Below are 144,179 nucleotides of genomic sequence, written 5' to 3' on the forward strand. Positions count from 1 at the left end.
TGGCCACTCTGCTTTTGATGCAATCCAGGACATGGTGCATAGAATGAGTTCACAGGGAGACTGTTGACCTGACAGTAGATAGAAAAGAAAAAAAGAAAAAGAAAAAAGTGAGGGGTGACAGAAGGGAAGCAATGTATACATTTAACCCAATTGCTGATCACATAGCTGGAAAACCAAAGAAGGTTCTATGAATCAAAAAAAAAAGTTATTTCAGTTTCTCAGAAAGAATCCCAGTGGTTTTGGTTCCTAAGCTATAACATGCGTCAGTTGTTGGTTTTTAAAATTCGAATAAATTTTTTTAATCATTTTGAGAAAAAAATTTGAAGGCTGATTTCCAAATGTTTTAATTTTTTTTCATTTTTAAAATAAAAAGAACTATAAAGCTGAAAGCACAAGAGAATGAGTGTAACATGTTTCTATTCTATTTCCATATACCAGTCATTTATCACATACAGTTTTAATAAAAGAACAGTTAAGATTATTTTAAATGCTCCTAAACAGGATTAGCACAAAAATTTTGTGTTGGTTTTTTTTTAGCAAAAATAATGAGGAAAGGATTGACTGTCATCTTTTCAAATCATAGATAAAAAGTTTAGGTTTTTTTTGAATTGCTATCTTACAAAGTAGTAACAAAATACAGCAAATACCCCCACCACTCCCCAAGGTTTCTAGTCTGCAAATACTGTGTCTGTAGCTTACATCAAATTCAATGCAGCTGTGCAAACAAACTTGCCTTTTAGTGTTATGTACAATATATCACAGTATAAGACAAAACAAAAAAACCCCACAGTAATAGCATCAAGAAATATTTCACCTAGGCTTATTAACTTCACATTTTTGGTGCATATCTGAAAGTATCCAATGTCTAAAGTGCATATAATATATTTCATTGTGTTTTTTAGTTAGATATCATTTGAACACTTCATTATACACTTATGTCTGACTTTTCTTGATCATGGACTTATTTTGCTCTTTGCTGTCTCTTTGCCTTACAGGTCATGCTTTTAGTATGGGCAGATACTACCTTGTCCAACCTTCTGGGACTCCAGCTTCATAAAAGTTGAAAATGAAGTCCAAAGTGTAGTTGTCAATGCTGTGCAAGAGTTGAGTACTGAAAAAGAGAGAGATGCACATTTTTTTCTTCTATTTTTTGCAGAATAGTATGTAACAAACTATTTGTCTGATTAGGTTTTTTTCCAAGCAGTTAATGATAGAAGTGAATATTTTCAGGTGACTTACCTAGGGATCAAAATTCACAGCCTAGAGAAATGAGCTTCTTGTCTGGTGTAGTTTACCATCACTGTGAATTAAATATAATTTAATTAAAGTTACCAACTCAAAATATGAAATGTGATATATATGGAGAGAGACATGTTATTATTACTCTTCTTATTCCAAGATTTTGGCAGAAATCTCCCAAACATGGACAGCTGTTGAATTTTCTTATGAAGAGCATCAGAGGAAATAAACTCCTTTATTGAAGTCAGATAAACAGCTGCTTGAAACTTTAGATAACAATCAAGTAAGGATTTAATTAATAGCAATACCATTAGTGTATCAATATTACTCACTCCCTTGATCCACTTTTATTTAAAACTTTTTTCCTGAATCATTATTGCGGAGAGTTATATTTTCTTCAGGTGTTAGTAGTGAGAATTTACATGCATGCTACGTAACTGCATGTATTTAAAAAAAATTGCTGTCTCCATGTAGGAATTAAACAAAATCACAGCTTTCTAAGCTTGTATTTTCTTCTATTTTTTTTAATCCTTTAATAATATGCTGTGCATTTTCATTGTTTAAAGATATCTTATGTTGTGATATACAATAACAGTTACCAGAGAATTTGTTAAGCTCTTGCTAGCTCTAGTTCCTCTGTTCGATAAATTATTTTTAGTGCAGTTTTTTCTAGTTTTTTTATTTTTTTAGTTTCAGCTGCAAATAATTCTGAAAAGTAAATATGTGGTATATTTCACTGATCAAATGAAAGGTTGGCAAAATAAACATGGCAGATTCTGTCATTTTCATTTGGATAGAAGTTCAACGCACATGGTCTTTTCTAGAAAGTATTTTCACTGGCTCTGAAAACATCAGAAGCTAGCTGCCTTGAAGATGCAAACAAATTTGATGAGATCAACAGAGACTTCAAAGTTGGTAGAGTTATTAGTTTCTATTAATTTATATCTTGCATTTGAATTCTTTAGAATATTTCCTAAATAATACCATATTGACAGTTAATTTGAGTATTTCTTTCATAGACTTGTTTCTAACCCACTGAATTAACATTATTATGAGAGTCTCAGGCTCACTTGGGAGAATATCAGAAGTAGGTTTTGCATTTTTATTATTAAAATCAAAGTAATTATTTGCCTTATTTTCCTTTTGCGTGGACTGGTAGTTGCTGGTGACATGATTTGAGACAAAGTTCTGGAGGTCATTCCTTCACATGTCTTTAATATCTTCTTTTATTTAGTCATTGTTAGTTTTTTAAACTCTTAGAATCACATAGAGATACGATACTTTTGAGTTGCAGAAATCTCTTCTGCTGAACTCCATGTCATTTAGGACAGTGATGGTTAAAATACAAGTTTATGGTCTGTTATTTAAAGTTGGCAAAGTTAAGTACAGCAATCAACCTTAACATTTGAACTTGACACAAAATTATTGTGCCTTAAGTGTTCATTCTGACCAAAAAAAATCACTGGAGCCTTCAATAGTAAAGATTTTGCATCGTCAATATATCTGTAATTCAATCCACATATGCCAGGGAAAGTTCTCATCATTGGCAATTCTGAAAAGCTAATATATTATAATGTTCTACAGGAAAGTTCTATGCTTGAAATTTTAATTTAATTTTGGCTTTAGGATGATAAAAGGCATGTATGGTTAAAATCTCTGACATATTTTCAGACTTTCTCTTTGTGAAAAAGCTTTGTCTGCCTACGAAGAAACCAAGCACGTCTTTTCCTTGCTTCTATTTTGTTTTTTCAGCAGACTTTCAAAAGGAACACAGCCAAAACAGGTGAGCCTCTGTGTGTATGAATGTACTTCATTTTGTCTACAGAAAGGCAAGTTGTCCAGCTAACTGCATGAGGTGACAGTATCATAGAACTGCACCTTTGTTTCTGAGCATTAATTTACTTTGCAAACAGGAACACTTTGCCTAAGGAAAGCAGTAAACATTTTTTCCCCCAACTAGGACAAGTAGAAGGTATTCAGCAAAGAGAAATGAGAGACGTGCTACAGGTCCTGGGCTGTCTTTGCTGGAGATTTAACCAGTGAAAGTTGCATTTATTTGGATTTTTGGATTGTAGGTTTGCAGGAATTAGAAATGGAAAAGGTCAGTGAGATCATCAAATCTATTCTCCTTCTAGCACAGATTGATCAAATTTCAGGCACACTATGTGTAGTGATGATAAGTAAGACTGAAAGATCTGTGGTATCTATTAGGCTATTGACTATTGTACGAGGGATGTTTTTGTAACCATCCTTCTGTGTTCCTCCCGTGAACAATAATCTGCTAGGTTTTGTGATGCTTTGAGAACAATTTATATAAAAGCACAGGCACTTTGATGTATTTCAGGAGCTTCGTACTATGTTATCTACATGCCAGGTGATACTCCTGGCCTTGGTTACTATTCAGCCACAGCCATCAATTCTCAGTGCTACAGTTTTTAGTGTGCCTCAGGCTAAGCCTTTTTTTGAAGGCTGTGACATATAACAGAAGAACTGATTCTTTCCAAGAGGATGAAGGACTTGTGAGGTTCAAACATGGAGCCTTTTCAAACATGATGGTAGACTCTCATAGATTCTTCATGTAACTAAATCTCAGTGATTTGTTTCATCCACATATAAAAGCAGCCAAACAAACCTTCCGTTCTGGTTGTCAGGCATAGAGTATGCTGGTGTACAGACAGTGATCTTCAAAGTCCACGATATTTGGGGAGATATCTAGTTACACAAGGCATTTTGACCTCAATAGGTAATTTGTGATATAAGCACTAGCCATAATTAATAACAATTTCAAGACTTCTTGGTTTTATATTGAGATATCTTCAGACTCTTCTGACAACTGAAAGTCAGAAGAGTAGTGTGATAAATTCCATTCACTGATTTATCTGTGACCATTTTGCTCCAGCTTTTCCCATAAAAACCTTGTGTGTAGTAATCGCACAACACTCAGATAGTCATCCACTTTAACAGAAGTATGCATTAGTGTGATTGACACAAACCTAAGGTAAATGGCTTCCTTATACATCTGCTGGTTTTGGGTGTGGGTAGCCCATCATCTTACCATACTTTTTGGCAGAGTTGCTGATCATAAATTTCAAGAGAATACAGAGGAATCTATAAATGCTGCCCATGGGCAGAGAAAAGGAGTATATTCTGTTTCATGACAAATGTGGAGCCAATAGTCAGGTATGTTGAATTATGTGAAACCTCCTTCATGGATTTTGCCCTCTTTGGGATGCTACTTTTAAAAATGTAAATTTTGAAAAAATAATGATAAATAAACAAATAATAATAAAACCAGAACACTTTGTAACCCAAAGCTACGTGATTTACTAATAATATAATACATTTTCTATCTTCCTGTTGTACATAAGGTGTTTTTTAAAAGTGTAGAGAGCTTACTGTTTTGATGCAATGAAATAGAAAAAAAAGGTACTAAAAGTCACAGAACTGATCAAGATTATGGTTAAATGTTGCATTTCTCATACTTCCTCTCTTCTGCCCTTTTTATTTCATCTTTTTTTATATAGTTTCAGATCCTCTCCTATCTTATCCTTTAGCACACACCTCTCTAGACCTCCAGTGCTCTTACACGTCCCCTATCATCTGAACAGGGTTTCAGCTGGTTTCAAGCCTTATATTTGCTAATTGGCCAGCCAGTATTTGTGCTAACTGTGTAGTGGTAGGTCAGAGAGAACAGATCAGCAACTTCTGAGACAATAACTTATTGTTCTCAGAACAGTGCTGAATGCATAAGCATTCACATTGCATAAAATCAGTGTTGCTTGTGGTTCTAATGATTGATTGTCTCAGCAGGGAGGCCCCAGACTGAATGGACAAATATATGCAGCTTGCCTCTTAGAGATAGTTTCTCCAAGATACGGCTACATTTGAGTACATAGAGACATAGGAAAGACTGTATTGTCTGGGCTTACTCTGTCTGTGAACACAAAAACTTCAGACTTTCATATTTGGAGGTCTAAGACATTATGTCTGGGTGTTCCAGTCAAGTGGATATGTAAAACAAAGCAATGTCTATCATCTCATCTAAATTCTAATGCAGAGGCAGTAACAGAGAAAATGGAGGGAAAAAGTCCACTTTTGTTAGAAGTTAGTAAAAACTTTTAATGTAAAGAAAATCCTTTGTAAAAATTAATGAGATTAGCTTCCTTTGTTTTTAGTATGAAATGTACCATTTATGTTATGTGCATAAATTTATGCATGCTTGGGTTTTTTGCTTCAAAGGTAGAGTCTTGGTTGCAACACCTTGAGGAAACTGCGAACAAACCGCTAAGTCTCTGCATCACGGAGGCAATACTGGCCTATGAAGAGAAGCCGAGAGAACAGTAAGTTTTTTACTACCCAGCCCAGACAGAACTCACTGCTTCATAAATTTGTTGGGTTTCAGGTGTAGAAGTGGCATTTGGTCGGGTGGACAAGGGCTTGGCATCAGCCCCCAAGGATTGCCACAAGAAGCAGGAATGGATATCTTCTCTTTGTTTAATTCAGAGAAAATAAGTACAGTGCGAAAATGGTCCTGTAAAAAGATATGAGTGGCATATTGGATAATTTTAATACTGTAGTAAATAAGCTGCTGTTAGCACCTACTGGAAAAAGAAACATAGCTTTTGCTTTCATTTTTGCTACCTCACAGTCATTTTTATCACATTTTAATTAATTATCCCACATCTTTTGTGGTATTATTCCAAAATGAGATGAAAGGTAAAAGCAAAGATACTGCCCACCATCAACCATTATACTGTGCTAAGAACAGAGTATGCAGCCAGTATGCATACAAATATTAGTCCCATATATTTGTGTAAAGAAGCCAGAGTTGTTGGGTTTATTTTTGTCAAACCAACCAGTTTACTTCTAAGATTAGTTTTAGTCCCATTTCAGAAGGGTGCCTTCTGCCATTTGATTTTTGCTTTGCCCTTGTTTAACTCCAACTTCTCCAGAATGTTTCTGTCCTACTGTGAGTACACTTTCTCTTTGGAAAAACTTCCAGTAGTTTTGGTTTTGCTTTTCAACCTAGAATATCTGCTGAAGGGAAATGCAAAATAAGAAAGAGACTTTAAAGGGGTGTGGATATCTGACAGAGTTGTCTAAAATTTCCCTGTAATAGCAAAGATACTATATCTTTCTATTGAAGTTAGTTATATTTTCCTCCTTAGAATTACATTCAGTAGCTGTGTATGTTTTTTTTCTCTTATTAATATGAAACCTGAATAATTTCAGTCATTCCTACTATGTAACCCTCTATAGTACTCTATGTCATATTTTGTGATCATCCCCTTATTGCATTGCCTATTTTTAAAATGTAAGTCACTGATCTTTCCTAAAAGCTATTTTTAGTTTGCCAATAAATGTTCTCATGCAATTAGTATAATTTTTGCAGAGTCTGGTGCATACCTCTATGGAGATTATAACCACAGAATTTACAATTCAACTTCATGCACATCATCTTATCCATCCGTTCCTCCTACCCTGCCTAGCTAACCATTTGCAGTATTTGTGCTCACCTAGATTGTCATTGTTTTAGAGGTGGTTCAAATGTCTGTTTTAACCAGGATTTCTTCTGGCGTCTCAGGTTTAATACCAGCAAATTTGTACATACAAGCCAGTTTTTATGGTGATCTAGTTCATGATGTAGGCAGAACTCATTTCTAGTAGCAATAATGGTAGATGTTGCTGAGGTCCATCTGAGGTAGTTATCTAAATCTTTCAGGTCACTTGGAGAAATGGTGTTATTACCATGCTGCTTTGAGAACTTTCCTTGGTTGATCATCAAAAAATCATGGCCATTTGCACTGTAGACATTCATGCCAGAGATGTATTAGCAAGCCTTTGAGCTCAGAAGGTGTGTATTTGAATCATCTATATTTTGCATGCACAGTTTATTCTGCCTTCAGTAATTCACAATGTGTTTTGCTCTCCTTTTAGAGGCACACATGCATCTCTAGAGCAAGTCACTCCTCTCCGATGGTGACTCATATTATAAGTGCATACAGTTGAAACTTTCAATGTTCATTTAAACCAAAGTGCTCACTCTATGTGTAACTTTGTTCAGGTAAACGTAAGGTGGCTGGCATATGCTGTTGGTTTGAATGAACAAAACGTTTCACTGGATGGGAATTAGGAAAGAATTCTCATTTTCCTTCTAACCTCCTGAACTTTAGAAATAAATAGGTTTTCTAAGACAGCATTAAGATAAGAAGAAACAAGACTAGAGGAGTGAAATGAAACTCATTCTGGTCAAAGTAATGTCTGCTACCAGGCAAAGACTGCATTTTTTGTAAGGAGCGGTCTTGGCTTAGTAAGTGACAATGTGTGCTGCTGTAATAGCTCTATTAAAATGATCTCCTATTACACTTGCATCTATATAAAAGCACAAATGCCTTAAGGTGCATCTAATCCTTTATGGTTGGTTGTAGTAGTTATTGGTCCTAAGTGGCTAGGAATGTGTGACAGCATTCTGATGGGTGGCATTTCTTCCATCTGAATAGCTCCTACCTGGCATCATGACTCCACAATGGCTTTTTTAGGTCACCAGTTTCAGAGCTTTTGCTTGGTTGTCATAGCTACACCATAGATGGGATGATGTTCAGAAACACTGTTTTGCCAACATTAGTGATGCTCAGTTTCAGTACATTTATGAGTACTTGGGAAATACCCCTTGGCTAGTTATTACACCTTTGACTGACAGGTAATGACTTCTACTTACAATAGTCTGCCTTACCTGTTTCTGTGAATAAAAAGTTAAATGTTTCTTAGAAGTTCAATGTTCTTTCCTAACTCATATATATATGGTTATTAAGACACAATATCTTTGAGCATGTGTGTGCATGTAGGTGTGCATACTTATGTAATGGTATGATTTAAATGGCCATTACATTTAAAATAACTGAAATATTCTTTGCATATGTATGTATTCAGTGTCTAGTCTGAAGGGGAATATGAGTGGATCTTTACCAAGGTTAATCAGGACTTTTCAGCAATTTTTTTTTTGTTTATGTATTAAAGTCCAAACCAGTTTGTTAGGTTTTTTTTCACACCACACACAATGAATTTATTTTTTTTTTCTGGAAATGTTTCTACTCCAGTATAGAATTTCTTGTTAAAATAAGTGGTCCAAAAAGATGCACCTAGACACCCTGGCTGGCTTAGTGCTTACAACCCTCAGTTGGGGGGGACAATTCTGGGGCTTCAGTCTTTGAAATAGGCAAAGCAGCAACTACAGTCTCCTGTTTCCTGTCCTATGTGACCACTAATAGGATGTTCCTTCTTGCTAAAAAATGCTGATGTGTTTAGTTTTCTAAAATAAACATTTTCCAAGTAGTATCACACTGTGATTTTACATGAACATGGAATAGGTACATTTGTGGCTTAGGAGATTAAATTTTAATGAGAAAGTCTTGGAATAAATCATCCATGAAACATAAGGTTTGAAAAAAAAAACCCACCTCCTGATATTTCAGAAGTTCATTGCAATGCAAGCAGTCACTTTTCTTATGTTAAGGTGTTATATTACTCTAACTCAAGCTCTCAACCTAAAAGTGAGTGTTTCTCCTGAAGAACCAGCTGGCACAGGTTAGACAGAGACCACTGAAGATTTAGGCTGTGCCCTTGGTATGATGGTGTACGTCTTCAGCTGTTCAGAACACAAGGATGACAAGGTGAGATGTTCTGCTAAGCAGTATGGAGATTGGTGTTTAGCTTCTTTTTCATGTGAATTACACTGGAAACTGTTGCTTTTAAGAAAAAGATGTTAAATCTTTCACTTCTGATTTTATTCTATAGAGAATATCTGTAAAGATTTGGTCCAGACAGGAGCTTAGGGGTGCTTTGTTGACTTCAATGGCACCTTGGTAGTTCAGTCAGTGGTGGTAGTACAATTAAAGACTATCCATGATACAATTAGGAACAAGAAAAAGGAATATTTCAGCAGTGCATCTTTATTGTCCTTTGCAGGCTATAAATGCTGAACCCGTAATATCTTTTCCAAAGTTCCTCTGAAACCCTTTGTAAATGAGGAAGTAGATGGAAACACTAAATCACCCGTGTAATATACTACCTTAAAATAACTTTATCTTCAAAATGTAGCAACAAATGTCAGTGAAATCCTGGTTCTGCAGGATTACAATTGAAGCTTTGCTATTGATACTCTGGCCCTTTTCAAGTCCCACCATGTAAGATCATGGCATCATATGGGTGAGAAGTTTGACAGGATTTAACTTGGCAAGAAATCTCAGTGGTTCCAGGATTTTCCAACACTTTTGAGACATGCCTTGAGTTTCTACTGTCTCATGTTCTTCTCCTTCTGCTTTCTTTGCCCGATGCTGTCTCCTGGCCTTTTCAAACCCACTGCATCCCTACTGGTCTCATTTATTCTGCGTGTTTCAAAAGATGATTCTTCCTGTAGGCATGCTTCAGCAATATGCACTCTTTGTGACTCTAGCAGTCTTGTCTTTTCCTTCCAAATTCAGTGCTGGCCAGAGGAGTCACAGATTACCAGGGAAATACCTCTGTTTGATAAGCTCTAGTAAACCGTCCCTTTTTATAAGTATTATCTTTCTTTTAACACTTCTTTCGTGTTACCTTTCGTTTAACAGATTTGTATTTCTTGGTGAAAATATTACATTGAAGTCCACAGTTGGAATATATTACCATGATCCCCAGATGTGCAGGTGAGACAGAACTACCTGAAAACCTCATAGCTCTGTTCAGGCAGGTAGTGCTATTGTGTGATTTTATGGTATAGTAGTATCTCAAGTCCACATTTAGAGTACATATCCCATCTAGTGTTCCTAGCCCTGGTTTGCAGTGAAGTGCAACTTCTTTTTGCTACAGAATTTCTGTTAAAAAAAGATCAGTATTTATGTTGCGCCTGCCTCTACACTATAATGATAAGGGAAATTAAATGTCTACCTTGCTGGTTTGGTTTTGTTTTTTTTTTTTTAAATCTATGTCAAATTTTAAAGGTACCTGTGCACACATAGGAGGTACCTAAACATATGCAAGAATATTCACTGTTTTGTGGTAAATAGGAATCCTCACAGCTCAGTTAACCTAGTAAAATCACCATTTGAAAACTGTCTAGCTATCACATTCTTGGTTGGGTGTAGGCATGAAAGTATTCATAGATGTTTCAAAACTACCAGCTGAAAATAAAACTTCATACCCTCACCTAGGAAGATATTGAGTGTGTGATTGTTGAGAAGCTGTGAAAAGTGCAGTGCACTTCAAAAACAGTCATATGCTTTTAGACACTGTGGGACAGCCCATTATCTTTTTCTTAAAGTCTGTATTTATACTTTCTATCTTACCACTAATATTTCGAGGAAGAAAGTTTTGAATTTAAAAGATCTGAATATATTTTGCATGCTCTGCTCAGTGAGTTTATATCCAAATGATGTTTCTGAGAATGAATTAATTCCACAAACAATTGCTCCAGCCTGATGGGCAGTAAAACAATGCCAGTTTCTTCCAACAAACTTTTTGAGCTGTCCTTTGAACTACATGGTGCAGACCTTGCTAAAAAAGGAGTCGTCCCTCACATGCATGTGCAAAAGTTGTCACCTGACTCTTGCATTGACACTTTCACTGATTTAATCAAGACTTGAGAAAGAAATCATTCTGTGATTTCTTTTCTTAAGATATTGAACTTTGGTGAGGCAAGCAGCGAGGTATTGTCAGGCTGTCTGGGAATGCACAAGTATGCACATGCTATCTGCACAGTAAAGGTCTTGGATTTGTAAAAGATAGATTAGAACCAGGCATCACTGTTGCTTTTGTGAGCAAGTTCAAATACAGGTAGTATTTTCTTCTGTATTAAAAGTACATCCAGATCTTGGTGTGTTTTATTTTTTCTACTTTAACCGTGGAATTCCTGATGCCATAGACCTACATGCTTTCACTGCAGAAAGACACAAAGTCTGCTAAAGTTAGAAAGCTCTTTGCTCAGGCACATCTCATCCTCTTGTCAGCCAAACATCCTTCTTCAGATGGCAGGACTGGGGAGCAGCAGCAGCAATTAGTTTTCATATTCCTTAAGCCCAGATTACACTCATTTGTAACAAGCAGTAAGTAATATCTGCTTACAAGGGGGAATTTAGGATTTGGATTCATATGCCTCTGCAAAGAATGTGTCTAAGTAAGATGCTATAGTTGAGTTTTAGCAAAGGTTGGAGGGAGACCCTGAGATACATTGTGCTTTCTTATAAATGGGGGGAGGAGGGGTGTTAATATTTCACAACTTGACTGTAGCATTACCAAGCCTTCTCATTAATTGCCATCTAGGAACCCCTCAAGGCCAAGCAGAATTGATTTGCACCAAGAGAACAATAATAGACAGCCCCTCAATTCAGACCATTGCACAAAAGGGTACAAGGGGACAGGGACCCCTGTGTCTGTGCCATGTGGCTGCCACCCCTCCTACATTCAGAGTCAGCTGTCTTGGTGACCACATCTTCCACATTAATCTGAGTGTGGTATTGACAAGAAAGCAGGAGGGTTCATTCCCTGTCGCTACCAGGTGTTTCATCTCTCAGTGGACTACCAGAGAATGGAAAATGTGCGTGATTTGTTTTTGTTATCTATTATTTTTGTTGTTCTTTTTTTTTTTTTTGGGGAAGAAAAGGATAAGGGATATGCAATAATATTAATTAACAAGATCTCTGCTGAAAGATAACTCATTGCTTTCTACTATGGTTTTCTTTGGCTTTGGTTGGGGTTTTGGATTTGGGGTTTTATTGTGGTTTTTTTCTTTTTTTTAATTTTCAAAATCTACTTGCTACATAAAGCAGAAGTCTTACATTTGCTTGGTTTTCACAAAAAAAATAAACCAAATAAAAAATCTTTGAAATTATAATATGAACTGGAGCATTTGAGACTCAGGAATTCAGCCCTGTAGTTGATGTCTGTATCAGCTCCTATCTATTGTGCAGTGTACGGGAAAGACAGGAGGTAACTGCTAAAGCATTAGCTCCACATATTTGCCACTTAATAAAATCCCACAAGAGAGAGAAGACATAATAAATTCTACTAGCCTGATATTTCTTGTATAAGCAGTTACTCTATTTGCAAGAAGTGTAATAATTATGGTAGGTAGAAGAGCGAGTAATTTTTTATAATTGACTGCAATGCATATAGCAACCCTTGTTTGGGCTTATGAAGAATTGCCTCTTAGAGCATAGTTTGCTTAAAAATTGTTTAGCAGAGTGGTTCTTACTCTTTTTCTAGACTATGTTATTGATTTCTGTCAGAAATATACTGCTGCCTTAAATTACTGGTATTAAGTTCATCATATTCAAATATGAATAGGGACCAAAAAAATATTTGTTTTGCAGGAGTGAGGAAGCGCTCTGAGGGACAAAGTTGCTGGTTTGTAACTGACCTGAACAAAAAATTCAAGATTTTTTCTTTGCTATTATATAATCTAAGTAGTGATTTTTTAAATGAGGATATTGTTTAGCAATAGCAATATTACTTTGTGATACTTTTAAAATGAGATTTAATGAGATTTTTCTCATTTGTATCATTAATATGTCTGTGATTTTGTTCTAAAAGTTTGAACTGGAGGTTATATTTAAAAAAGAAACAGTGAAACCTCTAAAGGCAACTGAGACTTCACATAAAAGCATTAAAGCCCTCCAAAAAAATCAAAGTGCTTTAAGAAATTATGGCATTTTTAGTAATGGTAGGGTGTTGCACTTCCAGACCCTCTACAGCTGCTGGCTGTGACCTCCAGTTGTCGGTGGGAAATGACACCACTGCAGACTGTGCCTGCTCTAAGTTTCAGCAGTACCTGTCTCTGTGTTTCTCAACTGCCTCCTTTGTGTACAGCAATGTTATTGGATATTAACAATCAACAATGCCTAATTATCTTCTCTTGCTTTGAAGTAAGGTTCTTGTTAGCTTTGACTGACACTCTTAATTGTGGCTCTTTTGAGCTCTGCTTTTAAAAATGTTTGCACACATCAGACATTTGATTTAAATTACTTATTCTCACTATGTTTAAATACTAATCTGTGTATTTGGATTATGGGGTTTGTTTTCTTTCCTAGAACCTGTGGCATGACTGTCCCTGACATTGAACTGATCTCTGAAATTACGTTGGTTGCTGAAGGGTTTATTGATGCATGTCTGTTAGATAGGAAGTTTATCACCTCTCTGTAGGGAGCTGCTCCCTGAACAGGTGAGAGTCTCTGGGCTTCTGGGTTGGATGCATGTCAACACATACTCCATACCAATGCAGGTGGATACTGTATATTAATAGGAGGGATTTATGTATATAGTCTTATCTTTTATTTTGAAGACACTTTGAATCACATGTCCATCCTTAATAAATTGTCAGATATGAATTTGAAAGAAAGTGTCCTTTCCTCTGATCTTGGGATGTTTGTAATGTGTTAATTGTGCATTAAATAATTGTATATTACCACTTCATACCTGGGATGACTGACTACATTGTGCTGCTGTGTAATATCCATATTAGAAAGACAACTTTATCATTTGGAGAAGAGAATAGCAGAGTAGCAATTACTCTGAAAAACAAATAGCATATTCTAGTTGGATAAACACTTCTTTAAACTTTTCCCAGTAGATAGAGTGGAGGACTGTTTGAAAAATGGGGGGGAGGTAGCATTTCTAAATAATTTAATTATTATAATAGAAAGAATTCATATTTAGAAATATTATCTTAAAACCTAAAATCTAGAAATTATATAATTTCTTCCTGCTATGTATGCTGTTTTAGTAATTTTGAACTGTATAATTTTTTCCAAGACACTCTTAATATTCAGTTTTATCAGTGTAATAAGATCCTTAAACATTAAGCTATAAATGCAAATAGCAGCCAAGGCCATGATGAAATCAAAAGCAACTTTATTTCATGCCTGCATAATTTGAAATTATCCCTAAATATCCTGAAGATTTCCTGACACACATTCTTGCCATTTTCTAGAGATAATGAAATTAAGCCATGCATATCTTAAGATAATTAATATTGTTTGCTTCAGTAGAACAAGGATGCCTCAAGTCTAATGATTACTTTGTCTTGGAGGCACTTTCTGAATTGGGAAAAGTAATTTATACCATTCTTTGCCAGTTCAATATTAATCATAGTATTAATAATAGTATTAACATTAATGTTTGAAGCAAAAGCTAAAATGTTCTTGTTTGTTTACTTTTAAATCTTATTTGTTTTACTTTTAATGGAAATGGGAGAAATCAAATCCCTCTGACAAAAATTCTGGGCTGCCAGAAAAAATATACAGCAGTTCAGAGAGTTCTGAGAATATTGGCCCAGTGTGGGGACTTTTAGAACTTCAAATATACCTTTGGGGCACTAAGATCCTAGCCTATGAAAATTGCTGCTGAACAGGGTTATCAGGGCTTTTAGTGCATATGCAGTGAAGGAAGGGACTACTGGTGCTGTCATGCCATGGCAAATAGCCTGGATGTCTTAAGGTCTTTGTACACTGGACAATCCACACACCAGGCTGCTGTTAAGATGCATAGCCTGTACTTCAATAACCCACGAGACAGCAAACCAACAACAACAAAAAAATTACCTTGATCTAACCAAAAGCTTATTAAGCACAGTATAGTCCTAAATTTCCTAGTTTCATTATCAGCTCTATGTATAACTTCTTTGCCTAGGTGTACCATTTCTAAAATGTGGAGACTCATTTTCAATGCAGATAATTGGCATCTTTATTACCTTAGAAAAAAAAAATTCTTACTGATTGTGAACTGTCCTGAATTTGAAAATTACTTTTTATTTTTTATCATTTGTGACATATTTAGTGCATTTGATTCACACTGTCATAGAAGAGGATAGAGACATCTGTCAATTTTAAAATTGGTATATTTTTAAGTTGTGAATTTGTTTCTGGTTTTGGTTTGAGTTTTTGGATTGGTTTGATTTTTTGGTTAATTTTTTCCTTTTTTTTTTTAATTGTGTTTATGTGTGATAATACTAACTAGGCTGTATTTATATTGAATTCCTAGATGTGGTTTGCAGGATATGTTCTCAAACTTTACCCAAGTGGTAGCCAGTTTGGGTGCTGACAGTAGGATGGTTGCAACCCCAGACAGATTTTTCAGATTGAGGGAAGGGTAGTGTGCACACACTAAGGAAACTGTGGACCAACACGAATATTGTGATGTGTGCTGACATAAGGAGATACTAGCCACAGCAGCACAGAGGTCAGAGGAGCTGATTGTCCACATACTTAGCCTGCTGCTCTTATGGTAGCTGGTCCCACCACTGACTATACCAAAATTAGCCATCTGGGATCTCTGCATGAGCTGTAAGAACTCCTTTAGGTGTTGCTGTAGTCTTAAATTTAGAGACCTGTAACTTCATGGTAATCCTTTTCAAAATTGGATATTAGAGTACTCCAGTCAGTCAAAGTGCTGTTCAAATTGTTTCAAATCCTTCTCTTTCTGCTTCTGTGTTACCTTGGAATGAGAGGGAGAGAGATAAGTATTACATAGCCCTGAAAAAATTGAGAAAGAGGGACTGCAATGTATATGTATCATGGAAAAAGTTGTGCCTTCTGCACTGGGTGTCTGCCTTCCCACCGGTAGGGCTTAGAAGAGCATACAGGCTTGTTCTCTGCCCTTCACTTACCAAATGTTTTTACACTTTCTCTCTAGACTGAGTATCTATCTTTTCCTTTAACTTTGGTGGTGGAGCTGGTGCAAATGTGTCCAATTTCACCTTTCAGAAACAAAAAAGCATTGCCAAGATCAGGTCAAATTAGTAGAAATTTGGAAGCCATTTTTTGCTTTCCTTATTTCATCATGAAGGTAAAATTGCAATGAATACAATAATACTTGATGATGCAAATACTGGCATTTAAGAATAAGGAACAAAGTGGTGGAATACTGAAGATTAAATAGATATACATTTCACCCTATTTTTTGTCTTTTTTTGTTTAGTAGAACTCTGACACTGGCCTAAAGCCTACAAGGCTACAAGTGAATAAAAATGTATCATTTTCCTCTGTGTGTAAATCGATTGTTTTCTTCATAAAAACCACTTAGTTTTATTTCCTGTGCTAACATGACTAGTTAAAATATTTTCACAGCACTGTTATGACTGTTGACTTCAGGCTATCAAGTCAGTTTTGGTAATTGCTGGGCCCTTGAAACAAGGAGACAAGAAACAGTCCTGAGGATCAGCTAAAATCTTTACTTAAAATCATCTAAGAGTAGGGGCTATTTCTGATGTTTTGCCTTTGAATAAAAACAGAATCCTAAAAAGAGAATGATTTAATGTTCCTGCGATATGTTATTTACTGTTCTTTTCCAGGTGCTTATGTGAATCTAAAGAGACTTTAATTTCCCTAAAATAGTAACAGATGATATCCCAATTTTCACAGGCCTAATCAGTGACCTGTTTCCAGCTCTGGATGTTCCTAGGAAGAGGAACCTACAGTTTGAACAGATGGGTAAACAATCTACCCTGAAGCTTCATTTGAAGCCTGAAGAGACCTTTATTCTCAAAGTAAAAGAATTCATTGCCTTTAATTACTCCCCTTAAGAGTTTCAATCAAAATAATTGCAAATGGGTTTGCAATTGCAAATGAAGGTTATTTTTGAATATATTACAGTATTGATAAGGTGTCCCTCAATGACTTGGTATTTCAAAGGCATTTTGTCATGGTAGTAATGCTCCTCAGTATGATAAATATACCTGTAAGAAAATATATCCTGTTCGATGAAGCTGTGTATAGTTACAATCTAGAGTGACAAACACGTTTGTTTGTGCTCAGTACCAAGCATTTGTACTTGCTAGAAAATTCATTGTTGGTTAATTATTTATAGTGAGGTAAGAAGAGTGAGGGAGCAAAAAACATATAAATAAGAGGGTGTGGATTTGGAATGTGCATGGCTGCATGTGACTTTTGTGTGCTCAGGTATTTATGTATAATACAATGCACATTGTGCTGCACACATTACTGGACTACTAAGAGCATATATTCCCATCTTTCTTCAAGGAACATCCACATCTACTGTATGTGATAGCACACTATTTACCCTTATTAGGGTATGTTGGAAACAGAAATAACCAGGCTGGTTAAAATGTGGCTGATCTCAGGATTTATAAAGGATTTTATGCTCTTGTCTATCTTTTCCCATTATCCTGACAGAAGGGTGAAAGAAAAAAACCTATGCTTTGGGGTATTGTGAACTATACAGTCAGCCTTCTATAGAGTATTTTGTTTCCCACTAGCTGGGTGAAACAGAAGCTAAGTGCTGAGGAACATGATCTTGTTCCTGTTAGACTTTAGAAAATCAGTGTAAATGTTCTTCTCTAAGGCAGAAATCCACAAGCAGCCAACCTATTTCCATTCTGTGACTCATAGAACTATTTCTTTGGAAGCAATGTATTACTTAAGTAGACTGACCTTGTATTTTGCTGAATTATAGTTGTACAACTGTTCTGAGTGTGGAATTCACTCTGCTAAAATGATGGCAAAATTGTAATATTGTGAATAACTGTTCTGTATCTCTAGGTGGGCACAGTCTTACTGGACTGTGTGGCTGTCTGGCAGAATAGGATTTGTTCTTGTTGTGGTAACTGCTTTCTTTACCTTGCACCAATTCTCTTGCCATTTTCTGGGAGACAGTTTTGCTTGATGCAACATCAGCTCAGCTGAGGCAAATCTGCCAAGATGGTGCAAGTTCATTTTTTCCTATTAAAGGGAATAGGAATGTAGAGGGGGAGATAATTTTTGTGAATAATTGTGTCTCTGTGATAAGAAGTACAACAGGAGAGGAAAGGCACTCACTGTGTGTCCCTTCTGGGTGGTAGGCTGTTCAGCTGGAGGAGCTACTGGCAGTGCATCACTCTGTGTTTGACATTGGAAATGCAGGGACTGGAAAGAGTAAAGTACCTGCCTACCTATGCAGCGTGTTTTCTGTCTCACATTGTAAAGGAATTGCTGTGGTTCTCGCAGAAAACATTATCCATGTTGCCTTTGCCTTAGGCTGCAGTGCAATAACATGCTATTCAGGCCATTCAGTCAGTCACATGATGTGCAATAGAAAGCTCAAATGTTACAAGCAAATTCTACATTTTACATGTTGTTCACATGTCTCAAAGGACAGTTAATCATGGCACAAAGTAATGAGTATTCAATTGGACAGATAGACTAAGTAATACTTTGTTCTGGAAGAAGAAGCAGGATGTTTTAATTAGGTTTCTAGACAGACATCAACGAATTTATTGCCAAAACACTAGACAAACAATTCTAATACATAATGCTTGCCTATTTCTGCTACTAGCTGTTGGCAGCTGCATAGATTTTCTTCTCCATTTAACACTTTCTATTAGAATTGAATGCAGAGTACAGCCATTTCAGAATAGGAATATCCTTTCTTATCCTTAGGCTTGATGGAAATTTGGGACTAAATTAGCACAGAGGCAAGAGTAAATCAAGGTGAATAAATGGCTGATGCAGGGATTTGCAGTCAGGGATCCGGTTCAGGAAAAAGTAAAAAATTCCTATTGTATCAAAATGGTGTTACTAACATGTACTTTGTTCCTCTTCTTCAGGTGCTAAAAGTTCTGCTCCACATGTATGTGAACATGAAAGAAATACCTGTTTGAAATGATCTTAACTCAAAAGTCCTGACAACTGATGAACTGTTTGGCTTTATACATCATGAAACCTGATAAGGGAAAGATGTCAAGTAGCACATGTGTTCTTACTAGGACCTATTCCTGGAGGCATCATTCTCCATCCAAAATGGACAATGCCAGAATTCAGAGAAGGTGTTGGCGAGAGAATTCTTGCATTTTTCTGAGTTTTGATGCAATGAAATGTGGGTGCAGAGCACAGGTGGTTCTGGAAAGACTGGAAGGCAGAGCAGGATGCTAGTAGACAGAAAGGTATTAGCCTGAACAATACTGATTCTGCTGTCTTAAAGAGTGAGTTATTTTCTCCACAGACCCAGGAAACCTCCCATATCTCACCCACCTCATTAAGACTAATGACAGACTCTTCTGGAATTAAGAAATAGGTCATTATTGCATAAAATGCAGTTATTTTGTTATATCAAGTGTTCACTGATTTTTTTTTTGTTTCATTGAATAACCGTCTAATATACAAGCAAAGGAAAAAGCATGGTTTTGACTCTCCAAAAGCTTCATGTTTCAGTGATGCATCAGGTCTTCTGAAGTTTTAATTGCAGTACCATGTTGTTACTTAAGCACTGAAGTGATTAGGTTCTATTGAAATATAATTTGCGGGTCTCCTGTCAGTCCTTCTGAGAGAGTAAGCCAGTATTACCCATGAGGGGCCAAAAAGGTTAGTTTTAAATAGAGATACAGATCCTATGTGGACTGAGTCACTAAACACTGTTATGGATGTTAATAAGGTGAGCAATTGAGAAACAATTACAGTGGCTTCCCCTCTACCTGTTTTCCCATTTTCTTCTTCCTTTATTTTTCTGGAGATAGTAGGCAATTCTTTTCTTTCATTCCTATAATTTCTTTGGTTTTCACTATTGCTAAGTAATGTTTTAACGATAATGTCTTGCCTATTTGGTACAACAAAAAGACTTAAAGTAGCCTATATATACACTTTAAGGGTGATTGTGCCTCCTAGAGTATGAATTGGTGTAATTCAAGATGTCAATCATAAGATTATTGAAACTGGTATTTGGAAAACCTCTCAGTAAAATATATCTAAGATTCCATAACTGAAGTCCTTGCATCACTATACTACAGAAGGCTAGCGTTAGGAAATATAAATAAGTCAGTTTAAGAACAGTAGCATCTAGACTCTTTATTCCCTTCTTATTAATTATACAACTAAACCAGTTTTGTGGGCTGTCTGAAATGCAATGAAATCTGAATCTAAAATCTGACTGTAACCTTAGGAAAGTGATTGGAGTTTTTAGCCCATTCTACTAAGCTTTCCTGTCTTAGGAACTCTAGTGACATGGTTACTCAGTTACTCAGCAAGGTGCCTGTTGGAGTGAGCCACATAATCTAACTTTAGCCAAGGAACAAAGTGTGGCTTTTTCAAGAGAAATTTTGGACCCTAAGTTTAGGGTCCTGCTCTGAACCATTTTCTGATTATTTCCATTGACACTGAGAGAGATTTTGCCTCCTCTGCTTTTAGCTGATTTATACTGAGAAATGTAGAGATAAACAAGGCATTAAAGTGCATGTCCCTTAGTGAGATTTTTTTGTTGTGATGCTACAAAAGTTTGAAGAGGAAAGTTCTAAAACTCTGAAAATTATTTGTCAGTGTTTTGCTTACTTGTTTTCTTGAGAAATATCTAGTCAAACTTGCCTGTTAAAGACTAAAAAAATACAGATGGCTTTACTGCTGTTTAAAGTAGATGAAGCCCATGTGAAGGAACAAATTGGTGTATGCATCACCCATAGGTAAAGGAGCACCTTGCATAAGCTGACGAATCAGAAGCAACATATTCTGGGAGAATGGGAAGATCCTTTTGGTCATATTAATATCTGCTTTCCTACCAGTCTTCAGAGACTTGCTGTTCTGTGGCCATACTCAGGAAGGTCTTGTCTGAAGCAAGTCATCTCTGTGATCTCACATGTGTACATACATGTACATTTAAACTAAATTTAGAAGTTTTAGGAAATAAAATATTTAGGCTGGATGTGTGGAGAGTTAGCCTTTATGAACAGCCAAGCAGCAGCTCAACCACTTGCTCTCTCTCCCTCCTCAGCAGAGTAGGGACGAAATAGGGTGAAAAGGCTTGTGAGTCGAGATGAAGACAGTGAAATTGCTAAGCAGTAGCTTTCATGGGCAAAACAGACTTGATTTGGGGAAAATTAATTTATTTTATTGCCAATTAAAATACATTCAGGTAGTGAGAGGAAAGGCAAACATTAAAACAAAACCTATCCCCCTAGTCTCAGCCTCACTACTTTACTGCTGACTCTTTTACTCCCCCTACTCTAAGCGGCACAGGTGGATGTGGGATTATGGTCTGTGCACTGACTGGGGTTTCTATTTACCACTCCTTACTTCTCACACTTTAATTTGCCCTTGTGCTGGCATGGGCTCTCTGTGGGCTACAGTCCTTCAGGACATACTCACCTGCTGCAGCATGGGGTCCTCAAGGGGCTGCAGTGTGGGTAATCATTCCAGCAGCATGGACCTCCTTCTCCTCTTCCTTCTCCACATCTGACTTTGGTGTTCTGCTGTTTCTCAGTCTTTCTGTCTTCTTGAATATGTTCTCTCTGAGGGAACCAGCAGTGTCCTGCAGGGGTTGTGTTTGAGCTGGGTGGAACTAGCCATGTCCAGCACAGGGATCCATCGTCTACTGACAGAGGCCACACTGCAGCCACCCACCTCCAACACCTTGGCACCTGAACTCAATCCAGGATGTCATCACAAAGTGACCTGTCTTTAGCCCCTTAAAAAACGGAAACACTATGATATTGCTTTGATATTCTTGGTTATATAATCACAGTCTACATGTATATGCATTTACAAATAAGATTTTTTTTGTAAGTCTGTTTTTCATATGTGCTTCACATGAATGACTAGGCATGGAAAATGTAGTGTAACAATAAATGCTTTCAAACCACCAAGCTGAATTTAGCTGCTGGTAGCTTAAGGAGATGAAAACAGTGAAGTTTCTGTCCCAGGGCACGGTGTTTGATTATTACCTTGGTCCAGAGATGAGGAGGTTCCTGCCCTGGGTGCATAATGTCCTGAGTCCCAATGTGTATCCAGATGCACCCCTGCAGGTACCGTGCACACCAGTGACCATACAATGAACATTGCTAGATGCAGAAATGTTTGAGAGTCTTGTCACCATTTCTAACATCAACTTAGATGTCCTGAAAGTAGTGCTCACTAGATGTGTTTGGATAAATCCCTGTTATTTGGACCACATGCCTTTAGATGATTGATGAGAATTAACAATAAAGTGATGCTTTTATTGATTTTTTTTTAAGCACTCCTGAAGACATATCATGTTGAACTTCTTACTGGTTTATACTTTTTTCCCATAGTGAGAAAAATTCAGGCTCCAAGTCCATTTAACCATTGAAAATAATGCCCACAGCAACTATACACCACAAATTGAAGTCTTAAAATTTTTCTATTTTCAGCTTTATGCACAGGTAATTTTTTGCCAGCTAAATTAACTTCGCATTAAAAAGTGTATGAAATCTGGGGCAAGCAAATCACTTTATCACCTTTCCACTATGCTCTTGAACAACTTACGAAGTTGGAATTATATTTGCGGAATACACATTGTAGGAGTTATGATAGTATGAAATATACCTGTCAGTGGAAAAATAGGAAGCATGAGCTATTAGTTGTAATTGCCTCAATTTGAAGGTTTGGTTATTTTTGCTCTTTTCTCAGTGTGTTCTGCGTAGGATACGCAGAAGAAGTGTTCTCTGTTCTGTGTGTTCTCAAGTGTTTCGTGGTGTTTTGATTGCATTAACCTGTAGGTCTTTTTAATGCTTGGATGAGTAGGAATTTTCCTGGCGGGGATTAGAAGTCTATGGACATAGGAACATGGAGCTGATGATCAGAAGACATTATCCATTATCAACTCCTCTGTAACAAGTTCTCTTTGAGGGTTAATATGTGGTAGGAAAATACAGAGCTTGGAAAAGAAAGATTTATCAGCCAATGAAGCTTTTAGGCACTCACAGTAGGTAAAGCTATTTATTGCCAACTATTTGCCCAAACAATTCTATGTATGGTGAAAGCCGGGGCAAACGTTAAATGAAAATAATTGAGAAATTAAACCAAATACTTCTTGTACCAGCCTTTGCTTCTCTACCATTTATAGGGAGACTGGCATTCTGTAAAGGCTACCACCAGATTTCAAAAGCTTCCTACTAGAAGAAATTGAGTAAAAAAATTTAAGTAGAAATACTATGTAAAAGTAATCCAGTAAAACAATTTTTTGTAGTAATTGTGTTTGAGAATTAGAGAATGGTGTATTCTGTTTCATCACGTTTTAGAATTCAGTCCTAGCCAGAGAGAGAGACAGAAATTAGTTTGCTTTTAAAACTAAACTGTGATGTGTAAGTGTTTGATGGGGGTTTTTTCCCTTTTCAATTTCAGGCAATCTTTGTTCACACATCTGAGACTGCACATCTCCAATACTGTATTGATTTACTCATAACAAAAGGCAAACCAGTCTTGCTTGTTACAAGTGCTGGAGAAGGAAAAACAGAGTTTGTAGGCAATAGGCTTGGTGCTCTCTCTGAAGACCAACATTCCTTTCAGCTACCACCACGACATCAGAAGTGCTCCAGAGTAAGTTCCATACAGATGCCATAAACTTATCTTCCCTCAACAACAAAGATAAAAAACATTCCACTGTTATTATAGTCTCATCACAGCTGCTGGCTACTGCTGTTGTCTGGGCGTTGGCAAGTTCGTTGCTTTGAAAACTGGAAAACTTTGAAATATGTGTCAGGCAAGAGGGAAGGAGGAAGATGAAACTGTTTGGAGCAAACTGGAAATGACACTGTGCTCCCACAAGTTGCTCGCTCATTGTGGACCAGAGAAAATTTGGCTTTGCCTAGGTTCACAAGAAACCTTGAGCCAGCTTTGTTTAGCCTGGGTGTCTCTGCATGGTGCCGGTAGATGTACCGAAAAGGTCAGTCGGGAGCTGGGCTTGCTTTTGCTACGCACCATACAACACCGAAGGAGAGTCAGTCCCTGACTGGTGACCTTTGGAGTCTCCATAGGTGAGATGGAAGCAGATCAAAGTAAATGTTAATATAATGCACCAGTGGAGGGGGCTGTATGCTGGTAGATTTTGGAACAAGAGGAGTCAGACAGTCAAAGCAAAATAGGCTTATGAAAGCTCTGTGTCTCTTTTGCTCTTCCTGAACAGAACAATCAAGGGGGAGCCCTGCTGTCAGTGGATATGCACTCTTTACCTTCCTTTTTTTTTTTAACCTTTCCAGTAACTTGAACTGATACAACTATACAGAAAAAATTATGTACTCTCTTCACTGTACAGCTTTTCATAGCATTAAAGGCACTAGAGAAATAAGTTAACACACTGGTTTGTCCTCTCATATGTCTGGAAGAATATTCTGAAAACAATTTTTCACTTTTATAAACTTTCCAAAATTTTAGAAGTCTTCAGATAAAATCTTTAGAAACATTTGTGTTTGCTTGATGTGTAATTTAACTGATTTTTCAATCGTCTAATTTTTAGCCAACCTACATTGCTGCTAATAGATCAAATTTTCACCAGGCTTAAAAAATACGTATAAATCCAAAAATTTTAATTGAATAAGTTTTTACCCTGTTTTTTCTTTCAAGTCTTGTGTTAATTTCTTCTGTATTCAGATCAGATAAACAAAGACCATTTTCAGTCTACCCTGTACCTTAGTTTATTCTTTGAAGTGTTTCCAAATTCACATTAACACAGAAACCTGCATTAATAAAACTTAATCACCCTTTTGCCCCTCAAAATGAAGGAGAGATTAGGAGAAATCTGCTGCGCGTCAGAGTGAGATCATGAGCTGTTGTAAACTGTCATAGTTCTTTTAATGGGGAATCAGCCTTAAAAAGCTTTCAGAAATTCCTCTGATCAGAGAGAGTTTTTTCAGCTAATGATGCCATTTCAGTAGCAACCATGACCATGGCACTAGAGTACAAAAGCATAATTTCCATTGCAAACAGAAGCTGATGAAAGGAGCTGCTGGGCACCAAATGTTGTGTATTCTTCTTGCAGGAACCTTCTTAAATAAACCAAAGATGTGAAGTCAGCATCACAGGGGCTTACTCTGCCAGTATATCACACCCATCAACTGTCTTGTGGCATAAACCAGTTTATGAACCTTTAAGGATTTGCTTTGAAATTTTAGTAGTATTCCTTCATATTTTAAGTCAGTGTTGTAAAACTTCCACTCGCTCCTTCTAAGAAAATTCAAGACATGAACAAAGAAGTGGACTCATCTGGTTGTCTGCAGCTCTCCCTTCTGTCTGCTGCTCTTCAGCCAAGCCCCACTTGTTAAATGCTCTGCTAGCAAATCCCTCCTCTAATCACAGTGGGTGAAGAACTGCATGACAATCCAGAAACAAGTATATTGTGTTCACTTTCCATTGTGTTTGCCACATTTTTTTCTGTGAGCTGTGATGGAACAATTTTGTACTCTTATGTATAGCTCAAAATGATTGCCTGTTATGTTATTTTTGTGTTTGTGTGTACCAGTGCTTCTTCCTGTAAAATGCATTCAAGTGATACACCGAAATGCCTTCATATGTCTTAGGCTATCACTCCAAGCAATTCTTTGGAACAGTCAAATTGTGAATTGGGAATTTTTTTAGTAGAAAGAGTCATTCACAGCAAATTACACAAATGAGCACTTTAAATTAAGTCTCAGTTCATAAATAAGAGATTAAAAGCTTAACTTGAAGTGCAGTTATTCACTACATTGCCATGTTCTTTCCATAGTTTAGAGGTTAAAAGATTTTTCTTGCAGATCATATCACTTTTAATGTGCAGTCTTTTCTGTCAGTTCCCATCTTATCTGTATCCACACAAATTTTTTGAGGTGTCTGCTAGAGTGGGTGAGATTAGCATGTAGTGTAGGGTTTTATTTAGCATTTCCCCAAGGCATATGACTCACCCGCTCTACCTCTAGAACAGCAGAAAATTTCAAAATGTTACTTGATGGAGGAACGTTCTGATGCAAACTAATATTAGTACATTAGGTCTGAGGTCTTCAATAATACTAAAGTCTGGAACACTGCCACGGAGAACAAAAATGTGTAAATGTTTATAGATTATAATTGTGGACACTATATAAAATTTAGATAAGGTTAAGGATCAAAAATGAGAATTCCTAATTTGGGGTTTAAAAGTACGGGTATATACCAAGCTCAAAGAACAAAATTGTCTTATACCTAAGATTTTAAGGGAACTAAAGACTTTAAACCTATCATATGCAAATAGTTTCTGCAAAAAGTTTTTTCTCTTCTGTGGTAGAAAGGCAGGGTAAGTGCAGTCACGACCTTTTCCCCCCAAAATTTATGATCATCCGGTTGCAAATATGTTGAGGTTCTCCATTTCTGTCCTGTTCTCCAGCACACTTTCTTTCTTTATCTGCTTACTTTACTCCTCAGTCAGTGACCATGCTTTAAGGTGACTGTAACTAGACAGAAGTGTCCTTGGATGCATTTTTTACCTTGGTTGAATTGGCCAGTCAAAATCACTGTTGATGTTTGCAGATTATTAATTTCACTGAAAAATCTAAGATGACAACTCAATACTTCTGTAGTCCTAATGGAAACTGCTTGCAGTTATGTATTTGTTTATATTGCTTTGCCTAAGAAACCAAAAAGTCTGCTGCAAGTCAGAACTGTGGCAGTGCTGTGACATACAGCCTTCAGCTGTCCCTGTGCAAGTGCAGTTTCCATTTCCTAAAAGCTCTGCTGACCATGTTGCCCAGTTTTTAAAGAAACAAGACAAATTCAAAACCATACACTTATATTTTGCTCTTTTTCTTTTTTTTTTTTTTTGCCTAACCCAAAGTATTTAACATATAGCTCAATATAATGGAAAAAAAATAAATGTCTGTTTTTTCCTATTCTACTTACTATACATGGAACTGTTAATCCTTTTTTTCTTTTTCTTCCTCACACTCCTTTCTTGTTGAAAAATATTAAAGTCTTAAAAAATGTGGCTTTGATCATCTCAAAATTGGTATCAGGTGTATCCCAAATTCATGATATTATTGACTAGACAAAACAAAAAATCTGGGTTAGATGCACAGAACTTTTGAGAAATCTTTTCCCTCTTGCCAAGTGGTATTGAGTCTGCATGAAAATCTCTCCTGTGCTGTAAGGATTTGAACCACTGTATTCCCTAAATTATTCATAACCCCCTTTGCTTCAAATCCCAGCTCTGAATGAGGCAGACAAACCCTTAGAATTTAGCATGCTCACTGAAGATGAGAGCCCAGTCACTAGGACATGCTGAAAAGTTTTCCTTGAAGTACGGCAATTACAGTGGTTTTATTTTGAAAAAACATTTATGTGATCATTTAAACAACAAAAATATATGACCTCGGAAGGAAGAGTGTTGGTTTTCCAATCTTGCTTTAATAAATTGCTAGTGATTTCTGCAGGTTCTTGTTTCCATGTACAAAATAGAAACAGTGCAATTGGAAATCAAACTTTCATGTAGGATGAATCCCTTCATATGTATCTGTGGAAAGTGGCAAAAGTTGAGGAATACATCATACTGAAGATGAGTAATATACTAATGCTTAATAAAAGTTGTTTGCTTCTGTGTTTTCAAGAGGACTTAACAGCTTTCTGTAGTTATTTTTTCCCTTACACATCTAAGGGAAGCAGTGCAATTGATAAAAACTTTATGAACTCAAAATTTATGTCTCAAGATTTTACAGTTCTGATGAATATATAAGGGTCTTTAAATTAATTTGTTGAGTGTTGTAATAAGTTTGTGACCTGATGGTCTGCATTCAGCATCATGTAAGTACCTCATTTGGAGTAATAGGCTGTAATTTAATACAATCAGCTTAATTTTCCTTAGTATGGGAGATGCTGCGCCAGATTCCTGATTAAATGTCCTGATCAAATGAGATTTATAATTCATATTTTTACACTTTACATATTTTGGCAAAGTCCTTGTTTAATCCTTCCAAGGAGAAGGAGAAAATAATCTACTCACTGATGAACTCTCTGAGTGTCGGGATACCAAGGGATTTCACATTCAAAGCATTTAAGTTTCAAAGGATGCAGATGGATATACAATGACATTTTCAAAAGCTGCAAAGTAGTCAATCATCTAAATCAACAATACTCTTCTGGAATTCAGAACCCCATGGTGATGCTTTCTTGAAGACAATCTCTGAGTTTCACTGATTACCAAGGAGTTCAGTGGTTATAAAAAACACTTGTAGGTGATGAAACGTTTCATAAATTTTAGCCAGCGTGATCTGGAATTCTTGATTTTGTTTACTTTCAGTATTGCTTCATATGGTAATAATTTTTATGCATGTTGTGTTACATTTCAGAGTTGTTTGGAAAAAAGCTGGAGAAAAAAGCTGGTCCTACTTTCATCCAGTAAGAAATGAGAAACTTATCTATTTTGTTTATGATTTGCATATGGCTGAAGTGGGTAGATATGGAACAGTTCAATATCCTGCACTGATTTGGCTGCACATAGGTTATGGACACTGGTAAGCATTTACTTCTTACTTACTGTTATGATTTTTGTGTTGTGGTCCATGATAGAATCCCTAAGCCACGTAGAAACAGAAAGCTTCACAATGAATTCATTAAAGAGAAAAGCATATGCTCCCTGGAGGTTATAAACAGTTTTAGAACAGAGAAGCAGAAAGTAAAGGGGCTGTGGAGAGTCTTGGAAGGAAAGTATCTTTCAGCTGCTCTTGATGGAGCTGCTGGATGTTGACCTCATTGATTGACCCATTGAGAACAAGGATATCTGAGATACAGAAATTGATTCACTAAATTCCAGTTTGCCAGATGTTTAGCCTATACCACCCTCTATCTTTTGTTCACTGTGTAAAAGCAACAGACAAAATCCATAGAAACTTAATGATACTGGTCCAAATGAATGGACTTTCTCTACCATGAGAAGAAAAACACAGAAGATGGCCATTGAAGTATAATTAAGTTGATTTGGGCAAATAAGGCAATTGCCTTAGTTTCAAAATGACAATTTTTTAGTATTTAAAATATATTAGTATCCTTTCACCAGATCTGTGTAAAAATAAAGTTTTAAGTTTAAAATCAACTTATTAGTATTTTATTTCATTCTGTTACAGAGGGACCAATATTTTCTGTAAATAATTAATTGCTGTCATAAATACATATTAGATTTTTGTTTATTTACAAGTACACCATTTTTATGTAACATGAAGAAAATATGTGACTCACAAAGATACGATTTGGTGAATGATCTGGTAAGTAAAGAAGTTTTCAGACATTAAAAAAGCGAGTTAAATACACATAGCTGTCTTTCTGTGTATTGTCAAAAGGAGGTGCACAGACAAACAGGCAGGCATTCCACTCCATTAGGAGGCTGAGTGTTGAGTTCTCTGAGTACTCAGTTCTCTTCTTCTTCACCATGTATTCAAGGGTTTTATCCACACCCTTAAAACTTCTGTTTTGTGGAATGTTCTTTTTTTCACTGGCATGTACACTGTGATCTGACTAGTTGTGACAAAGTGAGGCAATAACATCTGTACTGTTCTTGCATCTTTTAGCGCGAATGAATTGTATAAGCTTTTTCTCTAGATCATACTTCATCCCATGAAGGAATGACACCAGGTGTCAGCTGAATATCTTGTTAAGGCACAAGATGTAAAGACAAAAAAAAGGAAGTGACTGCTCAAATCTGAAACATCCTTAGCTTGGAGAAATCCATCTGGTCTAATTCAGAGACATGCAAAGCTAATTGTCTCAATGCTCTTCTGTTTTATTCCCAGAGCTAGATGCTATTTGAGCATTTTTTTAAAGTCTCAAAAAAAAAAAACTTCAAAACCCTTTGGTTTTCTCACAAAGATTTCAGAGTCAGGTCTCAAAATCCCTACTGCTTAAAAGATATGATGCTTCTTTCTTTTGAGTTGTTTTGAATTCTTTTGAAACAAAACCAAACCAAAAATTAGAAAACTCAATTTTACAAAACAAATCAAATTAGGAAAAAAAGCTGACCATACCATGCAGGGAAATGAACCTAACCATTTAAGAATTCTAAAATAGAGTAAAATTTGTTGCATGGGAGGAAAGAGAATGCATTAAACTATGAAGTTCTAGGAAGGATTTGTTGATTTAAGCAGGGAATGGCTATTTACGACTTTGCTTTTACAGTGTTTTTTAAAAGATGGTACCTGCTTGGCCTAGTTCAGATGTACACCAACTTCTAAAGAAACAAGACTCTTCATATTTAGACAATTGGAACACAAATTGCCAGCAATTCAAAGCCTTTTTTTTAATTTTACTTTTTAAGTGGCCTCCTTTTAATTCGCCTGGAGCTGTGTCATCTGAAGAGCCAGAAACAGTATCTATTGGATGCTGCTGCAAATAAAGGATTATAGCACCTCATACTCTATGATGATCTTTGATGGTTTTTTAATTATTGAGATCTGTAAACTTTGTCTGCTCTTATCTGTGATGATTGTGTGCATTCTCAAACTGATTTGGACTTCGTTTGACTCATCCAAGTGTGTTTGGAGCCAGTTTTATTTAAAAAAATCTTTATCATCAGAATGTTTTGTGAGAAGGTAATATCTTAATTGCAACATAAATTTTGAACAAAATATTATGGGATAGAAATTTTGGGATTATTCTTAATTTTAAAATGTTAATCCTATTTTGATATTTCCATGGCTATTTGTATCTCAGATTTCTCACAGTACAGAAATTATTCTTGAACTGAGTTTAAACCTGGAAATGTACAGTGTTTCAGTGTTTTGTCACTAATATTAATCATTTTCTTTCTCAGGTATGATAGGCAGAAGCTAACTATTAAAGAAATTCATAGTTGTCAGTATGTTGCTCATATGAATCCAACTGCTGGCAGCTTCACTATCAAACCTAGGCTCCAGGTATGTTTTGAAGTGTCATATTATAGCAATCCTGTATTTAATACATGAAATAATTACAATTTAGTTTTTCACTACAATAGGTGGGAGATGAAAGGGAATAGGAGAAAACGCAGTGTTTGAAATTTAGTACAGGTTCAAAATCTTGCTGTTCCTGTAGCTAAACAGAAAGAGACACACCATATTTATTATGATATTGAGTGCCCTGAATTTCTTAGCAATTGCAGTCTCGTGGTCCTTCACCTGGCAGATGTGTCCTTGGGGCTCATAGCCAGACATGCAACTGCTGTGGGACTGCATCAAGGATGAAACTAGAATTTAAGTCTTCTCTGAGATACACAAGCAGATTTATGTTCACCAGATTGTATTGTTATGTAACACTTCGTTGACTCTTATTTGCTGTCTGATGCTGAAGAATCTTCATCTCTTTTTCCCTTTTTATTTCCAGAGACATTTTACAGTATTTGCTTCAACTTTCTTTCTTATTGACTCTAATTGGCTCAGTTGGTTAGAGCCTGGTGCAAATAATGCCAAGGTTTGGGGTTCAATCCTTGTATAGGCCATTCACTTAAGAGTTGGACTTGATGATCCTCATGGGGTCCGTTCCAACTCAGAATATTCTGTGATTCTGTGAATCGTTCCCCAGTTATCATCTATAGCAATATAGTTTGCTTCAACCTCCATCAACAAGCCTCCATCAGTAATCAAGACTATTCCAGCTGTAGTAAAAGCAGTCATATATCTATATAGGTGGTAGTTCAAAACTTCCCACCAACTGCCATGAAGTTCCACTATATCTTTAATATGAGAGGTCTCTCCAATGGCTCACAGGTCTAATCAATGTGTTGATCTACCTAACAACACTCTATTATTGTTGCTCTTTATTATCTAATGACATACATTGGATTGTGGGCTAATGAAGAACAGATGCCTTTTGTACAAAATACAAAATGGACCCTGCCCTAAGGTGACTATGGTCAGGTAGATGAGATGTGTAGAAAGGTGAGAAAGAAAAGGTATTTAAGAGAAATAGAGCAATGGTTTGCAAAGTTTGATATACTTATTTTTTTGAGAAGAGAAGGTCAACGTTTCAGAGGGAAGAACAACTTTCTGAAGACTAGGTAGGACAAAACAGAGACTGAAGAAGCTCTGAATCAATAATCATAGTATCACAGAATCATTTATGTTGGAAAAGACCTTTAAGATCAACGACTCAACCGTTAGCCCTGCACTGCCACATCCACCACTAATCCATGTCCCTAAGTGCCACATCTACACATCTTTTAAATACCTCCAGCGTTTGTAACTCAGCCACATTCCTGGGCAGACTGTTCCAGTGCTTGACAATTCTTTCCATGAAGAGGGGGCTGAAACCAGAAGCCAGACACCAGAGCAGAGATTAAAGAGAAAAATGAGGAAAGGTCAGTTTGAATATGGTTATAATATGGTCAATTTGAATCTAGGTTAAGCAGTGACTTCCTATCACAAAGAAATTATTGCTCCTCAGTTTTAAGTAGTTTAAACATAAACAGTTACAGATATAAACAGCTTTGCTAGTAGTTTGTTTGGAGCCTGCCTGTTTGGATGTACCGTGCAAATGCTTTGAGCCCTTATTTGCACCTACTTTTAGTCTTTCAGTGCAGTGTGTGGGTACATCAATCACTACATTATTGTAATTTTTTTCTTGGGAACATTTCTCATGTGCTCTTTTTGGGGAATCTTTTAACTATTATTTTTCTCTCTATCTATGTGGTAGAATGTGGAAGACCAAGTGTAGCTGCAGCCTTGGCTCATCTATTGCCATTTTTCAAATGCAGAGCAGACCCTTGCTGCGAGCCAGTGATAGCACGGGAACTGCTGAGTAATATGCTTCCTAGGAACTGCTCAAGCTACAATAAACTGCACGCCTCTATGAACCTAGTCTTATTTGAGGGTGCCATGCAGCATGTGTAAGCAGAATATCATCTATAAAGGGAGCAAGTAATTCATCATGATGCTACCAATGTTTGCATGAAGTTGCTTTTTACTGTTCAGAAGTTGTTGCAGTGCAGACTCATAATGCTCTTACTGGAAGGCTTATGCAGGGCACTATGGAGCAATAGTGCTGATAAATACACTTTATTGATGATGTTATAGAAGAGTAGATTGTGGCTCAGTGTTAAAACTAACCTCAATTTTGTTTATTTAAACAGATGTCCACCCTTTTTTGCACTCTATAGAAATTTACGCCACTTATTTTCTGAGGTTGGAAAGACAGTCTATAAAGCTGTAGCCTAAGTCTGCCTTATCTTTTAAGTAGTTAATGATGTAACAGGCCTTTATAAGAAAACTGATATTTGCCTTTTGTTTCCAAGAAAGGGAAAATGCTTTTAAAATGAGATTAATTCAAAACAAGGACAAGTAATACCTTAAGCATATACTAAATTATGCCCCTGCATGGCAGACTTGAAGTTGCTTTGCTGCCCAGCCTTGTATTTTTTTGAATTTAAACCAAGCAAGACTTCTAAGTGTCATCATAGATTTATTTATTTATCCATAGCTGTTTTTCATAGGTAGGTTGACCTTATCTCAGTTTAATGTAATTTGTTTTTCTTATGTCAGGAAATATCTTAGTACCCATTATGGCCCAAAATCTCAGCTTCTGTTTCTGAAATCTGATTAACTGCATTTGCTTTGTTTTCCTTCATGGAAAAAAACCAACCAGTTTTCAGAAGACAAAGAGGAGATTTTACTGAATAAGTGAAGCACAGAGTTCATTGTTGCTCCTTGTCATTATTTGTAATCTTTCTTGAACATATGCAGTCATTCTAGTCATGTGTAATATCAGTGATTTCCAGAAGGAGACAGAGGCCCATGCTGAGATTAGTTTTGTTAAAGCAGTTTCTATTATTTGCAGTGTCAAATGGTTTAACACACAAACTTTTCTTCTCATTGAGTTGGACTAGGATTTCAGTGTCATCGTTTTTCACTTTGCACATAATCAGGCAGGAGCTATGTAAGAGAAGGCACTCTTGACTAAGCAGTCTATTGTAGAAGTTTCTCTCCAAGAGGATTAAAGAAACGCTTAAATTACAAAGATAATCATATGGATCTTTCATAGGGACTATAGATTTTGTTAGGCTGATTTAGAGGTTGATGTGATAATCATCAGACTTGCAGACAGAAGCCTTCTCAGGTATCACTGGTTTTGCTTGAAAACGGTGGTAAGCCATTATCTTCTCTCTGAAGTCTAGCGACTGAGAGTAGTATCTGTTTGCCAAATAAAGTGGCAGGGTGTCTTAGCCGTACAATTTGGCAGTCCTGGAAAAGTGATTGTGAAATTTAAACCTGTAAATTTTTTCTGCACCTTTTATGGGGGGTTTTTTATGGATCCATTGTGAAATCATGATAAAGGCTGATAAAGTTCTACAGTGAAGTCAAAGAGAATTGGCTTCCAGTAATGTTTTGGTTGAACACATTTCTACCTCTTTATTAGATGCAACCAGATTAGACGCATTATCCCTTTTATTTAAGAAGATTCTTATCAATGTTTTTTCAGGGATTACTTTTTTCAGTGGCACAAGACACAGAGAATGAAAGGGATGCTTTTTGGTTTGTTTTATTTATACATGGAAAAAAAATTAGGCATAAGGTCCAACTTGCTGCCTCTAAGCTCTAATCGCTGAATTAGACTTTCATGCCTTAGAATCTGTATCTGATTTTAAAAAAATAAAAATTTGTAAGTATTTTTAGATGCTTTTATGAATTATTAAAATATCAATTGCAAGAGAATTCTTTTATTGTCTAAAATAATGGTTTTTTGGGGAAGAATTACCTCAATACACACATTTAAAAAATTTAGCAATAAAATCTTGTCTGATTTGGGGGAAAATTCTTATCTGGCCTCATTCATCCTATAGTATTCCATGATTAACAAATAAAAACATGCTTTAAATAGTCTGGGCTAGATTTTCCAAGAGTAAATTGAAGTTCGATGCAAATTTTTCATTAGGTGATTTCTTGTCCTTCAGCCTTTGTGGTGCAAACTGCCAGACATGAAATTCTCATGTGCTTCTAGGGTCCAGCCAACCTCCCTTCAAATTAACTAGGTCTCTGTTCTGAGTCCAGTCAGGGCCCATCGGGATCTTGGGGTGATGCTTTGAAGCAATTCAATGTAAAGAACAAGCAATCAGACAGCTCTGGTCGCTGTAGAGGTTAGTGCAGACCTTCAATATTTGACAAAGGAAAAGAACTTTTCTTTCCTCTTACTCAAATATTGGAAAGAAATAAAATGCTGGCATGAAGGTAATGTACCTTTAAGTGTCGGGAGAACATTACCTCAAAAATAGATGAAAAAAGAGAAGGAAAAAAAGAAAAAAAGCAAGTGTGGTGCAATAAAAAGAAACTTAGAAACTTGACTAAGGATGTTGTTGAAGTCTACATTACTTTATTGGTGTTCTGTCATCAGGTGCCAAATCACTCATTTCCTAGAATTCCCTGGGGGTTGTGCACTCCTGATTGGAGTAGGTGGTAAACTGAGCTTGTCAAGGCTGGCAGCATACATCTGCTCCCTAGAGTTTTTCCAAATCACACAGAAGAAAGATTACAGGATGCAGGACCTCAGGGTAAACTGATAGATATTATTTGAACCTTTTGAGTTCACTGCTTCAAGAATGTGTTTTGTTGTTGCACAGGCTTGATAAAATCACGGGCGAAACAGTAGAATTTACAGTAACAACCCCTTTGATTTCCAGCTGGACCTCTTGTTTTCTTTATTTTTGAAAAATGGGTGGGCAAAATGTATTTTAGTGTGTGTTTAAACGCTTTGCAGAATATTGGTAGTTTCTCCACTTTTTCCAAGGTAGCTGCTTCACAGGTTACAAAGATGTGGTTGGAGTTCTGGTAGTTAGCAGTTTGTTACAAATTTTTGCACATCATTGAACGCTTATTGATTTAGGGGTATAAAATTGAAGTGGGTGAACACAAGAAGAAATGTTCTCCTTTTCATATGTTGTCATTTAGTCACTTAAACTGTCCATATGCGACGGCAAGGAATGTAGTTAAGTGCTCTTATCAGGCTTACTGTCTACCTGTGCCCTACCTATGTGAGCAAACAGTGAAGAAAGGAAAATTTTCTTCCTCTTTACTCCATGTGGACAACAAACAATAGTTCTGAATCTCAGACTTGGCCAAATAACAATCCAATTATGGCCAGATTTGGTGGATGGCTGTCCCCAAAAAGCCCTTCTGTTAGCCTTGGGCCATGGCCAAACCACCACAGTGTGTGTAGACCAAGGCTTTTTAAGCCTTTGGCTTTCGGAGGGAGGTACATGCTGTTCTGCTTTGAAAAATGCTGTGTGTTTTTGTGTCCTCATGGTGTCTAACTTCTTGTGCCCTCCTTCCCTCATCAAATGAGGTGTAGTGTAAGATGTGGGCTTAAGTGGTCATTTCCCCCATGCTGTTTCCAAGCAGGGAAACTTCTAAGCCTCTGTTGACAAGCCTGAGGATTTGCTTTGCTAAGTTGTGTGGCAGCTTGTTCATAACAGCCAGCATTGACCTTATCCTGTATTTCAAAGGTGACTGCCCTCAAATGCAACTGATGTGGGTTGTTTTCTTTCTGGAAACCCAAGCCAAAAAGCATTCCATACTTGTACCACTATTAGCACAGTAGTCCCAACCATATCTCCATCTGGGCCATAGCCAAAGTAACAGTGCACCAGAGCACACCTCAGTTTTATTGGTTTGGGGGTTTTTTCACATGAGAAAACCTTCCTAAATAAATTCACTAAAGAAAAAAATGAGTTTTCAGAAACAACAGAATTTAAAATGGATCTGGATCTTTAAATGCAATTCCCAGACATTATTGGTGTAGTCATGGCTGTTCTTGATGGGGACTTTCATGGCTGCAATATCCCTTTCTGTTACATTGGTGAGAGGATTTCTTTGATCTTAACCACTAGGTCATGTCAAAATGTCCGTGTTTGATATGGAAGAAAAACACAAATTGCATCTCCCTTTGGATATTATGTAGCAAATTAGCGATATGTAAATAAAGCGAGAAAAGTAAAGAGAGGTCAGCAGTGTGCTGCCATCTGCTAACATGCATTCCACACTTTTCCTGTATCAACATTTTAACAGATTATGAGTGATTGCCTCCTTTCCTTACAGGTAGATCTTGCCAGTTTGTACATCAAGACTGGTGCCAAGAACATGCCAACAGTGTTTTTGCTGACAGATGCCCAAGTTCCAGATGAACGCTTTTTTGTGCTGATTAATGACTTGTTGGCATCAGGTGATTAAACCAACACATTTCTTGAAAGATCTTTTCCAGTGACAAATGATCTGTGTTTTCATTGAACTTCAAAGAGATTATTTCTCTCTCAGGTATTTTGTAGGGAGAGCTCCTAGAGAGGCCAAGTCAACCCATACAACTTGAGCATTGAGTCTAACTTGCTTAAGAAATAGTTGCCCACTGAGAAGACAAATTGCTGGAGCTAATCATGCCTAAGTACATTGGTTTGGGGGGAAATGAAAATCCCTCTTTGACTTAATACCATGTTTACTTTGGTGTGATTTCACTAACTTCAAGCACTGTCTTCGTGACTGCACAAGTGTAACATGCAGCAATGCAGTTTTGCCCATGTTTTGAAGATTAGAGAAACTGGATTCTGAATGTGGGGATCTGGGGATAAAATGTAAGAAAAAATGAGAATAATATTCAGCACAGTTGGAGTGCGTCTTGAAAGATTTTTTAAAAAGTTACTACTTACTTTTGCAGCCAGACTTATAAACAATTCACTGACAGCCTGAAAAAAAGGAACCACTATTCTGAGGCATACATAATTTATGAGTGAACTTCCTATCAGGGCAAATACTTTTGTCATTTCAAAAAAATGTCATTTTCTTTCCCTTAAAGAAATAGAAAAAGTTCTTTTTAGGCAAAAAGGCATAGGGAACAGGAGAAGACTCTTTTGTGACTGGATCTATCTGCTATCAACATAGCTCTAGTTATGCGCTTAAACCCCATCGGGCTAAATACCATGTAGATTATTTGTCGTATGTTGTGTAAGGCTTCTCTTACCTACTCCTTTATCTTTTCACAGGAGAGGTTCCAGATCTGTTCAGTGATGAAGACTTGAAGGTCATAATTGCAGGAGTTAGAAAAAGTCTGAGCCCTGGGCCTGATGGACACCAGAGAGCACTGCTGGAGGTTCGTCTTGAGTAGTGGCTGCAGTTGAAAGTAAGGCATATTTCAGGGGCAAGAAACAGTCATGAGCTGATCAAAATAGCAACATACTTCAGTTATCTCATAACCCAGCATATGGTGGCATACTTCTCTTGAAAGCTTGCTCACTGATGTGTGGCACTGAATTTGCCTCTCTCATGTTACCCCTGTAATTTGCCTCCCTGTGAGTTTTACTCCTAGATCTGGCCATTGACATCCTGCCTTTCATAGGAAAGTCACATAGCTGCTCTGTGTCTTAGTTGCATGGTCTTATGTCTTGAACATAATGATGCACTTCAGAGAGAAGTGAGGTGCTGATGAGGAGTTAGTGATGCTGTTAACGCAATTATAAATATCTTCCCTAATTACACATGCAGTAATTCTGTATGTGTACTCAACTCTTAAACATTCACACAAATAATTGAAATATCACAGATAATGTTAATTCCTTCTACTTTTTCTACACCATTTAAAATTGGAAAAATAAAAATACCCATGTAGCTTTTAAACCTGCAGTTTTCAGGTTTAAAACTGTTTAGTGATTCACATTAATATGATACCACAATTGCAACAACTGTCTGTCCTAAGATCTGTTTAAGAGACAATGTTGTTGAGGAAGACTGTAATTCTGTCCTGAAATCAGAAGTGGGAAAAACTGGTTTTGGAGTGGCATCTTTAGGAACTTTCAGTTTATGTAGGCTTCCATTTCACACATCATCTGAAACATCTGTATAGCTTATAAGAAAATGAGAAGTCTAAAAACCATTCATCCTCTAAAAAGAGAATGTTTTGAAAGGGATATATGCCCCATATTTTGTGCATTAAAATGATCTATTTGATTTGGAATGAGAAGAGCTTTACCATAGCAGATTATTCTACAGTGGTCTTCTGTGCAGGCTTTTTTCTTAATTTTCTGAAATGTTTAACCACCACTGATCTAAAGACCATTCTGATTTGATTATGAGTTTTTTATCAAGTTCTTACACTTTGATTATGAGTTTTTTATCAAGTTCTTACACTTTATAACATACCACTTTCTCTTTTTTCCCCCCTCATCTATTCTTTTTCCAATTCTGCTTTAGTTTTGCTGATGTTCTCTCCTATCTCTAACTCTGCTGCCATTACTTCTGTCCCTCCACAAATTTATTCTGTAAGTTAAAGGTTGGTGGAGACCTGTATGGAATCTAGTGTAACATATTCTGTATTGTTTTCAGTCTTACAGACTTAAATAACATGGTCAGTAGTGGTGCTTACCTTCTGCATATCTCTTTCTGACAGTGCTATTTGTCTCTGTTTCATGACTATTGTGTTTGTGTATGTTTTTTTAAGAAAGGACAGAGGAAAAATTATTTCTAATATCTCTCTCAATTTTCTCTTTTCACATTTTTTCCTTTTTTTTTTCTTGTTCCTACAGTAATTTCTTCATTTATTTTCTTTTTCTTTTTTCATTTCAAGGGCCTTTTGAAAGGCAGCTTTCAAACGCCTTTTACCTTGCAACCATTTCACCAGTCCCCCACTGTGCAAATTAGCACTACTGGAGGCAAGAACAGGAGATATCTATTCATGTTGCAGAGAAGGAAAGCAGACACATTGTAGTACTGAAGGAGACATAAATTTTATGAGTTAACACACTGGCTAATACCTATATGAACTTTTAGTTAGTGCTGGGTGACCTATCACCTCCTCCTTTTCCTATATTTGAGGAATAAAAGACTAATATAACGTGAAAGAGAACAGAAGGGACAATTTAGACTGTTTTATAATGTTAAAGCCCAGTGAAGTGATATAGTCTCATTTTTCAATTGTATTTTAGAAAAATACATGATTCCTACATGAAGCCACATTTCCCTTGTGCCCACTTACAATCTTACATGCTGCAGTTGTTTATGGTGAGGAATCTGTCACTCAGGAACCAATACTGCCCAGTGCTATTCTTTGAATCACCATAGCTCTTTTGGTTTGTGTTGATTTTGTTTTGACTGTTTTCAATCTGGACCTTGCAATCCATTCTGCTGTTAACGTACTGAGAACATGTCATGTACGTAGGTGCAAATTTAAATTGAAAGTATGTCAGGTGAAGACAGTGGGTTGCACTTTTATAAAATATGGGTCCACAAATGAAGGGTATGTGAGGACCTGAGAATTTCAAAAACTTTCATGATGAATCATGAAATAAATGATAAAAGAAGAATGCTGCTCAAGCAAAGAAATTTGATGGTCAAACACTGTAAAAGTTAATGTGCTGAGAGTGCTAAGGCACACAAAAGATAAGAGGTTTCTAAGGCTCAGTGATTTACTGGAGCTCCAGAAGTTTTTCAATATCTCAATTCTCTATGCAGTAATCACTCTTAAATACTCTGCACATTACCAAAATTTCTTGAAAAAGTAAGGGCCAGAAGAAGCAATTATTTCTTGAAAGCATGGATATGAGATCAGTCAGTCATGCTCTCTCTTGAGATCCATCTGATTTTATTTCATTCTTTTGGTCATGGTAACCCTTCAACTTTTCCCCAAAAATGCGAACATCATGCCTAAATGCCTTGCAGCCCTCATGCCCTACCTAAACATGCTCTCAAGTGTACTCTTTCCATCAAGCGTACTCTTTCCAGCAAGCATACTCTTTGCGTCATTTCATATTTGCATGTTTTTAAAGTTCTCATCTCAGTTTCCTCAGTGCTCTTAAACATTACTGTATATTCGAAAGCCAGACATGTTAAATGGGTTTTTTTTTAAACTGAATCTCTGTTGTTCCGTCTGAGTGCAGCCAGTTTTCTTCATGAGCTACTGGTCTACTACAAATACTTGCTCTACCTTCCTTGAACAAGTTTCTTCATTGTGTCTTTTCCTCATGTTTCAAAGTTTACAGCCCCTCAGTGACTGTTGTGAAGTTCCAGCATTAAGAACTAAATTTGCTAGTTTCAGGGGAAGGCCATTTCTCCAATTTCCTTCCAACTTGGCATGACTGCTTTAGTCATCACATCTTTATAATGATCTTCTCTTTCTGTAGTCCTGTCAGGATTTAGCTGGCTCCCCATTTTCTATGGCATTTAGCAGTACAGTGGTTTCATGCTTTAGTCCAAATTAATGTCAAACATAGGCAGAGTGGGTGTCCTGCATAGCCACAGGCAATCTTGTCCATATTTTTATTATTACTTTTCTTTTAAATTATTGTCTTTCATTTCTACATCCTCTTTTATTAGGACACATTAGCCTTTTCCTTGCAGTCTGCTTCACCACTGATAGAACATCTATTTTTATCTGTGAATCTGAGAGGAACTTGTGAAGGCCCATCAGAGCTCATCTTTTGGCCAGCTCTCATGTTTTTTTCTTTTGAGGGCATAAATACACGTCTATCAGCTTGACTGCTTTAATCCCAGACAAAAAGAACTATGTTTTTAGGGTTTCTGATTCTGTGTTAAACTAATAGTGACCCCAGAATTGTTTTGATTTTTAGGATTTTGTTTGTTTGTTTGTTTGTTTGGGTTTGTGAGTTTTTTTCATTTTGTTTGATTCAGTGGGAAGTAACTATCGAAGATTTTCTGCAGCACATAAAACATCTGTTTCTGCAGTTGGCAGGCTCTTACAGTAAGAGTTCCTGTTTCTCTATGAAAACCTCCAGGCTTTTCTATTTGGATGTCAGCCATCTCTTCTTGAGTACTCAGAGAGCTGACTTTTAAGGGTACGTCTGTATCAGTAAATTTATGAAGGGCATTTTGTGGTCCTGAGGACTAGTAGCATGACATGGCTGGCATCCATATGGCTTAGCTTTTCCCATGCTGTGCTTGCAAAATGATGTTACTGGCATAGAGCTGATCAGGACTGATTCCTGGTCTGTATAGCTCCTCACTGCTGCTGCAGCACTGCTTAGTTTCATATGGGAAAACCATGCAAGTGAGTGCACTAACACTTAAATGGGATGGGCCCCATCAGAGCAGTGGTCAAGCATGTGCCAAGGCACTCTTTAGTTGTCTGTCTTGCTCTGTTTGAAGCACTTAATAAGCCTAGAGACCTTGCATATCTGAGATAAGCAGGAGGAGGTTGAACCAAAAAATATAGTGTAAGAGACCCATCTGTAGTGAGAGTGACATGTGAGTGTGAAGCTCAAACGGGACACCTGAGAAAATAGGGGATTTGTGTTCTTAGGAGTGGTGAATGCTACATGGAAGTTGATATTAATTTCACATGATAACAGTTCTGTCTTCCATGATGATTGTCTTCATTACTCAGTTATGCAAATTTAAATCTAAAAAATTTCAGATGAAAGATTCTTGCATAATCCCTCTCAATCCACATTTCTTTCAAAGAAAACGATGGGTCTATCTTGGAGAACTTCCTAAAGTTTTCCATTACTATATGAAGTACCTTCTCTGTAGTATTTATTTCCCAGTTGTCTTGCAAGACACTGTCCATTTCTTACAAGGAGAATTTTCTATTAATTTTTTTTCTCCTCTGTAATTAATCAGTAATGTATGGCCTGGACAGAGGATAAATGTTTTTAAAATAAGGCCTTCCTGCTTATGCAGAAATTGTTCAAAATGTAGCTGGTAGTAATTACTCAAATTTCTTCATAGCCCTCTTGCTATCAGACCACACGGAATGTTCATCATTCTGCGTGCAAAGCAAGCAGTGCACAAGGTCCTTTATAGTATAGGGAATTCATTGGGGGGAATGCAAATGAACCCCAAAACATACCATATCAAACCTATGCCTGATGTGAATTTACCAAGCTTTACTAAAGCTAAAGGAGAAAGAAAAGTTATGCTGTGGTGAGGTTAGTCATTTTACGACTAACTTTTGAAGTGTATTCTGTACCCTATATTTTTGTTGTCCATAAAAAAATAATTAACAAAGAGATAGTTATCTAATCAGGGTGTTACATTATATCTAGGCCTGTGCTGAAATTTCTTGCCTAACAATACAGTATAGTAAAAATCTCTCAGTTGTAACTTTGTGTTTTCGGGAAAAGTAATGGAAATTATAAATTGTCTGTTTCAGTTTGAGCTCTAGGACTTACTATTCCGAGAAGTAATTTTCCACATATGAGCAATGTGAGCAGTGTAGGAGGGTGTAGAAGATGAAACTTCAAGCAAGACTGTGTATGGTTTCACCTTTGGAGGTGTGATAGATTCAGTTTGGCACCACTGCTATAGCAAGGGCACTTGTAGGAAGCACGTCAAAGCAGAGACAGATATTTCCAGGCTCTCCATTACTGCTGCTACCAGAGCAGAGAGGGTGTGCAGATCTTAGAAAGTGGCTACTAGTGGAATAGAAGAAGAGAAAATTAAGTGCCTTAGGCTTCAACATTGCTTACCATGCGTCTTGGTGTTACAACTGAACATAGATTTTTTCGGAAAATGAGGTGACATGAGGGAGAAACAGTGTCTAACTAAAACATACATGGTGTAACCAAGAAACAAATTCAGGAAAGTGTTCAAGGTCTTTGAGAATCGTGAAACAGACCTAGCAGATTCTTTCTGTATATTTTCTTCTTTTTCTCTGATTCAGAGTTTTGGGGTAGAGAACATTTATTCTTGTATCTTTTTGACTGTTTCTTCTGTGTTGCCCTTCTTTCTTTATCAGCCTGATAAAATTTTGCAGTAAATTCCAAGATCTTTCTGTATCTTTATACAATTTTAGCGTAATTTTCACCACTTGCCTAGGATTCTGTGTGGATATTTCTGCCATTTGCCTCTTCATGCTGAACACATTCAAAGTAGGTGATGTTTTCTTCTGTACCTTAAACCAATTAGCCTGTCTTTGTAACATACCTGAACAACCTGGACTCCACTGTGTTTTTGCATGGATGTCTACATTTCTGCCTAAGTTCTTGGATATGGAGGAGAAAGGACAAACCCTGTGGTTCAGCATAAAATCCAAGCTTTACAATATGTATAAATGTCCTAGCAAATGGTTTTTCTTCAAGAGATGTTTCTGAATAATAAATATTTTCTTGGTTTGACTTGGTTCTACAATCTAGCTTGTTTGCATAAATTCCTGTCCTGTGTTTTCCACTGCAGAGATGTATTTTTAGAAACTATGAGATAGTGGCAGTTCTTTTCCATTTTCCATGTAATCTTCTTTCCAGATATCATTGAACCCTTTTGTTATCTATTCATCACTTTACTCCCTGACTGCTTTAAAACCTAGTGAAGTATTGTCCCGGGTCAACCTCTTCCTTTCTTCACTCCTTTTCTGATTCTTTTCTTTCAACATTCTGTTCTTCTTCCTTTTTTATCCGGTTTTCTCTTAATGGGTATGTCAGTTCTCAATCAGTCCAGAAGAAAAATAAACTTGTCACTTCTCTGGCATGCCTGACTGGGCTCTGTCTGGGCTCTTGTGGCTGTTGGACAAGTTATAAACTCTTCTGAAACCATTTGGATGTTTTCTACTGGAATTAACAATGTCAGTGCCATATGGTTTGAGAAGCCCTGTACAATAAAAATAGCTCCTTTACTAAGAAGTGTGTAGGAGAGACTCCAGTCCTACCTTAACAGCTTGATGTGTTTTTGCTAATGAATGAAGAGCAAATACAATGGCCAAAGCATGTGCTAACTGTAGTAAGTAGGTCCACAGATACAACTGAGGACTACAATAACCCTTCCTTCCCAGATGTGAGTTTTTTTGGGTAGGCTTGGTGATATTGAGAGTCAATCACAGTTTTATTTTCCTTTGAATATTGTAGCCTACCCTTTTTGGACATCTCTTTCCACTTTTGTAAAGACTTGTCCCTAAAAATTCCCACGCAAACCAAAATCCAGATCTCCTTTTCTTCCTGCTCTTTTAGAGAGGTTGCACTGTGTATTAAAGTGTCAGGAACAGGCTTGAATAGATTTAGAAACTCAAGAAGTAGGTTTCTATCACCATGGCCAGCTGAATGTGCACCTTCTGGCTGTCTGCAGGCCAGCCATTCCTATGCCTGCATTATCATCTATAGCTATCAAACTGAATAATGGATGCCAACATGGATAAAGGGGAAGGAAACTGCAAGTGTGCTATGTTTGTACAATGGAACAGGAGCAAAATCTATTTGCCAAGGTCACTGACGAAGTTTATTAGCTCCAAATTTGGTTTGGAGCTTTAGCTGTTTAGTGGCCTTTGCTGGCCTATGGTTAATTGTATACCTCTCTTTGAGGGTCTGTGATTCTTTTCTCTCCCTTTTTCCTCCCTCCTCTCCACAGATTGTTCTGTTTCTTTCCAGCCAGTGCCGCCCTATGAGCATGAGCTCGGAAGTTCCCAGCCATGATTAAGCGCCCTGCTATTGACTGGTTTCAGGAGCGGCCACAGGAGGCCCTGTGCTCTGGCAGCAGGAGGTTCATTGAGGAAGCTGAGGGGGTCGAAGTACAGAGTTTCAAGCTCATCAGTTTCTAAGAAAGCAACGGAGATCATTGAAAGATCAATAACTGAATAAGCTGGAAAAAAACAATGCTCTTTTTACTCCTTCTTGCATATTTATTGCCTTTGGTGTTATTCAAGCTCACCCCTGCTAAAAGCTGAATTTTTATGGTATGCCACGGCCTGCTTCCTTCAGCAGAGTTTAGAGACCTGTCTAGCACAGGCAGAGAAGTGATGGAAAAAGAGACATTTAATTGGTCTTTGCAGAAGACTGTCTTTGCAGAATCCTTCAATTCTAGGTAATTTAGCATCTTACAGATATATTTATTTATATAACTCCTTTCCAATGGAGTTAAATATATTCAGTAGTGCTGTAGCACATGAGGTTGAAATACTGCAGTGCACAGTCCAGGGAAACTAAAGAAGTTATTCTCCCTTTGTTCCTGATTGACATGTTCCTGATAGAGTGTCACTTGTTTGTTTTCAGAATAACAAAACAAAACCCCACATGTGTTAGTGAGCTTCCTTATGGGGAAAAGGAATGTACTCATTCTAAAAATTTTACCAAGCTGCCTCTGTTGTCCCTTCCAGCGTGGGACAACACTATCGTGCTGGCAGTGAGACTGGTGGAGTTATTCACATAGATCTAGAAAAGATTTAATTTCTTTCAGTGACTGCAGTTGCAGTAGTTTCATTGTTATATTTGGGACTGTTTATTTGTATAAGGGATTTTTAATCATATTAGGCCAGGGATTTCAGGAATGCCCAAGGAAGAGCCATTGGTTTTAGTCGAGGGTGGCACCAGGCAAATCTCTGCATTTACAACATTTGTCTTCCGTTCAGACCCATACAAAATACTTGGAGTCGTCGTGAAATTGAGAAGGAAAGGGGAAGGGATGTCTGAGGCTGCTTCCAGGGAACCCCCGGGCGTTTCCCCTCCCCGGGGCCGTGTGGGGAGCCGGGCTGCGGAACACGATCCAGGTTCCCTGGCTGCCGGCCCTGCAGCGCTCCAGCGGCACACGGATGCCTCCTGTAGGACTGCGGGGGAGAGAGAGATGATTGCAAATAAACGAGGCATTTGTATGTTCCATCAGCTCCTTCTGCTTTATTTTAACGTAGACTTACAGTGTCATCAGGATAATTATTTGTTGTTTGATGAGCTGGAAGGGGGGGAGAGGATGTTAATTGCATTAATTTTTAATGTGATACCAACTTCTTATTTGAAAGAAATGGATAGGATTGCACGGAGAAAAGAAGATAGAATTTATTTTGGTTTAAATATATTGCTTTTTCAGAATCTTAACTGAAAGGACTGTATTTTTCTTCTGTGAAAATACATCTGGTCATCAGAATTCAGTCTTTTAATATTATTACATATAAATATATAATTATCATATATAATATATAACAATTAATTAATAATGTATTATATTTAATATATAATATATTGATAAACTCAGGGGTTTTATTTTTAAACACTTTATAAAATAATAAATCACTATGTTCCTCTAGAATTCATTTTTTTAGGTACTTAGGAAATATTTCACTGATCTTGGCAACTGTTGATGAGTTTCTTTTTTCACATTGGTGTTAACTGCTCCTGGTAAATACCTTTCCTGTTTGATTCCCAGCAAGTGAAATAAATGTCGACTCACTAAATAACGTGACACTTTATTGAAAGCGAGTTAAGGTTTCTGTGCCATCAATATGTGTAAAGCAGTACTGGGTGCCTGAATCATGTCTGCATGTGCAACCTATGAGAAGACCAACAGACAAGACAGCAGAATTAAAAAAATATTAGGATGAGGCAAGGGAAAGATTAGAAAGTGATGGGAAAAGGGAACTCAGAACAGAGACATCGTAATAACAGAGAAACTATGACAATATTACAGATGGGGAGAGACGGGGAACTAAGCCGTGAGAGACAGGAAAAAAAGCAAAACTGAAGCAGAACAGTAGGAGAGGTGTACAGCAGGGAGTCTGGGGAGGAGTAAAAGGAAGGTGAAGGGAGAAGGACCACAGAAAAACAGTTAGTAAAGAGAGGGGCAACAGGACAGCTGCAGAGATATATTAGAATATCAAAAGAATGAGAGAGGGTGGAAAAAGACCACCCTGAAGAAGAGAGAATCTTACCTGAAGTCTACCATCCCCTCTCCATCAAAGATTTATTGGAGGTGGTCTCCTCTCCTCTCTAGTGCTGGTGTGTTAATATGTCATTTTGCTTGCTTCTTTTTAGATACTTCAGGAAAGCCTTTGTTCTTAGTAGAGAAATCTTGTTAGCTAGGGTTCACGTATGCCTGGGCTTCTGTAACATACTGTATGATTGATCAGCAGGGTGAGGTCTATTACTGACTATTCTGGCATCATTGACACTTAGCTCCTAATTGTCCTTTTTCACAGTTTCAAAAAATAGAGCAATAGTAATTGATAGGGGACTTTTTGTTTATTGATGTTTAACAATATTACAGATTGTTTTTAATTAAGGTACCTTGAAGTTAAGCTAATGATTTTTTTTCCCTTAAGAGTTCAATACAAATATGATATCATATTTAAATTGCTTTGACAAAAACTGGAAAATTTCTGGGTTTAAATGATGAGAGAAAACCATAAAAAACTCACAGTGATTGTGGGAGTTGAGAAGGAAGTTTTTGGGTTTTAAGTTTTATTTTTTTCTCTATCTCTTTATCTTCAAACCTATTACTTTTCTGGAAGATACAGTTTATCCAGGAAAAGAAGTGGGGTAGATTGAGCTCAGCAGGGAGATGGTGAACTGCAGTGTCAGTATGCTTTATGAAGGGTGTTGTGAGCATCCCTTTTGCTCTGTGTGAAAGTATCTGAACAGGAAGAACAAGTGATCCTCCCTAATTATGGTGCCTGTTGAAAGTAGGCATTGTGAGATCCTTTTCACCTGGAGGGACATTGGTCAATGTGTGGGTTAAGGAAAAGAAACAATGAGTTCAGAGGTATTTGAAAGGAAAGAGAGAGTATCAGAAATTTAATCAATTCTGATGTCTTTGATTTCTTGGGAGAGAGGAAAAGAGCCCTCTTCTGTTTCAGTACTCAAATTGCTGAACCTAATTTTAAAAGAGCACAAGAAAAGAACAGGGTGTAGCAGTTTTGAAATCCGTGTACTGAGCTTAATAAATCTACAAAAATGCCTTTATACCTCATTTGATATACAATGTGATCTACAGTATTTTAAAATAATCTGTGTCCAAATTCAACATGACAGGCAACCTCCTTTTCTTGCTTTCATCTGGTTTCACATATCAGCACTGAGTCCAGAATAAAAGAATTAGGATTGTTTAATCCACCTCTGAAAATAACAGCCATGTACATCTCCTCTGACTATTTTACTGTTGCTGTGTTTTATGCTGCCTCTCTGCTGCTCAGCACCAAACAGCACACACTGTTAAGTATACCAAGAATAAATTAATTATCCTCTTAGTTTATCATATTCCAAAATACTTTACAACATGTGGTGCAGCAAGGAAACAGCCTGGAGTAATATTTTTGCCTTCTCCCCTTGCCTCAAATCCCCCCTGCCCACCCACCCACATCCCTTACCTTTTCTTCTGGCTTGGCTTTTTTTCTCAGCTTTGATAACTGCCCATGAGATGTGTTCATTTTCAGTGACGTTGGTCTTTTTTGCTCTTTGCTTGGCATGTTTCAGCTAGCTCAACTTAACCGCAAAGACTTAAGATTTATATATATGATAGTGATGACTATTATACGTCCTGAGAAAAGATATAGGGAGGATGCAGGCAAAATTCCTATTTAAACTACTCATAACTTGCCTTGGGTTTTTTTTTGCATGCTTAGAGTCAGTCAGCCAAGGCCTAGAGTAGAAAGATTGTATAAGGCTGAACAAACTTCACCCGTTATATTTTCTTTCAGAGTGTACATAGATTTAATGCTCAGTTGTCTTTTGGACTAATGAATGGTTTTGATTTGTACCAGTCTTCATCACTGGCTTCAAGGTACTTCATGTTTTCTAGAGAACTGGAGTTAAATCAGATTTTGTTACTGTATCAACTCTTTTTTGTTTGCTTTTTTTTTTGATAAAGAAAACTAAGTTAACAATAATAATTTCCTTTGCCTACAACCCTGAATGGATATATATTGAAAAGTACAATGTAGTATTAAAAAAAAAATCCTGGAGATAAATGAATGGCAGAATAAATAATTTATGCTAATGAAATTACTGCAATTAGTAGTTCCACAATGACCCTTTTAAAAGCCACAGCTGTTAATGTCAGGAAGTGCTGTCACCGCTGACCTTATCATAAGAGAAAGTGACAAATTGAAAATGCAGGGAAGACCAATCCTCAAAGAGGTCTGTTCGGGAACGATTAGTGTTTTCTGAAAACCAGTGTGAATTACAACCAGCTGCTCTCTGGCTCAGCGTGTCTCCCATGCTGTGCCATTTTGTTAAGCTCGATAACAATAGTTATTTTGCCCCATTGAGACAAGTTGTCTCGGGCCACTTCCAGCTCTACCGGAACCCACTTCGTCCCTCACTGATTTACAAATGAGACTGTTGTTAGAGGGCTTTTCAGGGCTGCTGAGTAGAGACCTCTCATAAGGATCATGTGTAAGGAGGTTGTCTTTCACTGGGAAGAGCTGTACTGCAGGGTGCATATATGTCACAAACAATGAAAAAAAGGAGAAAAAGGCTGAAACACATTTCAGTTGGAAGCTAAACACTCCTCAAATCTGCATAAAGTATCTATTCCTGCTGACTACCCTTGCTTTTACAAACAATTTTTTAAAGATGAATTTATGCTACTTTGCTTCAACTAATGATATTCTGATTTTTTTGTTTGTAAAGCAATTTATTTGTTTTCCCTAAATGCAAATCATTCTTTATTTATTTCTTGGTTTAATTTCTGTTTTTGTAATCATAGGTGAAATAAGTATTCTTCTAAACTAGCTCTTAAAAGTCACAAGAAAATAATGAGTTTTCTTACTGAGAAAAATGGCAAGTCTTTCTGCATCAACCTGACCGTAATATTAATGATGTAGGCTTAAAACATCTAACTGCATCAACAGCCACTCGTGAGCAATTTTCCCAAAGTTCCCTAAGCATTATTGACAATGCTTTGGTAAATTATGTGTGACTTTCCTAAGAGTTGGTGTAGCTCATTTAATTCATATTAATTGATTTTTAGGCTTCCCTTGATTAATTGAACTGTGTTCATCTTGTACAGAATGCAATAAATAATCATTAAAATGAGGGAGATGTGACTCCACAAATTATAAAGTTTAAGTATGCTGGAAGTCATAGAGGACAAAATGAAAGTTAGTTACAGTGGTGGAGTTAAATGGGTTTTCTAAGTATTTCCCTGTTAATTTTGCATACAGTACTCTTGCTAAGACATGTATATGCATATATTGTGGTAATATACATGATATATTGTAGTAATATATATGATTAAGGTCCTTTAAAACAAAAAAAAAATTAATGTTGGGGCTTTCTTATTTCATGTTTATTCTGGGGAAGTATACTCTAATTCAAAGGAGTGTAGTGGTATCTTGTCTTTTCTAGTTCAGTTCAAAAAATTTAGAAGAAGGACCTTTGAACTATAATCCTAGAACTACCTCTGTTCTTGCTGTCAGAGGTAAATAAAGACAGACATTTTATGTCTGCATTTTGCTCAGAAATACATGCCTAAATGACCATCTGGAGCTGTTTTAAATGTGTCTAGCCTGTTTTGATTTTCACAGTGTGTCAGAAGAAACTTCCAGTCTCACAGCTGCATTTTGGTCCCTGTGATGAGAGAGAAACTCCATGTGGTGCTGTGTGGCACCCAGCACAGCCCCCCAAGGCCACAGTAATGCTCTGGGGTCCTTTCTGCAGCGTGCTGAGATAAGCTTGAAACTGTAGTTATATTTGGTGGTTGGATGCCTGTCTGGCATGTGGGGAAGTGTCAACTGTCACAGCTCAGAGTGAATCTGAACTCCATTAAGTTATAACTACTTTTCTGGTCAAGTACCCCTTGAAACTGAGAGGTCACTTCAGCACAGAAATGTTGCTGATTTTCTGGCATTCAGAAGCACTCCACAGTGGTCTAAATCCTGCCCTCAAACAGTTTGTTAGTTTATCACTGACTTTGACAAGCACAGATAAGCAGGGACTTGTACAACTTCAAAAATCGAAATCATGGTGTCCAGTTCTGTTCAATCTGAAGTTAATGGCAAAAATACAGTTCACTCCAAAGAGGAATTTGATGATATATGAAGTATGTGGGAACCAGTGTGATTACAGCAACCACTCTATTGTGTTTCTTTAACCTATTTATTTTCTCTTAGACAGGATTTCCAGAGGTGAAATAGAAAATTCATGGGTTATTGTATCTGCATATAGCAGTATAGTGACTGACTTAATCTTTGGTTTTAGCTTTTAGAAGTATATATCAAAAAATACATAAGTATGTTGAAGCACTGAGCTTCTGTGGTGATGGGAAAGGTTCTTCACCCAGAGGGTGGTCAGGCACTGGAACAGGCTACCCAGGTAAATGGTCGTGGGCCCCAAGCCTCACACAGCTCAAGAGGCATTTGGACAATGCCCTCAGACACACGGGGGGATTGTTGGGGTGTCCTGCACAGGTCGGGGAATTGGACTCAGTGATCCTGATGGTCCCCTTCCAACTCAGCACATGTTGTGATTCTGTGAAGACTTAATGAATGTCAGTGCAAAATTAATTAATTTGGATGCAAAATGGTTGAAGAAGGCTTATTTTGCTGTAATGTTTTTTACATGCTGACAGCATTATGTTTAGGGTAAACTGAAGAAGAGTTTTGTGAAAAAGCCATCCTTAGAAACTTATATGGATATACTTAACCTATATAGATACACTGAATTTTGGAAATATTTCTTTGCTTCTGTGTTTACATTTGTTCTTGTTCCTTGGATATGTGCAGCCACTCATCCAAGACTCCATTATGCCCACACCAGTGTGAATGCATTGAGTGCCAAATACAGTCATAGCAAGAGGCAATACAATTACACTGCTCCGAATAGTTTTCTGGAGCGAATCATGCTTGATAAGATCCTCCTGGAGAAGAAAAGCAAGATGTCACGACACATGGAGCACTTGGTAAAGGGCACACAGAAGCTTTCAGAATTAGGAAGGCAAAAGGATGCGAAAGGAAGGCAGCAGCTTTCCAGGTAAACTGTGAAAGTCGCAACCTTTTCTTTCATTCTTTATAAATAATCATAGTTTTATTGCAAATAAAGCAAAGTTGTCACACCACCTTTTCATTAAAATGATTAGATATAGGGTGACATTTTTGTGTTTCATTGAAACTACCTGATTTTTGAAACTGGGCTTGATGGTTTTTTTCTGTGCAGAGGAGCTCTTTGAGGTGTTTAGCTGTCTCTGGAAAGAGGGTACCATCCATTTAAGCAAGGACAAAGTCTGGAGGGAGGTGTAGTATAGTGGGGCTACACTAAAAGGGTGGGAGGAGAAGCAAGTGCCACAGTAAAAGTTAAGCCCATGGAGAGAGAAGATGGAGTTCTGTTTGTGGGGGGTTTGTGCATGGCCAGTGACAAACTGAGGGGTAATGAAAGCAGGAGGAACAAGTACGAAGCCTCTCCCTCAGCTGTTTTCACGTCCTTGTAAGGCTAGTGCCACTTAGTCCCCAGTTAGTGCTTCTGCTTACAGTTCATTTGTGGTTGGTCAGTCCACAAAGACAGAAGGGAGGGGAAACTGCTTGGAAGCCTTTCCCCCCACCCACCCACTCACATGTTCATAACCCCTTTTGCCAATGCTGAAGATAAGCAATAATCCAGTGATTTTGTAATTAAAAATAAAAAATCTGTGTGTTTCTGTGCAAATGAAATTCTCATTTTCAGTCTTTGCATAACATTGCATCTTGATGCTACTGCATGAGGTTAATAATTGGAGCTGGCTGGCTTATTCCCACTCTGTCAACTGAAGACCTGCAAAAAAATAGTCAACAGAAAAGAGTGGCTGGGTTTTTAAAGTCTGTTTTTAATAAGGGTGTCCCGTGATAGTAAATTATTAAAATACTCTTTTTCTCTGATTTCTAATTTGATGATGACCAAATGGCAATTTGACAATTTCAAGTGCTGCATGCTATGCTGGTTGACAGACCCAGAGCACTTGAACAGTCAGCCTAGCCTTTTTCACCCTGCACTGAGGAGCTCTACACAAGAATATAAAATGCAGCACTGTTTAGTATTTTTCATAAAGAAAAATACATAAAGTCAGCTCAAATAAATTGATAAATGAAATGAGTGGAGAGATTTGAGATCTGTTACAACTCAGTATTACGACTTTGTCTTCTCATTTCAAAATGGTCAAATTTTGAAAAGGGTAATTTTGAAGGTTTCGTAGGATTTCAGGAGGCCACCAAATCAGAAGAGCCTGCAAGACCTTCCACATTATTGAAGTGTAAGCCCTCTAACATCCCACTTTCACTTTGTCTTTATCTCTATCCAGATCAGGTTAATAAAACCCCTTTGGTTAAAATATAGGCTGTTATCGTAAATAACTGCCAGATAAAATGCTTGGAGAGATAGCAGAAAAACAAAAAACAAGCCAAACCTACAGTTAATTGAAACAATTCTTTTATATGTGAAAAGATATAGTCAGTGGATATTTTGGTACGGGTTTCTCAACTGGCAGGCAATAAATTGCTATTTCAGCAGACTAACAGGTAGTCTTTGTTCATTAGTCTCTGAGTTTGTCTTAACCTTTCAGCAAACCTCTGCTGGAATTATCTGCCCAGAGTGAATACTAAGCATTTTCGATAATGTCCTTCTGCCTTTACATTGGTGCCTTTGCGAGGTGCTGCAGCTGCGCCTTTTTTGCACCGTTGAGATACCCGGTTACAACCACAACCTGACCAGCAGGACAGACATCTAAGCACCTCAGGGGAGCTATGGGGTCCCTGATGGGAGCAGTTAGGCTGTCATTATTAAATTTTTTATGTCAATAAAATTCTGTCAGGTACAAATGGAAACTAAAAAATGAAAAGACAACACTTTTGATAGAGACCCAGAAAACATGGATTTTGTTTTGAGTTCAGTTTTTGGGTCTCAGCACCATGGCTAATGACTTGAATAATGCATTACCTTTAGCCCTCTCAATCCAAGCTTCCTTCTCAAGAGGCAGAACTGCAACTGTAAAATCAAGATACTGAAGCTTTGATTGCTAAGATAGGGTTTCAGACTGGGAAAGTGAGCCAAGAAAAGGCCATTGCAGATGCAGAGGAGCTAAAGGTCAGTCTAATTCCCCTATTTACTGGTGTTGAACTATATTTAGCACAAAATAAACCTTTTTAGGGGAACAGTTTTGAACAACTTCCTCTCCAGGGAGCATAAAGTCTAAAGAATTACTATACCTACACATGTAACAGCATTTCACACCGTGATTACCACTTGACCTTTCTTTACATTATGCCTTTTCCCAACCTTTTAGCTGTTTTAATGAGATGAAAGAACAATAAATACTGAGCTCATTCAAGCATTTAATGGATGTGGATCTTGAGAATCAGACCTATTTGTAATACAGTAAAGGTCAAAGAGTCATCTCTTAGCACTTCAGATTTCTAAAGGCTTTGAGGCTCCAGGTAAATTGAACAACTCAATTGATACAGAAGTTCATTCCAGCATCTCGCAATATTGCAAGGTGCAAACCTTGAATCTTAAGATTATGATAGCTTTCCTATTAATATATGTCATCAGTGTTGAATCTCCTTTTTGCTCTCAGTTCAGCCTTTTTGCTCCAGTTCAGTTATCAACAGCCGTGTTGGAAACACAGAGATTTACAGGGGTTAGTCTTCACCACAGAATGAATAGAAATTTCATCTGGACTCTAAAATTTCCACCTACTGTTACAAGCATGGTTTTGAAATAAAACACCATATGGAATGATATAAACTGAAGTTCCTCTACCTTTAAAGTTTGAAGGGCTCATTCAACTCTGGCATTTTGCTACAAAATCTAATGTACATAGTGTCATTTATCAATACTGCAGAGAGAAGTTCTAATTGACTCGTAATAGTTTTTAATGCCTGATTTGGAGCTGTGGAAACTTCAAGTTGCCAAGAATTTTGTAAACAGTTTCCAGATACTGACCAGGAGGGAAGACTATATTGTCTGGCAGTCAAAATAGTCTCTCATTTTCTTCTCTTTTGTTTCTTAAATACTTATTGTTAGGTGACGCTTAATACCTTTCTAATGACCTTGTGTCTGATCCTAATTTTATTGAGGGAAAAGTGATTTTTGCTACTGACATAAATGAAGAGACGATCAGGACCTTTTTATTTCTCTGGATTATACTAATTATGGAATTCATCCTTTTGCTGATCCATATCGTACGTAGGACTTAAAAATTGTCATGAAGTTTAAAGTCCAAATAGTGCAAATAGTTAAACTTGCACAAAGGGGATCCAACAGCTCTACATCCTACCATCTGCTTTTCAGTGATGCTTTTCCTGTAATGGTTCCATATGCTTCTGATGGATTTGGATGATCAAAATATACCCTTACCACAACTAGTTACTTCATTAAGCAGCTAGGTTGAACACATAGAGTGATTATTGTGAGATAATCACATCTTTGGGCCACTTTGTTCCTGGGATGAAGTTCAGCACCTGACACTATTAATTACTGTACTCCACTGTCCATTGCTTTATTGCACTTCTGAAATGTTTTCACTGGAAATTAAAGTGTCATTTTGCACTACAATAATCTAAAACTCTTTCATAAGGCTGACAATAGTTTCTAAATACTAATCTTCTATAATATTTTGTTACAAAAAGAAAGAAAGCCCAGCAAATGAGAAGACATCTTCCAACTAAGTAATTTGTAAAGACTCTTCATAATTGATAAAAATGTGTCACACTTTAAAATTATTTTTGCTTTCCTGTTCTATAGATTTCAAACTGGAATTTACAAGAGTTTTTTGAGTTTTACAACATTAAGCAAATAAATGCCTTGAAGGTATTGACTTGGAATGAAGTATTACTTAAGAATGGAAGTTAGTGTAGATCAGACTCATAGGAAAAGTGAGATCATTCTGGATTCCCCACAAGTGTGGCAGAGTTACATACCTGTATAGCAATAAACAAGGGTCTTACCATAAACATGATGTTGGTTAGGTTTTAAAATAGCCAGCAGTAACACTACTGTCATTTTACCAGCCATTTGTGTGCTCTGAATGTTGCCAGAGTAGTTTACAGATGAAGGTGCATATGCCATTGCCTTTTAGAATAGGACCTATTCCTTTAAAGGAAGAAAACAAGCAAAGCAGGTATATGTGATAGTGACACTAGTCGAGGATTAGGAAGAAAGATGGATTGAGCTTTTTTTTTTATTTACCTCTCTCAGCTGAAGTGCATTCTTTATTTGCTTGGTATATTTAAGCCACTCTACTCATGGTCTGACTGCAAAGGGCACATTGTTTTCTAACAATTTAGCCATCATTCAAAAGCTCTATACTGTAGCAGTATTGATATGAAGAGAACTAAACTTCTGGAAACAGAGATGACAAACTCCTTCCTCTCTTTTTGAGGGGTAGTAGATTTGAGAAATACTGTCCTAAAGCTTATCTGCAACCTGTTCTGTTTAATTTTTCTTCCCGTAAAAAACAATTATCTTGTCGCATATTTTCTTTGGGCATCAGCAAGCAAAGCATAACTAGGCATTAGGAAAAAGAGAGACAGAAATATAATCAACTTGTGTGACTTATGTTAGATGTTTATTTAAAAAAAAAAAAACATGGCACATTAGAAGCACTATGTAGTGTCAATTTAATATAAAAAAATATGTTGTGGCTAAGATGCAAACCAAGATACATTGGTAATTACATCCTAAAAATTACATCACAAGAGATGGAGGAAATATTTAACTTGATTAGTAACTTGTCATTTATAATGTAATGCATATTGATTTTTAATCTTTGTTATTTCCATAGACAGTGTCTCTGTGTGTCCTGTCTAATAAATGTGTACATGGAAAATGCCTGCAACAATTGTAGAAACACGTTTTGTAGGGATTTTAACTTCTTACAGAGGCTTCTAACTGCCAATGTATAGTGCTTGATCCAAAGATTAACATCTTCATCGGTGTAATATCCTCTTTCTCTGTAATTAGACTTTGTTTAAGCAAGACGTGACAGGAAATGAGCCTGTGAGATGAGCATGAGGTACTAGGATAAGAATCAAGCAAATATAACTGACTTCAGCTCCAGGCAATGTATCTTTAAAAATGAATATGATAATCTTCTGAATACATAATTGCCAATGATACAGAACACCCTCCAGAGTTACTCTCTGAGATAAATTTGTACCAATGAAATCATAATCCGCTTTTAAACAGATAATTAATTATTTCAAAAAGTTGGGGAGACACTCAGGTTTCACTTAAATCTAAAGATAACTGATATAAAGTCACTGATCTAAGCCACTGTTAAGTCAAAATAAGTGTTTTGATAAAGCTTTTTCAACGGGTGTCTGTTTACTTTCCAAACCTGAAATTAAGGAAGTACAGTGTTTTCATATAGGATATTTTCTTTTCTCCCATTCTCTCCCTTGTTGAGGCCTATGGTTTCAGACTTGAAACTGAGGAATTAAAAGAAAGAGGCAAATTTGGCAAAAGATGGAGGATGGTTTGACAAATTTGATATATTTGCCTATACCCAGAAACTGTTTTAGGGAAAGCTCCAGTGCATCATTGAACTGGAATTCAATTGAACTGAATTGGCTCCTGGGTATTTCCTCTGATTTTCTAAAGGCAAATCACCTTTAAAGGGGAAAAATGGAGAAGCAAGGAAAAAAGTTCATGGCTCCCAAAAATCTTAGTAAAAATCTTCACTCTCTTTCTGCCATATGTTTCTTGTTTACTTCCAGCTTTGGCTTTAGGACATAGATCATGAAACACTTGCAGCTTACCTACTGCAGTGGCATAGGTTACGGAGTCTCCCCTCTACAGACTGACCTAATATTCCCCAGCTTTTTTGTACAGATACCCTACCTTGTCTCCTATCCTGCATTACTAAATAACATCCCATTCCTCAGGCATATCAGTCACACCACTGACCTTGGTGTCATCTGCAAATTTGCTGAGATTGCAATCAATCCCACCATCTGTCACTGATGAAGATATGAAACCCCTAAAGGACACCACTTGTCCAGACATTGAGCCCATTGACCACAACTCTCTGGATGTGACCACCCAGCCAATTCCTTAACCGCTGGACAGTCCAATCGTCAAACCCATATCTCTCCATATTAGAGAGAAGAATGTGGGGAACTGAATCCAAGGCCTTACAAAAGTCCAGATAGACAACATCCACAGCTCTTCCTTTGTCCACTGATGTAGTCACTCCTTCACAGAAGGCCACTAATTTGGTTAGGCAAGACTTGCCCTTGGTGAAGCCATGCTGGCTGTCTGGAATCACCTCCCTGTCCTCCACATGCCTTAGGATAACTTCTAGAAGGATCTGAGCATATTCCTCAGAATTGTCTGAAAGTCATCAAGGAGCATTACTTGAAGGATCCAGATTTCAACCCAAATTATGTTCGTACAAAATCCTTTGCAGCAGCTGGTCTCTGTGCCAGGGTCATCAATATAGTAAAATTCAGTGAGGTATATATATATCAGTTCCTCTCTTGAACTGGCCTTGATGGAGGAAGTTTTGTTATTGAATTTTTTTATCATTTTAGTAAGCTCAGCTTAGTGTTCTGAGGAGCATGTAACAACAACCACAGATAAAGTGGGAAGTATTCAGTGCTTAACAGTATGTACACATGTATTTATTTTTAGTAGAAAGTGGGAAAAAAGATATAGCTGTCTAGGGCTTTTCAATTGTCATCATGATGCAACAGTTGGGAAATATTCTCCAGATGTACATGTTTCACTTGAAACATCCATCTGAGTCTGGCTGTCTGGAGTGTAAGACAGAGCTTATCATTTGCGATTCCCTTGAGCACCTGGCAGCAGAATTTCTGCATTCATCCTAGTATTATAGCATGCTATCATTTAATTACAAAATAGTAAAAAACTTATCAATTTTATTTGAAATCTACTCAAGTTTAATGACTGATTATCACCTGTATTCTAAAACCATGAAAGTGATACGTAAATTAATTTTAGTTGGAGAGTAGACCCACTAAGGGTGCATTCAGTTCTGCTTAAGATATTCTTCTATAAACTATAATAAAATCTGCTGTAGTCTTAAAGTCAATAAAAAATCTCTGTGTGTCCCACTACTGCTTAGACAGAGGAGTCTAAAGCAAATATATGTAAAGAAAGATTACTAGGATTATAGGAAAGTCTTTCATCAGACTGATAATTTTTATAATAAAGTGAGACAATTTCTTGTCTAATGTACCTGTGTTGTATGTCTTTTTCAAGGTGTATCATGAGGCAGAAACAAAATGTTGTGCGCTGGCTCAGGCTCACACTGAATTAGCAGCAGCTACAGAAAAACTGGAAGCCATCAGGAAAAAGCTTCTTGTAAGTACTGCTTGATTAATAAGTCTCCTTCTCTAACATCTTGAGCACACCTAATTTCATTAGTTTTATTTATTTATTTATTTATTTGTGTTAATGTATTTTAATTTTATTGATTTTATTACCTTATAGTTAAAACATTAAAGATGTGCTCTCATTATGATTATCACTATTTTCCCCCAAATGTACTGAAGAACATTCCATGGTTTGGGTAGTAGCACATGAACTGTTTATCCAAAATGATTGAATTTCCTCAAAGCCACCTAGGCACACTATAACCAATAGATTAGTAAGCTGAAATGATAGTTAATATAAGCAACTGGCTGTTCCTTTTTCCAAGGAATAAATATCAAGTGTTTATATGAGTAATGGCCTACTGGAGTATAAGAATAACTTCCAGAAATGGCTTTAGAAGTTCGTGCTTATTTGTGTTAATGTTTGTCATTAAACAACATCAAATCTCCTTTGATTTTTTGAAAGGCCCACAAATGCATATACACATGGGTGCACACATGCACACGGAATTGGAAACTTTGGTTAGTCTTTTACCGACAAGTGTCTTGTGAGTTGATTATTGAATTGAAGACCACACTTGCCACCAAGTAGCTATTGAACTTTTGAGAGAGTTTATTTGTTGTTTAAGTATTCATTTAATGGAGTAACCACAACACAAAGCACTCTTGATACAAAGACATCTCATGGTATCTTGGGAGACTGTGGGTGGAAGGAGTTTCTGCTGCAAGCTAATTACTGTTACTTAGCAAAAAAAGCTTCAAATGGTTCAAAAGTTATGACATTATTTAGTTTTTAAAGACTTTGACTTGGCTTAAGACTTTTTTTGTTGGTAATATTATATCTGAAATCTCACAATTTAAGACATCAAGCAATAAACAAAGGCTGAACAAATCTGTAGTGTGGGGATTATTCTTACTGCTTTCTCTTGAATTAACAATTTAAAAGAATGACTGAGATTCACTTCTTTGGAAACTCTTGGAAGCCTGTGAGTTATGGTTATTTGAGAATTTCATTCTTTATTTAAGCAATTTCCTGGTTTTTCTCCTGCTGTTGTAGTATCCATTTTTTTCTTGTTCTGATGGGTTACTGATGCAGTTTTAATGAGTAAACAAAGATGGCTTTTACCATTTCACTTCCTCTTCTGACCCCTCTGACCTCCATCCCAAAAATCCCATCATCACCTATAGCAGATATTTGGCTACCATATGAAACAGCCTTAGCTGTGTGACTTTGGAGTTGCCCATTCAGGTCAAAATGCATCTGCCCTAAGGAAGCTTGTATCTATGCTAAAAGACAGCTTTACAGAAGAATCATGGTTTTTGTTTTTTTATTTCACAAATCTCTACAGATGTATGTTTATTAAGTCCAAACACTTACTTTTAGACAAAAATAGCCTTTTAGTGGTGTTTTGGGGAGATTTTTTTTTTTTGCTTATTTTCAATTCACAGCAGTCACCCCTGAAACTTATGGAATGTTTTATTCTTTTAATGTGTTCCTATGAGAAGAGCACTAATACATCTCTCTTCTTTGACTGACAGTATTTCAAAGAAGCCTTTCCTGGTTTAGTTGATCTTACAGTTCAGTCAGCCTCTAACTTTGAATCATCTTGTGTTTTTATATTTATTTACTTCCCCTTTCCTCTCCTCATGAATTTTCCTGAAGGTTGTTAGTAGCGATTTTTCTCTCCGCTATGCCTAGTTCCTAGTAGGAAGAATTCTGCACCACAGACAAAGCTGCAATTCCTTTGCAGTAATCTGTTTCCTGTGTTAGGCCAACAGTAGTCATGCTGTCATTTAATACGAATATTTTTCCTAATCACTGCATGTTCAACCAGGATTCTGTTTACATGGTGGGAGGATCCAATTAAAAATATTATTTTTATAACTGATTCATACCCTAACTGATCCACCTGATGAACTTTTAAAAGCAACTGTAGCTGTAATTTTCAATTCTCCAGTAGATATTACTCATAACAATAATAAGCTCCAGAGCTATGAGCTCATATTGTTGAATGAATAACTCTATAGTTGGTCAAATTCACTGGTAGTGATAAATGCAAAATAATATATATTTGAAATTTTTATGACTACTTCTTGATTGCTGTTCATTCATTAGTGGCTTAGAGAAGATGTGGAACTGATCGTGAAGAATTCAAAGAAAACTTTGAAGTTAGGCCAGTATTGAGCTGAGAGTACCTTCTAGCCTATACCATCTTGTGATTCCAAAAATAAAACAGAAATTTAGTTTGTCAAGTAATATTTTGCAAGAAGATGAACTTCAGAAGAAGAATAAAAAGGAAATACTTGTCTGTGCAGTGTGTATATTATGTATGCTAAAATGTATTTGTGATCCCGAAGAAAGCAAGTGGTAAGAGAGTGTTATATAGTAAAAACTCCTGCATACATGCCATTCAGGAAAACTTGCTTTTGACTTGTTTTTTGTAACTGAGTTGTGACTTCGTCCAGAATTTTGAAGATGCCAAGAAGAGATTCAGTTTTTATATATGAAAACCCTTATGCACTTACATAATTTTGTCTTAATCCACCATTTCCTTACTGAAGAGTATTGACAAAATTATTTTTTTTAAGGCAAATTATTCCTCTTGGTCATTTCTATATTTGCTTCTTGGGGCCCACATATTGCATGTTATCTTTCAGGAAGAATGTACAGTCACCATTTTTAAGTATTCTACTATACAGTCTCCAATTATTTCACTTTGAAAGCCTCAGTTACAGTGCAATTCTTTGCATAGGCCAATGCAAAATATTGTTCATTCAAGTGTCTTGCAAGTTCCAGCTAGGAATAGGATGCTCATCTAATGTGTCATGTTTTTTTCCATTTGTGAGATGATTGAAGTTACTAATTTCCACAAACTGCTTAGCTATACATATGCTATATCCAAACAGGATATGCTGGGCATAAGCTTACATACACTTGGACTAACAGTGATTTATATATTTATTGTACTTACGGAATGGAAACCATGTAATTCCTTGTTAGCTGAGAGAATTTAAAATGTTATTTAAAGAAAATATTTGGAAGTGATTGAAGTAAGCTAATTTTAATTACATGTTTAATTTTATCTAATAGCTGTATGGCAGACTAGAAATGATCAAAGCATTTGTAAGTAGTGCATAACATGAAGACACATGCTCATAAAAGCCATTGATAGTTTCCACAGGACTCTCAGCGAGAAGGAAAAAAAATAAATTGCAGGTTAGATTGCAAGCCAGAGCTTGCAACAAGAGCTTCAAACAATCTATGAATCTTAGAAGAAAGTTTATTATAGAAGAATTATAACAAGTTGGGGATGTAATACCCACTTCACCTATAGAATATTCTGTGACTGACAGATGCATTTCCTCTGAGAGTTAGTGCCCAGTTTCCTGCCTGTGAAATGTTAGTGGATGATGAGAGGCTGAGTTCATTAGTAAGGTTCAGTAGATGGAATGAGCTCTGCAGACTGATGGTCCTAAGTGTCAGTGATGGTCCTAAATGTTAGCTCAGTTGGTTAGAGTATGGTGCTAATGACAGGAAGGTCACAGGTCTGATCCCTGTACAGGCCCTTCACTTTAGAGTTGGACTCAATGATCCTTGTGGATCCCTTCCAACTCAGAATATTCTGTGACTCTGTGGCTGGTGAATATAGAACAGTATCCTTTCCTGTCTTTGCATTTTGCTTTTTAACAGAGTTGACACTCATTAACTCCATGAAAGCAAACACTTTTGTTTTAAACGTAGTTATAGCTGGCATTTCACAGTCTCCACTTTGCTTTCTGGGCTCAGCCTTTTTCTCCATCTAAACATGCACAACATGGTCAACAGTGAATAAATTTGTCTGTAGATTTTCATCCCTATTCAATTATCCTGAACTGCACTGTTCAACCTTACATTTAAATTCAGCTTGACTTCCTCAGCTGAAAACTTGTATTAATCCATATGCTAAAGAACATGATGTACAACATCACGGGGAGGAATGTTATGTACAGCAGTAGCATTAACCAGGATGAGCTGATAAAAATATGCAAATTCATCATGAAAAATTGACATTTTGCTGTCATCCATTTTTAAAGTTAGAATGAAATGCTGTATACATATCCATCCGTATTCTTTGATTTTTCTAGAGAGTTTCACATCTAGCAAAGTTCAACAGCTCCATTTTTCCAACCATGGTACTTCTCGATCTGCTTCATTTAGTTCTTCATTCAGTATTTTGTAATGTTCACCTCTGCCCTATGCAACCTGTTCCAGCTGGCTTGTGTCAGGCCAACTTTTAAAGATAAGATTCACTGTATAAGGAAGTCTGTTAAATTAGTATAAAGGGAAGGGAAACTTGTATTTTTTTTCTGGGAAAAAAAATGAACCATGCAGGCACTTCTTAGCAACAATTACCTGGATTTTATTTACCTTAGCTGCTGATAATCCTGTGTACCCCATCAGCCTGTAGAAAGCTCTTGTTCCTTATTTGAGTTGTGTGCATACATAGTCCATAAACACAAGAATTCTCATAATATTAAAGGAGAGTCACTCTCCCTATATGGACATTCTTCTGTATCTCTCTATCTGGGCTGTCAGCTGACTGTATCCAGTCTGTGGGAAGTTGTCCCTTTTCTTCAGTTCATTTCTTGCCCTTTTCCCTTCCAGTCATTTATTTCCCTCTCTCTTTCTATCTTCCTCTACCAGTTTTCTAAAGAATAAACTTGAAGTCAGAGCATCAGATATTAGTGACCTCTGGTCCTGCATTCATGGATTCTCTGTGCTCCCTGACTCATAATTCAGCTTCTTTCTGTTGGCAACGAGAGAGAGGGAAGGAGAGTTGTACATATTTTTCATATGGAAGTTTTTGTGGCCAGCAATTCTCAGTGATGATAATTGGTCCAGCTGTTAGTAATAAATAATAAATCTTCAGTCTAGGCAGCACAGTTAAACTGATCTCTTTTCACTTTTCATGGGTTCCAGAATATATCTTTGAATGAGAAATGATGAGGGAATTGAGTGCATCCTCAGTCAGTTTGCAGACAACACCAAGTCAGGAGGGAGTGTTGACCTGCTGGAGAGTAGGAAGCCTCTGCAGAGGGATCTGGAGAAGCTGGATTGATGGGCTGTGGCCTAATATATGAGATTCAAAAAAGCCAGGTGCCGGGCCCTGCACTTGGAACCTGTTGGGTCACAACAAACCTATGCAACGCTACAGGCTTGGGGAAGTATGACTGGAAATCTGCCTGATGGAAAAGGACCTGGGGATACAGATTGACAGCAGTCTGAACACGAGCCAGCAGTGTGCCCAGGTGGCCAAGAAGGCCAATGGCATCCTGGCCTGTATCAGAAATAGTGTGACCAGCAGGATCAAAGTAGCAATTGCCGCCCTGTACTCAGCACTGGTAAGGCTGCATCTCACATCCTGTATTCGGTTTTGGGCTCCTCATGACAGGAAAGACATTGAGGTGCTAGAGAGTGTGCAGAGAAGGGCAACAAAGCTGGTGAAGGGTCTGAATCAGAAGTCATATGAGGAGCAGCTGAGGGAGCTGGGGGTGTTTAACCTGGAGAAAAGGAGACTCACGAGGGACCTTCTTGCTATCTGTCTGAACGGAGGGTGTAGTGAGGTGGGAGTCAGTCTCTTCTCCCAAGTAACAAGCAATAGGGCAAGAGCAAATGGCCTCATGTTGTGTCAGAGAATGATTAGATTGCATATTAGGAAAACTTTCTTCACCAAAAAGGGTTCTCAAAAACTGGAACAGGGTGCCCAGGATGAATCACCATCCCTGGAGATAGTTAAAAGACATGTAGGTGTGGCACTTAGGGACATGGTTTAGTGGTGGGCTTGGCAGTGCTGGGTTAACTCAATGATCTTAAGGACTTTTCTGATCAAAATGATTCTGTAGTTCTATGGGCAACATTATAATAAATATTGTTACAGTAATTTTATTTAATGGCAAGTATACACAGGCTGGTACTAGTACAGTATGTAATTTTAAACATTTTAAAAATTTTAAATATGGTTAAAGATACTCTGTGGGAGGTCATGCCTACTAATCCTTTCTCGCATGCTAAAGTTTTAATATACCATAAAGTCCAACAATTGCTATATATTTACAGTAAATTGAATGAAAATATGGTTAGGAAATAGGAAAAAAGATTGTTTCTTCACAATTATTTTATAATTTATAATTTATGTCTTCAAAATTGTTTTATAAGTATTTTGAGTGAAAATAAATCAGATTTCCATTCTTTATGAGACTAGTTATCCGATAAAAATATTTGTGAGAATTATGATTTTACATTCACATGTATATTACAATAAGTATGCCTAGACTATGCAAAAAAAAAAAAAGAGAAGTAAAGTTTAGTAGTGTTAAGGCTAAAAAGTTGGGACAAGTTCATCCTTTTTGTGGATGTGATGCAATTTGTATTATTTATCATTACAGTCATTGGTATTAATATATGAGAGAATTTAACATACGCTGTGCCTGAAAAGGATTATACAAGGGCACTGTCCAGCAGACTTGTTATGGAGAGTAATGGTTCTCTGCTGTGATTTGTGGAGCACAGTTCCCTGGCACTAACTTCCTCAATGACAAATGTTTTTGAAATACGTGATTTATCCCATAGAATTTGGAGTGCTGGGATATAAAATGCAATATGTAATTCTGCTATTGCAAGACTTTATTTATGTTACATGATATGGAAAAGTAACAAAAGGAAATAGTGTCTTTTGTAGTGACAACTTTCCTATTCTAAAATCATAGGATAAGCAGTACTCTGATAAAGGAGACTATTATGTATCAAAAAACCAAATCCCACAGAGATGTTGGGGCATTCTTTGCTGTTTGTCTCACTTTCTCATCTTTACTACCTGAGCCTTTGATGGATGAATGTACTTGAACAATAGTCAGATCTATGTTATCATGCAGGCAAACTTGAGATGTCTAGAAATAAGTATCTCTTAAAAAAGAGTAGAGAGCTGTTACTGTGTTCATTCTTCTTATGCCTTGAATGCTAGACTGATGAAATTTTACTTACAGCCCAACTCTGTGAGGTCCCCTTATTGAGTATAAGTCCTCATTAGTCTCTCAGTTTGAGATCCATCACCATTAAAAAGTGGATTGGCTGCCTCATTATCCCTAAAGAAATCAAGTCAGCCTTCTATATTAATTTGTAAGGTGCAACTTTCCCCCTTTTCCAATTCACTTCTTATTTTTAATTTATAAATATTTTTTTAATTTCCTGGTTGCACACCACCAATTCAAGCATCAAACATGGCAGAAGAGATCTAAATCTTTGATCCTGCAAAACCATCCAGCTTTTGTGGAGGTATGCACTCCTTACTGCTGTTGGAGTTCTTTCATTAAACCTGAAACAGGAAAATTTTGTCCTAAAGTGGAACTACCTGTTGTTAGCTATGTAGTTACTCTACAGAAATAAAACAGTTTGAGGCAACTTGCATTGAGGTATGTGCAGTATGAAACTCCTGAAAGCAAAGCAGGGGCATGTTGATGCCTTCTGAGCAGGGTGCATAGATGTGTTGTAAAAGGTCTTTCGCCAAGGTGCAGATCAGCATGCAGGAAATCTGCCTGTTTTCTGCCACTAGCCATTCTGTCTGCCCATGCTAAATCATCCTATGTCACCATGCCTATATAAAAAATGAAAATAATAATTCTGTTCTTGCATTGTTTTGACCTAAATTGTTGTTAGAGTATTGTGCCAGGAGCTGCAGAAAGAACACAGAATACAGCAAAACCTTTCCTCTAAAGTTTGCATCCTTCAGACTTAAAAGTACTGTCTACAACTATTGTCATTAAAATATATTATTTAAAATAAAAATAATAATAATTAAAAAACAAGCAAAACCCCCAAAAACAAGCTTTAGGCTATACTATTTACCCATCCCTTTTCTGTGTAAGCTCACATCTTCACTTGACAAAGTAGTTGAAGACAAAGTCCAATGTCAAGATGATGTGAACTGAACAAAAAAAATTACTGAGCTAGCCAGCAGGTTGGTCAACTGACTTGATGTAAAAAGATTTTGCCTGAATGTTCATCCTAGTGTGAGTTTTCAAATAGTTGGAATGTTCTGTTGAGCATGAGGTTAAACTTAAATTTTTGAAGACTGTGTGGGGAAAGAGGCTGGGGGGGTGCTAGGCGGGAGGGGGATGACAAAGGTGACAAGGTGAGCCTTATTAGAAATCGTTTAAATTTTTAAAAAAGACCCAACCAAACAACCCCAAACCACAAATAAATTCGCAACAAAATCCTGAGAAGTAAAATGTACTGTACCATAATTTTATCTCCTAAAAATCAAGTATTGCTGAGAAACTGATTTTGGCATGATTGCTAGAGAGAAATCTTGGTAACTAAGTCACTACATTTATATACAACTGTGAACATATTGTGACAGCCTGGGCAGCTTCTAGTTAATGAGCAGAAAGACTGAATAATCCTCTAGGTCAGGATGGAGTCGCCCTGCATCTGCCCCTATTGCACTTTAGATTGCAAATAAGTGGAAGGCACCAGTCAGATATTATTTGCTGATTGCTTTTGGTTTCTTCCTCCTTTACAGAAACTATTAATTTTGAAATAAAAATGAAATGTATTTATGTTAAAATTATATATATTTCAGTGTGGTTATTAGCTTTATTTGCAGACAAACATCATTAAAGCTAACACATGCCTATTTAACGGCCAGTAACCATTCAAGTCAGCCACAGCATTGCCACCATTGCTGAGCAGTCTCTCTTAGGTCTTTACAGAAGTGGTGCTGTCTCAATTCAAAATCTAGAATTTTAGCGTCCTTTTTGACAAATAAGTGTATATGACAGGAAATAGAAAGTACAAAGAATATTCACACTACTATGTGAGTTCCCAAGGCAGCCTGAACAAATATTTTAAGTTGGATTTCTTAAAATCCTTGTGACCTTGCTTTCTAAGATCAGAGTGTGAATATCTTTGTTTCTGCAAATCTCTCAGCAGAGGCAAGAAATCAAGATTAAATCAGTTTGGAAAAAATTATTGTAAGAGTATAAAGCTATCCAAAAAACCCAGTGCAATTAAAACATTAAAACAGATCAATTTTTTTACCTGATTTTGAAATTAATATGCTAGAAATGTAAAATATGTAAATAATCTTTTCTTTGGGAGAAAAACAGTGAAGGTGATGTACGATCTGCACATGAAAACTTTTGTTTGACCCAGTACACCTGAGATGGTCCCTATTGGTCTGACCTTGCAGACCTCCAAATCCTCTGGAAGCTCTGTGGAAGTCAATGGCCTTCGCTCACAGCTAGTCTCCAGGCCCTGGATTTGAAGATTTACACATTGTTAAAAGAAGTTTATCTCCAAAATTTGAAGTTTTATTAGTGATTTTATTGTGTAAATTAAGGGGGAAAATATTTTAAAGGATTAATTGAGAATGTCAACCCTTTTCCTCTGAGAGTAAATTCTTTTTGACTAGAAGAGGAGACAGTTAACTTCTGAAAAGCATCAAGACTGATGATTTTGTCTATATAGCATTGACCTGGAAGCTCAGCCATTCAGACTAATAAATCAGGCAATTTATATTTAATCATTAACTAACTCCCGAGCTGAACAGCTGTTCAAAATTAGAAATGGGTCACCCCGGCCAGGATGACATTACAGGCAATCTATAATGCATTAGAATAAAATTATAGTGATTTTTAACTGTCTGGAAATTTATTACACTCCATGTTCCAACTCTTAAACTCTTGTTAGCCAATGTCACTAGTGATTTATGGTGCTTGGCTGGTATGGTAAAATTACTGAAGATTTAAATAGACAATCATTCTATGTTTAGTAAATCTTCAAATTTCAAAGCTATTTTGGAGAATGAGGTGGGTGCTCTTTATTGTTTATGACTTACCAGTTAGTGACAACAAGAAGAGAGAATGGATAAATCAAAAAGCCCTCTTGTAAATTAATGGATTTATTGTCTTGTTGCCTTCAGTTAATGATTTAAAGAAAAATCCAATAACTTCTGTAGGCAAAAATGGATGTCTAAAGCACTTCAAAACAAAACTCCTATATTGCAAAGGTTGCTGTTAGAGCCTTCAACAGGAATGGTCCTTACATGTAATTTGTTGGGCATCTTTTATGAATGGAATTGGGGTTCAGGAGGCCTTCACACACCAAGTTCCTGTGTTTACACTGTGAAACATTTACATGATAGCTCTTTTAACCACATACTTTGATAAAAGATACTTCTTTTTTCTTAGTGGCTACTTTATATTCCTCTTTTGTAACAAAAGAGTCTGAGTCTTCTGTGATCATAGAATTCTGTGTCTGTCTTCACAAGGTAGGATGTTTAACCATTTCAGTAAATATTTCTGATTTTTCTGAAAAATATCAATGGAAAATAATGAATAAAAAATTTAACAATTAGTTTGTTACTTTGTTTGCATACACATAGAAAATTATATTTTAAATGAGAGTGAGTTGTTATTTGATTTTATAATTTGTACAGCTTTCAAGAACAAGCACATGTACGAATATTCTTTTAAGCTCTTAGGCAGCTGACACCAACAAAAAGCAAGCATTTAACACAAAATTATATGAAGTATGGAGGATACATCCTATTCAGAGATTTTCCTCGATATTTTATTGCATCATATAAAGGACTGGAAAAATGTTATTTGATTACTGTCATTGCTCTGAAAAACAAATGTCTGTATGGACATACAGACAAATGTCTTTATGGGTAAAGAACAGTCCTTATAAAGTGCTTTCCTTCTTTCATCCTGGCCCTTGCTTTGCTTCAGTTCCTCTACTCACTGGAGAATGATTTCCTGAGGTTTCCTGGATGCAAATAAATAAATTGTGAAACTATTTTATCTGGAGTATTTTAAACAAGACAAACAAAGAAGAGATGTTATGGCAGTCTATTCAAATTTTACATCTAGAATTTCATCAGTTTGAAGATGACTCTAATGGATGATCAATTTTTACCTTCCTTTCCATGTTGAAGCTATTTGAACATGCATTCATGCATACATTCATTCCTTTGCTGGGAATTGCATACACAGAACAATCAAAGGTTAATGTGCCAAATACTGCTAGTTTGGGTTTTATCTCATGTCACACATCCCAATTGAAAAAGAGATGATTCATATCTTAAACATTAACTTTCTTTAAAGAAGATACATTCATTTTTCTGAAATCCTTTAGCCACCATTTCGACATTTTAAATAGATGGCAGGCTGTCTTTATAACATAACTGGAATAAAATGACAGCTTTCCACATAGCTACTTATAAGAAATCATCAATATTTGAAACCATTCCTGACTATTCATACAAAATATTCCAGGGTAAGTGTGGTTAAGATAACCTCTGCAGAGTGCACAAGGGAAATTGGGTTTCTCTGTAGGGAAAAAAATATATTAAGAACTTTGATAGTATCATTGCAACTGGAAGGAACCTTCTGAGATAATCCACTCCCACTGCCCAAACTGGATTTGTTAAAACAGATTGTCCAGGGCCATGGAAATTCTACAACCTCTCTAGGCGACCTGTGTGTTTGGCCACCTCATCTTTCCTCCTATTATAATTTCAAATCATTGCAGCCTTAACTGAGTAAAACATCTGGAGCTATTAGGTAAAAGAAGGCAGATAAATAAAAAATCCTGCAAGTCTTCATAGAATGATTTGGGTTTGAAGGGATCCTAAAGATTATCTAAGTTACATCCTCCCTGCCATGGCCAGGGACACCAACTCTACTGCCTTGCTCCTTCCCTTGGAAAAAAAAGTGTAAGGAAAAAAGGTAGAATTTACATCTTTATTGAGGTCAAAACAGCTTTTTCTTTTTTTTTTTCTTTTGCCTTTTCTGAATGTTGCTGGAAATGCTTGCACTGGCAGTAGTATACCAGATGCTGCCTGTATTGCAGTGTGCCCATCACGCTGTGTCTGGTCTAGACAAAACTGATTACTGAAAAAAATCTTTAGATAGAATGTTTGATGAGGAGTTCTATCATATTGTTTTCAGCTTCAAAAGTTTCAAATCACCATGAGAAAGTATGTATTGCTTCCAGCATTTGCAATCTTTGGAAGTGTATCTCTTGCTGACTGAGTACTTCTCCTGCTGTATTTTGTGTGCTTCTACTTTTTAATGTGGAGATTAACATTAAACATTCTATCACTTCCATGTTGCTCAGGAGATAATGTTTTCTAATTTTGCTTTGAAGTCTGAAAAACATGTATTTGAGCCAGTCCATTGGAAATCTCAAAGCAAAAAAGAAAAGTTTATGTCGTGGTATCTTACTTACCAGCAGCACTTGTGTTTTTATCTTGGACCCCTCTCAAAAGTGTATCATCGGGAACTGATGGGACATTTCTGGATTCCTTTTCTAAAGGTAGAAAAAAGTAAAATTTACTAGACAAAATGGGAGTCTCAGGAACCTGCTTTGTTAAAGTTGCTATGTTTCAAAAATTTGAAGTACAGATCTGGTATTTGTTTTCCAGTATATGTATGTATGTATATATATATATATATATATATATATATACATGCACACACACACATACTTTCTTTAGATTACAAGTATATTCTGAGGGGCATGAGAGAGAGAGAGAGGTTCTCTTGGGCAAAAAAAAAAATCCCTTCCCTTTCCAATTCTCAATGCCGAAGTCTGCTCTTTATGACAACTTTGTAACAGTGAATGTTATAAAAAGTGATAGAGCTGTACAGAGAGCTATTCTGCTTAGCTTTTCAGGTCCAGAAAGAGCATGTAGTTATGATAATCTCCATTTTTCTGTACACAGGGGAAAGTGATAGTACTTAGTAAATGCGTAGATGTTCTAATCCTTAGAGTTGTCTTTGCAAAGCTTTCTTTCTCCTTACTTGTGAAGCTTTGGACTATTCCTTTCTTCCTTACTGCTGCAAATGCTCATCACCTCTTCCTACTTGTTTCCTGTATTCACTGTGTTCCCTTTATTTCCATACTGTTTATTAATAGTCATGTCTAGAAGGAACATCAAGTAGTTCTATGCCATGAAGTATCAGTTTTGTGCAGATACAGTGACAATAGATGTATCTATATGTTAAAATATTTTCCTTGCATTCTGTGAAAATTAATATTAGAAACCCTGATAACACCCCAGCGCTAGTGTTTTTCACAAGGAAGTATTTCAGCTCATAGAAATTATTGTATTACTTGCCTTACAGTCCAGAGATAAAACAAATCATGTTTTCAGTCTTTTGATATATTTAGATGAATGTGTTACACATGGAGATAGATATGTTGCATGCTTGCAGAGGGCAGTGTATGCCTGTTGGGACTTTTGTTCCTCTATTTTCAGCACATTCATCAAAAGTTAGGTTTATTTTGGGCTCAGGGAATAGAATCAAGGGTTAGACAATTTAAGGTGATATGCATTTTGTAATAATATGACATTGTGCCACAGAAACTGCACTGTATGTGTGGTGCCATTCTTATTACTAATAATCACGTAATTTTGGCTCAAATTAAATATATGTAATGCTTTTAATTTAAATGACCACCCATATACATGGGTTATTTTGTTTCAGTGTGTACTTTTAAAAGATGCTCCAGTCTAGTCTGGAGCTCTAGTCTGAGGACTAGACGTGGAGGAGGAAAATTTTGATGGAAGAGTTTTCAAGACACTTCTGAATGGGATAGAAGATCGTTCAGGCTTAATACTGATGATGTTTCCTTTATTTATAGGTTTTGAATTCAATCCAAAACCCACAAATAAGGAAGTCTGGGATAACACCATGAAGGAATTGGTGGGGGTTTGCCCTTTGCTTCAGCAAGTAAAAGATCAATTCCAGGCATCTGGTATAGAACTTCTATTATGCTTCCACCAACCACTTTTGTTTTTTCCAACTTAGGTATTCACTCTCTCTTACCCTGCATTAGGCATTTCCCTTCCCGCCCATACCTGTTCGGTAAGCACTGATTTCAGATGGTCCATTTCTCTTTGATTTCATCTCCTTGTAAATGCCTGTGACAGTGTAACATCCAACAAGCATAGCTGTCTGATGGCTGCTCTATCACAGCTTCCTTCTTAGTGAACAGGCACTCACACAAGATCATTGCTGTACCTGGCTCCCCACAGGGAGCTCCAGGGCTGCCTCTGCTCTCAGAGATCATCCCATTCTCTGGCTTTTGAGCATAGGTGAACTAAATTAATAAGATGACTTGGGAATACTGTTTTTATAATTTTTGTGTGGATAAATACTGATTTATGTTCCAGAAATAGCTGCCTGAGAGCATACATAAGTATTGAATTTGCACTATCAGAATACACTGAAATTTATAATATACAGTGGTTTTTTAATATTATTGAACTATAAATATTTTTATGAAGTAAATATCTTAAGAGAAAACATGGGTTTTTGAATCTGTTGTAAATATGATAAACTGCTTCTCATCACATTTCCTAGAATATTCTTTTGCATTTGAAACTCCACAGGGATCCTCCTTACTTTTCTGCCTTACTTTAATTTATATCAGCCCAGTTTTCTTGTGCATTGCACTGAGTCATGTCTTGCTACTTGGTAACCTTGCTGGATGATTATATTCCACTCTGATTCAAGAAGGTTCCTTTTCCTGTGATGGAGGGCCTGAACCCGATTGCCACATTGACAGATGATGCTACGATTGCAGCGTGGAGTAACGAGAGACTGCCTGGTGATAGGATGCCAACAGAAAATACCACTTCTCTAAGAAACTGCAAGTGCTGACCTCTGATGATAGATCCCCAGCAACAGGGAATTAAATGGATAAAGAATACATGCGGAGCTGACCTTAAGTCGTATGTCTAGGACAGAAAGGGTATGTGCACACTGAAGAATTGGCTTTCATGTTTACTGCCCTCGAGTTCCCCTAATTTTTGTAAGGGATTAGTGTTTCTTGCAATGCACTTACCTAAAAACTTGAAATATTGCAACACTCTGCTTATTTATCCATAGCATCATTTTCCATTTAAAAAGTTGCTTGAAAGGAAACTTGCTATTTTCAAGTGTTAAGGAGGAAATAAAGTAGAGGTTGGAAAGGAAGTGGAGGTTGAGGTGCGCTTCTTTTGAAGGGTGAATTGCTTTTTCAGTCAGTAAGGTGTAAAGCGAGATGATATGACCTTACTTATCCTGTACAGTTTAGTCAGCAGAACACAGCTTGTGCACCTCACAGAGGGAAAGATTCAACCCACTGTACAGTATCCAAGGCCAAATATTACTGAATTATATGTAAGTTGATAGCACTAGCATGTAATTGATCTGTTCATATATTTTCTTATCTTTACTTAGATTCAGGGAGATAATGCTCCATTTCAAAGTTTATTGTACTAAATTCTAGATATAACACACAATTACACAACACAGTAAATGGTCATAGTAATGCCTGATTTTTTAAATACGTCTTAATCATCTAACCCATCTGCTTTGAATGAGCTCTTTTCCCTCACCTGCCCTGATTTCTTTTTCATTCTTTTCCAACCCATACAAATAATTGTGATTTTTCCATTTATACCCTGTAATAACCTGCTATGTGAAGCTTTATTGTCGCTTACTTATCCTTACATTTTTATCTACTCCTTTTTCCATGCCTGTGGAAACAGAGTTCTCCCAAGCTATTCAGATTCTAACCCTTCAAGAGAGTATTTATTGTTTAGATGAGGATATACCAAAAGCTGTAAAACAAAAACATAAAATGTAAAAATAATAACAAAAGATGAAATATATATGTGCTCCCCCAACATCTCTATGTTAATTCCAGTATCTTCAATGTGGGGCTGTACCCTCATATTTGCTTATAAGAAAAGCCTCAGCAATATATTTTTTGTTTAATATGAGGACTAGCAAGAGCATAGGTAGAAAAATATTGAACTCAAGACTGTCAAACTCTCAACCACTAGAAAATTCTTTGTGAGCAGTTTTGCATGGGTTAATAATGCTCTTTTAGAAAAACTTCTACATTTTTATTATATAAATGAAATCTTTTGATAACCAGCATTTATCTAATATTTGAGGGGTTTATTTATTTTATTTTTCAGGTCAAGTTTTCTGAAGACCATTGAAAGAGCTTTGGCTTTTGATGAGACTGTACTAATTGAAAACATGGGTGAATCTATTGATCCCATACTTGATCCCCTGCTTGGAAGACATATAGTTAAAAAGGGAAGGTACATATATTTGAGTAATCATAATTTTTCCATGACAACTGGATCTATATTGCTTTGATTGCCACATTTTGCTTACTGCTTCATAACCCTTCATGAAATAAATTATTTCTTTTTAAAATGCAATGACTAAAAACTGGTGATGAGTGAATATTAAAATTTTTATATCTGCATCTGATTAGATAGCAAAATTCTCAGTTTGCAAATTGGACTCAAAATACAGTACAGACGTATGTGTCTCTCAAATTAAAGTGGAAATCTTTACTATTTTTTACTTCAAAAAAGGATTTAAACAAGGAGGAGCAAATATTATAGTTTGGCTCAGAAGAAAGTATTTCATTTTCATGTTAGGCATCTGTAGCAAAAGGGAAAATATTGGAAATTGCAGGCTAGATTTGGATTTAACAATATAGGGGTTTCCAGCTGCAAAATCAGCTTAAGAAAGCTATGCCTCTACTTTGCAGTGAATTGCCATAACTGCTTTTTGGGCCACCCCATGAAATAAATCAATGAACTGGTTTAAAAAGAAAAAATAAGAAAAAAAACCACAACCAAACAAAAACAACAAAACAAAACAAACAAACAAAAAACCAAAACAAACAAGTAAGGCTACTGAGGAAAAACTTATATGGTAGAACCCAGGGCAGAGGGGCAGAAATAAGTAAGCCAAAGATGGGTACCCTTTACATTGGTATTGCCAGTCTTCCATGCATCAAACCAGTCCAGTTGATCATGCTCACAAATCCATTGAGGCAGATGTCAGGGTGGTGCTAATGCCTCCTCAGTTTTACCTAGAAACATAGGCTGTTAGCAACAAAACTCAGAAACCCCATTTCTCATGTGAGTGCTCCAAATACCCAAGTTCAGGGACTGTTCTGATCTCCCCCTCCCAATGAAAGGGCTACAGCTCTGCCAGCCTTGTGAGCTCCACCCCAGAGGTTCGTAGGTGGGCATTCAAGTAGGAGATTCAAAGTCAAAGCTGAGTTAGTTTGTTTTCTCTGGTCTGACATAGCAGTGGCAGGAGTGGTAGATGGTACAAGGGAGGGTAACTTTGTGTTCTGACCCTTTTGGAGTGTCTGTAATCTCATTTTTCATTCACATGCCCCTTTTTTCCCCTAGATTTTGAAAAATTATTGTCAAACTTAGAAAATGTCATCAAAAATATTTCCTAAGATCTTATTTAGATACCTTTAGATACACATTTTCAGGATGATAATAAGAAAAATAAAGACTCTTGTACTCGGTGCAAGAGAATTTCAGTCTGTAATGTCTTCCATCACTTTTCACAAAAAGTTCCAATGTGATTTTTGAGTCTTCTATGCAGCTGTCAACCTAAATAATAATGTTGCTTTGTGGTTGCATGAGAATACACTTGGTAAACCTCATCAAATGTTTCATCTGATGAACTGAAATGGTATGCTATTGTTTATGTTCAAATATGAATTTTTTTTTTTCTGAAAGACTCTTCTAGTCTTGTTTGCAAACAACACATCAACAAGCTAGATTTTTTGTGTTGAAGAATGTGATGTTTATTCTAATATAAAATCAAAGATACTCCTGAAACATTTCTGAATGGGTCTCAAATGCTACTCAGAGTCTTTAGAGTGCTTGCACAATTTCAGATTGTCAAAAGAGAAAATAAGTAAAAAAGGATAAATAAAAACAGTATCTAGTTTTGGACAAATTACCCAAGCTTTCTCTCCCTCCTTTCTCCCATATTTCAGACATTGGTGACTGCAGAGAAAATCTAGGCAGAACGAAACAGCTCAAATCTCCTTGCCTACATGAAACTCCTGGAAGATGCACTCTTTCTCTGCACTGTGAGACCTTGAAATGATCCCTCTTTGTTACATTTTTCTGTAGTGGTATTTGAAATATTTCAGAGTAAGAGCATACAGCTTGCTTTATAATCCATAGTGAAGAAACTCTACCAAAAATTAGAATTATACCGGTCTAAAAGAGAGATCAGAAATTCCACAGGCTAAAAGATCTTTAAGGCAAGAGAGAGGGAATAGAAATAGAAATAAATTGGATTGAAAAGGACAAGGGTCACAGCTATATAGTTTTGCCTTAGCAAAGGCTTCCATGTAGCACAAGAGAGCTGTGCACATAGATACAAATATAAATATATGAAGCTATTAAAAATAGGTCCTTCTGCTGAATATTTTAGGCAGCATTACATTACCTAGCATTCTGTGCCTCACTGAAGATGCACAAGTCTCCTTTGTGGGATACTAGTAATATATATACCCCTTTATTACCAAATATGCAGAGTTTTCCTCATTCTGGATTCATTTCTGTCATTTGTTTGTTTTAGTAGTTGTGTCAGGTACTTTGAATTTTTTTTCCTAATAGAGAAAGACTAGAAAGGTATTTGTGATAGATATGGTGCAGTCCAGCAGTTGAAGTTCATTAATAATTGGAATGTTGCAGAGTATGAAGTAATGAATACTAATTACTCCTTTCATGTCTGACAGCACCCCATGGACCAATACATCAGCCCAGACTTTAATTTGGTTCTAGTAATGGTTTCATCAATAGTACATTAATTCTGTGTTTGAAAAGATGTACAGTTGAACCTGACCCACACAGTAGATACCACTGTCATAAAATGGCCACATACTGACAACAACTGGATAATTACAAATAATTAAATCCACTGAGCTTCAGACAATCCTAATTTTAAGTAAAATATATCTTATCATATTAATCGACAGAAAGCATAGCAAGGGAGATTTATCAACTTGTACTCCTTCCAAAGCACATTTACTAGCCTTCTTATTAAAGAACTTGCTGATCTGTGAAGCAGCTTCATGAAAGTACTTTTCCCCTTTCTTGTTTACCAAGATGGTTCTTGTGTTGGACTCTTGGATATTCTGTAACATCAGCTCCTGGTATTGTTTCTGAATGAAGTCTGCAAAAGAAATTCTCAGCCTTGAAAAACTTCACATGGATATAATTTATATTTTCCTCAAAACCACATAACTACAGGTACTTGTTATCTCTGAAAAACAGACTTCATACTTAAGCACCTTAGTATATATTTAAAAGCCTAACAAGTTAAAGGTATTCAAATTTGGATACATTTTTAATTTTAATTTTGGAGCTGCAAAGATACTCCATTGTTCTTAATGTTATGCCTATGGATTTTTTTGATTTTTAGCTTTTTGTAGATTTTAGAAGTAGTTGTGTAGTAAATGTAGATTTTAATGTAGCTGTATAATCCCATACACTTTAGCACAGTAGTTTCCACTTACCCAAACCCTTTTCCCCATTTTGTATTGAACTTTCTAAAATCCTTTAGCTTGTTTAGACTTCCCTCAAGGTAGGCCTTCATTCTGTTGAAGAACATTTGCACTCTGACTTGAACAACAAGATACACCAACAGACAAAGCAACCTTCAAAACCCAGAACCTTGGAGGGGCTCCAAGGACTGGACGTGCTGTGACAAAGAGGAAGATGAAGAAGAAGGAGTCTTAGAGGCCTCTGACTCAATTTCCAGAGGAGCATGCCGGGGGCAGAACTGGGGGGTGGATAGATCTGGGATTGGATGGACTGTACCTTGAATTGTGGAACCCCCCAGACACATGGCGTGCATGTGCATCTAAACTCCCGTGGTTGAAGGCCTTCTGTTAAAACTGCACTCTACCTTATCTCTACTGGTACCTGATGAGTAATTTTTTGGCTCCCAAGCGATTCTTAAGGGAACAATGCACTTTAGATTGTGGCCTTATGTTCAAAATAGCTTTAAAATGATATAATTTTTGCTAAAATATTTCAGGATATTTGCTTTAAGATGCAGGAGAAAAGGAAAAAAATAATTTAAAAAAAAATCAGTTGTAATACATAGCTGTATATAAGCATGAAGGGCACAAGAAAAAAGTAGGTAAAATTTGGGTCCAATGTATTAGCAATGTATGCAGCAATGATTCAAAATGCAAATACTGAGATTTTTTGAAGCAGATAAGGTAAGGCATAAAAGTAATCAGGTACCAATTCTACAATGGTATGATTTTGGCCCTTGCCTCCTATAAGAAGAATGATGCCATTAAATTGGTTTGGTATGGATGGCCTTTTAATATTTGAATTTTACCTATGTGTTTCCTATCCTGTCTCTGCAGCACCACTGTTTTGGAGATCACTGGATATGAGTATTAACTATAACAGATCAATGTCATTTTGACTCATAGGAGAGAAGACGGAGGAATAAATTTATTGTTCATAAGGCTCCTTTTTGCTGCAGCATGAGCTGTTGCTCCTGCTCAAATCCTTTGCACAGTCACAAAGAGGCAGTCATGTCTCTTTGGTTGCAAGATTAGGTTATTAAAAAATTCTTTAAGATGTCTTGAAATTTGATTTATGTGCAAATGTAGCTTGTATGAACAAGTTTCCCTTCTTATGTGGCATGACTATTATTCGTGAAACAGCAAGACAATTCACTCACTTTCTCCACAGGGAGAAGCTTTCCTTGCCTTGAACATCTCGCTGGCTGTGCAACTTCAAGGCAGTGCTTTTCCCACTGAACTAGTTTGACCAACTTGCACAGTTTGCCTGCTGAGATTGCCTAGTAAAAGCTCCATTCTGCACTTTTTTCACCTGACTTATTCAACTTCATTCTTTACATTACTTTTTGGAGTTTGCAAGTTGGTTCCAGAAGCTTTTAATTTTAAGCAGCAGGAACTGAAAGAAGGCTCCTTCAGAAAATGCGTTTATACCTCTTTCTTCCTGAAAAATATTGTTTCCCTTTGCTGTCCAAGAATTTACCACTTCTTTTCATTCTTACTGAGCTGATCCAAAACCTCTCACTAAAGGAAGCTATCCCACCATTCTTCCATTTACAGTCATGGCGTGTTTTGGAGAACATCTGCCTTGGAAGGTACTCTTTTTAATTTTGTGTTGCTTGAAAGTATCTGCTAAGAACAGATATTGCATAAACTCTCGAGCTGTTTTATGATATGAAGTCAGGTTCTTATACTCAAAATTTTTTCACCTTCATGAGATCCTCTCTTTGAAAGACCTAGGCATTTTTACCTTAGGCAGGACGTGTGGAAGGGAATAGCATGTCTTTGTGTCAATAAATCAAATTTTGACAGATCAGAACAGATGTGGCACTATTCCTAGTCTTCTTATAGCTGAGAGTTTAGTACTCATATTACATTCTGGAATTTATTTGGCTCTATATTTGCTTTTGCTAAAAACAATTTATTCCTCAAGGTGTATACAGAATTTTTAAAGTGCTTTGTGAATCCCTTTTGAATCCCTTAATCTACTTTATTTCAAAATCTACAAGAAAAAATAATGGAGAGCAATCTCTCTTTAGTTTACTTGGTATGTTCTTAATTAAGAGGGAATCTTTCTTTCATGTGAAAGATTCTCTATCTATTCCTGGGTAGAGTGGTACATTAATTCCATCCATTCTATCTGCCTTTGCTGATGGAATAGGAGATTATGAAGAAAACATTGCCTAAAGTAGAATTTGTTTTTAGAAATTTCTTTGGTGACCATCTTTTAGTATTCCTTCTGTCATAGATTTCCACTATTAGTGCCTATATTGCTACATTTCTTCATAATCCAGAATTAACCTCTAAACAGAAACATTTCATTGAATAAAATGAAGTTGTCCTACTGGATTACCCTACCTCTGTGTTTATCATTGTTGCATATACTCCTTGAACCGTGCAAGAGCAATAACAAAATATTTCTTTTTCCCAAATCTGTAGTTAACAGAAACCCTAGAACAGCTGCAGTAATAAAACCCGTTGAGTCGTTATGTAGTTTTTGCCTTTCATAGGTGATAATTGCAGAAATTAGAAATTTAGTGCTTCTGTGAATTGAGAACCCATAAAGGACGTATTTGAATCCAGAACTCCAAAGCTTAGTATAGACCTTCCGAAATATGGTGTGAATCCCTTAACAAAGGTTTTTCTCCTGACAAAACAAACTGAAGAACTTGTCTTTTGTCAGATCTCTTCTTGTCTCATCCCTATATGTGTGTAATGAAAGCAAAGGAAAATTGCTTTCTCCATGTCAAGCTCTACTGTTTTGTTCCCTCCAGCTGTAGCCAGTTTTGAAAGCTGTAGAGACCATGTTGCAGAACTGGACAGTGAATTCACGTCCACCTGACAAAGGTTGTATAATCTGAAGGACATGACTGTATGGCTAAATTACTTCACTATTATACACACATAAGCCTGGAAAACCCTTCTTCAGCAGCTGGCATGGCAGTATTACATGGCAGTATTACACCATACACGTCTGCAGAGTCATGGGTTTCCTAGCACTAGACATATTAGGGTTTTTTTTAGGAATTCACTTGCAGTATATAATAAGTAACTGTCATTTCTTCCTGATCCTTGGTGAAATGCAGAAGGGTCTCAGCACACCACTTCATTTAGGCTGTCTTCTGGATAAGGGCATGTCAGAAGCAGGCAAGGATGTTAAGAGCTAAAATGTATATCCCTGACTCCAGCAATGCCCTGTGACAGATTTGAAAGAATGCAATGTTAAAATTTTTACAGAAAGTATTTATTTTATTCATGTTCTGATGTGACTTTCCTGAGTTGTGTTTAAAGTGTTTAGTATCTATACTATTGCAATCACTTTGAAAATTGAGTTACCAAATGCACGTTTGAATTTTGTGAAGAGTTTGTGGCTACCTATGTTCCATGGTATAAAAGTTCTATTGACCTTTTATTTAGCAGTTTTGTTACTAATATTTGAATCTTCTTTCTTGTCAGAGAACATTCAAAGCCGTTGCTGTACAGAAACACTGGGTTTGTGCTCGTGTGTGGCAGGTGAATCCTAAAAATTGACATACTGCTCACTGTGCAAGTAGATGATTAAAAGCTGTGTCACTGGCCCACACCAGACCAGACACAGAGCACACACTGCAGTCTATAAGCAGTCTTCCAATTTTTTTTTGGTACTCTGTCACAGACGTGAGAAGGTGAACTTTATGTTGCCTGACTGCTGGGCTCCAAATGGTACTTCAGCAGTAGCAGTGTTGCTGTATAGGACAGGCTGTCACCTTTCATTCAAGATGAGGAATCAGGAAATGACATCTCTTGGATAAGAGATTTTATTCAGTGAATAAAAAGTGAGTTTAGTGTAACTCATTCTTTCACCCAGCAAATAATTGATTTGGAACAAAACATTTAGTACACTACCTTAAAAAAATCATTTTTGTTGTTTCAGTCACCAGCCATTCTCTCTCCTCTGGTCACTATCAGTTTGCTATAAATATGTATCTGCTTAGTTCCTTAGGATTTACTGCTGAGCTATTTCAGAACATGGAGAAGTGAGTTATATTTAAGGAAATTGTAGTTAAAACTAACAACTATCTCATTGAAAACTTAGCTAAGTTTGTGGTAAATAATGACAGTAGACATCCCTAAGCCACGGACTCTTCAGGACAGCAGTGAATAATCTCCCTGTGTCTGCTGTATATGCAAACTAAACTATGCCAATTAAGAAATACTCTGTGTATTCTTCATAGAATTTTGGTGTGTTCAATCATCCTCATTTTGTTTCTTAAGTTGCAGGCACATAAAGTTTGGTTTGTATCCATTTTCTATGCTGCCTAGATCACGCAGTACCCATCTGTAGTAGGGATGGTTCAGACATACTGAAGCTTGAAACCACGACACCGTTAAAAGCTTAACAAAACTGATATTTATTACCAAGAGGTGGCCGACAAAACGAACAAACCCAAAAGGGAGGAAGGAGGAGAGAAATAAGCCCCCAGCACGACCTCCTCAGTTACCCAGCTGTTGCCCATAAAGTTATCTTACCGACCTAGCATGCCTATAATTACCCATAGCAGAAGCTGCATCCTTGGAGAGTCAGTAAGTTCACAAACTGGCAGGCGTCCCTGCCAAAAGGCAACGTTGTCCTTGGTGTGAAGTTAGCTTAACTCCAAGAAAGCACTATCTACTTTTATACAATTAACTGAGTGACCACAACCTCCCAGGTGTGGCCAGCACCGCCCAGCCAGAGGCCCTCAGTCCCACCTCCCGGTTATGTAAGTGCAGCTCTTCTGCACATGCGGGAGAACTTCGGAAATCCCCTCACGCGTGTGCAGTATGTTTTGGGGGTCTTTCTTAATTGAGTCTGGGGGCGAGCCTTCCTCCCCTCCTCATCAAATTCTCCTTCAAATGCCCTTGGCAGACAATTAGCCAATCACAGAATACCAATTAAAACAGTTTATACAAGAAGCTCTCTTCAAGGACAACTTTCCCGTTTATCAGTGCTTGTTTTCCCATAACTTGGCAGGAAAAGAGCAAAGCTTTCACAGGTGGCAGGGCCAAACACAGACCGAAACTATCAGCATAATTTCACCCTAGTACACCATATTTTTCAATTTGAGATGCTTATGGGGTTTTAATTCAGTGAGATGCCCATTCTTGTGAATTTTATTCCTTCCCAGATATATTAAGATTGAAGACAAAAAATGTGAATTCAACAGGAATTTCCATCTCATCCTTCACGCTAAGCTGGCTAACCCTCACTACAAGTGAGAACTGTAGGCTCAGGCCACTCTCATTAATTTCTCTGTCACTGAGGACAGGCTGGAAGACCACCTATCGGCTGAGGTTGTTAGTTCTGAAAGGCAAGACTTAGAAAAACATAAGGTAAAGGCTATCTTTTGATTTGTCTGTTGCCTGTTCCAGGATTTTAAGGCTAGAATTAATATGCCTGTTTGAATCAGTTGTACAGTAATTGTTAGTAGCCCATATATCAGAAAAAATTAAGGGTCAGATTCTGCAAAATGTAGAAAGTACTTCTACTGATTTGCTCAAATCTATGCTCCCAGAGGGCTCATCTTGACCTAAAGCTCTCCTAAAAATTAAAATTTATTGTGATATTATTCCCACACTTCTCTCTACTGCTTGGGTTGCTCTGTGCATTGCATTTAATTTACAATGCAGGATTAAAGCCCTCTGCAGTGCTTTCTGTTTCAGTGATCTTAAGCCAATAAATGTAAATAAAATTTCATGGAAGTCCATAAGAGGATATGATGGCACTGTTAGGAGCTGGGATATTTGGTTAATAGATCACAATTTATCCGTGCAAGAATGCAGTTCTGTGGCTGCTGCAGTCGTACCAATGTATAGTAACCTATGAGGAGAAATGCTTTTATAGGTGGTTATAGAAAGGACTTTGGGCAGATTGTCATCTATGAGATAAAAAAAGAAATAAAAAATACTTAGGGCTGTGAAATTAATAACAAGAATACTTCCTATTTCTCTACTGTGTCTTTCCAGTTTTCTCATGTAATTTACTAACTTCATCTGCAAAGATTTGTTACACCTGTTTGAGGTACTGTTGCTTCATGCAAGGGCAAACTCAGAGAGTTTAATTACCCCTAGAAGAATGAAAGCCATATACTTGGGAACACAATCTGAAAACAGCTGTCCATTTTCCTCTGCATCTGCACGTTGTTCCACCTGGGACTGTATGCTTACAACACCTGTATCACCTGGGGTTTTTGGTGTGAGGGTCAGTCTGATTGAGAGCTCCCCATAAGACCAGTCAAGTTCTTTCACCGTCAGAAGGTCAATCCAGCGGAGAAGTTTTCCCACTATGTTTGCTGCCAAAATGATGTTCTCCAGCCTTGTGCTATTCTATGGTTTCCTCAGCTGCCACATAGATTACCACTTGCCATCTCTGGGCAAGATCCCAGTCCTTTTGTGCAGTGTCAGGAGGAAGGACCCTAGCAGAGAGATAAAGTTCTGGTCCGTGACAACCTTATCCTTCTCTCTATGGGTGTCCAGAACCTTAGATGTAGTATACTGGGACAGAAGATAAACTCTTTCAAAAATTAAATTAAATCAACTGATGTAATTAAACTGAAAATATAGCTCACAAATGCTATAAAACAGTATTTCTTGCTGTGGTTGTTCAAATACAGTGTTTTCATTCCCTCTGCTAATCAGTCCTCGCCAAGCAGCAGAATGGTTTCAGGAATGAGCTCCAGCAGCTGGAGGATGACATGCTGCTCAGGCTGTCAGCTGCCTAAGGCAGTCTCTTAGATGACAGTGGACTTGTAAAGAAAATCAAATCAACAAAGTCAACTTCAGCAGAAATGCAACACAAGGTAATAACAACTGAACTATTTTTAACAGCTTAAGGTCACTGTAAAATGTGTATTATTAATCATTTTTAGTGTAACATTTCTATGAGCTAGAATAAGGAATAGTCAAATTCCTGTTTATCCAGAAAGGGCTGTCCTCCCACATATTCATGGTTTCATATCTATTGTATGTAGTTGTCACATATTTGAGGTTTTTAGGTGCTTGAATTAGTAATAATAAAATTAATAAATAGCATGAAATTTGAACAAATGTATTAATATATGATTGCCATGTTTTCAGAGGTAAACAGGCATATTGCTGCAGAGAATAGTCATTCCCTAATATTTGTCTAAGATAAGAATCTTGGTTACCTGAAGTATTTACTGCTGTCTGAAATAAAGTCAGTTTTCTAGAGTATATCCATACTCTTTCCTGTATGGATAGGAATGTTATGGTAATTGTGTGGGATAATTATGGAACTAAAAAATAAATGAGACAACAGTCATCCTATAAGTAGCTGAAGCCAAAGAAAATGAAGCTCAGATTAACATGACAAGGGAGCTCTACAGACCAACAGCCATAAGAGCATCCATTCCTTACTCTGTCCGTATCAGCCTGGGCAGCATCAACCCCATCTACCAGTTTTGCGTAATTGGTTTCAAATTTATTTCATGCGAGGAACAAAATTTATTTCATGCAAGGAACAAAATTTATTTCATGCAAGGAACAAAATTCTGCCTCCAGCAGCGATGCCTGATACATTAGTTACTACTTGTACCAGATGTTTACATTTTCAGGGCTGTGTGTTTGAGGAAAGAGAACATGATGTGGTCTCTGGCTGGTCCATAACACTGTACATTCCTACAGGCCTCTTTGGTGGCTGTTTCCATTCTGACAGTGTTTTCTGACTGGGCTTGCAAAATTCGCCTTCCTTGTGTTAAGCCATCCCACAGGGTCAGGAACAAAGAGTTTGGAGAAATTCTGTATAAACAAATCACTGCAGTAAATCTACCAAATTATCTAATGCTGTGAGTAAGGGAGATCACCCACTACAAAATTACCAGCTTGCTTAAGTGAGAGGTTTTGTTTGCTGAGTTAAATAAGGAAGCAGAAGAGTATTGCTGTTTGCAACCCTCACACCTGGTTTGCTGAAAGTTTCCTCAAAAGCCTCTTGGCAGAAGTGCCTTGCATTTTAGACTTCTCAGGTCATCTCTTCTTAGAAGTCTACTGTAAGAAACCAATTATTTTATGAGTAGAAAAGCAAAAACGCAAAATTCAAATAAATAAAAATAATTGTATTAACTTCTAGGCCTTCAATGTGTCTTCCACAAAGCAATTAAATGGGCTGAAATATCAGGGGATATTCAATGTTGTATCTCTAACCTGAGAAAAGTTGTCACATATTCAACCTTTCTTTTCACAAGCCAAGGACTTTTTAAAAAGGATAACCTCATTTTTCTGGCCCGAACAGCTTTTCAGATGAGGAAAAATTTCTGATTGGTGATGCTGACATTTATTTGGTTTGCAGTTTCTTCACTATAAAGTGATGCCTCTGTGCTCAAACCCCGTGGCTGTGCAGTTTCTGGCACAGGGTGACTGCTGCTTCAGTATCAATAATTGCAGAAATTCCAAAGATGCTTTCATGTAATTCTTTTCATTTAAAATGCTGCAATGATTTCATGAAGCTACATTGAGGATAAATACCATAACTTAGCTGCTTGTGTTTGGATAATTAGGGTTGATCTGGTATGTAAAGTAAGAAGTAAATAATACATATCCATATCACATTCAGGCTGTTATTTTTCCTTTTAATTTTAGTATCTGTATGCCCTGGGAAAAATCAGGGCTCAGTTGTACTGGAAGGCAGAACTGGCTCTGAAGCAAGTCTGATGACTTTTTTAAATTTTGTGTGCTGTCGAGATTCTCCTAAGAAGTAAAGAGATAGAATTTCTTGAATTGGATTTCCTTCTTCGATTCAGAATTGAACACATTTGAGTCCTGTTGACTTCCTAAGTACTCAGTGATGGAGTGTCATTAGAGTAGTTTGGGAAAATTGCTTTTCAGTTCTTTTTTGGTGTTATTTCTGGACACATGCCTCAACTAGACAATTTCAAATAAAGTCATACATTCTACTGGGTTTTTTTTAGTAAAACTAGTGATGCTTTCAAAAAGGAGTTTTCTTTGCTATTTGAGTGCATTTTTCCTTAGACATCTCATACTGTACTTTGTGAGGAAATTCTATTTTGCCATAATTTTCCAGCCCCTAAAAATACAATTTTATTTCATGCCACTCCTTACTGTAGTACATGTCCCATACAGGGTTTCCAGTTTATTGTATCTTGATGTTTAACAGTAAGCAGACAGTATGGCAATACCAACCACAGTAAACTTTTATAAATAATATTATATTTATGTATCTGTGCTTGCGGGTATAGATATGTAATTTAGTATTTTAAGGCAAGTCCTGAGTCCCTTATAATTAGTTAAACTAGGGTTTTTTACATATCTTAAAAAGTATCAGCGTCATGCTTTTTCAGTCATCATGCAGAAAGTACATCATTTCTATTTATGTCTTTGGCATACTTCCAGGCTATGGCAGTGATGGATGTGTTCAGTGGGGTAGATAAAGATATTGAAAGATCCACCAAGAAATGGAAGTGGGTGGACTCAGAATGTCCAGAAAAGGAAAAGTTCCCCCAGGAATAGACAAAAAAAACCAAACCTCTTTTGAGAAACAAATAATGCTGTCCATTAGGACAGAATGACATACACTCTGAGGTATGAAATCTGAGGGTACATCTTTCAGGGCAAGTGTGTGTAAGGGTGGAGGCTTGTCTGACAAAACTCAGATCTTAAGAGGAAAGAAAACTGGGTGGTCAGACAGAATTTGAGATTGATGACTGTGGTCCTTCCTAGGCTGGTCTGCTGGTGCAGAGTTTGTGAAGAGGTAGTGTGGTGAGACATGAGTCACAGCATATTTGGAGATTTGTGATTTCTTTTCGTTTGCATAGAGGTACCAGAGGAGAGTACTTATTCATAAATGGACATGCAGTAAGCTATCCTGTTAGTATCTAGAAGTGTATTTCTCAGTGTTAGTTCTCATTGTAGTATTAGGGCTGTATTGGGTGGGTAACCCCACAGGATGATGATTTTTCAGGTCTCTCTTTTGAAAATTCTGTGATACAAAGAAAGATTCAGCTGTGGATACTGACTAATCTCCTCCCAGTTGTTTTCCAGTTGTACTGTTTTAATTTTTGATCCCAAGTGATGGTGTTACAGACCTGTTCCTCCACACCACACTATCACAGTTTTTGCCCATTTTTATATGACTTCTGAGAATGCAGTTTTTGTCCTTGGTGTTTATTTTGCCCAGCTGACCTGGCTTAATGTGCCAGTATTGCCTGCATATAATGACTTCATCGATTCAGTTATTGAAGAGGCCTTTTTCATTCAGAAGTTGCAGTTTTCTGTCAAGTGGTCCCTATCCCACAGGGAAATGGGAATGATTGTCTTCTCTCTTGCTTCATCACCTGCTTCCTTTCCTGACTTCTCATGATTTCTCTCATGAAATGACCATCATTGTCAGATGCTCAAGTCTGCAATGGTGCAGACTTGAAGCATTTATCAAGGAACATTTTTTATCAAGGAACATCAAGGAACATGTTTAGTGGATGTTTTGTCATATGTACAGGAACTTTGTGGAAGAAAAGCTTGGCTGAAGGTATGTGGAAAGTGCAAGGATGGATTTAGCAAAATGCTAAGTGAGCAGTCCAGTTCAACCAGTCCTGTGTTTTTCATTCTGATTTCCAGAGTAGACCCACTTGAAGATACTGAGACATTAGGTAAGCCTCTTACTTGCTTCACTCACAACAGAAGCAACTTGCAACTGTCCTCCCATCAAAGAAAGGAAAATTGAGCTCAAAAGTGAAATGGAGCATGCAGGGCTAGAAATGAAGATAAATTGATATATGGTTATATGCTTGTGTGTATGTTCTTATACACACAAGCATGTAGGGGTGTATTTTTTTTTTTTACTAAACAGAACAAAGCCTTCTGGAGTCATCTATCACTACAACGGAGAATGCACTACTATGGGAAAGTTGGGAACAGTTTATTTTTGGCTGCAGATTCAAGTTCTAAAGTTTCTTCCACCCCCACCAGATGCATGGCAATGGGGTGGATGAAAAGTGTAAGGCCATAACCACTACAGTATGAAGAAATTTCTAGATTGAGCATTCCTCTGCTTGGCATAATGCAGGTTTCCTTTGTACTGTTTTCTACCTTTTGACTAGATGAGGGCCAGAGGGCAATTTTCTCCATGCTCATGTAATCTTGTGCCCCCTGTGACTAAATAATGGTCATTATACAAACTATATTCAATTGTATAGGGCTCTGTGGCTCTATACTTAGGATTACTATTCCCCACAGACAATAGTGAGAATACCAGGTTAATACATCTGTGACCTCACTGTGCTCAATTTAAGCTCAGGCCTCACAAGGTGAGAGGCTTGTGCATTTACCCACTGAACCAATCAGTTAAAAAACTGATGTGATATCTACCACATGTTGCTCCTTTTTTCATAAGGGAATTGCTCTGTACCCCCTGTAAGAGTTTCTAAAGCTCAGTAACAATGCCGAGCATCTATCAAAATGTCAAAAGGTTCATTATCTTAAAACCAAGGGAACAGATTTCTGCAGGCTTTTTCTAATACCAGCAATAAGGCCACTGTTGAGAGCTCGCAATTTTGCTTGTTGAAATTGTAAGGGTTTAGTGAAGTGCTTCAGAGGAAGTAATATGAATTGCACAAGTGATAGTGAAATTAATGGGGGCATTATCATTCTTTTTCCTTTCTGCTCTGCTAATTTTCCTATCTCCTCCCCCTCTGTCACTCACCCTTCCCCAATTATTTCTATTGCAGGCAAAAAGCTTGGGTTCATTATAGACTGTGGACTCTAGAAGATTTCATAACATCTCTTTCGGGCAAAGGCAGGGGATGGTTGCAAATGAGGCACTCAAGAAGGCTGCCTGCCATGGCCATGGGGTTCTTTCCCAAATGAGTGTTAAACAGTCCCTCTGACAGGGAATGCCTCCTCAGCTGGAGGGATGTTTCCAGAACACAAAATATGCAATGGATTACAGCAAAAGTTTTAAACAGCTAATAATCTTGTTCCATTTGCTTTTGCTTTTGGTTGTAACAGGATAAACATCATATTAATAGGGTGTGTGTCATGTTTTACTGAACAGTGTCACCGTCCCGGAAGGAATGGCAGAGATAAAGCAGAAAGCCCCTGGTGGGTAGGTAGGATTGCCCTCAGGCACACACTTCCCCCCCCTAATTAAAAGCTCCTTTTCCATTCAGCGGGCCATAATGGAGAATTAAATGAAATGGGTCTGACTGCCCCTGGGAAAGTTGTATAATTAGCCCTGGAGCGCTGCTTTTCAGAGATAGCAGCTCTGGCTTTGGTCAGTGTTGTATGGACCAAGAACCCACTCTGCAGTGGACAAAGAGATCCATGCAATCCCTTGCTGAGCAATGGTTTCCCAACACAGTAAAAGAGCGAATGGGAACACTGCAGCTGTAAATCCTACTGAAAAAAGATGCTGCCTTCCAAATGTTTTATGCTAAACAGCCAATGTGTATGTGTGACAACCCCTCTGCCCTCAAGCCAAACAAGAAATGCATGTTCCAGGCCTTGATATTAAGATGGTCATGAGAATGGAGTGATTCTCTCCTCTTCTGGTTTTAACCTCAGCATCCTGGTTTGTCTGTCAACCAGGTTGCCTGCAACAAATGAAGAGACGGACTAGACTCAGTGTTGTCTGCTGGATGAAATCTCCATGGGATTAGTGAGGGGCCCTAATGTGCTAGGCACTGTGGGAGCATGCACAAAATGCCCCCTTTATCATCAGTGAAACCAGAACTCTTTAACCAGATTTCATGTGAGTAAGCTAATCATGCTAGTCTAAAAATAACCCTATTTTACTGCTAGTGAGCATAGAAATGTTGTTGTGAGAGAAGAGCCAAGCTGGTTTTCAGGGGAGTTTCAGAGTTCTCAACCGCTCTGGGGACAGGATGAAAAAATGGGAGAATGGCGGAAACAGTGTTGTGTGTCTGAAGCCACAGGAATTAATGGGGAACATCTGAGAAGCTTCTGATGTTACAGACCTGCTCCATTTTCCAGCCCATTATTCCTGGCTTCTGAGGGAGGAGAGAGGCAAGGATTTTGCTGTAAAGATTTTTGATAGTGAAGGATTGGGGAAAGTCTGAAAGGAAATTCCATAAAGATGTTGGACCAAATCTCAAATGGTGCTAATCTAGCTAGAGCTAGTGAGATTTGGATGTACTCAGTGCTTCTCAATCTTTAGTCTTCTGGGGTTTGGCCCAGAAACCCTGTAAGTTTATGTTTCAAAAAAAATCCTGGATCAAAAGATGACATATTTTACTATGGATTTTATTGTAGACTAGGGGGTGTATAATTAGATATTTTAAAAAAACAAACAAACACAAAAAAAGCCCCAAACCAAAACACAACAACAACAAAACCCAAACCAAAGAAAAAAACCCAAACCACATCTGCTATTCTGACTGACCTGGGAAATACTTTAAAAATTCCTTTGGCTTCAGGTCTTGCAAAAGCAGTTGGCACAGTGGTTGGTAAACTAGCAGAATAGAGACTGACTTAATTTTTTTGGTATCAGATTTAACTCTTCTGTCACTCTTAATTTCTCAAATTCAGACACCTGATATATTGAATGTTTATTTTGTTATTATATCAAGGCTCCTGGTTTTATTCTGGGTAGAAACTTGTGTTGCATTTTTCATGGTTAAACTCAACATTCTTACTTAAGGAGGTTTTTTTGTCAGACATAAAATCCTTCACCTTTCCCCAGACACTGCTACCTGTTGTTTAGTTCAGTTTATTTCCTTTTGAAAGCCAAGAGTTTATCCTTCTGAAAGTTTCTTCCACACATCTGTGTTTTCACGGGTATCAAAAGTAATTTTATGTCCATTACTTCTTAAAGTAAAAGACAGAATATATGTCACAGAATTAAGGGTTATTTTCTGCAGGTTTTATAGGCAATGCCAAATATTTTAAAAACCAGCTGAAGCCCTGTGCTGAATCTTATCTTGCCAAGATTCTCTACTAACACTACAAGCAATGGAGGCAAAAAAAATATATTAAATTTCAATTTCAAACATGATTTTTGGGAAACTAAAATTTGAAGGACTTTGAAGACTTTTTTAATAATTGTTAAACTGGTACATTTTCTGCTTGGGATAAAGTCTATGGATGATAAGAAACTAAGAAACTGTAGTGGTTGTCTGAGTAATATTTATAGCGTTCTAGTTAAAGACTCTATTTTTGTTGGTTTCAGTAGCACAACAGTTCTTTCCTAGGGGAGATTTGGAAATAAAAATGTCACTATCAACACTTGTGCATCTGGAAATTACTGCAAAAAATACTGCCCAATAGTCTCTGATCATTAAGAAACCTGTTTCTTACTCTCCTTCCAAGCCCAGGCTTGTGAGTGCTCCCTTTCAGCTGCTGAGGCAGGCACAGCTGTCGATAACACTGCCGGTTGTTACTACATGTTATTCCTTTTTATTTTGACAGGATACCCTTGAGCTGTGTACCAGATAACGGAAATTTAAAAGCATCCTTTGTCTTCTGTGCAATTTTCACAGTTGCGTTGTTGGGAGACTGAAGTTTGGCCCTCAGGGCTGGAGCGGAAGGTAGCGGTTCAGCACCAGAGATCACTACGTCTGTGTCACTGTCCTCTGCAACTATTTGGAGGCCCATGTGAAGGTAAGAAGTAGTGGTCGGGTAACCACACACCAAGGTCATTTCAACTCAATCAGCTGTTAATACTGAATAAGGGGGACACAATCCTTTCTCTGGAACTGTTATTTAAGTAGCTGGCATTATATGATGCTCTTGTTGAGTATGAAAATAAACCAGATCAAAGGGGGTGGGGGGCTGTGGGATTTTTTCTGGCAGTGAATGCTTGAACTTTGTAATATAGGTCAAACCAGTTCCACATCAGTAGCTAAAGGGGAAAAAAATGCCCTTCATTATGTTAACAAAAACAGGGGTTTACATGTGCATATATGCCAAATTCATTAGGCAGGTAATGAAGCATTTGCACAAATGTAATTACAAACAGCAATTCTGACAGTTCATAGCACTGCATTAATAATCACTACAATTAGTTTTGATGATGGAAGCAATTTACAGCACGTCACATATATAAATAATGGTGCATTTCCTGAATGTGTCATTATTATGTATTAAGGATGCCACCTTGTTGTGACTTTCTCAGTAATGTTCCCCTTGAGTCAAAGTTAAGGGTAGATGAGTGATTTTATTTCTGAGCTACAGCATATTTCAGACTTGTATAGTTTAAATACTGAGTTGAGGTCACTTGTCTAAGTTCTGTATGTGAAAATGTGAAATGCCTAAATAAAAGCAGTAATTATTTATTTCTGAATGATATAGGATATTACTAAATGGATCCTCCAATTTTAATAACTTAAAGAAATTTCAGAGATATTCATAAAGAAAAAAAGATAAGTGCAACCCCTTGATTATATGGTTTTCTCCTTATCTTCCAACTTGTATTTGCTCTTACAAATTGATTTTCTTTTTGTCTTCATACCCCTACTGACCTTTATTTAGCTAATAGGACATCAAAGTGGTTTTCCTTTTTGTGGTACTTGGTGTCATTATAGTGAAATAATTGGTTAATTTTATAGTGATGATTTAATAATGTTTCCCATTTAGAAAACAAGTCTATAAAATAAGCTTGTTCCAACCCTTAGTTTTCTTTGCTAATACGTCTTGCTGCTTTAAGCTCTGTTCTTTTCAAACCACAATTCATAAGCTGGATAATTAATTTTGCTAATTAATGAGAGGGAGGATTCTGGTCTCAGGGAGCACTAGAAAGATCTGTAAGGTCAAGAATTATTTCTTCTCTTGGTAATACTGCTTATTGGCCCTTCTCATTGTATTGGTTAGTGATTCATTACCCTGTGGCTTTATAAGGATTTTTTTAACATAGATATTGGAGAGAGAAATAAGAAAAGAGGTTTTTTTTAAATGTAACTTTGTATACATGTATATATATGTGTATATATCTATATAAACTCTCCCAATTTATTATCTTTTGGGGAGAACATTCTTAAGACAATTATGGATTGAGCAGAAAGTAGAAAGCATAAGCTGGGCAACTTGAGCTAGCTCATCAGCTCATGGAAATTGCCATAACTCGATCATCACTTGTACCAGTTTTATAGTGTTTTCCTGTGAATATCCAACCTTGCATCTCAGTTTGACTTAATCCATTTTCCTGCTGCTAAGACGAACTCCAGCATGCTAACTCTGATATTTAAGGCCTCGTTATGTGAAGTACAGGATGCTTGATCCTGCCTCATTGTCCCTCTCTTGCCCTCCACCTTCTGATTCCTACACCTGTGTTTGTGGAGTTGTCATTCAGTGTTGTAAGGGGGATGTGGATTCTGTCCTCACCGTTATCCATCCACTGAGCAATGGCTCTGTGTTTTTTGGGGTACAACAGACTAGTTTTCTATACAGTACAATAGGAATTATGTGAATCTGACAGCCCAAAATATTTCTAATTCAAACTCTTCAGTTTTCTTACACTACCAAAAATTCCCCTTTTGTATCAGTAGCTTTGATTACCCCAGTATAATCAATGCCCCAGAAATGTGCAGCTGAATAAGCTCATACTTAGTTAGAATATTGATATACTCTTGTAAAAGACAAAGGAGGGAGCAATTTCTTGAGATAAATATATATGAAATTAGAAAAACGTTAAATGAAGTTTTGTTGCCAACAAAGAGAAAAGTAGGTTTATTCTAACTCCAAGAAGAATGCTTCGTTCTAAATCCAAGTTGTTCACATTTTTCACAGGGATTCTCTGATCAGTCTTCTCATCACAAGCATGCAGCATTACATGTTATATTCCAGGCACTTTTTTTTAATTTTTTTTTTATTCCCTTTAAACCAGTTTAAAATAAAGATGGGTTGGAGTTTCACATAATCAAACTGCTACATACAAGTTTATGTAGTAAGCAGGCTGGAATAGCTGCAGCTATTTTACTTGTTCTGTTCTGTTACATCGTACAATATGTTAAGCCTATAATTAAGTTTTTACTTGAGCTGTTGGGAGACAAATACTGCCCCCAAGGGCATAACGGTTCCTGTCTGCAAAGGTTTCTTCACAAACTGGCATATTTTGCAAACCCAAGGGGAGCAAAAAGAAGCTTCAATGCTGTGAAGCCAAATTAAAGAGAAAGACAGTAGTTTCTTGAATAAAATGGTTTTCCACTCTTAATCACATGCTATAACAATGGCATTATGACTAGAATTCTACAATAAACTTAATGCTTATGTAATGTGGCAGTCATGGGGTTAATATTAGTTCAATTTTCACCGAAGTTCTTGAATACTTCCCAAATTCAAATAAAGTGTTTCCTAGTGAGAGGATGTAAAAGACTGCAATCAGATACGAGGTTTTTATTTCTCCTTTAAGAAAGGCACAGTAGGTTACCTTCCTGTCACTCATGAGGATTATGTTTTTAAAGATCTGTATGAGAAAATACATGCACTTGTTCATGAAGTTATGTTCTCTTATATCATGTGGTGTCTTGAAAATGTGCTTTTCACTTATAAGTTTTTTATAAGGGATAAGGTAGAAAACATGACATAAGTCTCGGATAATTCATTTTACACTGTTACTGATTTTAGTCACAAACTTGCTGTTTTTACTCAGATACCTCTCTCTGGATTGAAATAAAAGAAATATGTTTTTCAGTGTAGTCTGATGAACAAACCAAACCCAACAATGCAAACATGTAACCATGAGGCTTTCTGAAAGGAAGCACTTTAATTTCTTTTGTTTCTCCAAGCAGCATTTATTCTGAACAGCTTTGGTTTCTCCTTTAGAAAGCCGACTTGTTTTATTCAGTGATGCATTCTATTCCCCAGGTAGGTCCTATGGGAAAACTTTCATTACCTCTTTGGTGAGATCATACGGAGTGGCCACCAATGCCTGGGACCACAGGCTCTGCTCTGTATACCTCCAAGAACTCATCAGACCACTTGTGGTAAGAACTTTCACATATACCTAAAGCTCCTGAACATGTATATAGTACATTCAACCTAAGGGAAATTGAAGACCACAAACTTTCTCATCTATGCAGCTCCGCCTAGCTAGGTCTTGTCTGACTGTGGAGGAATAAATTTTACAATGATTCATTGCGAGCAGATTTTGTCTGAAAGTGTTTGTGACTTGGCATACTGCTTGTTTACTTTTTCAAGTACCCTTACTTGGCAACATGAATTCAATATTTCGTAACACTGCTTGTATAGTGATCTTAATGACATTGGGTACACTTAGGTTTTCATTTTCCTAGTAATACTATTTTAAGGTACTTCAATTTAGAAAGGTCTGGATTGGCATGGGAAAGTATCTCTTATGGAACTGCTTACTTTAACCAGCATAACTGATAGATTCACCAGTTTCAGCAGTCCAGAATGGCACTATCCTCAAAACTTGCACTTACTGTTTGCACGTTTTCTTCTCCAGAAAAATAGTAGAATGGAAATGTTATACATTTCCTTGTATTTTCCCATTTCCAAAATAGGGAAAATAGTTTGTAAGACTGTTTTTAATTTTCTACTACCCTCTCACACATCTGTACCTTTGTCAGGTTATCACCAGCTGACATATACTGAATATTCAAATTTCACTGTTGAGTTTTTGTCCTGGACAGCAGTGTATGTGGAGCATCCATGAGGTAGGCAGAGTTGCTTCTAATCAGCAGCAAATATTAGAATTTTTGAGGCTACAAAAAGAAAATGTTGCTCTAACTTTAGTTCTAAGAAGTCTTGCTTGGAAATTACTTTAAGCTATTTCCATATACATACATTTATATGTATTTATGTGGATGTATATACAGGAGGTGTGTGTATAAGATATATAGATAAAGATAGATATATAAAAATATTTTAAAAACCCAGTCAGTTTCTGGGTTTTCTGAAATGGTTACGTTGTACACAATTTTCTAAAAACAGCCAAGAGATTTTTCAAGTACCCTTTGCAGACTTCTTATTTTTCATTTTCCAAAGGTAAAATCTTATTTGAGAAGAATAAAATATGGAAATTAGCATGTTACATGTGAGCATGCCATTTGTGGAGCCTGGCTAACTTGGGGGAAGTGCACCTTTCACCCCTGGCAATGGGCTGCAGCTGCCTTGCAGTTGTGAGCAAGATGAGCGGGCTGATGTCTCCTTGGTCCCTAACAAGCGGGTTTTCATATGTCAAAGAGCCACACTCAGATGAAGGTAATTGGAAGTAACTGCTCAGAAGAAGATGCCCAAGAGTAAGTTGCCATGGAGATGGAAAGGCTAAACACCACTGTACTCCTGACCTCGAAGGAGGCGGATTTCTCCACATGACAGCTGAGGTCGCGGGGGCATAATGGGAAGCTCATCCTGCCGGCTCAAGGTCTTCCTGTAGCCTATGGATAAGTGAAGAATTACTGCTTCCAGTTTAGGTAGTCCATTAACCTTCACAAGCTTGAACTTTCATTCAAATAATTGCAAAATAAGTATAGGTGGTGAAACCTGAACAGAACCACTGCTATTTGTATGGCCTTTGGAAAGTTTAGGGACCCAACCCTGAGCTTGGATCCACTGATGTGGATCTCTCCAAGATTTTTGCTGTAATTGGAAAATGCTAAAGCTCAGAATTACCAGCAAAACCAGAAAATTGACCAGCAACCAAATGAATGTAAACAGGATGGCCTTTCATCACTGGTGGGGCTTTGCGTTCACTGGGGCGATTACCTTCTCTTTTTACCTGTTGGCCTTACTAATGAGTTCTTTTAGATATAAATTCATTTCACAAGGTGCATTAGAATAAGCCACTATGCATGAGCTTCAATATACCTCACCTGGGATCTGCCATAAGGACAGAAGGGTGGCGAGTTCCTGCTATGAACCCCAGTAACCCACTGCCCCCCTCTGTGCACATGACTCCCATGGATACAGTAAAACCTGATTTAAGTGCTAGCAGAGAGACTGGTAAGCACAAACTGACTGACAGAATTGATCTTCTACTCAACGTAAATAACAGGGCTTTTTTCAAAACCTCAGCACTACTTCAAAGTGGTCTTAAGATATAGCTTATTGTGGGTGAGGTTAGTGGTGCAAGTTCAGGCGCAGGTAAATGGCTGGTTGCAGAACCAAATGACTTCAGAAATAAGTGCTTAGTGATGTTATTTTGAGCAACAGCTTGTTGTTGGCTGTTCTAAATGCCAAAAGCCGTTAAATGTTATTGTGATTTTGTGGAGTGGACCCTGCATTAGGAAGAAATAGCTCTTGTGAAAAGTACCACTTAAAGCTAGAAATATTTTTCAGCAAAAACAACTTCAAGTCTAGTTTAAATCCCAGACAGCCCTATGTCAATAAGTTCAGATAAATGCTTTGAATCCAGTGAAGTTCTTACAGCACAGAAGCTGGGGGAGTCTGGAAAAGAAATGTGATTGCTACAGCTTTTATTCTGTCCTGTCATCTGTAGGAGTACTCTTATACACCGAGAGTACATCTCACCAAAGCCCTGTCTACCTACTTAAATCTTGATCTGCTCTAAAGTCCCAAGTCTTATCTTAAATATCCTGACAGAGTTAGGGCCTAGGTGCTCTGTAGGAACAGTGCAGTTAATAATATTCAGTTCAATATGGAACTGATTGAGACCTTAATTTTTTTCTCCTGCAAAAATCGTCACCACTGTCTTTCTCACTGAGGCCAAAGCAGCATTACAAAACCCCAAGCAAGACTCCTACCTTTGGAGAGATGCAGTGGAGTGGCTAGATTTTCTTTTCTGTTCCGGCTCCTGGCTGCTAGGGACATTCTCTTCAGCCAGGCAGACGAGAATGGAAGGGACATCAACACTGTCCTGACTGGCAACCATTTCTGTGGAAAGTGGAATGGGATCACTGTTTCTGATAAGTTAAGATTGCCCATATACTGACATGTGCTATCCCAGTTCCACACTCCACTTACCTGTCTCATCTACCTGTCTCTCCCTTTGACCACTTTAAGGTTATTGTGAGTGCAGTGTGTTTCTGCAAAGCCCCTAATTAATGACAGACTAAATAGAACTAATGTTGTGGCTCATGTTAATACACAACAGGGTTGAGGTGAGTTGAGACTCCAGTCCTGCCTCTCCCACAGGTGTCCTGTGTGACTTTCTCCTGCCTCGGACTCTCATCTGCAAAATGGCATAATAATCCTTGCTTGTCTGCAGCAGGGATGTGGACATTCAGTACTTAATATACACTCACCTCAGTAGTGACAGTCCTTAAAATAAACTCAGAGCATCCTCATGAAGGAAGAAGCAACAGTATTTTAACACTGCAGAAAATGGGACTGCCAGGAAATTATGCAAATAGCAACTATGGTAAAAATACTTTGGTAACCCTGTTCCATTGTATCAGAACATACAGGCATCATGTCCACAGACTCCAAGCAAATCTCTGAAATTTTGCAGATGCAGAAGAATATTTCAAGAACTGGTCTCAGAATTATCAATAACGTTATTGATTCTTTTCTGCAGCTTGAAGGGGAACCGGCACTAGGTTTCTTGGCCCCACCAAATCTGGATTATGATGGATACCATAAATACATAGATTAAATTCTTGCATCTGAAAGCCCTGTACTATATGGACTGCACTCCAATGCTGAGATGGGATTCTTGACAATATCAGATAATCTCTTCAAAACTCTTTCAACAATGCAACCTATGAATACATTTGTAGGAGATGGATCAGGCCAGTCTGCAGAGAAAGATGTGAAGTTCTTAATCTGGTGTGTTGTCAGTGCTTTAATGACATGTGGAGCACACATCTGACTGTGTTATTTCAGCAAGAAACCTAATTTCTGGGGTAAAAACGATGCATCAAATTAGAAAAGATTAAATGAGTGTTAATAGTAGGGATGATAATGCACCAGCCTGGCCAAGGTACTGCACTAGGAAGGAATTTGGACCAAAGATATTTGGACTAGAGTAACATCTAACCTGTTATGCAGTTCATTTCTTTTTCACTTTGAATTAATTGTGGGGTGGGAAACAAGGTATGGATCTATTTTACTTTTTTTTATATGTTTTTATAAACAAGTACAGCAACTATAACTTACTAAAAAAAAGGCACAGTTGGTTGAATTGGTGGGTCTAGTCTTCACCTCTGTCCTTTTTCTCATCTCCTGCATGATAAATCCCCTTTGAGTAGCTTTCCTGCTCCTTCCCACTTGTACCAAGCATAGGAAGTCCCTCACAGCCTTCAGTCCTGGATTCCTTCTGCCACATTGACAGCACAGCCAAGCGGCGGTGTGCGCGGTCTCCATGTCAGGAAGGGCAGCCCAAACACAGTGCTCTCCCACCACGTCCCTTTCTGGGCCCTTGATCTGAGCAGGAGCCATGTGGCTGCTCCAAGAGACTTCCCTCGTAAGCAGTAGCCAAGGAGGTTTTCAGGGAGTTTTTGTTTACTAGTAGTCTGAAGAGGTGAAATCGAGGCTGTCTGACCATCTCTTAGCCTTAGCTCCTCTCTTGTACAGAACCTGGAGTTTAGCAGAATAATATCATTAACATCTATAAGCTATCAGATGCTAGGTTAAAGGGACCAACCCTAATAGAAGGATAAGCTTCGTCACTTAATATGGAGTTAACTGGGGCACTGTAGTTCCGTTCATGGAACATCACTGGTGCTGTACTTAAGAGATTAAATGAATAAAAGATGAACAGGGAAGGAAAATGTAATGAGTAATCTCAGCTAGTTCTGTTTCAGACCTTGCTTGTCTTCTGCACCTTCCTTTCTGAGTGTAGGTCTGAGAAACTATGTCCAGAAGCCCCAAAACCTGCCATATGATGAGACTGAGCCTTGAGCTCCTCATCCTTACCAGAGTTAATTAAAGTCTCCTGTGACTCCCACTCTTCTGCATTTCTCAGTCCCTTTCTTTACTCCCTTCTTTTCCTCTAGGCACTCTTTTTTTTTCTCTTATCAGTATCAGATCATGGAGGTTTTGCAGGAGGGAGTGTGACAGCTCTTCTTGCAAGTGGCCAAACAGTGCTTCATCTGCTGGGGGAAGTTTGTGCTTTTCACATTCAGTTCCCATCCACTTTAGGGAGTCTGGACTATTATACATGGCATTCATTAATTCTGTCAAAGCTAGGACTGAAACAGAGGCTGAGCTGCATTAATGCTGTGATTTCAATTCCTGCTCATTAGTACTGTTATGAATTGTTCTTCATTTATGTTCTGTCTCAGTTACAGAGCAGGCCTGCAGGGAGGGAGAGAGACTCTTTTGGGGGGTGAGACGTGTGTGCCTGTGCTGTATTTTGCCTAATGCCTGGGACAGGAAGGACTGTGGGTGGTGGAGAGGTTGAAGGAAGCTATTAGGTACTAGAGAAGTACAAACCTCCAATCACACTCAGCTGAAAATCAAGACAATTTCAGGGTACATCCTACTAACAGCAGTCATCCCAAGTCTGGGAACAATGTGTCAGTGGGCTTCAGGGGTCAATATTACTTGAAAATGTAAAGCTAAATAGAAGCTGCTAAGTGTTAATTGTTTTGCAGTCATTTATCTCAGTACTGTTGCCAAAAAGACAGCAAAGGTGAGGGAGGGACCATCACTGTTTTTTATCTAAGAAAATGAGATGTTTGCGCTCTCCTGGAAAAGAAATCAGACTTGAAAGTAGAAGAGACAAAAAGAGTTGACTGCTGGGATTTCTAATGGCGCTGTTGTATTGTCCTGGACAGGTTAAGAACGTCCTGGATGATATTCTCGAGATGCTTCCTGAGAAGTTTAACGTAGCAGAAGTCACGCAGAAGACTATTGCCCCTATGCCTTTGTTTGCCTTCAAGAGTGTAGGAGGAGGAAACCTTGTCCTTTCAGAGATCTGTAGCTGGACCTCAATATGAAGGCGAGTGACTTTTTTATTAACAGTACTGTTGCTCTTCTGTGCATTTTTGGGCTTTTTGTTGCTTTTTTTGGAAATGAAAGAATAGCTATTCTTTATGGTGCCAGTATGCTTTTTATTTTTCTGCAGACAAAGGAGGAGCTGATATTTTCTCCTCACATGGAAGTGCCGCAATCCACACTCTTCTATGATGTTGTGCCAAACACATGGACTAAACTAGCATATTCCGTCCACATAATGCTTTACCCACTGGTAAGTACCCTACAGTGACAGGGTTTAGCTACTAAGCACAGAGCTATTCCAGCAGCTTTGTTCTTTTTCTTTCAAAATTTTTCCTAATGAAAGTCAGTTTTCCTTTGAAGTGGGTTTTGTAGAAATGCCAAGCACTTTGCTGAAGGCTCCATCACCACCCTTTGTCCCAAGTACTAGGGGTGTTCAGCATCTTGCAGGATTCCTTTTCCCCTAGCCTGCCACCAGCAATAGCCGCTTGCAGGTGGCTAGACATGGATAAAACAGGCAGTGTTTTTGGAAATTCCTCTGATACCTCATGGCAACGTATGCTGCAGTATGCCCGTTACTCAGAGCCTCTGCCTGACTCTCTTGTGCTCCTGATTTGTACTTTGCTCTGGCTCATCAGAAGTTTAGATGCACCAATGAAGATGGTATCAGACAATTTGCATTTAAGAAGCCATCAGCTGTCAGCAAATTTTGGCAGTTTCTGAAGGTGTGTTAACATGACTAATGGTGATGTTCAGGTTTCTCCCCAAGACAGCAAGTTTTACAGGATTGAGCATACTCACATTCTCTGTTGCCAGCAACCTGTCTCATGCTGATCACCTTCTACAGTTGATTTTGGACATACTTCCATTAGGGAAACAACGAATTCTGCTGAAACAATGACCTTATGCTTATGTAAGCATATACTTTCTGGTGACTTCAGGCATGTACTTTCTCTGTAGACTAAAGGACTCTTGACATCTGAGACCTACAGTTTATTTTGTCTAAAAAGTAGTGCATATAGATTAAGGCAGAAGCTATTGATGCCTTTTTTTTAAAGTTACTGGTTTTCTCCTGTGGTCCAGAGAACTCGACATCTGGACACAGGACCTTGCGCTTCAAACAGTGGTCTGGCTTTCTGGGTTCCATCCTCAGTCCTTTCTGACAGGTAAGCAGCGTAATGGTTGTAAGGCAGCAAGCATGTGGTTTCACTGCCAGGCTTCTTTTTTTTAACCACTGGTGTTAGCTGTGTTTGTGATGCTGTTTGGAGACCTAATCACATTTTAAATAAAAAGATAAAAATCACCTTAATATCAGAATAACCATCTCCTGAAAGCAGGGCGAACAATCCAAACTTGTCTTCAGTCTACTCACAAGCGTGAAGACAAAGCAGCTAAGAAAAGCTCGAATTTCATAGTTTAAAAAAGGGTTTAAGAATGCAAGTTTTTCTACCATTATTATTTAACCAATTCAGTGCATATGTCATAGTATCATTCTGTTTTACTCCTTAATGCAGTTACCAGGCTAAGGAGAAAAATAAATCAGTCTCCTGATCCTCTTTGTGTAGTTGTTGCCACAGCAGGGGATAAAAACCCTTGCAGCAGTGTACTGATATCTCACTTTTTGCTATTATCACAGCACATATGCTTGTATTTATTCTGAAAACCACAGTGAAGCTACAGAAGAGCCTGATTACTAGTGCAGCTCAAATTCTACATGGTCACCAAGGGCACTTCACAAGCCTAACAGAAAGGTGGCCAGGAGCTCCTCATAGGACACTGGCCGGGCTGCCATCATTCCCTGGAGACCGGCAGTGGAAGCTCAGGGCCCCAAATAGTTGAGGGCCCCAAATAGTGCTTTTTGTGTCAGAGAAATCCCCACTGGATTTTTCGCTTGTTTTACTGCCTCTCTCCAAGCTTTCTGTTCTGGGCATTTGTTCCTGCCAGGGGCTGGGGAGATGCAAGGACCATACAGGTTAGGATAGATGTTAGCACAGGCTTCTTCTGAAGGGGAACCCAGCTGGAGAGGTGTCTCTGAGCCTAGACAGCAATGTGGTCTCACTCTGGTGATGGGGAGCGGAGTTGGCTTGTTTTGTACTCTGTAGAATGTTTTGATTCCAAACAATTGTTTGCATGCAGCTTTTTTGCCTTACTTCAAGTAACGGCCAAAAGAATAAAAAAATTTAAAAATCAAAACCAAACAAACCCCACTCAGTCTCAGGTTTGAGCACAACCAGCCCAAGAAGGGCAGGTTGACAGTTCTGACATTAAAATTTCTGCCTGGATATTGAATTCTTGAAAGCACTATTTTTTTAAAGTTGTAATGCAGAGCGAGAACAATTGGCCTTTGGATAAGGTGCGCTTGACTGCAGATGTTACCAAAAAGACCAAAAAAGATTATGACCATCCAGCAAGGGAAGGAGCCTCTATCTGCGTGCTTTCCATGGAAGGTAAGAAATAAACGTGAATTGCTTGATCTCAGTAGCCTAGTTCAAGGACTCTAGCTTCCATTATTAGGTAGCTAAGTTGCATCAAGAGTTGGACTAAAGTGTTGTGACCCTATGAGCAGCACCAAGGAAGTTTAGGAATGGTGGTGGATTGTTGGCATTAGTCCCCTGTGACTTTAGTGTCCTAATAGTTGACTATACTTCCTGCATTTAAATAACTGTTGTGTCTGAACAAGGTGTGCAGAACCCCCACAAACTGCCCAACCCCCCAAAAAAACCCCAAACTCAAACAAAAAAGCCAAACAAATAAAGACCCCAAACAAATAATAATTTTTTAAAAAAAAACACCCACAAAAATTGTCTTTCTCCTGTTTTTTTCTTCCACCTTGGCAAACAGTTGACAGTTGTAAATACATAGATCTAAAGAACTCTGATTTTTTTTTATTTGCTATGCCGTAATACTTATAAGCCTCTGGGGAGACATACCAAGAAGCAAGGAAGCACTTGAAAATCCCTGTATTAGCATGAGACATAATGACACAACTAGGTGGGCAAAGTGTAAGAATTAAAAGAAATTTTTTTTCATCTGGATTTTCAAGCAGTCAGTTATTGCAGTAGCTGTAATATGGTTGTAGGCTGTCCCTGAATGAAAATCATGTTTATCTTTTGAGCTGCAACCCCTCTTTTAACAACTTTCAGAGGATAAACATCATACCTTGGTTTTTTGAATCTGTGTTTTCCTGAGACTGAAGCATCTCATTTAGGAATGCCAATTCAGGCCCGTCATCAAAATGAGATTTTAGTTTTAACTTTGAAAAGCTGTAAACTAAGTTCATTAGAAGAAAGGTGAATGACTCCCAGGGCAATTAAAGAAACATCATTGTTACTTGTACTCTTCACCAGACCCATATATAATAAAAGGAAAGCAACTCCCTTTTGGAAGGGAGTTGCTACTACAGAAGCCCCAAGGGGAAAGTCAGGGTGGTAGAGTGGAGCAATGACAAAGATGTCATTTGACTGTTGCTTTTTGAAATGGTGACATGAATTTTTCAGAGGATTTTTTTTAAAGCATTTGTCAATCCAAGGGTAATACTGTATATTCCTCCTCTGGATATGAGGGAAGTATCATGGAACCTTGTGACTGAAGTTTGTGTTTGTGATGGTATTTGCATATATAGTTTCCAGTCACATAAATCCTCCTAAAATCTACAACAAGCATATGCAACATTGTATATGCTAGTTTATGTTAGAAGAACACACAACAAACTTAAATCCAGCAGCTTTCAGAAAGTGCATGGCCCTTCAGCAGCACAGAACTCATCTGTCTTAACTACACCAAAGTACCCGTTTGATATCTCACAGTACAAATACATGCTAAGTGCTCCAGCGTAGTTCTCCACCCTTTGGTGGAGAATTCACCATAAACTAGTGGAGGATTAGGGGAAAATCTGAGAATTTGACTTTGGCAGGAACATTCATATTTTAAGTCCCAACTGAAAATAGTTTCCAGTCCCTGCTTTCAATAAGAGGGCATGTTGATGAAACCACAAGCCCAGTCCAGGCAGATGCTACGTACTGATCTCTGCATTCATACAAAGAGATGATGCGCAACTGGACAACAACAGTCCGCACTAAATCTGTATGTTCAAATGTAGCTTTATCTGTTTAGCCACTGTTAAAACCCAAATTATTCCAGCCTTGCACTACAGAACACCATGTAAACCGCGTGCTGTATATTGCAGGCACCAGGTTGGACATCTAGCTGGGGCTGATTCCTGAAGCGCACCTCAAGGAATTGACTTAGCAATGCCAATCATTTTTTTAAGGGCAATGCCAGTGGATCAAAGGGAAACTAATAATGGTTATGAATGTCCAGTTTATAAAACCAAAAGCAGAGGGCCAACTTATGTTTGGACTTTCAATCCGAAAAGCAAGAAGTCAGGTAATGGGTTCTGGCAGGAATAGCTTTACTCTTGGCAGTTTAGTACTAACCTTTCACTAATACATGCTGCTTTCTCAATCTGCCTTGTAGTTAAAGTAAAAGAAGATAAACATTTTTCAAAGTCAGCTGGAGCAGGAGATTTGCCTCACAAAAACACAATCCTTAGTGTAACACTTATGTGCTCTATGTTGTTATTTCCTCATCCATCAGTGTTGTGTTCATGTGTTTCTTCACATAATGATTATTGATCTGCAAGCACCATTACACCAGCTATGGGAAAGTAAATGGGAAACATCAGCATCTGGGTGTAGTTTGACTCACAAAATACTCCTCTTTAGATTAGTCTTTATTCTCTCTACATAAAATGAAACATGTATCTTACAAGAATTTTAACATATTTTAACATGCAATACAAGCATGTTGCATTTAAACAAAGTTGTTCGAAAGCCTGGTTGTACAAATAAAAAAAACCTCTAAGTATGAACTGTAAGCAAAAAAAAAAATTAATCCTGAACTCTGATTTAGACCAGTTATAACCGCTGGATAGACGGTTCAGGTAGCAGGTGCACTACACAAAAACTGCTGGTTTTACTGGGATGATGTTTAAAATTTTTAAAATTTTATTTTATATTTTTAAAGAAACACTCTTCTAGTTTCATGTTTCGGTGAATAATTGCACTTTGAAATAAAATAAAAAAAACAATCATCCCCCCACTGGTCGATTGCATCAGCTTTGGTTGGAATTTTAATGGCATCAAATGAAAGTACACTTTCTTTCTTTGCAGGGACAAGTTCCATAAACTACAGGTGGATGAATAGGTTCAGAAAGCAAGGGTTGGAAAACTGAACCTTTAAGGTCAAGTTGGTAGACAAGGGTGTTTTGTTTCTTTAAAGATACGGATGCTTTGAAGGTAGTCGTTAAACATCCTTTCTGCAAACTTGCACAATTATATAAATAAAAATATTGCTCAAACTGATCAAGTTCTCTATCACATGCTTGGGTAGCTCTATTAAAAATTAACCACTCAAGGTTCAAGAGTGCCATTTCACTTAACCTATAGGTCTGTGCATGTAGATTTCTCTACCAAAACATTTTCCTGAGAGATCTTTTGCATAAGACCATATCAATCAAAAAGTCCCCAACACAGAAATGAATGTACTATACACAACAATTCTATCTTATATAAAACAGAGTAATAAACTTTTGAAGTCAAAATTTTTCAACATATTAACCAGTTGCAGGCACAGCTTGAGTTCAGTGTTGTCAATTGTCATCCGCCAGTTGTTTTTGTAAACTAGAAGACATGAGAAAACAATGTTAGTGCTTTTTAGGAAACTCAAGTTCCCCATAAATAACAGTTTCCGTTACCGAAGATGACAACTTCCAAAACAGCACTTCTATACGCTTCAAGGAACCAGCAGGAATTTCAAAATAGGCAAAAGCATTTCAATTTCTTAAGCAAAACAGTTGTTTACAGACACTATGACTCACTTCAAAGAAGCCAATTTCAGCGTAGGAAAAAATCTGAAGTCCAAGAGACTTCATTTGCATAGGTGCAGGATCTGCCCCAGGGCACAAGAAGTCAAGTGCTATTTAAGGGGCTACAACAGTTTAACAAGGAATGACTACGGAGCATGACCCTCACCTTTCCAGGTACTCCTTGACATTGTTGTAGCCATAGAACTTGGCCAGGTGGATGAGCATGCCGGTGGCACAGCGCCCGTCCCGCCGGCGGCAGTAGCTGCAGTTGCACACCCCACGACAAGGAGGACAGATCCAGGCCTGCAAGGGCATGAATGTGGGACAGGGGATAAAAGCAAGTTATGAGCAAGGTTATATCGGCCTTCCTGTTGCTCAGACAAACATGAGTATGGCTTCCTTACCATGTGACTGCTCAGGGCAAGGTTTTAAAAGCCTCTATCAGCCAGGCAGTCAACCTTGTTAACAATTTCCAAATTCTGCATGATTAAAGAAATCATTAAATGCTTTAATGCTTACTCTGAAGCCTCAGGTTCTCTAATGTGCTCAGTATTGATTTTCAGATAGACTGAAGTCATCTGTAATGCGTAATGATAATTCATTCTATGCTAGGCTGACTGTAGTCAACTCCCTAGAAAAAGATGGGTACCCATTGTGACAAGTTTCTTTGGCTCTGCCTGCTGGTATAGCACAATTCCTGGAATTGAATACCCAGCTCTTACATGAGTCAGGCATCTCCAAGCTGCTCAGCAACTGCACACAGAAGCGCAGGTGCTAATACAGCAGCCACTGCCAGCACCTCAGAGCCATCAGTTTTCTGCTGACCTTCAGAACAGCCCAGAAGCTCATCTCTAAAGCAGAGGTGGAGGAGAGGAGGTCTCAGAACAAGCCAAGCACTCTTATGCTACGAGGCCTCATTCTCTGGCAGCAGCCTGTGCTCTCTCCTTGCTCAGTGTCTCAGGGGACAACAAAGAAAAGGGAATCAACCCTAAGACTTTTATGGTCCTTCTCTTTTTTTCTCATATTTAAACATTGGAATCTAAAACAAAGAGCCTGTTTTGCATGCCACGTTACTGAGAGTATTCAACAATGTGTCTGTTTTGGCATTTTTCTGAAAGTGGACAGACTCCTTTTCTTAAAAGCTCTCACACTTGCCCTCCACCATCTGATAAGCAAGTGGAGCTTCAAAGCACAAAGACAGGTGGATGGTAACCCAGGTCCAGCACCTTCCACTTGAGTTCTAAACAAAATCAGTGTCAGTCATAACAGTACTACAGATCTTCTCATGGCAAAGACGTTTAAACACATCATGTTACCATGAGCATATATTATTCATTACACTTTTGTTCCAGGCCCAAAAAATGATACTTACTGGGTCAAGCAGAGCTGATTTCACATCTTCACCATATCGATTTCGAAGACATGGTCCACAAAACTGCCCTCTTACTCCTCCACAGCCCTGGTTGCGACAGATTGTCTTTGTATCTGTTGTCTTTTGTCGACACTGGTGGCAAGTACTACCCTAAAAGTGGAAAGGAGGAGAAACATCCTAGGACATCTTAAATGTTCAATGACAAACTTTCCTAATAATAAGCACAAATTTCAAACCGAAGTCAAATTCAGCAATGAAAATCTTAGTAAGTTCTATTATTATGATAAATCATTTAGCAATGGTAGGAATTTTACAAAGACAGTGTCCAGCTTCAGTTAGTTGTGTTGGAAGTCTCAAATTACATGAACCTCATGTTGCAGTTCTGATCCTTTCTTCTACCCAAGAAAAAGCTAGAACTATTCAGAAAATGACCTTGTGACTCATCTCTGCCAATACAATGAAATACATAGTAAGCTGATCTTTATGACAATCAATAGCCAAATCCAGTGAAAGAAAGGAAAGAGAAGTTCCATCAAGAACTTTGGAAACTACCCAACCTGTACAGAAATGTAATTTCCAGGGGGTACAAGGAACATCAGGGATCACTATTATTTAATAGTACAACCAATACAACATTTATATTGAGAATGAGAGATAAAAAGGATGCCAACTCTTATCAGTGGTGAGTCATAGCTATAGCAAATTTTATTTCATAGCTCTGTGGCAAGAAAGCACTTCTCTCCAGAGGCAAAAAGCCGGTGGGGTGTATCAACCAGCACAGTCAAGCCTGACAAAGCTTTCAAGGTTGTGCTTGCATAACATAATAATGATGAGCTGCACTCTCTCCAGAACCTCAGGAAAGCACACCTTTTAGCAAACTCCAGTGAACTACTGAGAGACTTTTAATTTTAAGCAGACAGACAAACTGAAGAATACAGCAGTCACTTACTAGAACTTTGTCATAGATTTTGTCTCTAACAGTGACTGCAATGTTGTCCAAGTCCTCTTCAGTAATATCTTCTACTGGACGATGAGACGAGTACTTTGATGATCTCCTTCTTTTGCGCACTCCACAATCCCCCTGCTAAACAAACTCATCTCAATACCTTTTGTCTGATGTCACGAAGACTCTGTCACCAAACCTGGTAACAAATTCTTTCATTTTTAATGTGTATGCAGTCCAGAGCGGGCAGACTACAGGCTCATGCACCACTGGAAGAACAGGTAATAGTTTCCAAATTATCACTGCCTCTTTCTCTCCCTCTCCTCCCTAACTTTTTCTCTACTACATTTTTTATTAATTCTGTTTCAATGTTCTTTCTTTCCATCATTACTACTTCTACTTCCGTAAATCCCTGACATGACTTCTGCTAACTTTTTTTTCTTTGCATTCCCTGCACTCCTCCACTGTAACCCTTCATACTCCATTTCTTCCCTCTCAAAATAAGAAACTATGATCATATGCCTTCTCGTGCTTTCCTCCTTCTATCTCCTTGTATACTCTCTGATTGCTTTCTCCAATGACAACGTCTAATGCCCTGCAAAAAACTCTCTACTGAAGTTTTAGGTTAGTCCCGCATACCCAGGCCTCCCTTTCTTACTATCCTCTTTGTTATTTGGAAGAGAGTACTCCACTCACTATTAAGTGCTCTTTTTTCATTCCAAACATCCTTCTCTTTGACCCCTATTCATGGATAAATCTTATCTGATTCTTAGCCTTCCCCATACCTGTCTCTTATGATCTCATTTGTCCTTCACTCTAAGATTGGCTCTGTTCTGTCCAAAACAGTCATTTGCCTGCCCAGGTTCTCATTCAGTGCTACTCCACTTTTTCTAATAGCCAAGTTCCCTCTATAATGCTTCAGCTATGCCCAGCACTCTTTCCTACAAGCAGAACTTATGAGTCTTCCTCATAAGGGCTAGGAATTTTCAGATAATGAATAAATAACAGACTGTAAGTAAACTGCTTTGTTACGCTTGGACAACACAGGTCACAAGCAGAGCCCACTCAACAGGTGAAAGATGAGGCAGAAAGGCCTGGAGATAACAACTTCTGTAGCTAATCCCAACCAAAGATTCTCAATAACTTTCTGTAACATGTGATGTCTGGTCTAAGTGCTGGCCAACAATTTAAATGTTTCCTAATTCCTGGCTACTGGAGATATCAAAGTCTGGCAAATACCACACTGAGTCTCTTCAAGAGGTTTTGTTGCCTATAGCTACGGATATGTTCTGCAAATTTGACAGCCGACACAGTAAATTTTTCCAAGGCAAATTTTTCTGGTGGACGAGCATTTCTGGTTGGGTTCATTCGACGTGCTATCTGGCCTTCAGAAAATGTCCTCCTTGGGGTTTTCTTCTGTTTCTAGAAGGAGAAGAAAATTTCAGTAACTGTCCTTTCAGTTATTCGTAGCATTAAACACTAGAAATGATCTGAAAATGTCTGTACCACACTTGTAGTATCATAAATCAATCTGTTGTTCTCCCACTCCCTAATTGTTAAGGCAAACCTCACCAATTTCTAGCATTCTTAAGTATACTCCCTACAGACTATAACCTTCTGCTCCTTTTAAAACACCACACCTTCAGGTCAAATTCTATTCCAATTAACATCATAGAACTACACCAAAATTTAACATGTTGTCATATTAAGGTAGAAGCTAGTTCTTACTGTTCTTTGGTAGTGAAATGCTCAGATTTTCCCACAATCTGAATACACCTTTGAGGAACAATCCAAATTCTAGTTTATTTTCTTTTAAACTTTTTAAATTGAAAGGGCATTATTAAGCTGCTTCTCGTGGTTCATGATTCCTAAAACTTGGAAATTCTTTAGAGGTGAAAGATATCCTCTTGATATTGTCACACCTGCCAATTACTGCGTGACTGAATTCATGTACCGTAAGTCCTGCCTGGGCACCTACCATAAGGCAGCTACTAAATCTGACAATATAAAGAAAATGTAGAAAGCAAGTCTGCTTGCTACCACACACTTATATTTTCTTTCAAAGAAGTGAAAGACACATTACAAGAAGACAGGCTGGAAGTCAAAAATCAAGCAGATGAAGTAACTAGAATACTTCTTGTGCCCTCCCCTTTCCTCCATTAAAGGTACTAAATAAAAGTAGTGGGCTTATGTACATATTTAAAGTATGTTTAAGTCTCTACAACATTTAACTAAAGCTAGCAAGGTGTTCCAGCCCTTCAAATTCTGTTTAACTTGGCTTCATTTTTTCACTTAATAACCACCATACCAGCATTTCTAAATGGGCTTTCCAAAGACATGGCTGTTCAGTTTTTCCTCACATCTCTTCTGTTTAAAATATATGTGGAAAAACACTAAAGAGAACTAGGAAGGATTGACAGTCCTCTGCTTAAAGTCGAGAAAAGGCAGTTGAAACAACTACAGTATTGTTCCAGTTTGTGTTGACATGTTTCAATTTCATGAACATTGCTCTACTGGGAAGTGTGGATTTTAGAAGAAAAGCCTGCAAGAGGGAAATGAACAGAATCTAAATCCAAAGGAAAGCAACTATTCTTCTTTGTTCCCACATACACAGACGTATGTCTACCATCTCAATAGTATTTCTAGGGCAAAAAATATAAAGTAGCATCTCATCTCAGTTTTCTTATTTCTTCATAAATTAACTTATAAAATTCCATTTCCTCACATAATCTCTAGTATTTCCTGACCAATAGCAAATCTGTACAAATAAAGTACCCAAACCTAAAGAAAACCAGAACAAACTTGGTCAAAGTTTCTGATTAAACACTTTAATCCTGAGTCTAACAAAAACAATTGTCACCACTAGTCAGTACCGAAAACTTACCGAAGGAGTTGAGGTGGGCGTTTTCACTGGGAACAGGTCTGGTATGGAATTCAATTCTGCCAGCAGCTGGGCAAGCTGAAATCAAGAGATGTCACATTAAAAGCTCTCTGCAACTTGCAAACAAGCAACACCTACTATCCACTCTTCACATGCACTTCAAATTATATCTAAACATATGAACTTTCAGTGCATGAAACTTTCTGGAGGCACTTTATTTAAATGGAGCTCACAAAAGGGGTTCATTTTACTCCTGAATGAGCAAAACTCTGCAGTCTAGCAGTGCTAACTTCATAGCTCCCACTAATTGTTACTGGGAACTAGAATTAGACAGAATTACATAAAATCTTGTCGAAACAGCACTAAGGGAGCACAATACAACATGGTAATAACACCCATGACCAATAACAAGAAATTCAGTTCATGTGCCAGGAGAGAGGGAAGAAAGAAAGACAGGGTGCCCTTGGCAGAAGACAGTAAGATGTTCCCTGTGGACTGTTTTACTGAATGACTGCTGAAAGATCTGTGCTTTTTGTCAGAGAACTCAGTGTCCCCTTAAGCAGTGCAGATACAACCAGAGACATGGGTACACTCTCATTTACAAAGTCATAAAGCAACTGAGCCCCACTGGCAGTTCCTGTAACCACAGCACATGCAGCATCAGAAGCAGTTCAGCAGGATGATCTTTTGCACTGTGTAGATGTCCTGGAGGTACATTACCATAGAAGCAGTGCAAAAATTACATTTATGATCCTTAGCAGTTTCTACTTGGCTTTCCAATCAGTAACTGCAGCAGATCTGTCGTGCACTAACAAAAAGCAGAAAATCTATTGTGCAAGTGACACCATGAAACACCTGAAGGGATCAGCTGGTTTTCTGACATGTTCTGAATATAGGGCCACAAAACTTGGGCATCTGTAACTTTGTTCACATCCTCATTAAAAATGCTTGGTTCAGCTCTGGTTTTAAACTTGACCAGCCTAGTCCTACTTGAGGCTATTTTAGAGGTAAATGTCTGAGTGCTGAAAGACCTGTAGGGTTTTCCCAGGTAGAAAAATTCACCGTAAGATTTTCCCAGCATAGCACCAACAGGGACCCCAAAAATCAAGTATGCTGAAGCTAAGTAATTGCATGTAAACGTCAGAGAACGAAACAGCACTCATAAGTCTTACCATGGCTTTATTTTCTTTTATATTTATGGCTCTCTTAATCATTGCACTGGAACTTTCCTCCTGTGTTTCTTTAATGTCTTCTTCAGACTCTGAAGCAGAGCCCTCTAGTTTGTCCGACCACTTGCAGTTTATTTCTCTTGAAAGAGGTGTGAGGGATTCACTGTCCTTTACAGGTAAGTCAGACAAAGACTGTTCAGGCACTTTTTTCTCAGATGACTTTCTGGTGGGAAACTGCAAAGCAACACGAAGGCCGAAGCTTCTTCTCTTGGGGGAAACTTCCTCCTTTTCTTCCTCATTACCCAATAAATTAGGGCATTCTTCATCACTCAGGTCTGACTCCACCGTCTAGAGGCAGGAAGAATCCCATGTTACATTACTGGCTGTGACACAATAAAAGTAATTTTTAAATCACTACTTCTAGACAGCAGTCTCAGCACCCAAAGGCAGCATCATAAATTCACCTAAATCAACAAATTTTTAAAAGTTCACAGTACGCAACTTCTTCCTGTGCAGAGATCAATACAAAATCTACATATTAATATAGTCTGGGATACAGACATGGCTGTCTCCAGAGGAAGAATCTTGCCCAGCACAGTCAGTCTACAAGCAGGGGAAGAAGTTGTCATTTCTAATATGCGATGCTACATTAAATAAATCTCTTTCAAGGTAACACATTTAAATTCAGGATGAAGAAAGAACATCACAGTGTTATCAGAAAAAATCCTACTAGAACAGGAGGTTTACACAGAAGAGACAGAAACAAAGAAGTCAACGTATACATTGACTGTAGGTGTGACTGCCTTTACCAGAACTTCTTTCTTGTTCACATGCACCTCATTTGAAGTAAAGCCTTCAAATGCTTCTGTTTCAGAGTCTGTGTCTTCAGTGAAAATCCTCCGCAGTTCTTCAGTGAGGTATCTGGACTGAAATCGGCCTCCCTGCAAAAATAGCAGCCAGTAGCTGTGAGAAACAGATACAGAGTAGTCACACAGCCACAGGAAACCAGTTTTGAGGTTCAAGACGGTACCAATTCGATGGCATATACTGTGAAAGCACTTAGCAGGCAAAGCCTGTCAAAACTAAAAAAGAAGACAACATTCAGTTTCAGCATTGAGTTATTTTAACCCAGAAAGATTTTTTCCCCTCATTTTGAGCCCAGGGCTTTAACTGAGCTGCTTCTTGTGGGGAAAACTTTCTTCTTCATCTCTTCCTCCCCTTCTTCATTACTACCCAAAAAAAAAATAAACTATTAGTTGTCTTAGGAGTAAATTATCATGTCGTTTTGCATGTTTTCTTCTGCATGTAAAAAACCAGGCCTTGAATAAAAGAAGATACAAACCACAATTACAGTAAGAAAGAGCCCTCCTTTTTTGACATTGCAGTAGAAAAAACTACCTCCTCTAGGCTTGCTGCAGCAGTACAGGCTCCTGGAGATGGGAGTCTGCTCCTCCTCACACTGTTACCCTGTCACTGAACTGCCAGATACCAACACAAATCCACAGAGCTTCAAACAGCCTGACTGACATCTCTCCACCTTTCAACTGCTCAGATCTGTTTTTGGTGCACTTTATTATTCACACATGTTCTAGGGTAGACAGATCCTAAATTTCTGCCTACAGACCAGGAAGTAAAAAGATCTCATAAAACACAATATGCACATTACATACCAGTTAAACACAATATTTTTACTAAATCAGAAATGTATTTCCATACTTCCAGTCAGAACTAGTAGAAGACCATCTTGTCAACTTCTCTGTTAGTCTCCCAAAAGATTTGCTCACATGTTCACACTACACCTGCCCCTTGAAAGTCAGAAACATATGTTTGTTTCCCCAATTTTCCTCTACTATTTCTTCCTCCCACATGAAAAACAAAACTTACCTTTAATACAATGCACTTGATAAATATCTTTATTCTTCCTTTCAACCCTCCCTTCCCAGACTTTAATTAGACACTTCTTTACATTAATATCTGGTGAAAAACTTAGAGGGGACTGGGCGGGAGGGGGTGGGGGGCTACTGCATATGCTCTTTCTTTACACTTAAAACATCTACAAATTATTATGGGTAATTGGAATGAGTTTTCTCTGAGCAAAATTACTTCATTCTTTTGATGTTGATAGCTGCAGTGCAGCTGCTTGAGAAAGGAACAAACACAATAGGGAAGTTACTTAAAAGTTGAATTACATTTCATGAAGGGAAACTGATGTTTTTATGCATTCTGTGTTTTCATGAAATTCCACAGTGAAGTTTGGGGGGGGGGAATATGCTGTTTGTTAGCTAAAGTAACTAAAAATAACACATGTAGAGCTATGCTGTTGCATCTATGAAGAACTGTCTATACAAGGTAAAATACACATCAGGGATACCTATAGAAGAAATGGTGGAAGCTCAGCAGAAATGCAGAGATTATGGGAGTAGGACTTCAGAAAGCTCTGATGAAAAGCAGGCATACAGAGGTCATTACTTGTTAACTCATTTATGCATCAGATCCAAGAGAACACCTGATGCACTGACATTCCATTCATCACCTCAGGAGGGCAGCTACCTTGCCTCCTCTCCCAATAACCGCAGAATTTTTCTGAACTTCCCATCGTTTTGTCCCTCACACCAAAACTTTTTTGTTTCCCGCACAGGTATTTATAGTCTTTTGCAGCAACGGTGGTGTTTAGCATCATAAACTCCAGATGATGCTCATCCTGATGAAGGGCCCAGATGCACAAGGACTGCAGATTATGTTGCAATTGGATGGAACTCAGGATATTTTTATTACAGCATTTGGAGGTAAAGGAGTTAAACTCAACACTGATGGACATTTAAAGTAATTCTCAGCCCAAGGGAAACACAGGCATGGTGAGGAAGGAGGTTGCAGTGCCAGCTGGAAATTTGGAACAAGTCTCACTGGGATTCTCAGTAACACATGTTAAAGTAGCAGTAACATTTTTCATCAGAGGATTTTAAAATGCTTTTTCAGCAAAGACCATTATGATAATCTTCATTTCACAAGCTGGGAAACCAAAGGAGAGAGAAGTAAAGTAAGCTGTCTGCAGTCCCCAAGCAGGCAGCAGAAGCTCAGGCTCCCAAACAAGGCTTCCCCTCCACCACCACCTCTCCCCAGTGATCCTTCTTGATGCTCCATACAAAGTCACAGATACAAAAGTAAGCTACCTCTCGGTTTTATGAAGTTATCAGTACTGCTGTCTAGCAACAAGATTACAAACCAATTTAGACCCAATATATTTCACTACATTTTAGCCATCATCTTTCTCTGGCTCTACCCCCAAAAGGTTTCTGCACCCTCCTTACATCATTCGCCTATAAAGGCCCAGAAACAGTACATACTCCTACAAGCCTTGTTCTGTCTGTTTCATTTGCTAACACTAATCATCTTCCTTGCCATGAGCACCTCTTAACCAAGTACTGACCTGATGGACTAGGAAAAGAAAAGGCATTTTTAATTTTCTTATTAATCAAACAGAGGAACCTTTTTGAGAGTACAAATGACAAAGGTATCTTATAATACATTAATGCCATGTCTATCAAATATAGGCTCCTAAAAGCCTAAAAACTAAATTTTTGTGCAGCCAAGACAGCACACCAATTGTATTCCTTTCTTGTGAATTCAGCTGCTACCTCCAGCTACCAAATCAGAGAAGGAAAAATATCAAATCATTGCGCTGATCCAAGCTCCTTCACCATCAAGAGAGCAGAGAACCAGCAAATCACACTATCACAGCAGAAGCTGATGGTTTCTGTGGGTCACCACTATTAAAACATGATTTAGTACAGAAACAGCACTGAGATAAATTTCTGGAAGAAATACCTTGAAGTCTGCATACTCACAAATGGCCATCCAGTATCATGCATTTCCACTGCCTTAGGTATCCAGAGCACACCAGCCCACAACACTAATTCTATCTTTCCTGTTTGCTACACTTAGTTATTTCACTTAAACTCACCTTCTAATGAAACCCATTTTCTTTTTTACGACGTTTTCAAAAACCATCATTAAATCCTAAAAAGGATAGCAAGTTTGTTTACATTTCTTTTTAATATGAGAACTGCAAATTATGGATTGTTGTGTGAGTTAGGGTTCACACAGCTTTGACACAGGCTCAGAGTACTACTGCACCCAAAAGGCATAACTGGACCATGGCAATCCATTCCTACCTTTTTTCCAGACTCCAGGGAATCAAAACTAGCATAGCTGTTCTCTGACAACAAGTTCTGTCTGGAAGCATCATCTTGGAACCCTGGAAAATCTTCATTGCCACTGGGGGCATTAAAAATGTTGGCCACATCCTTGGGTATCTGTTTCTGATTCAAAACAAGACAGAAGATAAGAGTCAGATGTGCCAGCTTAATAGGAAGACTCAAACTGGCAATAGTACAACTTATTTTTGTACTCCCGTGCAACTACAAATCTGTATCACAAAATATGATATGTGTAAATTGTATCTCATTTAGCCAAACTCCAGGAAAATTCTGTATAGTCTGTTTTAATCCCTAAATAGAAACTCAAGATCTGGGGTGAGAAAGGGGATGCGATAGGCAGGGTGTTTAACTCCATGGGAAAGTACTTTTCAGACATAAAAATACATGGTGAGAGGACAGTTCCTCATCTAAAGGAGTTGTTCTCGAGCCCTTAATGTTCAACAGAACATCACTGAGATGAAGTTCAGAATTAAGAGCACTCTGCCCTTTTCCACTGTCACTGACAAGGAAGGTTGCTCATACAGGCCCCTATATGATTATTTTTTATTATTCTTTTATCTTTTTTAAAATTTAGTTGTGCCAAGGTGAAGGACCTAGAGGAGGCTCATTCTCCAAAAATAATGTTGCTGAAATAAGTTCCACCTCCATTACAAGAGCAAGCAGTAACTTGACCAAAGTATCACACTCTGAAATAAGCTACAGTAATGTGGGAACATGGGCCCAATTTTATTCTGCTGAAGTCATGCTGTCCGTACTTGAACCCCTTTGGATACTCCCTCACCCCCGCCTCCTACAGCCAACAGCCAGAATCCGCTGCTGTGATGAAATTAATTCAGAACAGAGAAGTGTTAAAAATGAAGCATTATGCATTTTAATGGAAATACATACTAGGAGCTATGCGCCTCGCTGCTATGAATAAATTGGTTCCAGGAGCCACTGCATTAGTTCTTGTGCTAATGTACATCTGAGTTAGCCACTGCTGTGATTACTGTATGCCTAATTTCTTCTTCTTCATCTATTGCTTCTGCATCTGCACCAGAGGAGTCATTATGGGGGTGCAATTACTGATTTTGATCCAAAAAAAACAAACTCTTTCCTTGTAGAAGACTTTTTTTTTTTAACCTTTTATGCATTCCCAAGTTACTAAGGTACTAGTATTGATTTAAGTAACTTACGGCAGACCTTCAAGTTTTAGTTTGTGACTTGCTCCCCATAGCCTGCCTACAAAGAATCTCATTCAGTCATTGATGAGTGCCCATTTTATCAAAAGGGCTTAAGGTAACAATAGACAAACCTGATGCATACAAGGTGGGCACACTTCAGAAGTTTAAAAAGAGCATCCTCACCATTGAAGCTTGTTCATCAACACTATTTCCACAGCTGAAATCCTGTATTTCTACACCCAAAATCACAAATCAAGTTTATTCCCAGCAGAAGTCCACTGCCATCAGCAGACAGACATCAAAGACAAGCATGCACCAAACATCTCTGCCATGATGGGTTTGTTGGCTGTCATTTATTGTGTAGTCCTGGAAGCCACTGGTATTTTCATTTTTAACTTTCAGTATACAAATAACTTTTCAACTACATTCTGATTTTCAATCAGCATCAGAGCCTAGGATTTTAACTTTGTCAAAAAATTAGTATATCCAAAGAAAGTAAATACATATATGCCTAAACACAAATGTCAAAATATTTATCTATTCTAAACACCTGGATGACACAGAACATTTTTGCCACTAAATCCCTTAAAAAGGCAGGAAGAGAAAGAGATGATGAACATTCCAAGTTGGCTCAGGGAAAACATTTCAATATGAACAGACCACATGTTCAGATACAATGGTCTGCTGCAATGTTGCAGATGTGAGAAGTAACGTCTTTTAAAGATACCCGCTACAACGGATAAATACCAAAAGTCTAGCAAAAGTTGGAAATAATTCACAGCTGCTGGAAAAGTCAGTTTTATTTGTAATAGGAGATTTCATACCTACTGAACTCATTTATTTTTGCATAATAAATAAAACACAGTTACTTGTTTAAAAGCCCCAAAAGGTACTTTTCAAAAACAGCAGCAAACCTTCCCAGCTACAAACAGCACACAATCCAAAAACTGCCAGAATAACCAAGCCTGTGTTTTTTCAGCAGAAGTCTGAAGTTCAAGACATCCCCATCTCTCAGTTCTCCCTTCTCCAAATTTGACAAAATACCACCAGTACATCGAGGAGCACACTCAGATGCCTTGGGCTGCGTGGAGTTACCATTCCCACAGAACCATGAGCAGGCAGTTCATGTGTGCCTGTGGGGGCTGGCAGGGCTGTCACCAAGGACCAAGGCTGACAGAGACAGAAAATGAGGCCAGGAGGGTTGTCAGATCTGTTTCAATCATGAGTGATTGGAAAAGGAAGGCACCTGAGGTCCCCAGCTGTCACAAGAACATTTTTCCAAGCACTATCCCCATGAATTCCGCCTGTCTTGTTAGGCAAGGAAAAAAAGAAAAGCCTGAGGTGAGCTGTTTTACTTTCCACATCAACAGGAAGAATTCTCACGTTTCAAGTGAAAAAGCAACTTTCCTGATACCATAACCAGAAAACATGCAACTTGCCCTTCTGTAGGCTGCAAGGAGAGAACGCTTGCCTGCATGCACATTCACGGATTTGGTGGGAAGTATCAGCTATTTCTACGCCACTGACTAACATATTTGATTTTTTTAAGAATTATTTGTATGCATCACTTTCCTTGCCGATTGTGACACTAACACATTCTTTTCTGACAGTGTGTATCAGAAGAACATACAGTATGAGAAAGCAGGGCTACATGTAATTCTCTTATTTTTGCTCCTACCACGAAAAAAAAACCATCAGTTGGGCTGTGTTCCCTTATTCAAGTTTGCACAATGTATTCCTATTCAAAGCAGAGGACAGACAATTTCAACCATGTTCAAACTCAGTCAAACTGAAATAATTCCAGTTTAACCCCAAACAGATGCTCACACAAACCAAATCTGTGCAAAGTCACACCAACACACACTGGAAAGCCTCTTAAGTTGTCCCAGGTTCAGCATGGAGGCAAGCTCAAGGCATGCCACCTAAGGGTTACAGGCACTGGATTTGGCTCATACCCCAAAAAAACAACCGAACAGGGAAGCATTCCAAGGCTGACAATTCTGAGCAGCACTACAAGAATAGAGGGCCCCAGCCAAAATGTCAATAGGTGCCAAACCAGTAAACCAAAACTATTTAGAAGTCAAGATCCTGTTTTTTTCACTGAAATCATAAAGGCGAACAGCATTGCAAAAGTTTAATTTTAGGCATCATACAAATGTGTGAGAGACGTGGAAGGCAAAGAGTCCCTTACTACAGCCCAAAAGAATCACACAACTGGATGCAGAGTCAACAGGACTGTCAACACCATAACCAGCCTGAGACTCAAGGTCAACAATGAAATCTAGGAAGGCAAGGAAGATCCCAGATGATCTTCACAATTTCTCAACAGCATTAGACCACAAACTTCTGAAACTTTCTGGATATGAAATATATTCCTGGCACAAGTGGCAGGAGGTTGAAAGGCAAGCGAGTGTTCAGAAAAAAAAAAGGAACAAGTGATAAAATGAGCAGTCAACACCCACTTTTATGATCTTTGCAGACATAATGTGATTCCAGTGAAGGTGAAGATGGATTATGCCTGAGCCTGTAAATCTGTCACAGCAGTAACTCCTGGGACTTTCATGCTGCCCCCTGAAAAAGTTCTGGCAATTTCACCTCAGACAACCTACTGCTAAATTCAAGTAAATTCTGCTATTTTCAGAACAGTGGAATAGGGTTTCTGTGTTGCCTTATTTAAACTGATAAGCTAATGCCTATCAAGCTACTTTATCCTAAGGTAAGGAACGTCCAACTATCATGATCACATGGTGAGCCATTTAAAATGCCACCTCCATAGGCAATACCTGCCTGAAAACTATTTCCTACTTTTCAAAAATGCTGATAATACTGTGAATATCAGCATGCTGTCATATGAACACAGTTCAAACACTGTCAACTGCTACTATCTGTTCCTTTGTACTATCTAATCTCTCACCGATTCAAACAGTTGTAACAGCTATTTCTGAATTAATTCTGCATAATTCAAGAGCATCCTTTTCATCTATGGTGGTGCCTAACTACTTTCCAAGCCCTGGCGTTCCAAGGAAAACGCTTTTGTACAATACCACAGGCATACTACACATCCCTGCTCTGTGTCTCAATTACTAGTGTCCAGTCTTTTCGGGTGCAAGTGCTTTGTCAGCCAGCCTCTCTTTAACAAGCTCTGTGTACTGAAACTGCCGTGCAAGGACCTGGTAAATTAGACTCTGGGACGGGAAATGGAACTGCAGGTATTGTGATTCAAAACAATTTTGTACTGTTGACTTCTTTAGCAGTTGTTTTCAATGGGGACACATACAAGTTAATTTGCCTGTCAGCAGACAGTATGTGACTTCAGAGGCAAGGAAACCTTTGCCACCATATCCTTCTGGCCCAGGCAGAACTGAACTCACTGCTCACCAGTGTATCACAAAGACGAGGGAGAGCCAGCACAAGGCTGCACTCAGACAAGAACGAACTCCCATGAGAAACAGGAAAGCACCAAAAACACTGTGTCCTTCTCCCCTTTGCTAAGCCTTAAAAGAAACAACATGTGCAGCCTGTTAGCTCTGCACTAGAAAGGTGACTAGCAGACGGTAAGAACCTCTTGTTCCAGCACCAGAGGTGAGAAGTGAAGTGCTATTCGCTTCTATTGTCAACCAGGTTTCTCCCAAACTGTTTTATAGTGCTCTTATCTTCACACTGACAATGAGGGGCCTGAGGTCATACACAGGTAGAAGGTTTACAAAGTCTCTGACAGGACAGAGGTCCTATGTTCCGATGGTCTCTACTACACTTGTCCCATAGAAACCCATATAAAGCCCTAACTTTCCATCATCAAGAGCTGAGATTCTGACTTTCCCCTCACTCATTCCCACCACTTGGGAAGCTCACCATGACTGAAGGGAAGTCAATTTATATTACATATAAGGAGAACAGTAAAACACTGGAACAGGTTGTCTAGAGAGCTGGTGGATGCCCCATCCCTGGAAACATTCAAGGTCAGGTTGGATGGAGCTCTGAGCAAGCTGATCTAGTTGAAGATGGCACTGCTCATTCGAGAGCGGGAGGGTGATCAGATGAGGTCCCTCCCAACCCAAACTATTCTGTGAATCCATAGCTACACCTCCTCCTAAGACGTGAAGCGCACACAAGCCTGACGCACCCAAGCGCGCGCCAGGCTCGGACCAGACCGCAGCCAGTGGAACCACGCCTGTGTTCGTCCCGAACCCTCCAGCCTCACCAAAACTTACATGCGTGTTTGGGGTGGCATCGCGGTGTTTCAACACCACGAACAAAAAAGCGGCCAGAATTAAAAATAAATAAATTAATTAGCTATTTCTAAACTGGCATCCCCAGGCTCACAGAGACTAATTAATTAACAGAGCTCCTCCACATCAGCCTTTACTAGAGCCGCCGCAGATCCCAGCACCGGGGCAGCTGCCCCACGCCGGTGCTGAGCCCCTCGGGCGGTTTCCACCCCCTTCCCGGCCTTTTACAAGCCCGGAGCCGTCGCGCCACGTGGAGGGCGCCCGGCGGGACCGCGGCTGCCGCGCCGGCCGGGGCCGCGAGCACCGGGCGGGGGCGGCGCGGGGGGCCGGGGGCGCTGCCCCGCCGATGCCCGCCCTCCGTCCCGGTGCTGAGGGGCAGCGCCTCCGACCCCCCGCGCTGCGGTCAGCGGACAAAGGCCGCCGCTGTCCCGGGAAGGCGGAAAGCTACCAGGCCAGCTCCCTTCCCCGCCGCCCGACCCTGCTGCCCCGCTCCGCGCAGCCCGCGGGCCGCCTCACCGTGCCGCGGGTCCGCGCTGCCGCCGCCCCCCGCCGCCGCCGCCGGCCCCTCCGCGCCATGGCCGCCCGCGCTGCCGCGGGAGGAGGAAGGGGACGGAGGAGGGAGGAGGAGCGGGGGGCGGTGGCGGGGTGGAGCCGCCCGGCGGCGGCGGGAAAGGCGGGATGGGGACGGGGCACCCTGTGTAGCCTGACTGGGGATGGGGAAGTGCCGTCCGGATGCTGCTGCGGAGCCCTCGGTGGTGCGGGCACTCCCCCCGTGGCACCTGGCATCGTCCATTCTTTCATACACACGCGTCGCAGGACAGCAGCTGTTAGTCTGAAAGGAGCGGTCTTTGCCTTGGGGGAATAGGCTTTCATCTTCTAAATAATTTAAACTGTTTATTTAGTACAAGCGAGAAGTGTAAGCCTCTTGAAAACCTTTAAAAGGGGTGAGAATGCAGATGTGTAGCTTTAGAATCGTGAGGGTTGGAAAAGACCTCTAAGATCATCAAATCCAACCATTAACCCAGCACGTGTGATCACCACTAACCCATGGCCCCAACTGCCACATCCACACTATTTTTGAACACTTTCAGGGATGTGATTCCACCACTTCCCTGGGCAGTCTGTTCCAAAGCCTGACCACGCTCTAAGTGAAGAAATTTTTCCTAATATGCAATCTAAACCTCCCTGGCAGAATCTGAGGCCATTTTTTCCTCTCCTATTGCTTGTTCCTTGTGAGAAGAGACCGACCCCACCCTGCTACAACCTCCTTTCGGGTAGCTTCAGAGAGGAATCAGGTCTCCCCTGAGCCTCCTTTTCTCCTGTCTAAACAAGCCCAGTTCCCTCAGCCAGTCCTCATCAGACTTGTGCTCCAGACCCTTCCAGAAATTGAGTGCAATTGAAGACTATGTCTGAGCTGGGGGATCTCAAGATAAGGTCTGAGGGTTTGTTTCACACCCAGGTTTCTGTCTAACAGCATGTGGGTGATCTTCCACAAGCCCTCTAGTCTGGATAATTGGACCAGAACAGCAAGAAATTCACTTGCCTACGTAATCTGGCTGAAATAAACTCCTGATAACTATCTCTATCATTTTTTAATGGATAAAAGCAAATCAGAGGAACCAACTGTGTTACTCTGTAGCTTGCCTTCAAACTCAATTGTGAATTACCATGCTAATAATAAATTCAGATTGTTTTGACTATTTAATACCTTCTGGATGACATAGAATTAAAAGTTATATATATGTGTTCATTTAGGGGAGCGCTTCAAAATGTGCTGTGCAGTCTGCCTACTTCAATGAGTTCCCAGGTCTGACTAGGTCTTTTAAATACTCTACTGTAATTATTGACTTAAAATAAAAGAGAAAAGCAACATTTTTGTTGGAAAGTGAAGGACAGATGAGAAAATGTTGTCTTTTGCCATTCTTTGAATAGCCACCCTTAAAAGTGGAAGAGCCTCTTCATGTACCATGTTTCTGATCCTCGGTGTAACACATGGTGGACTTCCCGTTTAAGTACTTCCAAGCCTTTATATTCCAATCATATGGAGAGTATTTGTTAAGAGAGAATGCGAGGAGAGTTGTTACATGCAAACAAAGAACCGTTTAGCCAAAGCAGGCCATTTAAATACTGGTTTGCATTGCAATATCCACTATAGAGGCACCTGCAGTTGTCACTCAGGCTGCAGAAATAAGAAGCTTTGAGCATGAGGTGGGGAGGAGGGAATTCAGTAGAAGACAAAATGCAGGAATTATGTATAATATCAGCAAAATTGAAATGTGGACTTCTTAAAATACAAAAGAATAAAGATCTCTTGTGTGATACATTCCTGAAAGACTTGCATTTTATGTATTCCACTGCTGACCCTGGGTTTGGTTCTTTCACTTGTCCCTAACAGTCTACATTATGAAGCACTTCGTTTGTTAAAAGCTGTCAAGAAGCTATCTTGGTTGCGAACAACAGATTTGAAATGACTGTGTTGACTGTTCTGTGCTAAATTAGAGTGAATAAAATTGCATTCTCTCACAATAGAGATGTGCAGCTATTATGCTGTTACAGATACATTATGAGCTGCCTGATATCTTCAGCTATTTTATGCAATTTGTTGCTTTGTTTCTCTTTTTTTTCTGTTAAATTTACACTTCATTTTATACTTTCACAATCATTCTCCTTCTCAGCATTTCCAAGCCCTTCTTGTCAGTTGTTGCTCTCTATGTTGCTCTATTAGAAGTATTTTTTAGATTTTTTTTAGGTTTTTTTTAGATTTTGTTACTTTAATTTTTCTGCAGCTGTATCGCAAACACATGTCAGTGTGGACTTTCCATCACTGAATTCCTGACCATTTTCTTTACCTCCTTTCATATTACTTCAAAGTTCATTTTTCTACTGCCTAACAGTTTTTGTGTTATTGCCTTGTCAGTAGGATCTCATCAGCTGCTCAGATGAGGTTCAGCTGAATTCTGGGTACTCTTTAACTTCAGCCTTACATATTAAGCCTGAATTATTTTGCAATTACTGGGTCCAGAATAGTTTCTGACCTTGCTTATCATCTCATGACAGCATTGCTGATAATGCCTTAATCGAAGTTTTCAAACTCATAAACTATACAATGAAATTCATAACAGTGAGTTCTGTCTTGGGCTCAGTATGATTATTATAATAAGACTATAACTCTCCAAACAGATCAAATGTGTACTGAAGGAATTATGAGCTGCTCAGAATATGTATCAGGTGTAGCAGATCAGTTTATGGGATACTCGGTAACACAACACTAACATCCTGATGCACAGTAAAATTACAGGACAGAACCACCATCTCTGAAGTGACCTTGTAAACAGAAAATTTGTTTGCCATGAGTTTCAAATTAACAAATACCATTCTAAGTTATAATTTTGAACTTTACTGCTGTGAATTTACCAAGCTCGATAAACATTAAAATTAATCCTTGCTCCTGAACTCTGTTTTCACTGCCCCCTCTAACAGTCTCTAATTTGGGGGGCATTGTAATCACAACTGGGGGCTTTGCTCCCATCTTCCTGCCACCACGCTTCTCTGAGACCTGTCAAGCATTTTAAGTAGCATGCACTTTCCCACACTTCTCAATGAATGCTGACATACCTAACTTAAAAGGATTACTTTCTGCTGAGAGGAATTGTAATCTTCTTTTCCTGCTCTGCAAATCCTCTAGTAAGTGAAAAAGAAAAGCTAAGATCTGTTCTGCTGTGCAGGGCAAATCACCATCTCAGAACGTATAGAAGAAAACAACAAATCCAAGATTTACTTGTGGTCACGCTTGTCCAGGAGCTGTGTCCCTGACTATTAACTCATTGACATCCTCCATCATTATTTTTGGTGCTTTGATATTTTCTGTTTTAGTTTATAAAAGCTATATGAATACACACACAATTGCTACTGTGAATGGTGCTCAGGACAAAACACTTCTCTCAAAGATATCTAAAAGGAGCTACAGATACAGAAATGCCTTAACTTGACCCCAGATTTTAATATTATGTATTCTGTTAGCAAAACCAAGAAACATACTTTTAGCTTATATACAAAACCTAACAGTTTTTCAAACTGTCTAAGGTCAATTTGCAGTATTTTCAAAAGCTGTTGCCAAAGATGCCGGTGGTAGTGGTGAAGGTTTGTGCTCCAAGGATGGGTTGTGGGTGGTATCCGACACAACAACAAAATCACAAATGTTCCTGCTACATTGATTTCCACCCACTCATCTCAAAACCTCTCCTCACACGTGGTGGTTGTTGCAACAAATTGGCTTGTGGGTGAGGCTGAGGGCAAAGATTGGGTGATCTTATGCTACCAACTGAAAACGAAGCCGCAGGTTATTCTTTTGCAATAGTAATCTGAAAGCTAAGAAAGCCTTCCTCATGCTCTCTCATCATTCTCTTAAAAGAGTTGCAAGACGTGGGGCAGTTTGCCAATAAAGCTTTCGTAGCTGAAAATTAAATTTTCTTGTTTCATATTTTGTTATGGTTATAAACCAGTATTTTGTTTACAGTCATTCATAAAGTAGATGAACCAGATTCAATGTCCCCTCCCCTTTCCATTCAGTTATTAGACAGCAAGCTGTACTCACAAGGTGAATGAACATCAGCTTCAGGCTTCCTCACAGGAAGTGTTTTCCTTTCCGGTACTACACTGCTGCAGCAAAAAATCCAGACTCCAAATTTATAAGAAGATCTTTTACATGCTTTACTTGATCTAATCCTGCAAATCTAAGATCAAGGTGAACAGACATGTCCATTGCTAATGCATCGTAAAATTCCTTGTTGATATTTGGAACTGTCTGTCGTGTGTTTTTGTTAAATCTTAGCTGTATTTCAGCCCACTCTGATGGATGACTGCTTCCAAACTGCCCATGAGGCGACTGTGTTAGCTGTTACTGATTCCTCCTTGGGTAAATTCTGCAGCATCAGCAGAGCTGGAACATTTAGGCTGAAGATGGGAAATGCCCTTCTCTCCTATACCTTTCCAGCCATTCATCTGGGACAAATGAGTCTTATTGTTTCAGAGAAATGAGCTTTGGATTTTCCTTTCAGTGGACGTGGAGGGTTTTTTTGTATCCTGTGAGCTAGGATTATCTGACCTTTCTCCTCTTGCTTTGCGTGGTTTAGAAAAAGGCTAGGAACATGTAACAAAGCTCCATTTAATCCACATTCTCCAGTCATTCACTTCCCAATTCTTTCTCCTGTGTCATCCTTTTAATTTCTTTATGATGCTGATTTGTCAGTTCTGTAAATCCTTCTGAAGATCATTGTCGCTAGCAAACTCCAGACTCACCAAAGTTTGCCTAGCATAAATTTCCTGAAATAATTGTCCAATTGCCATTCCACTTTGACATCTGAAGCTGAGAGAGCAATCTGCTCTGACTTCTCATACCCAACAAAGTCTTTGCATCAAAGCTCTTCTCTTGTATGAAATGCCATCCTTCATGACTTCTTGGGGTGCTTCAGGTTTGCTATTTTTATTGTTTTTGCAAAGTTCAGTTTCAGTTTCCATTTCAAATGCATTAGTCAGTATTTAAGTTTTGCAAGTATTTCTACCACCTTACATAAGAATTTCTTCAACTCGATTACATGCCGACTCAATGGGTTTTTCTCTTGGACTTCTTAACCTCCCTTAGACAGCACCTGCATGAGTTAAGCAATGAGTTGAAAGCACAGGGAAACACAGCTCATCTCATTTAGAAGCAGAAAATGAAGATATGTGCTAGGTATTTCTTTGGTGCATTCTGATTTACTTACAACTTAAAGACCCTTTTCTGCAATAAAACAGGAAAAACAAAAATCAGACTATTTTATTCTGCATGGTTCCATCCCATCCAGTGTCTACCCAGAACTAGAGTTCACTTTCTTTTAGCTTCCATTCGAGCCATGTGTCCTCACTCTTTTCTGCTTCTGAAACCGCTTGCCATCTCACTCTTGTGTTTGTATTCAAATTCCTGGGAAAGCCTTCCCTTCTTTCCTCTGAGATAATTTTTGCACTGGTGTTTTATATGGCAAACACTTTGGCAGGTGGCCTCTATTGTGTTAACTCGTTTAATTCATAAAAGGCTTAATCAATTCTTTTACATAGCATGCCTAGAATCTGGCTAGTGGACCCATCAGCCCGTATTAGACACACTTATTAGCAGCTAACAGTATGTTTCAGCATCACATATGGTGTCACTTGCCATGTGGGTTTGCCTATGAATATCCTATCTCTACACTACTGCTGGGAATATAGCGAAAGGAGAAAGGTAGGATTTTTTTGCTGTCTGTAGTTTCAATTTCAGGTGAAGGAAGCTGTGTCTCTGTTCTGCAATCTGCCCCTTTCTTTCACCTGACCCCCTTTTGGGAGTTCACACAGGAAAAATATCTAAAGTACGCAAGCAGTAATGTAATATTATGAATGGCACTGCACGTTAAATAACATAATAAACACATATATCATTGATGTCCAGAGCCACAAGGTTAGAGGATGCAAAGACAAAGCATAAAGCACTATGAGGTAAAAGTGTGATGTTTTGCCTTTCTGTGACCCAGATGTTGTGCCACCTGGGTTCTCCTGAAAATCCAAATTATATAGTGTCCTACTGCTTTCCGCAGCCACTAAAATGAAAGTGGAATTAACTTATTACCAGGAGTTGCTAACAGCGTGCCATTTATTAAATCTTTGCAACAGGAGGGGATGGAGCCAAGACAACATACCAGAGTGGATTGGACAAAATACAAACAGAAGCAGAAAAACTGAGCAACAGCAGCATGGGTCTGAAGGTGAAAACTGGGATACAAAAGCACAGAAGCAGAGAATAGGCTCCTGCAGCTTTTGTCTCTTCTCTCTGGCAGCCAAAGCAACATATCGCTTGGGAGAGCTAAATAGGATTCAACCCTAGTCCTGACCATGTCACCACCTTTCTGCCTTGCTATGACAGCCAACTGGAAACTCAAGGTAAAGGCTGCACTGTCCTATCTCAGAGGAGATGACATGAGATGAGAAGTTCCCAGGACCCCCAACTCCCCCTGCCAGTGGGAGAGAAGGGTGACCAGTATACTCACAGCTACAGCACTCTATTGTCTCAGGTCTCAGGTGATTTAGGTAATGCATCACTTTTTGCCCATTTGCCTGTGCTTTATTTTTTAGCAGCTGGGTTATGCCTCAAGAAAGGCCTATGTGTGTGAGAGACAATCTCTTAGAGAAATTGTTTTGTTTCTGGCTCATGTCTAATTCTATTAACTGGGACTAAGGTGGCTATATTTAGTAGTAAGAAACTCTGGCTCTCATTCAGCTTTTCATATGACTCCTAAATTAATTTACACAGAGCACAAAAGTGGTACTTTTGCTAAGGCACCTTCCCCTCATAGCCCAGTCTTGTGGGAACAGCCTTGTTTTCCCAATTTTTCAGGATGTAGCCTAAAATCTTGAGGTGCACTAACAACCTGCACTGGTGTCGAAAAGCAGCATCACTAACTCTTTCCTCTTTTCATGTGACAGAGTGGACAGAATCCTCAAGTGATATTCTGCCAGCACCGCACATCTGCTTAGGGCATCATAAAACCTTCAGCCAAGTGTCTGCGATTCAAGCTGATCATCATGCCTCAAAGAGTTAGGTAGTAGAAGACTACTGGCATGCAAAGTAGGAGCATCTCCGGTATTATTTGGTGGCACTTGGAAACTGCTGATGGGTAACTGCCTGAAGACTTCTCTCAGTCCTCTGCCAGCACCTGTGCAGCACATGAGCGAGGTCCTTTCCTGCTGGCATACTCCAGAGGAAAGCAGATAATGGGCTCCAGTGTGCCCTCAGTGGCCCTACTGCAGTTCACTGAAAGCCTGCAATTATTTCAGGAACACTGTCTCTCTTTTGCCACCTGCAAATGAACTGAAGCAATAATTTCCCCCAGCAAGCATTCATAACTACAAATTTAGCGGGTGACTCAGCACTTCCAAACTGAATAGCCAGGCACCTTTTACTTCTGTTCCTTTCCACCTGAGTCTGTGTGTGCTGAAACAACGTCCTCACACAGCTCCAGGAATACTCTTGCAGAATATCCCACATATGCTCCCACATACCCATGCAGAATGTCTAGGGTCGTTGCCAGGAATCCTGTCTCTGGCTGAAGGTGCAGTCTGCGACTGGGCTTTACCATCAACAAGGAGTGTTGCTGATGTCTCCAGCTCAGCAAGGAACAATGCACCCCCCCTCAGGAAGAGCTATCTGGGGCCATAGCCCTGAAAAAGTGTTTGCCACCATCTCTTGTACCTTACCACTCGAGAGCATGAGACTTCTGCCAGTGCTCAATGTCTGGTAGACATGACTCTCTGTGTTGGATCTGTCTATGTTTTGTCACTGGCTGGAGCACAAATTGCAAACATAGGGCTGGGACATTGCCCCAGTGGAGTTAGCTTATTTCAATGAACTTTTTTGCCTGGGCTTTACCTGTCCTTCAGCTTCTAAAGGAGAAGATAAGCCTTCTTAAAATGCATGGCAAAAATTATCAAGAAATAGTGTATTTCATTAGAAATGGAGGGGTTTGGGAAGTAGGTGTTCTGTTTCCCACTTTATAGTCAACTGTGTCATGCTCCCTCTTGTAATATGAGGATTGAACTCCACCATAAAAGGATTTTCAACATCGTCTTCATAGAATAGTTTCAAAATCTCACAGCTTTCATGGAAGGATTACCTGCCTCCCAAAAGCATGTTAGAGAAATTTATCCTTTGCATTTGAAAGTTGCACAGGTCAAGAGTATTTACAGTCTACTACAAAAAACCTAGAAAATGTTTTCTACTATGCAAATTAATTTAAATCCAGCTTAAATCCAGTCCACAGTCCTGTGAGTACTTCCAGTGATCACTTCAAATCACTTTAAAGTGAAATAAAATAGCTTTTATAAAAATACATCAAAGTTCTTTACAGTTTTAACAATGTTTTAGGGCTAAGTTTTAAAGGATACTAGCAATAATGAGTGCAAGAAGTTCAAACCCCTTCAAGAGCCCACATGGTGCCTAATCTGTACCTAGTGCTGGATTCTAAGGGGCCATTCTGTCCCTCGCAGTCTAAGAGAAGGAATATGTAGATGCAATAATCACTAAGGAGGAAATGTAGGAAGAGTCACAGATTACAGAAATGTCCTGAATATATCTGTGCTCTTGAACCACTCAGATTTCCTTTTTGGGGCAAGGGGAGGATATGTGGCACAAGGGGAATTTTTTGATACATCTATCACATTGCATCTGACTTTCTTTTAGTCTCGAGCACTAGGTACATAACCTGAGGCACAGCTGCTGTTCATGCTGTTGGCTTTACTGGCAGGCAGGATCCTGTCGCAGTTATTAGGAAAGACGCAACAACCTACTGGGTTCAAGAGGAAAGCAGGTCTCTATTTAAGATGGCTCCCCTATTTATAAGGGAGAGAAGGAAGGTTCTGGAACTGTGGGTGGATACATGACAAATAAGGAAAGGGAAGGAGGGCACAGGACTTAAAAGGAAGAACATGAGAGGAGTCTTATCCAAACAAGGGATATAGGGGAAGGTTACAACCAAAGGACTCCCTGAAGCAACATCTCAGCCTTGGCCACATTGATCTTCATCACTGGTCTACTCTGGCCTCCAATCGGGAGGTCTGGAGACACACTGTCCATAATGCTGCTGCTTCCTTTGAGAATGCACACAGGATCACCATCGAAAAGACAACGCAGAAAGAATCGTGTCTTGCCGATACCATCCGAGGAGTCTTTCTGCTGTGCCTTCTGCAACTGGTCTTGTCTATCTCACATTGGCCTCTTTAGCCACCAGTGCACTTGTAGCAAATGTGGGTAGAGCCCTTCCCAAATCTTCGCTCGCAAAGCCTAGCCATGATGATGACAACCAACTATGGGGATTCTGCACTGCGGCAGAATCCAGCCAATGGGATGACAGGGATAAAACACGAGCGAGAGAAAACTGTAAAATCGAATAAAAATGTAGGGGTACAGAACAGTTGAACGTGCATTAACATTGGATTAAAAACTCTTTAACAACAACAGCCTCTGTTTCTGTAGATGTGTATCCAGTCCAGTCACACTACACTTTCTTCCTCATAGATCTCTGCCAAGGTGTCTTGCATCTTCTGTTCCCATAACCTAAATTTCTCTTCCTCATCATAGGCACTTCCAACAGGATCATATGGAAAAATTTGTCAGTGCTTTCTTTGACCAAAACAAGGTGGATTCTCCACCTGGTCCTATAAAGCACAAGCCCATTCAATGTAATTGGTTCAGTTTTAAAAATATTTCCCTAGCCAATCAGTGTTGCACTATGGCTCAAGGAAGTCAAGAATGTAAAAATAGAGTCTACTGTAGGAATAGCCCCTCTTCTTTCCTTTTATTTTTATGTATTGATAAATAAAATTATCCTCTCCATTGTATCACTGCAAAGACTCTCCAGATCAGACCCTATCTTTAGTGAAGGTAATCCATTACTCCAAAGACTTATGGGCGTATCTGTTAGAGAGGGATAGGTTTATATTACCACACAATTAGGAGGACCACTCTATATCTAAGGTCTTTCTGTCATTTGTTAAGATAGATGTCATTTTTCTGTTGTTGTTACAGGAGTGAACTCATTACAAATAAAGCTTTCTCCACCCTTCCAAGGAGGGTAAGGTAGTAATTAAGTGAATTGCACACACCTCTCACCTGCCCTTACCAAAAGAGGAATTCAAAAGAATTGGTGAGGGAGAGGCCACATTCCCCACAAATACACAGAAGCTTCTGCACATTCCTGAAGAATAAAACCTTAGTCTCAGGACTCCTTGTACATGTTCTAGCATCTTCCCTTCTTTGTGTCTCCTGCTAAGTAGCTATCACCCACAATTTGCAAAAAGAATACATCTGTTTCTCCAGAGGAGATGCAGTAAGGGCTACAGTATGCAATATTTGCAGATTCATGAGGGGTCATGGCCTCTGTTACACTCCTAAAGTTGTTCCCCATAGGAACAAACAATGGTTGGTCAGAACAGGGGAAGCCCTTTGATCCTGCTTATCTTTTTTCAACATTAATATTGCTCAGTTGTCCACAGTGTCCCCTCTCCTGTATGCACACACTTTACACTGAATGTGTTTCTGAGCAATTCATAAGGCAGCAAGTACTGGTGGATTCTAGTATAGAGAGGAACAGACAGGAAGTTCAAATAGGCAGCTTGAGAGAGATTGTGGCACCGTGTATGCCACAAGCAAAAATCTAAAGAGATCAGTTATGTATCCTTGGTGGCTGGTATGTTCTATCATGACATCTATTGGGTTAGTTAGAGAGCTTCTTGTGATGGTGACAATACCTCCTACATGTTTAAACAGAGCTTAGCAAAATAAGGCCTCAAGGCAACTGGCAACACAGTGAAAAACCATATATTCAGGTTAAATGACAGAACATGGAGAGACAGATCACTGTGCTCGGATTTCTTTAGGCAAGGTCCTGTTACAAAAGTGGTAAATCAGTCACCAAATCCACTAAATCTCTCAGGAGAGAAGACAAGCCCTTTGTTCACATGCCACAGTAAACAGCAATGACAGCCTGAAAATTTTTCCATGGGGAAGCATGCCATGCAAAAGGTGGTAATGCCTGGCTTGGCTGATCTCCAGGACAGGCTTTGCACCTACTCTGCTCAAAGAAAGCAAGAACACAGATGATGGCTGAGGAACAAACACTTATGCCGTCTTTGTGGAACCCAAGCACTTGGCTGACATCAAATATTTATTCTCAAATACTACCTCCCTTAGAAACAAGCAGGAACACAAAGAAAGACTATTTCCTTGTAGCCACATAGAGAACTCAACCATAAGGGCAGGTTTGCACGAGCACTAGCTCTCTGCCTTACCCTTCTTTCCTCATGCGGTTTTGGTCAGATTCCAGATTGGATTGCCTTCCTTTGCGCAGCTGGCAGGGCACTAGATCTTTCCTTTGGTAGGATGTGAAGAAAGTGGTGGCTGACTGGCCTTACCTTTCTCTCTCCACTGATCACCTCCTTTCCTGCAGTAATTCATCAGTCCAGTGCCCCTTCCCCTTCTTCTCTAATGGGTTCTTGGCAGCAATTCTCCTTCTGTCATCAGAAGTGTAACAGCTGGACTGGGAAAGTAGGACTTTGGCAGACTGAGAAGAAGCTGTGTTCTCACATCCCAGCAAAGAGAAGGTGGTGACAGCCACAGCAGAAGTACTATATCTCCTCAAAATGGCTTGGCATCAGCAAAACTGTGGTTTGAGGAAACTCAGATTTGTTTACTGGGGTTGTCTATGCTCACAGGAGAGCCTGTCAGGAAGGAAGATAAGTGGGTAATGGGGAAATCATCACTAGTGCACACATTTTCCCTCTGGTCTTTGCAGAGTTAAGGTGCATTTTTTACAGCAAAACTTGTTCAGCAGTAGGAGCACAAGATGGTCTCCAATGTCAAAGCATGCCCTGGCTACCTAAGATGTTCAGCACAGTCCAGAGCAGCATGACTTTCAGCTCTGCCAGAGGAGAATTGGGTTGTGTGTGTGCACTGCCAAATGTAGGGAAGTAAAATATTGTTTTAGCAGGATGATGAACAGATTAGGAAGAATGAAGGTCTGCAATGGCCTAAACATAAGCATGTTGCTAAAAGTCAAGTTTCACCAGTATTTTGACAGAGATCCTTCAAGAGTCTGTCTGACTCACCGTCTCTTGGACTCATATATTCTAACCACCATCTTTCTCCTCCTGCCCGTTTCTGGCTGAGTTTCACTAGTTTGTTGAAGGGTACCACTTCTTTTCAGGAAGCATCATGTTTTATGTGCTTTTGATACCCAGAAGAAGGGATGGTGCATTGCAGTCACAGCCACTAGTTGTTGCACTTCTCAAGAGTTGGCCATTTTGTAAGTTGCTTCCCTGACTGGAGGCTAGAGTAGGAAGAATATCTTCAAGGCTCTTATTAGCATGCTGTATCTCCAGCATTATTACCACACAAATCTTTTACTGTGAAAAAAAACAGACCAATCATCCTGAAACCAGTTCTGTACCTGCACTTTAATGCCTGTACTTTGCACTGAAACACGGGTTATAGAGAAATATGAGTAAAATGTATTTGCTTGTTCAGTCTAGCAGGCAACTACCTTGAGCCAAACCAATAAAGCACGTTTCTAAAAAAGCCTTTTGCTTCCTGTAGAATACTGCTTTGTTTGCCATCATTATTTGGCAAATAGGAAAGGGCTTATCTCTCCTTCCCAGAAACAAGTGCAGCTATAGAAGAGCTCCAGAAACTTGTCAGTTTTTACTAAGAAAAAAATATTGGTTTAACAGCTCCTGCCAGGAAATTATCTGAACCTTTAGAAAGAGAGAGGGTGTAAAAATTAGTTCATTGGGCTATACCATTCTTTTTTGATTTTTAGTGTTCAGTTCCAATTCAAGGATCAGGTGTATTTTCAAAGGCAAATTACAGTAACCTTTAACATTAGAGCATTCTGATATTAGATATTTCATGGTTAGCTGCAAAATTAACATTTAGCCCTCCCGTACAAATTTTTGTCTGATTAATTCATAATTAAAATTTAAGCAACTATGTCTGCTTTCTAGCAGACAAAGAGGCAAAGGCATAGCTTTGACCCTAGTTACAGTTTTGTTTAACCCCCTCCAGAGAAACATAGTTACTGTGCATTAATATACAGCCTTTCACCACCAGACCTGTTAGTGTACATTATGGACTAATAATAATAATTATATTGTCAAACAACTCAAACTGTGTAACAATACAAGCTCCTCTGAAATGTGAAGCACTATAGGTAATGAAACCTGCTTTTCTTTATACAGTCAGATCAAACCTCTTTTTGAGAAATCTGGTGTTAAATAAATAATGGGCCTGGTTGCCCCCTCCTCCAAGAGAAGCCATAGGAGGGAGCAGAGTGGGAGGAAATCTCCAGGAAGTTTTGCCTTGTGCCTAAGCTTTCGCCTGAGAGTGGAGTTGCTCATTCCCTAGGTTGCCCTCTCCTCCCATGCATTTGAATGGACATGTAAAAAGACATTTCACCTGGAAGAGATTTTGCCAAGGGTCTCAGGCTGGCCCGGATAGGATATGTGGGCTCTTCTTGGCATGGCCATTGTCTTTGTGGTTTACTGCGTGTGCTGAAAGGACAATCTTGAAGCACAGCATCATTACCACAGCAGTGTCTGTTTCTCTTTCCAGGAGTTATGGGGCTTGATGGCTGTGCAGTGGATCCTCTTGGGCCATGGCCAAAACTCTGTGGTAGGACAGTGACCCTGTTTTGACTCCAGTGTTAGTAATCTGCCTGTTTCTAGAGTGCAGTTTTACTCTTTTCTATGCCATGGATTAACTCAGGATATCTATGTGGCTTGTTCTCACTAGCATCTTTTGTTAATTTAGTCCCTAATTGTAAATTAAAGCTGTGAGAGCAGGTGAAGCTCAAAGTCTCCTACAATTTCAATGTGGTAGATGCTGAAGGAATCTGGTAGATGTCTTCATAATTCTGAGCATATGCTTGTGCAGAGTTAATGCTACAAGCAGAAGTCACAGGGTGCAGTGTGGTACTGGTGTGCAGGTGAATGCTTTGAGAAACTTTGTTAGTAGCTCTTCAGTTCTCACCTTTGGTCCCGAAGTTGTTTCCCCACAGGTGAGGTGTTGTAATAGCCACAGTTAATGACAGCTCCTGTGAGCCACTGCAGCCGATGGGACGGCTACCCTGGACCTGGGCAGGAGCAGACACAGGCTCTGTGGCAGTGGCTGAGGGATGACAACTTCCAGCAGCAACAAGCATGCAAGGACAGTTCAGTGACTGCTTCCCCCCCAGACATTGCCATGTAATGGAGGTGTGACGGAGGATGCTGTGGAGAGTGGTACCAGCAGCCAGGGCTGGGGTTATCCGGGGGATATCACGGGGCTGGAGTTTATCCTCCTCACACCTTGTGGACTGACCTATGTCATACGCAAACCTGCTTTTCTAGGTCAAAGCCACGCGGCACAAAACACATCTACTTTTCCCCATGAATCCTTCCTCTCAGGTACACACAGGTAAAGGTGCCCTCATCCATTTCCTGCTATCTGCCGCTGGTTTTTGCTTCACCGTTTATGCCCTCAGACTCACCCGAACAAAACCTCCAGGGAGGAGGAACAGGACAAGCCACCTACGCGGGGGCGTCTCCCGCTCTGTGCCTGCGGGCGGCGGGCGCGGCAATGGTGCCATCTGATGGAGCCGACGCGAAGAGCAGGGTCCGCCCGGGGTCCCGGAGAGGGGCGAGCGGGAAAGTGATGTCCTCGCCGCCACAGCTCTCGGTGTCCCGGGAACCGGCCTGCGAGTGGGCACAGGCCGGCCCAGGGCAGGGCGATAGTAGAAAGGGCAGGACCGGGGGGCACAGGGAAAATGTCAGCCAAGGCAGATCCTCGGCGCGAGCAGGCTGGGTTCTCCAACCTGAAACCTCATTGGAACTCCCATGAGGAAGTCTGGGATCCGAGATGCTCAGATGAAAACGACACGGATGTGAACTCCTCTGCTGCGTGCTGGTGTAGCTTCCTGGGCTTTGCTAGATCAGGTCCTGTGAAAGTGAGAGGAGATCAGACTGCTGGAACCTAATTCATCACACTGAAAATCTGGCTGAGCCATCCCAGCTGGGACTAAGGGCTTTGGTTACTGAGCGAAGAGGTCCCTCATACCTGGGCTCTGGCCCCTGAACTACTTCTCCCCCCTCTCCGAGTTACCATAGCAATGCTGCTTAGGAAGGGATGGGAAACTTTGCAGGGGTACCCAGACTAGGCAAACTTTCAGTGTGTTCTTCCCTGCACTAAGCAGATGGAACAATGATTAATACCAAGCCAGGAAAATAACTGGGATCTAAAACATTCCTAAGAAAAAAATAAAAATCACAAAAAACCTGAAGAGACCTATTAGTTCATTCTGTTTGCCCCCCAGCAGTCAGAGAAACAACAGTGAGCAACAATTTGTCCTATAGCACACTGTACTGTACTTAGATTGGTATAAATCAAGAAGCCAGCAGAATTACACAGGTATAAAAGTGGCATTATCAGTTCCTGGGTCTCTTTAAATATTACTGAACCCAACTGCTGATTCTTCTTTGTTTGCCTGTTAGAAATTATTGTTAAAAAGGCACATGCATTTATCCATAGCACACTGTATCATGCAAAGGGGTTCTTTTATTGCCCTTGATCTTTCTTTTTACTTTTATTATTTCTTTGAAGAAATGCAGGATTATTACCTCAATCTAGCCAGCTGGCCTGCTGAGGCTCCCTTGGCTACATCAGGGGTTTCTCTTTTTTCTAATCCTCTCTTTATGGATAATCCTTCTCTACCTTCTAATGACTCTTGGCTAAGTATCGTATTTTGTTATTACTACCTGTTGTTTAGAAATTCATTTTATTTGGTGTAGGTGTTGCTAATTGCTTGCTAATGAAAACCTTACTACAATCAATATGGTCAGGATTAGGCTGGTCTTCATGTCAATTAACTCTTTCTTCCTATGTGCTCTGATTTAGATTTTTCTCATGCACTTTTCAGTTTTTAAATATCAAGGTATAAGATTCTGTGCACTTCCAGGTAGCATAGGGAATTTTTACTTCCCATGAGAGATTTTAAAAATGCAGAAGTTGGCATTTTGTAATCTGCAAAATGTTTGTACATGTAAATGCAGGGATATCTAAGGTGAGTCCTGGAATAAAATGTGTAGGAAAAATCTACACCTTAGGACAAGGAATATATATCATTCTGTTTCATGTAAATATGGATAATCTTAAGGCAGGGAAGACTGTAGACTCCTAAAGACTCTTTGTATTCCTCTATCATACATGCTATTTAGGCACAATATGTATCATCTTTACACACAGAGAATGAAAATAAGCCCCATTTATTAAAGAATTTACAGTTTAAAAAGACAAAGGCAGATCAATAGCATTAGGAAGACAAAGAGCAACAGCTGTGCAACATAATAAAGATAAAAGGTTGTCAGTTACCATTCCCTCCTCCCCCTTTATTTCATTCCCTCAGCCTGATCTTATATCTCACGAGTTGCCTTATAGCTACCTTATCAAGAGGAATAATGGATTCGGGCAGGTGATGCGCCAGCCCACATACTGCCCAAACTATAGGATATCTGAATATTGAGGTGTGTCCCAAGACTGGAGCCTTTAGGAGGAAAGTGCAATGCAAGATGCATCTCCTCGGGCAGAGATACCCAAGAAGCTGCCTCCTGCTCCAGAACCCTCCTCATACTTTGGGAAAAAGATGAACCTTCAGCAGCATAAAGTAGAACCCACCAGTGTCACCATCCCTCTCTTCCTTAGGAAGGGAGAGGTGAGGTAGCTGACAGCTAACATGGGTCCAGGTGCATGGTAATGCCCTATTTGGGGAAAGCAGCTGCTGAAGTCCTGACCCTGCAGTCTGAAAAACCCTGGGGACTCTTTGATGAAGGATTCATTCGTCTGACTCCTGGCTCTGCTGTGGATAATCACAGCTCATCTGAGACTACACATCATTCCACTCAAAGGACCCTTGGGACCTTTTCGAATTAATTTTACCTTGAATGAGATTTGTTTTCAAAAACCTGAGCCAGAGTGTTCTGAAATGTCTCTGGTATCTGAAGTTAGAAAACCATAGCTAAGAACAGTCCTTAACTTCCTGCTTTGCGTGCTGCATAATGCGTCAGATATTGGAATGTGATAAGAATTCAGCATTGTAAGTGGTCAAAGTAAATGCAGGAAGCTACACTATTACTGCAGGTAACAGCTGGGACAAGCAAGGAAGAATTTAATATTGAAAAAAGAGAGGGAAAAAAAGGGTCATATCACAAAGGTCTAGACAGCTTTCGTTTCCTTGCTTCAGTATCATCCAGATTGCTGAATATTAATGTGCTTTAATTCTTTTTCATCAGAGTCTAGACCTTTCTGAGTTTCTCTGACAGTCAAGGCATTGTGGTATATCACCAGGATGTTATTCAGCTGATCTTTCCTTAATAAAAATATAAATGTCTTTATTATTTTTTCTAGTCACCATTGCCAGTTCTGCAGGGTGCCAGACAACTGTGCTACTGTGTGTGACTGATGGCACCCAGCCAGTCTTGTGTAACCATATCATTCATTTGTTCATTTATGCTCAAAGCAAAAACAGGTTGGCACTAGCTTTTCAAAGCTGGCTTCAGCAAAGCCTCAATACTTTAAGCAACCAGTGAGGAGAATGGGGAAAAAAGAAGAGTTGGATTGGAGCAAAGAAGGACGATTGGAGCAAATCAGGAATCAAAATAAACATCCCAGAGAGCAGCATATCAGGTTACTCGGGTATAGATTCTGCTACCTCTCTGGAAAAGTGGGGGAGTGGGGAAAATCAGGTAACCTGGATAACATGACAGAAGCGAGCCACTGCTGTGGCAGCTTGGGTGATGCCCCTCACCCTCTTCCATATGCCTCATGCTTTTTGGCTCAGGTAGAGGCACAGCGTCAGCACAGGTCCAGGACCAGCCGAGCTGCATGCCCTCTGTACTGACCCCAGGCTAAAGGCTGTGCTCAGAAGCAGGACTGCAGAATGGGGACAGACACATGGCTCCGGCCCAGCCAGCGCTGAGGCTGCACTGAGCCGTCCTGCCGGGATCAGGCACTGGCAAAGCTTCTTATCTTGGGCTTGATGCCACTCACCTGCAGGTGACTACTGGCTTCAGCAGTAGCCCTGTGGCATTTGCACAGCAGTCCCAGATATAAGCTAATGGATGTGGTTGGACCTAGGCTGGATTTCCCTAAAGTTATCATAAGCATCTCTGCACCCATGTGTAAGCTATTGTCAACTAAAAGGATTAAAAGTGTAGGTCAGGCATGGACTAGTTACCATGAATAAAAACCATTTGGAGGCAGAAGGGCTTTTAAAATCTGTGCAGAACTTTTCTTTCATCCTTCTCTCCTCACCATGGAAATCATTTCGCTCACTCATCAGCCATTCAGCTCTTCATTACTGGGGACAGAGTCTACTGGGGACAGAGTCTTCTCCTGCATTTGGCCCAGTGTATCTCAGCACCCTCAGTTCTAGGGTAAGCTTTGAAAACCAGACAGTGATCACTACTGCTGTCATGCCCTGAGACCAGACATCCTGTTTCAGTTTAACTGCTTCTAAGAGCAGAGGGCTTCAAAGGACTCATGGGGTTATTTTTCTTACAGCTCGGGCCTCTTCACCCAGCTCAGCTGCAGCCAGAGAGCGTCTGACAGACACCTGGAATGGTGAAAACTCAGTGAAGGGTAACCACCTCATCTTTTTGATGCAAACCAG

General features: G+C 38.6%; 1 protein-coding gene and 3 pseudogenes across 1 annotated transcript; 3 read left to right on the forward strand and 1 right to left on the reverse strand.

Annotated features, from left to right (window-relative positions):
- Window positions 1-4,362: 4,362 nt before the first annotated feature.
- LOC113968247 lies at window positions 4,363-15,056 on the forward strand (annotated as a pseudogene).
- Window positions 15,057-21,808: 6,752 nt separating this feature from the next.
- LOC113968248 lies at window positions 21,809-73,772 on the forward strand (annotated as a pseudogene).
- Window positions 73,773-74,372: 600 nt separating this feature from the next.
- LOC113968278 lies at window positions 74,373-98,081 on the forward strand (annotated as a pseudogene).
- Window positions 98,082-106,262: 8,181 nt separating this feature from the next.
- CDCA7L (cell division cycle associated 7 like) lies at window positions 106,263-125,709 on the reverse strand. The gene is made up of 10 exons (XM_027684632.1): window positions 125,617-125,709; window positions 119,487-119,633; window positions 116,124-116,255; window positions 115,318-115,662; window positions 114,149-114,223; window positions 112,504-112,686; window positions 111,271-111,402; window positions 110,322-110,471; window positions 109,116-109,252; window positions 106,263-108,764 (listed from the first exon to the last, which is right to left on the reverse strand). Exons 1-10 carry the CDS (start codon window positions 125,707-125,709, stop codon window positions 108,734-108,736), a joined length of 1,425 nt encoding a protein of 474 aa, XP_027540433.1. The 3' UTR covers window positions 106,263-108,733.
- Window positions 125,710-144,179: the final 18,470 nt, after the last annotated feature.

Source organism: Neopelma chrysocephalum, unplaced genomic scaffold (genome assembly GCF_003984885.1).
Source record: "Neopelma chrysocephalum unplaced genomic scaffold, ASM398488v2 Primary Assembly neopelma1_67, whole genome shotgun sequence".
Lineage (NCBI taxonomy): Eukaryota > Metazoa > Chordata > Aves > Passeriformes > Pipridae > Neopelma > Neopelma chrysocephalum.

Coding starts and splice junctions, on each gene's coding strand:
- CDCA7L (XM_027684632.1), bottom strand. CDS start 125,709: ATGCCAGGTGCCACGGGGGGAGTGCCCGCACCACCGAGGGCTCCGCAG. Junction 112,687..114,148: donor CGCCCACCTCAACTCCTTCG/GTAAGTTTTCGG, acceptor TTCTCCTTCTAG/AAACAGAAGAAAACCCCAAG. Junction 110,472..111,270: donor AAATCTATGACAAAGTTCTA/GTAAGTGACTGC, acceptor TTCCACTTTTAG/GGTAGTACTTGCCACCAGTG.